Source organism: Anopheles marshallii, chromosome 3 (genome assembly GCF_943734725.1).
Source record: "Anopheles marshallii chromosome 3, idAnoMarsDA_429_01, whole genome shotgun sequence".
Taxonomy (NCBI): Eukaryota; Metazoa; Arthropoda; class Insecta; order Diptera; family Culicidae; genus Anopheles; species Anopheles marshallii.
In genome coordinates, this window is record NC_071327.1 from 598,409 (window position 1) to 723,201 (window position 124,793).

At 43.5% G+C, this 124,793-nt stretch overlaps 7 protein-coding genes across 7 annotated transcripts; 3 read left to right on the forward strand and 4 right to left on the reverse strand.

Moving 5' to 3' along the window:
• Positions 1-5,892: 5,892 nt before the first annotated feature.
• LOC128715465 (diencephalon/mesencephalon homeobox protein 1-like) lies at positions 5,893-45,204 on the forward strand. The gene is made up of 8 exons (XM_053810368.1): positions 5,893-5,989; positions 14,654-14,745; positions 14,827-14,928; positions 24,144-24,257; positions 24,396-24,598; positions 24,854-25,060; positions 41,353-41,477; positions 44,576-45,204. Exons 1-8 carry the CDS (start codon positions 5,893-5,895, stop codon positions 45,202-45,204), a joined length of 1,569 nt encoding a protein of 522 aa, XP_053666343.1.
• On the reverse strand, positions 30,169-31,611 carry LOC128715466 (regucalcin-like). The gene is given in 6 exon segments (XM_053810369.1): positions 30,169-30,373; positions 30,479-30,617; positions 30,705-31,130; positions 31,307-31,414; positions 31,484-31,554; positions 31,556-31,611. Coding segments are annotated over 6 exon segments (1,005 nt in total).
• Positions 45,205-46,797: 1,593 nt separating the features above from the next.
• LOC128711279 (chromosome transmission fidelity protein 18 homolog) lies at positions 46,798-61,339 on the reverse strand. The gene is made up of 9 exons (XM_053806147.1): positions 60,669-61,339; positions 60,442-60,610; positions 59,565-60,370; positions 59,271-59,490; positions 55,909-56,280; positions 52,894-53,069; positions 52,378-52,810; positions 47,194-47,254; positions 46,798-46,898 (listed from the first exon to the last, which is right to left on the reverse strand). Exons 1-9 carry the CDS (start codon positions 61,337-61,339, stop codon positions 46,798-46,800), a joined length of 3,009 nt encoding a protein of 1,002 aa, XP_053662122.1.
• Positions 56,986-59,182, forward strand: LOC128711280 (cilia- and flagella-associated protein 206). Its single transcript, XM_053806148.1, has 5 exons — positions 56,986-57,646; positions 57,713-58,074; positions 58,150-58,407; positions 58,473-58,627; positions 58,693-59,182. The coding sequence occupies exons 1-5, from the start codon at positions 56,986-56,988 to the stop codon at positions 59,180-59,182; spliced, it is 1,926 nt and encodes a 641-aa protein (XP_053662123.1).
• Positions 61,340-64,521: 3,182 nt separating the features above from the next.
• On the reverse strand, positions 64,522-96,546 carry LOC128714739 (frizzled-4). The gene is made up of 3 exons (XM_053809620.1): positions 95,639-96,546; positions 75,668-75,867; positions 64,522-65,252 (listed from the first exon to the last, which is right to left on the reverse strand). The coding sequence occupies exons 1-3, from the start codon at positions 96,544-96,546 to the stop codon at positions 64,522-64,524; spliced, it is 1,839 nt and encodes a 612-aa protein (XP_053665595.1).
• Positions 96,547-107,361: 10,815 nt separating this feature from the next.
• Positions 107,362-108,770, forward strand: LOC128714341 (intraflagellar transport protein 57 homolog). The gene is made up of 4 exons (XM_053809217.1): positions 107,362-107,679; positions 107,745-108,209; positions 108,269-108,548; positions 108,610-108,770. Exons 1-4 carry the CDS (start codon positions 107,362-107,364, stop codon positions 108,768-108,770), a joined length of 1,224 nt encoding a protein of 407 aa, XP_053665192.1.
• Positions 108,771-111,441: 2,671 nt separating this feature from the next.
• On the reverse strand, positions 111,442-120,145 carry LOC128711819 (RB1-inducible coiled-coil protein 1). The gene is made up of 13 exons (XM_053806706.1): positions 120,081-120,145; positions 119,811-120,013; positions 119,433-119,724; positions 118,847-119,357; positions 118,437-118,726; positions 118,173-118,359; positions 117,910-118,102; positions 117,579-117,828; positions 117,329-117,503; positions 115,076-116,272; positions 114,724-114,946; positions 114,204-114,661; positions 111,442-111,825 (listed from the first exon to the last, which is right to left on the reverse strand). Exons 1-13 carry the CDS (start codon positions 120,143-120,145, stop codon positions 111,442-111,444), a joined length of 4,428 nt encoding a protein of 1,475 aa, XP_053662681.1.
• Between the last annotated feature and the right edge of the window lie 4,648 nt (positions 120,146-124,793).

Here is a 124,793-nt window from a genome sequence, read left to right on the forward strand (position 1 = left end):
TCCGTTGCGATCGGTTGTTTTTTATAATATGGGAATGAACGACTAAGTTTATAAATTCTTGCAGGTGTTTTTTAAGCCATCCTTAATAACGGAAATGCCTAAATCACTTTATTCATTTCATAAGTCAGCATCGTCCTCGTTGTTCCATTTGCATTTAAAACATTTTGCTATTACTCTTTTTATTATCCCTTATGCATGAGTGAAAGGTATTAATTTCACAAGCAGGGTTGAAAAATATAACTATTTAAACAAATTTAGCAAACAGCATTTAAGATAAAATAAAATGAAAGATTTGTTTTACTCATAACGTTTCGATTTTCAATCACCACTTTTCATAAAATTGTTGGGATATAACCACGACACTGTCGAAGTGTTTTCTTTCGCTCCTAGGCCGCGTGATTGAAGGCAAAACATATGTACCCCTTCAAAATGCACCGCTTGCGGATTGAACAAGAATAAGGAAATACACAACAAACCTCAACGAAAATGCGGGCTATAGCTACGGGACTCTTATCGGAAGCACTCGATCATCATCCGCAGGCCTGCTGACGCACATCGAAAGAAGTGCATGACAAATGGAGCACATGTTTATGTATGTGTAATTTTTCATTTCCGTACACATAATTGAATGAGGCAAAACACTTCACAGCCTTGCCGAACGATATCCGAAAGCAAACACGATCATTAGAGATCACGGAAGAACGGAACGGTTTGAATGAGTTAAGTTTAAGGACACAAACACGGTTCGCGTGATATTTTGCAGAATTTGAGTGTAAATAGTCTTCAAATGGGGTGCGATAACATCTCGGACCGAAACCAAATTTCGTCCCGAGCCAGATTTAACGAGGCGTTTTTCAAGAGGCTGCTAAATTCATTTTCCCTGCTGTAGTATGCCATTAAGTGGTGGTTGAACGAACAGAAGCAAGCAAATTGGGACCTGATCCTGAACTGGAAGGAATTCAATTAATGCCGTGAAGGTGGGAAAAGTGACGGCAAACGGGCTTTGAATAGGCTCGAGTGTTTTGTGTTTCGGTATGAAGGTGTAGCGTGTTGCTAGCGTGTGAATTCCTGTCTCGCATCTTTACCATCCCTCAAACTCAAACTAAAACTTTGAATGATTTTCTTTTCTAAGAGTACGAGAAGAATAAAGCTTGTGAAAGTAAGTCAGCTGGTGTGTCTACACGCATAACCACCGAGACAGCCATCCGTCTTGATTAATTCAATTTCTTTGCTATGAGTTAGCTGCTGATGGTTGGATCGTGGTGACGATGCCCGGTCAATGGAGTTCCATTGCCTCCGTGAAGGCATCCTCCCGAAGCGTGGAAATGAGTTTTTATTACAATTAATTTATGTATGAAATTATTGACAAAATCGTGCCATCGTGCTTTATGGTCAAACAATTCGATCTAAATTGAGCTTAATTGAATTGAATGGTATCAGAGACATTGAATCGAGTTGACCATGCCCGGTTCTGCGTTTCAGTGATCTGTTTCCTCTTGCCGTCTCGTGGACTGCATCCTGTACCACGCGCAGTAAGTAAATCGAAACCAGCGCCGGGCAATGCAAATCGATCGTCAGTGATTGATGTTAATTTGGTGCGTGGCAATGCCTTGAGGACGCTGGGAATATTTACTAGGGCGCCAAGTACTACTGGGCATAAGTACAGTTTACTAGGAATTGATCGTCGAGGAATGTATAATAAAGTAATTCTGGACGAGTTGTGATAACAATTGTACTTATAGCGATGCGCAGCTTCTTAGCGGTATGTTCAGTTATTTCTTGATCTTCAGTAAGAAGCATGAAACCATAAATTAATAAAGAAGCATAGTATTTTGCGTACAGTAACACATCCATATTGAAATGAGAATTGCGTTTCTAACACATGCTTCAAGCCACATAGCAATAAATGTCGGTACAATTGCCAATGTTACTTCTTCTAGTACCGACAGGAAAATGGTAGGCGTTAAACGATGTTGCCTTTGAACGCGGGCTCCGTCCGTCAAAACTGTAGACACTTTAATACAGCGACCGTATAAATCATTCAACCAAAGGACAAAAATAACGCTCGCGAATTGTCCGATAACCAGCGCGGCTTGACAGCAACCCATCCTAATAAATCGTGTAAACTACTTTCTACGTGGGCGACGTCGTTCAGAAAAAGGTACATTTCCAATCTTGAAACGAAGGGCAGCATACCAATGATTGCCCTTGAGCTGAAAAGCCAAAAGGAACTGAACGGTTTGTTTCTGCTCGGCATACAACACAAACACCAGCGGTACCATTTCTCGTGGCATTTTGTGGCATTAATCTACATGCAATTATCGTATCATCCTATTCAATTTACCACTCAATTACACGCTGCCCCGTAAACGGTGACGGATGGCGTGAAACTAAGGAAGTAGTTGTGGAACAGAGTAGCGGCCCTAGAGCGGCGGAATGACCGGATCTAGGCAATAGACAATAGACGACGCTAGGGGCGCGACGATCGTGGAGGATCGCGCAAAATTGTCATAAATAGATTAAATAATTACATCGCGAAAAATGGATCTCCACTCGTTAGTGCAGCCGCTTCTTCTTGCTGGAAGGGAACTGCAGGCAGGCTAGAAAATGCACCGAATTGCATCATCCGAGCGTCCGGTACGGGTTGCTCCATCCTCTATGCATGATGCGCCTGTTCCGGATGTGCAAACGTGTTTGTGCGGAAATGGATCAGTATCTTGTCGCGAGGTTGAGGATGCTACGTTGTGGGTAGGAGGGAACTGGAAACACTATATGCAAAAATGCCCTACAGCTGCACAATGAATTCGGAGCGAAATTCGTAAAAAAAGTTTCTCGTTTTTTTTTTTTTTGACCGAACCGCACGGGGAAAATGCTTTATTTTTTATTCTATAACATCACGCGCCACTTGCGCTTTGATCGTAGACCGCCACTAAGCTGGTTGTAATTTAGTTTCTTTATTCCCTGTGTGTTGCACATTTCCACACAGCTCTAAAATCGGATGCAACCGGCCACGGTTTGCCACGAGGCGGACCGCAAATACATTCTACAAGCACAGGCACAACAACAGAAAAAATAGACAAACCGGGTTTCGGGGTTTGCGGTCGGCAAATAAAGGAAAAATAAAATTTACATCAATAAATGCATTTGAGCCAATCGGCGCTGTTACTGATGCTAGTGTGATGCCGACGGTCATAACGGGAACGTGAAAGGCAAACGGAGGCTGGTCGGTAAGGCTAGTTGAGACAATTTAGGTCTATCACTATCATTCGACACCAGCCGGGCATTACTAGGGATCCCCATCGTGGGGAGAATGTAAATGGGAATGCAATGCACAAGTTGCAATGAAACAAAGCCGTTATGAAATTAAAATGCACATCAAATAATTCCTTCCAAATATGAGCGCTAATGTAGCTAGGAACCGCACTTTGTGTATTAAATAATATTTTATCTAACATTAGTTACATTTGAAAGCTGGAACGAAAAATTATATTAGATAAGAATGACAATATTTAATTATCCTATTTAATTGGCCTATTACTCTCTGGATTTTCAGTACTTCATCTCTTTTTTTCCTCACCATAATACATACTTCATTAGTTACCACATTTGCAAGTATGTCCAAGGAAGGAACATGAGAAAAATGGCAACTGGGTCGATTACATTTACTGGCTCTGATGGTTGGAATGGCTAATTATTGTGCGCTCATAGCAGATGGTGCAAACGCAAATTTTACCACCAACCTGCGTCTAGGCGAAGCATGGCTAATAAATCTTCCATTGCCACACAAACGGCGCATCGTGTTCGCACGTGCGAAGGACCAGCTAACTCTTTCTCGTGTGCACCCCATCCTGCCCGAAGCGCCTCCTTCCAGGCCGCCCATTGGTAGAGAAAGGCAATAAATTATTCACCTAATGAAACAATATTAATAACAATTATAAATAAAATACAACTCTCATCCAATAAAATGACGCCAGCAAGTCGACGAATACGGGGCAACTCCACGCAACGCTAGAAAATTTCCAATTTCAGAACACAAAGAGGGGCTTTTGGAGGGGTGGAATGGAACGCATGCTCGTACTGGAAATAGGGAACAACTGGGAGCTTTCTACCGATTTCATCTTTATGCACTCGAATATAGCCACCATTGTGGTTTGTACTGCGTCAGCGTGTTGGATGGCACGACTGAGAGGTGTTTCTGTTCTACAGTTAGCGCCCGGTTAGTAGTCGGGGTATGAAGCCTTTTGTAGGTAATGAATTTTCCAGTTATAAATAGCTCAATGGAAAGTTTTGATACCTCCTAGGGGAATGTTATTTTTCCGGATAGACTATTGATGAACGATTGCAAGGAAATATGCTGTGGTTGGGTTTTGAAGCATTCCGTACAATGATTAGATATGTTTCATGAAAGTTGAACAAGGATATGAAAACTTAGTTGTATCGAATGAATTTCAAATAAATTTCTATTATAAAATAAAGTTCTACTAAAACATCAGTTAAACTATAATAAAACAAAAATTATATACCTCCAATAACGTAGTGTACTACTTTCCTTTTCATTGTGATACGTTTTAACTACTCTCTAGGCCATAACGACCGCTCATACGAACTTGATCCCGGATATGTGACACCCTCAAGTCACTACTTACCATCGCGATCACCATCACCATCAATTACGCCTCAATTTCACCAAAGAACAACGTCAACCTAGCCACATTCGCTTGCACGCCAGCCGCTCGCAAGCTGTTGAGCTTTTTGGTGCGAATTAAATGGTGTCTAATTTTGCCACCAAGTTTTGGGTCCCCGATGAATTCTGGTTTGGCATGCACCGGAACAGTATCACACATACACCACGCGTTTGTACGGACCATCCAGCGGTGCTCAAGCACCGGCCAGCGGATGATAAATTTATAATCACAAATCCTTCTCGCAAGCCCGTATAAATAGGAAGCCTCAAATATGAATGTGAACATCTGCTGTACGAGCCGGATATCCCTTGGCTCCCAGGCTGTTGCTCCAAGCGCGCTAGCCACTCTTCCGGACAACCACTTGGCACATTGTTGATCCGGTTTCTTCTCCCGGGCCCAACAATGCCACCCGGAGTGTGTGAGCAGGTGAAATAATATAATGACAATAATTGGAATAAAAGTTTTCATTATACACATCCCCACCATGGTAGGGAAACGCCAGGAAAACTCGTCGGAAACTCCTCCAGGACATCAGGTGCGATCTCGCACCGAGGATACCACACCCGTGCTTGCCATCCGGGGACGGATTTATCTCGTTTTTTTCTGCATCAGGCGTACTCAGACAATGTGCGCCCGCTGGTCGTAGCACTCGGCAGCTCCATTTGGAATTCTGAGTTATGATAATTTTTAATTAATTGTCAAAAGTAATTACCCACAATTGCTTTGCCGTTGAATGGTGCGGTTTTGCGTACCGCGTACCAAGCGAAAGGAAGTCCTTCGATGGTGGTCTCACAGTTGCACACTTTCCATGCTGTACGGTGCACAATGAAACATCCATTCTATGTAATTTATTCGATTGTGTGTTGGTGGGACGACGGAACCAGAGATTGCGACATCGTCGCGGCTTACCGACGATCCACAGCAGCATCGGCGGGATGGTTTTTGTGGGTTTTAATTTTTAATCAACGAATTGAAACCATAAATCAAAATTAAATTTTAACCAGTGATGCAAAAAAATCCAAGTGACGTGACGTGGAATAGTGGTTGTTCCCTACGCCTTTGACCATTCGTTATGAATTCTTTTCACAATTTTATTTCTATTGTAAGCTTATTTTGTTATCCACTTTTGCCTATCGAGGATTTTGTAGACTGATTGCACTCTTTTCACGCTTCTTTACAGCTCAGCTCCGCAACGGCGGGAAGAGGAATGTTTTGTTACCACTGTCCACCGTCGCTTCATCCTGCCGGACCACATCCACCTCGGTTACCGACCTTAGAGTATCCTTTCGCGCCAACACATCCTTGTAAGTACTAGCATTAAGGTTTTTTTTTCGTTAGATCGTCCAGGCCGTTTCGACTTATGCTACCGCTACCAATACACCTTTGAAACTATATAACGTTATTAATTTTTCATCATAAAGAACTCAAGCTTCAAGCAATCTTTTTAAGAAAAACAACTCACGGGTTATGGCAAAGATAATCTAGGACCATATTTCAGCAGTAGGTTTACTTTGCGGCGTAAAATCGTTGCTTCTGATTGACGTAAATCTCCTCCTTGAAAATGATTTTTTCTGGATCATGATTTCAACCTCAGAGACAAAAAGGATTTCCGTTCCTTATGTGCGACAAGGTTTAATAGTGCGTATTCCCTTGTCTCTTCTCTGCTAGTTACCTGCTTCGGTTGGCATAAAATAGAACAAAAATCAATTACAATCAACTTTCCAACCCAACTTCTGTTCTTTTCACTCCCTCATCTTAGAACGTGATCCTTTCAAAACCGAAAGAGTGTATTTATTTAGAAAGTAAAATAAAAATCCATACTCACGAAAACACGGCGTGCTAGTTAGGGAAAGCACAAGGATAACTGAAAAGTATTGGGTTACAGGTCGACTCCAGTGGGAATTATTCCAGTATCAGCGAAGTAGATCGAACGATGGTCGGAATGAAAAAGGGCAAACGCCGGTTTACAATAACAAAGCATTTTGCAGTTGTGATAAGCATCGGGTCGAAAATTTCTTCTAGAATACATACGATTTCCCTGCAGTGAGACTTAAACATGATAATTTCAAATTATTATCATATTACAGTTCTTTATGGCAGCGCGTAATTCAATTCGAGATTTATTCCGGCAATAATCCTCTAATGTTTGTAGGCAAAATTTCGTTGCACTATTTGCAAATTTCCGAATCTCTACCGTATTTAAACCGCATTCCTTTCGCAATGCATATTCCTTGAACTGTTGGTACGTTGATGATGGTACAAAATCAAATTCAAACAATTTTCCATTAACCTCATTACGCATCCCAATTTTCCGAGGCCAAAAGGTGCCACGCTTACCGGAGATGCTGCACAAAGGTACGGCCAGCGTCGACCAGCGACTTCATTTCCCAGTGCATCCATGATGGCATTTCGATAGCACTTTGATTCCATTACTGTCAACTTTTATCCTCTCCCGGTAGCTAGTAGGAGTCAACCTCTCGGCGAGTGGTTGCATCTCAAAAGCAGTACGTGGTGTGGCCGTTGTGTTGAAAGATTTCCCGGACTGATCGATTTCCCGTACTGGCGAGAACGAGCGTCAATCCATCGACTGCGGCCTAATTCGATTTCGCTATTTCTGCCATTAATTGAACGGGAATGACTCGTCCTCCGATGAGTGCTGTTGTGTTTGCCGATGGGAATCCTCATCATGAACATGTGGCGGAGCAATGGAAAGAAACATCTAATAACGAATAATTCGATGACGACTGACATCGAAGCCGAGCGTGTGCAGAATTTTGCACTCAGCGGTGCCAAGGGATAACGACTGGCCTACACAAAACTTTGAAGAAACATCTACCGACTAACCTTCGAGCAGCTGAAGGCGCACCGAACTTGAGATTTTCCCTCGGAATGTATCGATGATTCTATTAGTGATTGTTAATCCAAGCCCCAAGGTGGCTTACGGTCGCGTACGACGCTGGTATGCGGTGAGAATTTCGGTACTAGAAGATTTGCCTTCCCTAATCCGGTTCAAGGTTTCTTTCTGCTTCCTGGCCCCGTACGACCGATGCTTCTAATGGCTCAGCTAAATGACGATAATTCTTTCGAAAACCGACACTTCTCGGGAGTTTTCTGTGCAGCACAAGTGTGCCGTGGTCGTGGTGGTGGTTGCAAAACTTCTCGAATTACCGAAAACTTCGCGCCCGTCCTTAATCTTTGTAGGGGTAACTTCCGACATGCGGCCACGCTGCTAGAAGCTGTGGAGTTGATGCACCGTTCCGTTGCTGAGCTCATGATGATGCGGCTGATGATCCAAATGAGTAAATTGAAATAACGTATAATGTGGAGTGGACAGCGAATGTTTGTGCGTTTCCGTGACTGGTGCACTGCTCAGCACGAGGTCATTCCCGGACGGCTCGTGCGGCTACGTACGTACGATTTTGATAAGAGTCGGTCGGTTCAAATTGAATTATTCGCATTCTGCACTCAAACTCTGCATCACCGAACGACACAGCCGGCGATGGCCGGTGTCATACAGGTCCTCTACCAGCGCATGTGAAACGTGAACTGTGAGCCCAACATTGTCCATCCCTCTGAAGGAAGCAGCTGATGATGAGTTTTAATTAATTTACCCTCTAATCAAATATAGAAGCATAATTTGGCGTAAAAATAGGCTGCACTTTTGGGACTTTCTGGAAACATGTGAACACGGGCGCATGTGTTAGTGAACGAGTATTGCCTTTGGTGTTTGGTGTGCCGACGCAAGGATTCTGTTTGACTGTGAGCAGCTTTGTGACGTTGCAATAGCAGGATGAACTGAAGTCAGGCAAATGCGAACCCCTTGACCATATTCGCCGGGAATAAATTAGCGAGAGAAGTTAATTACTTTGTGTGAGTCGCGATGTAGACTTGGAAAAGACTGCAATCTGATAATTAGCACAAGGACAGTGGATACAATGCAATCGCTGCGCAAGTGTTGATGCATTCTCTTCTCATATGTTGAACACGGTTTGTTGAAAACGTTAAGGCCGTATGTAATTCTTAAAGGCGATTGACTACATTGAAGGTGTGCTTTTTTGTGTATAAACACCTTGCCTTAGTAAATTGCAAGTGATTTTTTTAATAAAATGAAATTACCTCAGGGTACCATCTGGTTCAATGTTTCAATCCATTATGCGAGACTAGACAGAAGAAAAGAGCAATGTTCGGTATCATATGCAAATCTCGATGCTATCGCTTTTACCATAATCACTGCACCGGGATAAATGTCAGCTAGCTTGATGATTATCGTTTGCTTATCGAGTTTCGATCGATGCTACACCATCAAACCGGCAAGATAAATCTGTTTAAAATCAAATAACAAGTGCCAACCCGAACAAAGAACAGAAAAAATAATATCAGTATGTTTCATACCGTGCGAGATAACGATCGATCATCATGGGCTGATGCAAATTGTATCAGACTGGTAAGGCTAACATGGTTAGGGATGCGATGAGAGGCTGCTTGCAGATCCTTTTAAGACTACAAATCTGGGGAGAAGCATCGGTATCGAGGAGGAAACAGTACGCGGGGATGAGGATATTATCGTTTGAATATTTTATTCTAGTCAATTTTGAAGGCTAAGAAATGGTGGAATGATTTTTACGTGATGGAAGATACTTTAAGGCGAAGAAAATACAGCTAGTATCAAAGTTGTAAAATATAAATAGCATTTTATCGTTAACTATCACCTACATTCGGTTGACAGTATTTCAAAAACAAGTAACGTTAGATATATGTAAATATGCAAAGATTTATATTTATGAACTCAACTGTGGCTGTATTTCCACAAGAATTTTCCTCCCCTTTACCAAACCCAAAATCCACCAACTGACGACTGTTTTCAATATCAATTACGTCATTTGCATATTTTAAAATTAGATCAACTTACGTTCGTCCTATTCATCCTTTGCCGGTCGCTTTCCGTTGGGAAAAGTACATTTGTCACTGAAGTGAGGGAAAGAGCCAAACAAACCGATGCTCCTCTCGCTTTCTAAGCGTTGAAATTCCACATGCTCCGTCGTTTGAAGTAGCACAGTTACATCCGTTTCAGGAGGGTGTTATATCGTGGTGCGAATCTTCGTTCTGTTCGCCCGTTCACCAAATTGCCCCGAAACCAAACCGCGACCGGGTCTTCAATTCGCGAACGGCCGACCGAAAATGGGAAAATGGGATCAAAAATCATGTCGTTGTAATTCAATTATGAACCATTCGTAATTTACCAGACCGGTCCGTTTTTGTGCCGCGTCCCCGGCTGGTTGGTTGGTGAAAAGAAAGCCATCAGAGAAGGTTTTCTGATGGGAGCCCGGTACAACCAGGAAAGACATGAAATAACTGGTGCTGGAACCGCTGGATCGTCCGAAAAGTTTGTGTCGGTATGAATTTTTGAGCAGGTAAGTTCCTTTTTTATGACCTCCATCCCAACGGTAGTGACAATGAGAGACCAGCCGAGGCAGCTGGGAAACGGTGATCGGTACCGGCGTTGGGATGGATTAATTTAAAATAACTAAAATTAATCAATTGATGAAGTAACTTCAAACCAACCCCATATTGTAGGCGGTAATACGGCGAGTTATGGAGTGCCATTCCTGTTGCTGCTCGACCCCCCGTTCCGTTTTACGTGCTGGGGGAATTATTTGTGGTTTGCGGATTATCGGTCAATTTCGATCAGTTGCGGATCGAGTGCGGATAAAAACTCGTTACATTTATTTTTGATTGCGCTATTTTGTTATAAAGTGGTTTTTGCACTTCCGTATCCATTCACCTGTCAGCGATCCGGAATCGATGTGCAATCAATTAACGTGGAATTTTTTTGTAGTTGCAGCATTTTTATATTCCACCAGATTGAACATTATCGGTTCACTGGGAGCACTGGTGGGGTTTTTTTTTTCGTCCCATTCATTCATTGTTGGTGAAAATGGAAATTTATACATTTTAATGGTTTTTCAATTGCGGCAAACTGCGGGCCTAGACAAAAGAGCACCCGTTGTATTATTCATGAGCAAAAGTGCAATGTGTATCGTCTGAAAAAAAAACCATCATGCAATAATTTAAGGAAAACAGGATGAAAAAAAGACCCTACGAAAGTGTAAAAATAAGCTGCAGCTCTATACAACCCTATCGCGCTCATTTTGTGGAGAGGATTTGATCGGTTAGGAAATTAAAACTGTACCACAGCTGAGGCTAAATTACTGTTTTAAAATTATTTCCGGCCATCCAACCACGGAAATGAGCCTACCCGTGTGGTGTTGATTTCATCTCGCCGGCGGATACCATTTATCCCGATGGTTTGTTTCAACTGGATTAAAAGTTTTGTTTTTGATATGACCGATTGCAAAAAAGTACTTGAGCTATATTTAGTTCAAGCTGTTATAATGTATTCTAACATATTAGATACTGAGTTTATCAACGAGTTTGAGCATCTTTTTCTAAGCATTTTCTTCCCGAACGCGACCAAGAACTTCTTATAATTCCAGCTTCGACCGTAGTCATTGGAAAAGGAGTCATTGGAAAGGAGTCTTTAGACTATAGAATGACTGCTCAATTTTAATGTCGGAAGTGCACTGCATTCTATGAAGGTATTATATAAAAAAACTTCAAAGTGCAATTATATTTCCAGCCATGGCTGGTTGTAGGACGATTGTGACAATGGGTGTCGGAAAAAACATCGCAATAACCTGACTATTTAATGTAATTTAACTATCCTGTTTTATCGATTGCAGTTCGTTTTGCGTTTATGTGTGAACAATATTCCTCCCTGCAAAGATTTGTCTTCATTAACATCAGACCTGAAAAAAACAAATAATTACAGACAGTGTTTTACCTTAAACATCAACCGATCAACCGCACCAATTGTTCACACCGAATTAGTCTTCTTTCTAACACAAAACAATCGTGTTTATTTTCCACAAGATTAACAAACATCAACTGGAAACAACACGCATTCGACACGGGTTATGTCGCACCAAAGGGCGTTCAAGCACGCTGCAAATGAAGAATCGTGTTTTTTATTCAGCACACCACCGTGCTGCGTGTTTCTGAATGAGTTCGGTTGAGTACTTCTAAACTCTCGTTTAATCCGCTGCCTCGCCACTGCACTGTGAGGTTTCACCCCACAGGACAATCTGTTCGCTTTTGGTTTTGCTGAGCAGTTTGTTTTTTTCTCCTCGGATTTGAATGCAGGACATGTGCCCTTCTGGAACTGTTGGTGATTTCAAGGGAATCTAGAAGAAAGAGAGACATGAAGTTACCCTTCAGTGTGCAACACATTCGTAACGCAAAACCTTCCGTTTGGGGTGGAATACATGAGTGTCACTCTAATTGCCCTCGCGATAGTTTGTTGATGATGATGTTAATGATGAAGAGATATCCAACGGCGAAGGGTGCGTAATGTTTGGTGTTTCATTGTAATGCTACGTCCTTCGTTTTGCTGGTAGGTAATTGTTGCAATCGATGGTTGTTAAATTAACCTTTTTTGGCAAATAAGGTTAGAGATTTGTGATAGGAAACTAATACGATTTTAAGCAGGTTATCTTTCTGATAGTCCATATGTTGTTGTAAAAAGTGTTATGATAGTCTCAGGCATTTAAATATCAGCTTTTAACTTTTTTTTGTCAAAGAAACATGCCCCGTTTTTAAAACCCAAAAAGCATACAATCTCAGTGGAGCTAGATGATGACAAAAAAAAAACAAAACAAAATATAATCAAGCAAATAGCGTCACACATTCCAACCAAATGATGTGTAATTACCGATCAAACCATACGCCAACGGTACGCGACTCGAATGCATGAATCGTTTTGCCTCGTTCGGCACGCGAACGCGACGAAATGCCTTGCGAAAGAAAGTAAATCGTTTTCATCGAACTCATAAAATCATCAGCAAAACCTCACATGGCTTGGTTTCTTTAGCACGTACGTGTATTTTCATCCCGCTCGTCGCAGGAAACCCCTCCGTGAAATGCTCGAATCGAAACGAATTTTGTGGTTCGATAGATTGTTAGTGTAATTCAATTGTTTCGAACCTTTGTGCGCCACAAGTTCGCACCTATGTGCCGCACTTTGTCGGATGCTCTCGGATGGTTTGACTGGTGTGGGAGCCGATGTGGGTCTGGTATTTGTTTTAAAACAAAAAAGAAACAGAAACTACACTCCCTGTTTTCTCGCTTCGTGCGGAATTTACTGTGCCGCAGTCGGTATGTCTGCACACTTCTCTGTCGCTATGTTTGTGACGATTGATGCGGATTGAACCAATCGGATGGTAAAAATGCAATTATTAACTATTGACAGTGCGCTTGTTTTATCAAACATCCGTAATCATCATCAAAAACCATCATCAGGCCCGTAATCATTATGCTTATTAGTGCCCTTCTGGTACTGCATCAATGTGTTGCGTCCGTAAATGGTGATCTCCACCGTGTTTGGGGTTTGGATTTCACAGAACAACTGTGCATTGTTTTGATTTCTGAGAAATCAATTTAACCACAGCAATATTGAGGCGCCAACGACACCATCAATCACAAATTTAAGAGGAATTTTTGGTATGTTTACCATGTGGGGTATGTCAATCAATGTCGCACCGAGTTTCAGACGATTTTCCACAACTTAGATTAAATAGGATAAGTTAAAATGAATTTAAAAAAATGCGAAAGGAAATCATTACAATGATTTTTTTATCCTGCAAAGGTACAAAATGTCCTGCAAGACCAATAACAAATATTGACATGGTCTGATTTGATATCCTTGACGTCATTTACATACATCAAACAGTGAGTATGTCCAGTGGAATATTTTACTCCCTTCCATCAAACCCTTCCGTAGACGTTAATCCAACCGAATGTTTTAATTCTATCAGTCCATCTTATTAACGGCAAAAATTCAATTTCTCCATTTGCCATTGATTTCGTGTCCGAAATTGGGTGCCAATGGCTCTGGACATAAATTGTGCACGCTTCATCGCTGATGACCGTTAATTTCGGCCACGTGCCCTCGCACCAACTAGTCGAATTATCTTGTTCGTGTTGTTGATGAGTATTTTTTGTCGTAATGTTCCTTTCTGTTGAAGCATGCCTAGTACGGAGCAGTGGAAATTGACTTCCATTTCTGGCCCGTACCGATGAGGTTCTCTTAATCGAAAAATTCAGATCTGGATCACCATGAACGGCCGGGTGTACCTGATTTAAACGATCCACAAGGGAAACAGCTTGCTGGCGGAACGGTTTCAGTAATTTGATGTTAATTTTTCATCACGGGAAAAATCGTCATTAATGCGCGCAGGATGTTCCAACAGTACAGCGGTCAGCAGGATCAATCTTTTCCGACAATACAACGGCAAAAAAAACAGCAGCACCACTAGCACACAAACTCGTTCATTCTACCCGTTTGCTTCCAAAAAGAATGGAAAAGAGCAAACAGCAACCGGACGCACAATCTCTGCACATGGATTGGATTCGCGTCCGGTCCGGGACGATTTAACACGAAACCAGGACTGAAAGGGTAGAACAAAAAATCACAGAGCCGCTGGCGAAGCTTCCGATGTTCGAATGAGGCTCGGGGTTTGCGGTTTCGGGCGATTCATAATACGGTAGCAAACGCGTGAGCGGCCGCGAATTTCGGCTTCTAGCTCCGAGAAGGAATATCGTAATGGAAAGATAAAAATTGTGAAAAATTAATTTCCTATTTGCATGAATAAATAATGAAATTAATTATAATTCATATAACTTGCTTTACGCTGATGCTTTGCGGGATTAAAATCCGATCCAATCGGGATCGTGATAATGCTATGGGAATGCGGAAAATTGTAAATGTCTATCGTGCTCGGGAAATTCGAACCAACATTAGGCAGTTAGTTCGACAAACGGTTGCCAGAAATCGAAAAGTCCTCCAAAATAGTTTCGAATAATAGTGGATAGTGGCTAATATAAGGTTATTTGAAACCATGTTTTTTCCACAGATACCAGCTATTCATACCATCCGGCCATTCATGATGAAAGTTTTGTACGGCGCAAGCAAAGGCGCAATCGGACCACATTCACACTTCAGCAGGTATGTGCTACAAAAAGAACGATTACTGTTTAAACAATAAATACCAGTATTCTTAAGTAATCGTTTTTGTATATTTCATAGCTAGAAGAACTGGAAACGGCGTTTGCTCAAACCCACTATCCCGATGTGTTCACGAGAGAGGATCTTGCAATGAAGATCAATCTTACCGAAGCAAGGGTACAGGTAAGCAATTGAGTTCTTTCTTAACCTTCTGCACATAATCGTAGAATCGTCAAATGGCATAACAAAAAACACACAAAAAGGCGTTTAAATTTCATCCCATCAGGTCTTAATAGAATATATAAATTGTAGTGTTCATGTTTGAAATCTAATTTAAGTAAAAGCCTACTCCAGGTCCATGAAACTTGATTGCTAATAGGACTGAAAAGTAAAACCACAAGCACCTAACAAAAAACACATCCACTTGTTAACTGACCCTCTCTAAAGAAAGAAGTCCTCGATCTAAACGCAATTGTCAAAGTTCGTTTGCTACACGGTGCACTTCACTTCACTTCAGCTAAGACGCAAGAACCAATGTTTCTGCGTCGTCATATATACACGCACCCGAAAACGAAGCAAGCTTCTCGCATCCTTTTTGAGTTTCACAAGGGTTTCTTTATCTATTCTCCCTCGTGAGATTGATTGCAAGAGCACAAAAAAACACACACACCAAAGGAATGAAATTACCTCAAATTTGTGGCAGCTTGTTTGGTTAAGTAGAGCTTGTCTCAGCGTTTCCCTCACAAAAACTATCATCATTCGCTTTTTCACCTTCCCAATGCCTAGGTCGCGACCAATTCCTGGCGAAGCTGTCGAGGCACGAACAAATGTTGTGCAATGCGGGCAGTGTTGCATACGTTAGCACCATTCGCACTAGCAAACCGGAACGGAGATCTTCGTCTCGGTAATTCACTTTGTGTGTCTCACCGTCATGTTCATAGCCGTTGACAGGTTGCTCGAAAGGAATGCGTCCACGGAGCAGAAGGAGACAAGAACCATAAACGTATGGTACCGTCGGATGTTATGGGTTTGCATCAGTATTTCCGGTAGCTAGTAGTCGACATTCATCCCACCTTGCGTTTGATAGCCATGTAAAAGTCGAGAGGTAAAAGATCTTCGCAGTCCAAAAGCTGGTTAGTGAGATGGGAAAACATACGTTAAACCCCCAAAGAGGTTTCGCCACCGTCGGTATGATTATGAAACTTGCATACGTCCACGGGAAAAGCATAGATCTACGAATGTGTGAATATGTGAACCAGTACTTGCAGGGAGTATTTTTTGTGGTTGTGTGGTTCTCCTATTTTTTTGTGCATGCCATGTCCCTGTGGTGCGGATTTTGATGACAGGTCTGTACTTGACTCTTATAGGACGGGAAGCTTGTTGAAATTTACAAGCAGTATGGAAAGCTATGGCCTCGGTGTGGGACTTACCGGTAGCACTAGAAGCAATCTGTAGCTGCGAGCTGTAGCATACGAATGGTACGAGCTGGCGAGCACTGACAGGTGGCCTCCTCGTGGGGATGTTGGGCGCTGGACGATTCTGGTAAAATTTAATATTGCCTCGTAAATCCCTTAATCCGATAATGTGATGTCGATGCTGCAAAGGTTAGGTTAGTTTGGTTCACGGTGGTTGTTCTGCTGGTCCAACTTCTCTACGGAAGCTGCGGTTCTTCTCCATTTTGTACTTACGCCACATCGACCCAAACGGTCAACACTGGGCAGGGTTGCGGTACTGCTTGCATCCCAACACGGTACGGTTCTATGCGAAACCTAAACCAAATTAGGTTCCCGCTGGAATGGTTGGATCTGTTTTCTTTTTACTCTATCCTCTCGATCTGTCTCTCTTCATTCGCCCTTGTTTTTCCACCCATGTCGGTTGTCCGTGTGGTGAGATTAAAGTTTAGCTTCTCGCACATATGTGATGAGGTCAACACGATTATAGCGCTCTCCAGGATTGTGGAACCGGATTGTGGTCAGCGTTGTAGATAGACTCCACTTTTACCGCATTAACGAATTGCAATCAGGACAAGGGGGTTCAAGGATGGGGAACGAGATGTTCTCGCGAGTAGTGGTTCTATGAAGTAAAGTGTGTGTAATAGAAGAAAAAAAATGAAAATTCAAGTATATGAAGACATGTAACAATGGAGACATTCATATGGCTATGTCGTTAACAATGGATAAAATACAATTAAAGTTGATTGAAAACTAATTTCAAACAAGTAGTATATTTCCTCTTATTTATCCTCTTGTTTAAACATTCTTAATAAACGAATTTGTGATATAAGATCCTGATAGTAGCACGGACATAGCAGAAGGTTTTATTTTTCAATTATTCAATGATCATTGTTCAATTTTGTTCACGGAAAGTTTCTACCTTCTCACAAATGCCATCTTAAGTACAAAGCATGCAAATATACCTTCTTTCCACATATATACATAATACACAAATTTATGCAACCCTTTCACTATTCAATCAAAGTATTCATGCGAGTGTCGACCCACCGGACAGAATGCAGCAAGGTTTTTGAATTTTTAATCATTCCAAAGGGTCAAACGAAGTGAGCGTGTCCTTTTTTAACTTCGGTGCGCCTCCATACATCTGTCAGGCCACATAAAACTTAACACCTTTGTCGCTGTTGAAGGACGAGAAAAATACATGCAAACCCTTTGCTTCCTGCACGCAATCGTATAGCCGTCCACTTCAGGCACCGTTTCCTTTACGGGCGAGAGCATTTTCATTTACAATTCATTTACGCTGCCATGAGTGAGTTTTCCCTTTTGCTGTTTATTCAATTTTCTTCCAAACGTCGCACAGGTATCCTTTTTTTATTTTTTCCTTTACCTCTTGGGCGCATTTGGACATTTTACCCTTTGTTTCTAGTGAAATACACATGTAAACCCCTTGTGTATTTCTTTTTCTGTTGGTTCCGTCTGTCCCTTTCGTGTCCTTTGATATCCTTCTAGTGGTATCCTTCTCGTGGAACAAGTAGAAAAGGTTTCATCTTGGTTCCGGGCTATTTTCTAGCATAAAGCACTTAAAATATCACTCCTCACAAGGAGCAGTACTCAAACGAAAGCTTCCGCACCGAACCACCTCCAAACGCTGCAGGGATTGTTTTATCCCTACCGGTGTGCGTCGCAAAGTTCACTTCATTTTCTGATTTGCGACAGTGCCTCTGACGAGTATTCGAGGCGATGCTTTCAGTGCCATAGGCAGCCTCTGATGAGAAGTAAACTTTGTGCAAATATAATTAAGCAACAATTGAAGAAACAATGATGGTGGCAGCATAGAACCAGGCGCTGATGCTCCCTAATAGACCTCCAAGGCTTAGAGCGCCGTCGTGACAGTGTGCGAACGCGCGGGCACAAAAGCGTTGAAGTAATTAAAGCTTAAGGTAAACATCAATCAGAGTTTCCGTTGTTTCTGGGCCAACCCACCGGAATGTGCCGGTAAGGTGGCAAGTCATCCTGGGACAAGGGACAACCTTCGAGACGTGTGTGTGTGTATGTACGGTGTTATTCGGTTACTAATCTTAAATTAATCAGCTATGTAGCACCAGCGCTGCAGGAGTACCACTTTCACGGTTCAACAACTTTGCAGAATGTTGCTAATGATGGAAATAATTGATGAAACCAGTTGAATGAGGGATGAAATGAATGGTTTCAGTGAGTTTATTTAGAGAAGGCTTGAGATTTTCTTGTTCGAGTACGTACATACATATTCCAGCGTTTGTCATACGATTAAAATTGAAAATTTGTTTGTTACATTTAGTTAAATTTAAAGGATTTTAGTAATTTTACTCGACAAACAACTTTTTTTAATCAGAAGGAATGGCCGCAAGACATTTCCTTCTTCAAACAGTAACAGGGCACCTTATCCCGGGTGTACTCGGACGAATCGAACACATTTGTACAATATGTAATGTAATAAATTCTACAATATTTCACTAAACAGCTGAAGCTTTCCATAAAAATGATAAAAATTAAGAGTAAAAATTGCTCCTAGAACATAAAAACACCCTTATGATCCCTTGCTTACAACGAACAGCAGACAAATGCCTCTGGAACTCCCAAGGGACTTCCACTTACGTCGGTTTCAAGTTACAAATTGTGCACCGAAAATTAGTTTCAAGGCACGGAAGGCAAACGAAAAAAAAACTGGGCCAATCTTTGACCATAGCTTCACTACCAGCTTCACCTCGTTTACGAGTGTATGTTTCCAGCATAGAATTCTCCTTGCCGTATACAGTCGACACGTGTCCAAGTATTGTCGCAATCCTAATTCGATTACGTTTTGAAACGATTGTATAGGTGGTTGGCAATAAAAATGGAGACTAAACACACGCACACAAGAACTCCTCTTGATGTGAAAACGGTTACGCAATTTATGACGGGTTATCATGAGTATCAGTGTCGCGCCAGGAAGGATCCAATTTCCAAAACCATACCATGGTCGCTTGGTGGGAAAAAGAACCCGGGTGAAATAAATTTCGTATCGGCTTTCTTAAAAAAATCGAAGGAAAAATGTTCACCAATTTGACATAAATGACATTTTGTGCCGGGAATTGGAGAAAAGAAACAGCAATGAAATTTTTATTTGACAGCTACATGTTTTATTGAATAATGCGGCTTAAGCGACAGCATGCGGCGACTATTTAGCGAGGAACCTTTTGAAGATAAGGACTACGGAAACTGACAGCACTTCTATCGTCAAGACAATTATTTTCATTGCATTTCTAACCTTTTCTTTATTTTGTTAAAATGTACTAGAATTGTAAAACTTCCTATATTAAAACAATTGCTTAGTAGGGCATCATGTCATACCTCCGAACTCGACTCGAGTACCCAAATTATGATCTCGTTAGCAACAAAGTGTGACAAAAAATTGGCAAATTGCGCTTCCTTTACGAATTTCCCCATAGCGAAATCAACTCACCCGGAACAATTGAATTATCATCTGCAACATCTTACGCTGTGTTATGAATGTAAGTTGCTTTTCTATCTCTTATTCCGAAACACTCTCGAATAATAGAGTCCACACAGTGCGCGATGCTGTAGCCTCAGCTTAAGGGATAATTATTATGTATTACTCGATTATTATTTTCATTAGCCTCCTTGGTGTGGGATTCATCTGTTCATCTGTTAGGGGACAAACGAACGAACCAGCAACGACTGGTAGGGGATGTTTGACAGTGGGCACCAGAGCTCCGGTTCTTGATTGCTGATTGTAAGTAATAATAGTTATTATTTTCGATTAAGCCCGGTAATGCCCGAAACTGTCGACACCATCGACAAATTGGCTCGAAGTACTTCAAATCTGCCACGGTAGGGTGGTTGCGAACATTCGTTTACAAAACCCCGGTACGAGCGATGTAGAGAGCAAACACAATACAGCGAGTGTGCGTAACACCATCCTTGCAGCCCGTACAATAGGATTATCGTTTTGATGATTCTGGACGACGACATTCGAGGGGCTACCATTACCGGATCTCGTGCGAAGGGTGCATCCTTCAGTGTGAGGATATTCGTGGTCACTGTGTAGATCGCCGACGGGTAGTAGACAGACGCACAAAAAAAGGGTTCACAACGGGAAAACTGCACATGTGTGATGTCATGATCTTGCATCCCTCGGGTTTGCCTTGAGCATTGATGGGTTTCGATGTCGAAGCCGCTCTCGTTCGTGGTTAGCTGATGAACTGAACAGGTTGAGAACATTACCACTAGGAGGGTTTTTGGGTGGGTCACGCCATCGGTCGCTGCTTTTCAAAAAAGGGGTTGGAATCCACATAATCTGTTTATACACCTATTACAGCTTGGTGCTACCGTAAGCCCACTTCTCAAAAGACACAAGCGGGACCCTTTCGCTGTGATGTTAGACTTCCGCGAGGAGTCACAGTACATTTTTTTCTTGTGTTCTAATATTTTTCAAGTACCTTGCGCTGTTAAAAAACACTCCCTTCTTTTACTGGTGATTTGTGCATTGACTCATGGGTTTTGGATGTTTAGGTTCTGCTAGTCAACCGTTTCGATTTGCATTGATGGGCTTTTGGGTTGGTTTTGTGGTTTCAGGCAAAAAGTATGTTTCCATAAGCTGACAAGTATTCCACTGGGGGAAAAATATCTTTGTGCTACGTTTGTGAAATAAAAATATCTGTCTTGTAAGCTAAAATACTATAGAACACTATGAAAATGAAAAAAAAATTTGTACAATGAATAAACAAATACGATAAGTAATATAAAGGACATTTCCGATGGCTAAGTATAAAATTATACCATTTTAGTAGAATGAAACATTTAAATCGTGTTTACTTTTACACATTATTAGAAATTCCTTTCGTCATTTCACCTTGTTGTTATAATTCATCATTGCTTTGAAGCCTGATCAATCAACTGATTGGGGGTTCTAAAACTTTCTCCGATTTTATGATAACAGTTGCATTCTGTTGCAGTTACAATGGTACAGAGCTTTTCAAACCCAAATTTATGCTGTAGCATTACAGGATCAACCCAACAAAAAAACAAAAAACCCCACCCACAACCAGATAGAAACCGAACGGTCCGAAACGGCGTAAGGATAGGGCGAATTCAGCGCACCAAAATGTGCAATCCAGCCTGAAGAATTAGTTGGATCAAGTGCATTATTGCGACCTTTGATCCTTTGTGTGGTGGTTTCTTTTTTTGTTGCAGGTTTTTCCTTCTATTCTTTTCCATTTGCTATCCCTTCTAACCAGCATGGAAACTACCCGCTTCGTTGCGCTGCGGATTACCGGCTCGTTAAGGGACTCGTTGATGGGTGATTGAATTAGACACTATTTATTATCGTTTGTCGATGGGATTGCTTTTTGGGTTTTCCTCCCATTCGCAGTGAGATGAAAATCCAAAAATCCACTTCAACAAAATTCCAGCAATGGAAACAGATAGAGATGCTGGGAAGAGAAAAACTAAGAGAAAACCCCCTAAAAACAAAATACTTCCCATTCAGAATACCTCTGAATGCAAAAAAAGAGACACCAAAATCCACTTGCAAATTGTTATTGATGATTCGTGCCAAAGGCTAAACGAATCCGCACACCCGAAAATCCCTTGTTTGATTATTGAGTGGCGTTATGCCGACCGAACATTTACCTCCGGAACCTCGTGAATCGTCCCGACGACCATCAGGCTAATCCTCGGATGAGGAAGATTAATTTTTCATGGGCGAAAATAATGCGAAATTAAGTTGAAAGAAATGTAATATCTTGCTGGAGCCTGGTACTATGGTTGATCAAATTTTTCGTTATGCAAATCCATATCGCCCCAACTCCTTCAATGCGCCCTTCGTACCATCCGTTAGAGTAGATGGAAATTGAAATTTCCACCCCGAGAAATGCCCCGGAAACGTTACTACAATTAATGTTGCAACACAATTAACAGGCGTGGCGGAACAAGGCATCGAGAAATTGAATTCTTAATTATAATTTCGCCAGAGTTGCGCAAACAGATTGAGTAGATCTCGCGGGCGGCACTCGAAGAATGGTACGAAGAATGGAAAAACCGTACCGTGGGTTTCGTAATGAAATCGTTTCACGTTTCTGGGGAATAATAATCTTCTTCGCAAACGAAATGGAAGCTACCCGTTCCGTTGGCGTGTATGTGTGCTTGAGTGTGGCGAAATTTAGCTCACTTGGCTTGTCTACTGAACCGTATAGCGAGGCGTGGTAACTCTAGGACGGTGATGATGGTGTGGTGTTGGTTGGATGATAAGTTTTCCACAGCAAACCGACCCAACCCGGGTTGTCTGTTGTCTAATAAAAGGCATGGTATAAGCGAAAATTCATAACTACATTAATCCTATCCCTTTTGGAAAAGGAATGCGAAATTATTATGATTGTACAAATTAAGACCTCAAGGGGATTTGTGGCAATGCGATTCATTTGAATCATTACATTCCAAATTGCGAGGAGTGTTTGAGTATTGGAAGGATTTTTATTGAGGCGTTAGTTAAATTTTTCTTACGCTACTGTTAACTACTAAGTCTTACAAATGATTCACTAAAACTTGGAAACTGAAATTCTTAATCAGCGTGATGCTACAAAAGACTATATTCGGTTATATAGATATGGAATTATATTAGCTAATGCTATACATAATTAAACAGCAATTTCAACACTATTTAAAAATAGTGGTAAAACTTAAACTAGTAATTCAATGGGTTTTTTAAAATTCGAAATGCACTAAAATTCACCCAACACTGCTTGATAAATGGCATACAAAGTGGATCTTGACACACACAATAAAGAACCATACCATCATGCGCGCCATCATGGTTCTCGGAAAAACGGAAAATTTCATTTTATTGCTCTCCATTATCTCGGCTCCGTAGAACGAAACAACCGATTGTACCATCGGCGCAAGACGAATGTGATTGCATCGAGCCAACGAAAGAAACTATCTACACGAAATGTGCATCGGTGGAAGCAGCATAACAAAATAGGAAATTTATCCCCACTAAAAAGGAAAAGTTTTGGCAGTTTCTTTTGCTGCGGTTTGAAACCTCAAACACACAAAAGAAGGAAAAAAAAATACACGCTCCCAACCACCATTCCTAAGATAAACGCCTTAAGGCGCATGTGCGCTGAAACAAAATGGAGAAGCAGCACACTAACACCGACAGCAGGCGTTGAGGGGATGGATTTTTAAGGAATCCTCCCGAGAAGGGAATACTGCTGCAGCTCAACAGAAAAAGGACTTCTTTCTTTTGCTACGGGTACCGGAAAGATCCTCTAGAAGCAAAACGTAATTTGGCTACCTTGCATCCCAAGCGTGGAGCGTTCCCCAATAAGGGAGCAACCGACGAGCAACGGCCATTGAATGTGTGTATAACATTTCGAATTCAATCAGCCAATTTCGTTCACTTATTGCACGTTTTGGACCGACTTGGCTTCGCTCGATCGACGGTGGTTTCCGTTTGGCCCATGCAAACCTGCGCGGTACGGACCCACCGGACCCCGGAGTCCTTCGTAGACTTCATTTAGGACGAAACTGAATTTGGTTCTCTGGGCAAAAAAGGCCGGCAGGCCGGGCAGGAAGCTGAGGAATTCAATTTGGTTCGTTATTTAAGCTTCTGATTTGGTAAAGAGAGCAAACGAATCAAGGGAAAGAAGCGTACACATTGGAATTTTGTTTCGACAGCAGAAGATAAAGTTGATAAGCGAAGGGAAACAGCGCCAAAGGTACCTTCATCTCAGGCTGCCAAACTCTTCACTAACAAGATATATACGCTACAAGACACAGCGGGCGTGTTGCAACTCTTCCCGGGCCAGCCTCTGCCAGACAGTGGGGAAAAAGACACACCGAGCATCCAATTTGGCAACAAATCTAATTCCAATTCCGGCGTGTGTTCTCGACTCTTGATTGCAGGTCTGGTTCCAGAACCGGCGGGCCAAATGGCGCAAAGCGGAGCGACTGAAGGAGGAACAGCGCAAGCGGGGTGGTGGGACCGATGGGACCGACTCACAGCTGATGGGCGATAAGGTAAGACGCTCGTTGCTGTTGGATTTGTCTTTACAATTTCCAGTGCCGATGGAAAGTTTAGATAGCATTCGAACACCGGTGAGCGGTCTTGGGTATGCAGAAAACATAAAAGAGTATGTTTCGGTTCCGTTTCCACAGCTCGATACGGACAGCCGGGACTCCAGTCCCGATATTACTGGTGATGCGGACGACGACGACATGCGAAGCTCCAGTGTGCCCCCGATGAGTCCCCGGGTTGACTCTGAACCGGAGCGTCCCGGATCATCGACTCAGCTCAACTCGGCCCACTCACTGTCGCAATCCGCATCGAACAGTGCAGGAACGCCGTCGCCAGGTTTGAAGTGAGTAACCGATACACAGAGAGAAAATATATTTCCCTAAATTATGTGTCTCCGAGTGATCAATTTTATTTAAAATTAAAGTTATGTAAGTAAATTTATGCGTAGATGAAAGGATTCTAAACTCAATGTGTTTGTAACGTAAAACCATATTGATTTGCATATATTTTGGCTCGTGCTACAAAGATTCAGTACATAATTCAGTTTAACGAAGTAAGTTTTTAGCAGTTGGTTGAATTAAATATGTTTCTGTTGCAGATTCGCTCAATACTCCGTGCCAAGCCCAGCACCATCCGCCTCGGCTGACTCACCGATCGAGGTTGGTGGCCCAATATCTCTCACGACAACTTCTCGCACCCCACCGAATGATTCGCCCAATCAAACCACCAACTCAATTGGTGGACTGTCCACGGTCACCACAACTCCCAGCTTCAGCAGTCATATCTTCGGTAGCTTCGCTGAAAGGTAGGACTGTTCTTGCGAATGTCTCTAGATTTACTACATTTTTCTTTATGAACCACTATCGAGAGTTCTTAGTTATGCTATGAAAGTTTTCAGGATTTTCTCACACAATGCACCTTTTAAACTCTTCACAAGCAGAAGCTCCTCAATGTTTGCTAAACAAATCCGCAGGATAGCCAACAAGCAAAATCATGAGAAAATGTTTCACCGCACGCACAAACGTTCCGGATGCGGATCACCTCTTCAATGCCTCTATTTGTTTATTCAATCGTTTTGTTTTGCCATCATGCAATCTTTTGTTCTCCACCCCGACAATGAAGGCTTATTCGTTTATCGAATATTCCGTTTAATGTGACACGTGCCGCTTAGGGACACATTGCGTAGGACGGGGCATGTCCGCTGTAAATCTTTTTCTACTGCAACACCGAATGTGTTCTATGCAAAACTGGTCGGATAATTAAGACATCGTCATCAGCATCATCATCCACATAGTGCTTCCTGTGTTCTTTTGAACACTTTGAGAGCTGAAATGCGTTACGACACGCGTAATTAAGCTACCAACTCTCTTACTCCCCGGAATGCCTTCCGGTTGGCAATGTAATGTGTGCGTATGTGCAATGTCCGTGTGATGGATACAACCCTCCTTTCTAATGCAATTAAAGATTTTCGCGCAACCATGCCACGTGTCGCTGCTGAAAAATGCTGATGCTGCTGGGCCGATACACAACGGCGTCGGAAGTCACCTCCTGCAATCAACCCGCTGGGAGCTCTCTCAGTAGGGTGAAAAAAAAAACAATCCAGAAAGTACCTCTGGAGTACCCGCACGGCATGAGACAGGCATAACATTTGCCAAATATTGTCGTTAATTGTCCTGCACACCGCACTCGTTCGCTGTAAGGGCGGAAGGATCGCAAGGCTACAAGATGCTTGACATCGCACAATTGCACCCCAAGGACACTGCTGTTCCGGTGGCATTTAGACGATCCTTTAGGTCAGACGGTGCCCGGGGGACGGCGAAAAATGAGTGCAAAAGCGAATGACAATGACACCGAAAAGGGATCAAAGGCACACGCTGTGAATCCGCGGTGACATTAGACTGTGACACATTAAAGGATAAGCTACGGGAGTGGCTACGAATCTCCTATTCTGATGCATTTTGAAGCATGTGAGCAGCTGATTTTTTTACTATGTTTAATTGTGTTTAGCATCATTTTCAATGGTAGATTAATTATGTTCATTTCTGCCGTGACATAATTTACTGATTATATTTTCATTTCAACAATGCTGTTAAGTTTATTTCTAGTAAAAAAAAACAATTCCTGTTACGTTTTTTAAACAAATATAAAACACGTAGGCAATCTCTCTTGAAGGCGGAAAAACCATACGCATATACGTCTGAGTCTTGAACGGCGCAAACCAAACCGAACGCTCGCCAAGGCTTGCCGCCAAAACAATTATTTACCTTTTCTGAAAAGCAATTTTCCGCAAATTTAATTTCCCCATACACCGAGCAATTAGGGCATAAAATATTGGGCAAATAGGTTTAAAGAACGGAAGCAGCAGGCTCGAAGCGACGAAAGGGAGCCCGAGCACCGAGCACTCGGGTGAAATAAATAAAACTCGAATGGAAAAGTCGTACCGCACCGTTGCTGTGCGAACAGACACAAGGTTCACAGGTTTTTGGCGATGTTGAGCTGCCCCCCGCCAAAAGCTCTTTTACGCTCGACATGTGTGTTCTCCTGGTGCCAGTAAAACGGGAACTAGTGTGAGAGAGCGAGAGAGCGACAGCAAAATTTGACAGCAATCCTCGGTGGAAAACTCAATTCAGCAGAAATTTTCCTGCTCCTATCTCGGCAGGCGGGAAGGCGGCCTTAGGAGTCGTCTCGATGCTAGCTGGTGGTTCTTATCCATACTGGTGTTTCGGGAAGCTTGGGAAGGAGATGAAAGTAAATAAATTGTATCAATATTAGCTTTGGAGATCGAGCGCAGCTAACCTAAACCGGCTTCCGACTATTGTGTCGGTGCAGCAATTTGTCGTCTGCAACAATAGCGTTCTATCGGTCTTGTATCAGCACGAGAAAACAACAGCGCTAAAACAGCTATACTTTTCAATCACAAATATTTTCTAAATATTTAAATAAGCAATAAGCAATTGATCTTTAAAATCAATTTATACAATCACAAAAAGAAATACAAAAAAAATACCAAAAGGTTAAAACTCTTCACGATGATGCTTGAATTCAATTTGCCAATAAGGCAAATAACCGACGCCAATAACGATGTTCTTCATTTTATTATGTTTTCCCCAGCTCGACCTAATCCTTTCCGAGTGCCCGGCAGCTTTTAAAAGTTTCCATTCTATTCTGACCACAGCTCGTTGCTATCGATTGAATCCTTTTCCGTCCATGGGAAGCATTCTCGACGGGTCACCGAAGTGGTCGGGAAACACTTGAGTCGTGCGCAATTTGATTTAAGTAGATTTTGACAAGCGTAACGTAATATTCCTTCCCCCGGCGGGTTCAATACTAGACTCAAAGACTTTTCTCTTTATCCTTAGCAAATGCAAGAGACTTTCCCTTCGGTTGATGAACGATTCCTTTCCTGCCAATGTCAAGAAACTTCTGCATTTTCATATTTTGCACACTTTTTTTGGATTTTTGCATTTTTATTCCTTTGCAATAGGAATAACTGCAAAGACATGAAAGAAGGTCTAGTGGAATGGGTTTGAAACTTTTATAAAATCCAACTGAAACTCACCACGAACGAGCGAGCTTTGCTTGCCATCGTGCTCTGTTTCTTTTCTCGGACGGTCTTTTTTGTCTAGCTATGTTCAGCTCAATTCCACCCGAATGCTAATGTCTGTGGTGATTGGGTGGGTTTATGGTCGAGAACGAGCAGAAAGATTATTTTTCCGATTTTCTTCCATTCGTGGTATGACATTCTTCATGGCATAAGGTCAAAGACTCTATTGAGTCCAAAAGGAGATGCGATCCTTTGAGCTAGCAGAACAATGGCGAAACAGTTATTCAAAAACTGTACTAGGGCATCTCCATCTTGATTTTGAAGGATTATTTCATAGAAATTAAATTAGGGAAACCTTCAAAGGTGACTAATTTTTGAAGATATAATCTTATTTATTTAACTATGAAACAAACTTATGAAAGATTTATCTAAGCTCGAACGTAGGCGAACGTTGTCACAATTGTATCAAATAGAATGAATAAGTCTCATAAAAACCACTTCTGTTCGACACAAATCTACCAAATAATCTAAACAATCGAAACACATGTTGCAAAGAATAAAGGTCTCCAACCTATAAACGTAAGCATGCAATTTCGATCCAAACGAAAAGGTAGTTTAGGTAGGAACGAAAAGCAAAGAAAAACCTCACTAACAACACGATTAAGGTTTTACGCAGCTATTTCTTTTATCCCGTCATGTGTGGGATTGAGAAGCAACCTTTCAACATTGTTCTCCTATTCCTAGATCCGGGGCTTGCTTGAGATAAATTTCACCTATCTGCAACACTGCAGCACCGGAAACACGAGTGCCGGGGTTGGGTTGTGGAAAAGAAATCCCTCGTTCGAAAGAATTGAACAAAAGCAACCGGTCTAATGACATCAGCAATTCTAGCGCAGGAGGCAAAGGAAAATCTTTCCCCCTAATTTTGCAAATGGTCGGTGTTGATTTCGCTTAATTTTCCCCTCACGACCCTGCAGACGATTGTGGACGGTTTGGAAAGGATGTTTGGGCAAAAAGTCATCGGAAGAGTGAAAACAAAAAATCATTGCTTCATACAACCGAGGAACAATCAGGGCTGACTAACAGATTTTTGCTTTCGTTTATTGTCACCATGAGGGGAGGGTAAAATGCTCACAATTGAAATTAGCATTTAGCATGCTGTTTGAGGACACTTTACTATCAAGAAACGTTTGAAGATGCGCTAAACGCATTGATTCCCCGTTTGACCAAGGCCAGAACCAGTGTCACACCCCTAACTGATGTGTTGCACTAAGATATTACTCAAATAAACTCGTCGCACTCTCGGGGTTGTCGTGCACGGTCTTGCGAAATTTTCCGGATATCCGAGTACTCAAGCGCACCATTAGAACGCTCCATTTATTGTGACCAGTATTGCATACACATTACCATATGCTGGGGTGTTCGTTGGAAGGATGTTTGATGCCTTTTTTCTTTAAGAGAAGTTCCTTTTCACGTATTCTTTACAGTTGGCATGAGCAATTTTTTTGTTCGATGAACACATTAATCATTCTGGTCTATTTTTTCCGCCCACAATGGTGCTGTTTTGCGTGTTACTTTGTGATTGTCCAACGATTGTTACAACTTTTTTATCCATTTATAGTAAGTTGATGATGCCGACGAAGCATACAACATTAGTGGCAAAATTAAAATAACAAATGAAAACTCCACCCCGAGGGCGGCGCTTCCGGAGGAAAACAAATACAACCCTCAAACTCACTCACTCGGCGAATTTGGCAAACATGAGATACGAGTGTGTTCCCAAAAACCATAAATCGCTGCTCATGAAGGGAACCTCCCGCAGTTGCGGAAGTCATTAAACGCGCTTTCGGGTATAATCGATACCGAAAACGAACTGGCAGAAGGTGACACTGTTGGCCGGAATCGGTAGAGAAATTCTTTATTCCACAATTTTCCCTCAGGCTATCGTGGTCGGTGGTAATCGGTGGTTTATAAGTCCCCTTTCAAGCGATCCGACCGTAACACTCTTGCACCAGTAGAGCCGATGTAATGAGCTATTTATTTACATGATTAACGTTTAACCGGCTCAGTTCGCATGGTTAAGATGCCGCCGGCAATCATCCAGTAAGCCACCGCAACTGCGCACACTGGGTTCCGCACGGATAACCTCAAGCGATTTGACTGTGCAACAGAGTTGTTTCTATTTGGAGCCAAGGGTTGGCAATGGCTCAATATGTTACATCTTGATGAGGCGTTGTTTGCTCATCTGGTTTAGCAGAATGGTACGGTAGAAATATTTTATTTGTATTATTGTACTTTATATCGTAAAGAACATCAATAACTGCTCGATAGATGATGTCACGAAACACTCGACACGCTTTAACGGAGTTCTAACTCAAATCAACCGGATACATTGGAGTTCCCTTCACACCAAGTCCAGTCACGGCAAACAAAGCACCGGCCGGGGCAGGTTGTGGCGTTTTGAACTCCTTGGCGGCCGTCGTCACGTACAGAATGTCCAAGTTGGGTCCTCCGAATGCAGCTGAAGTAACCTGCTCGCAAGGCAACTTGATCTCCAGCTCAACCTTGCCCGTTCTGCAGTTGGTAGAGACAGAGACACAAAAGATTGTAAACATCGCATGTATTTTGTAAACAACCGCCTTGATGATTGCGAAGGTCATGCGGAACGATCATACGTACCTCGAGTTCACCTTGTAAACGGTGGATCCGCCAAAGGTAGCAACGTACAGTGAACCGTTCGCATCGATGGTCATACCGTCCGGTACGAACGAAGGTTTTTCGCCATCAACACGGAAGTCAATAACAACACGCTCACCGGCTAAACGACGTAAACAGTGAAATAAACAGTAGACGCATGGTTAACTAAGCCACGCAATAGAGCAATTAACCTTAAAAAAACACTTACACAAATCTCCATTTTCATCCACCCGGTACTCCTTAACGTCCAGATCGCAGGAATCGATGTAGTAGAACAGATTTCCGGTCTCGTTCCAGCACAATCCGTTCGAGACACCGATCTGCTTCTTCAGTGCCACAAACTCACCCCGGTTGGCATCGTACCGGTAGAATGTACCGAGGCGCATCTCGAAGATGTCACCCTTAGCCTCGAGGCGCATGGTACCTCCATAGAAGCGACCCTTGCTGTCCACCTTCGCATCGTTGAAACGGTTATCCTCCATGGACGGTTCAACTGCGCCGACAGTGCGGACAAAGGTTGCCTTCGCCGAACGGCCATCCCAGTCCACAAGTGTCACCTTCCGATCTGTACCGATGATGAAGTGTCGATCGTTACCCTTGACCGGAATAATAAACGAAATCACCGGGAACCCATCTATATGACAAAAGAGAACAAAAGCAAAAAGAATTGCATAACCTATCCTAAATTCTAGACACTTCGTTGGAACTGATTACACAACTAGAGCATTTCTTTTACGTGACCTTTTGACAGTGAATCTTTTTATAAGAAGTGTTACATAACACTCCTTATTACTGGTAGCATTAACTTACCAACAGTGGCGTTGTACGTCTTATTCTCAGCATAATCGTAACGATGGATTGATCCTCCGTAGATATCGTTGTAGTACAGACTCTGTCGTTCCACATCCCAATGAGGTCCTGTGGTAGAAAAGGTGTATCACACTGGTTAGACTATCTTCAAATTTTCTTTAAACTACACAAACACACCTTCCCCAAGCACGGACAACGGTGACGGCAACTGCTCAACCTTGTACGAGGCCATTTTGTTCGGTAAACTATACTGCCTTCCAACGGTCACTACGATCGAATGAAACGCCAACCGGTACTGAATGCATTCTTTTATACCGGTCCAACGCGTTACCTTCTTCGAGAAGCGTTACAATACGTTATCGTTCCACATTCAGGGGTATGCGTGTTTAAACTCGAATTATCAGTAACGCGCTCAAGATTCGGTTATGGGTTCTTATCACACCGGCTGCTGGCCAACCGTCACTTTAGGAAACTCATTAAAGGATGCGTCTTATCGACGATGGCGGTTTCCATGGCAAAGCATCCAGCTGCCTGGGAACTGTTACTTTCGAGGTTTTTGCCGTCGCCTTCAAAGAGAGATAGTAGACGAGATCGGTTATGAAATTTGAACCCGGGGAAGATTTTTTTTTATACATTACGCCTGACCGTCAATAGATAACTCACTTCTGTCAAAATGATAGGATTACGTTGGATGGTGAGATTTTTTTGACTTTCCTCTTTAACTTCCATTCATTCCGATCTCTTGTGGCACAGCTAAGGGTCGTGCACCGATAAGGTGATGCACAGGCCAGGCGTAACTTATCGGTGCGTTGTGACTTGGCTCGTGGGTAATTCGTCGTCGTTGCACATCGTAATCTTGTCGCGAGTAATTATTGCCATTGAAAACGATTGGTAAACGCAAGAGATATGATGTAATTAATTTGAGTATATTGCTAGTCTATATTGATGAAAGTTTTTTCTCTTATGAGAAGACTTGTTGGTCAAGTTCAAGGCCAACTGATGGAGTTCAAATTCGGGGCCTGTTTTTTTTCTATTTTGATCATTGAATAAAAAAAAATTAAGACATTTTTTTTTGTTTAATATGCTACATGCAACGAAATTATCACAAAATTCTAGACTGCATACCATTAGGCGTTGTTAATAAAACACAGTTGAGTTAAAACACAACTAGAATAGTTGTAACACATCCTCTCCTCTTCTTCTTTATCGCCGCAACATTCTTAAGAGGTCTGAGGCTGTCATTTCTAGCTTTCTTTGACTTTATTTACCCGTGGCCGGATAGTCAGTCCTGCGTACGGGGGTTTGATCCGGTTGGTTTTTTGGACCGGTCCGGTCGCGTGAAGACGCATCATCTCACAACCTTATCAATTGTTTTTGAAGCAAAAGGTTAATGTTAAGCCTGGTACTTCGCGATGCGACAGGCATGACGATTTGTGTGATCGTTTATTACATTCCTGACACATCATGTTGTTTTTTTTATTCCATCTGTGTTAAAATGACTAAGATTCATAAAACAAATTCCACATCCCCATTTTGTTTCGAAATTCATTATTATCGATTTCATTTCCATTTCCTTACACGGAACGGTTGCATCTTTTATGAAAGCTTATTCTCCATCACCACCCCCCAGGCTAATAATCCATTAGCCGTAATCAGCGTGTATAATCGTTACAACTATCCAAACATTACCATACCGCCTTTGCCCCAAAAACTTTTGCCCACCTCTCATCCCATATTGCAATACCACAGCGCCTAGCAAATCACATCATCGTGCCGGGTCGGTCCCCGTTTGATGTTTGACTGATAATTGATTCCCTTTTTGGCCTGCAAAAAGTAATCTGCGTTATGCATAAACCATAAGCCGGGTACCTTCATTACAGGAAAATCACGTTTGCCAGGCAGGCAATCCGTTTGAGTAAAGTGGTTCGGATTCAATTATCGGGGCCGAGCTGCCGCCGACAATGCCCAGACCGAGGACATCGGATGAAAATTATGTTTTCAAACACACACACACAAACACACACACACATACGCAAAAAAAGGATCCTCTGCCACGCCACACGCCGTGATTAAAGTGTACACATACACGGTGGGTTAACTTGCTACCCCAAAATGCAATAATTGCCCTCATCGGTATGCTAATTTATGCTTCCACACTTACAAACACACACCACCCACACAGTTGTCCCGTTGTTATCGTGGCTCTTTTGCATGGTCTTTTTTTATTACAAAAGTCCTCTCATACTCGCAGATACTACATACGAATCGAGTGCTTGATCTGATAACTTCTCATTCTGCTTATTTGATTGCACCACACTCTGGTTCCCTTAGAACAGTGGATGCCTTGGGAACGTAGAAAAACTTGTGGTTTCCATTTTTAGCATTTTCCACCGCACAGCATCGTCCCTGGAGTGTGCAAAATAAGAAGGATTTGAACGGAAGAACAAGAACTCTACAGGAGTGGAGCGTTTTTCTCGTCTTCCAATTCACACCACCACACCACAACTCCAAACCGTTGCCGTCGGCATTATGGTACGAGTGGAATTGGTGTAAAAAGTGGAAATGAATAACGAAGCCATTTTCTTTATTTTATTTGCAAGGCTTCTCCTATCTCCCCAAGCACATCTTCCCCATTTGGCGCGCGTTTTGATGAAATAAAATTTTATCATCATCATATTTTATGAGGTATAATTTGCATTTTTCCTGCCCAAAGCACTTCCTTCGGCTGCTGTTGCTTTAGCTGCCATCGTAAGGAATTATCGTGTCAAGCAATGTGGGCCACCTTGCTCGGCGGAATGCGAGATGACTGACATTAAGCTGGCCCGATATCAAAAAGCAACCACGCGGTGGTTCACGCGTGTGTGTTGAACGTTGCCTGTTCACGGGCCGTCAGTGGCCTCGGTTCTACCTTACGAAAATTCTCACCGGGATATATTCTTATTCTGGGTTCCCTCTTCTACTCGTTGTCTGTAAGGATGCAAAACATGCTCTCTCCTGCATGATATTCCGTGCCACTCGGCGGAGGAAACTCGCGAGTGTCACAAACATCACTTTTGCGTCGTGAATTAGTAAATTGCGAAACATTACTCCGCCAGGCTAAGGTTCTTTTCTTCATTTTGCGCTTCACATTTGCGACCGTTCCATTCTGTTGAGACGCTTCAGGACCACATGGTATGGAAGCTGCGTGAACGCGAACGATGACGATGCGCCCGACGGTCATGCATTTTTGATTGCCGAAATGAAATAAAATTCAGTTTAGCCCATTTTAATGCACTTCACGATGGGACAGGCACGACGGGCTTCGTGGCTTTACGCCTTACGGTGGAAGGTTAATTTTTGCTTTCCACCACAGGAGTTGGTAAAAGCAGCTAGGAGAAGAGAGTGCGAGGTGAAATTATGACTGCAGAAACATTTCGAGGCTAAGTGGATTTTGGCCAATAAAAGCTGGTAATCCAAGTCACGGTACCGGGGAAGGATGGCAGCATCGCTTGTTTTATTTTATCTCATCACGTTTTAGGACACGATGCGTTTTGTGACGTGAGTTCTGGTGTAGTTTTTGGTTAATGCATATTCAGATATCCTGTACGAAACGACGCGAATGAATAGCATTATTTAAGAACTTTGCTAATCAGGCTTTTGATGTTCATAAGGGTGTTAGAATAATGTTAGCTCAAGGTGTCGCTTAAGGTGCTATTGCGATGAACAAATTTAAAACACAAATGTTTGAAATAATAATAAAAAGTGAACGTGAATGTGTGTTGTTCGTTCAAGCTTTTGCACTTGCAGGACACTATTTCTACCCAATGCAGGGCCAATTTTTCCTTAGAAATTCTAATGCAATCAAAAATCAGAATAAAACATTAAAATGTTATTCCCCGCAACGGTACAGTGCTAGTACACGTAAGTACTAGCGCAAAAGCAAAACGCCGAATCAGGTCATGAATAAGAAATTAAATCATATTTTTTGCATCAAAAGTCCACGATGTCATCCGCCCGAAACGTAAAGTACAAAAATCGAATCACAAAACGTTAGGAACAAAGGGCGTTGAATGGGATTGTAGAAGCACACAAACCAGCGAACGAAACATTGCAGCAAATGCTCCTCCGCTGTTTGTACGTTTTGTCACCGGCCTTCCGACTTCGGTTGCTTGTGTGTGAGTGGTGATTCCGTCCCGTCCACCGTAAGTGGGAAAATATAAATATTAGGCACACTGAGGGCACTGCGCGCCATCGTGGAAAGCGCGTGGAAGTAGGAACCCGGGAAAACCACCCCGAAACGAAGTGGGCGGAGTTGATTGTGCTCGATTCTCGATTCTTTCGCGTAAAGGGGAAATAAGGATACGACCGCGCTGTGTACGGTCCCTTTGATACGAGCAGGTCGCCGGCATTCAAAGAAAAAAGGATGCTGATGGAGACGAGATCTCCACAATAAAAATAAACCGGGTGTGTTTGTGTGTTTTGTATAAATGGTTAAGAATTCGCACGAGAAGCTAAAATAACAAATTGTACTTAGAGAACAAAAAAAAACACAAGCACATAAAAGCGTGTAAGCGACAAGAGGATCCTTGGCTCCTTTTCCCCCGGATTGTCTCATAAATTTTGCAGTGCAATAGCGACGAGTCGAGAAAAAAACAAACGGTACGCGAAAAAAATAATCCGAATGAATACATTTTTATCATTTCGTGATTACCTTCGTGTATTTCACCGGCACAAACATTGACACAAAGGAAAAAAGAAATCTTCCAATAGCTAAGAAGACGAAAGAATAAATACATAATTCGCTCTCAGTTTCCTCTCGCAGGACCTACCGAAGCAGTGTCAAAACCTCTTTACGATTCAGCAGAAGGTCCGGAAAAGACGGGAGCAGATTAAGAAGGTTTAAAATGAAATAAAATTCGAGCAGCGTAACGTACGCGGAACGAAAAACGGTCCCGACCGAAACAGATCATTTTTTGCTCTTAAATATTGCATCAAGCATAATTTGCTAAAACGATATTCAAACGAAGGAGAACCGTACAATATCGCAAGACGGTTCTCGGGAAAGCAACAAAGAAAGATTAGGGTAAAAACAAACAGCAAGGAAGTACGGCCGAATTATGGATTTCGTTTCACTTTGAATTCGTAAGCGTACAGATGAATGTTTGGCACAATTTTTAACTAAAATGAGGAAGTCTACCAGCCGAAAGGTGGTATAAAGAAACAAACAATCAAACCAAGAAATGAGTTGAAAAAGAAAATTGTTCTACGTTGTTTCCTAGAAACACAGCGAGGGTTTTTTTAGAAAAATGCTCTAAAAGAAAAAAAATATTTAAAGCCCAATCGAAATGGAAAGAAGCTAAATCGTATGAATTATTCAATGTGCTTTCTCCTGTTGCTTTCTCTTCTCCATCCGTGGGTTAAGTCTTTTAAATTATAAGCAACTTTGCATTCATTTTGATCTAATCCAGTGTGTCCTGGTACCTTTTAACGCAAGTAGTTGTATACTAGTGCTAGGATGTAATTAATATCATGAATCTATTAAATCAAATAGATTCAGAGTAATCCTTCAATGAAAAAATGACTAATTTTTGCTTTGTTTTTCGTTTAACACTTTTAAGATAGTATTGATTAGCATTTTTTTTCACTAGCTTTCACTAGCTTTACCAGATTTTCCCTAGCAGGATTAAATTGCAGGAACAGATCTTTAACTACATTGAGATCTAATTGTTGACTCCTTTAGCAATATACTCTCTCGTGTAGTTTGCATCATATTTCATACAAAAACTCTATCGTTGTATGTTTTATTACTTGTAGTAACTCTAACCGTATACCATTAATAATATTAAAAGTTGGGCAGTTGCAACCGCTAGGTTCATAAGTTTATTGTTTGTCCTCAAGCTGAAAGTCACTCCACATAAATGCTCAATGTGAAGTACAGAATTAAGATAAATTATACTCAAAATGCTTAAAATATAGTGCTTGTTCGATTGAAAAGCAATTCCAGTTGATTGATATCATATGATCGATGAGAAATTATTCATTTGCCTCGTTTACCAGCTGAACAAAATAAGTCAAGGATAGCGAATCTTTCACTACAACTTCTCATCAACCATCAGTCGCATGTATTCGAGATGATTTCCAATAAAATGTTCCACTTTTTGACACGAAAACACTTGCATAAACAATTCCAGACACAAGGTCTCGTTATAAGGATGCATCACGTCATGGATTTCAGTCGGGTTCTGTCTCCGAAACAGAAAAAAAACTCACCAATATAGCACGACTGATTATTCCAAGTGATTCGTAAATTAAATTGTATACACATTTATTCAAATCAATTCGATAGCAAACGATGAAGAACCGACAGATCCTCACCTCACTTTCCTTAAAACCCCATCGCATCAAAAACCAAGTGTCACGCATCAAAAGTGGTTTGCGTACGTTTGCCTCAATGCGTTCGTGTTCTTGAGGGGCTCCTACTTGTGTGCTGATTGGCTCAAGATGTGTTGTTCCATTTCGGAGCTACGACTAAAGTCGGCCACTCGGTCTCGCGCGCGCGAATGGTTTTGAATGCATTAATTAATCTTAATTATGACTAATAAAATTTGTTCATCATCCGAATTAGACGATACAGCACCGAGTCCCCAATGGTTTTCCTGCATCCAAGTGGGTGAGCTAAACGAGCCTCCCGCTTGACTAGGAGCACCTAATGGGGTAGTCCTTTCGGGTAGAACTCCACAGCAGATCGAACAATCGAAACGTTGACGGGTGTGAATGAGCGATTCGCAAGGCTGGATCAAACATGGCCGTGCGCGTAGCGGCCACCAATTGAGCGATTCGTGGGTTGACAGATCAATTAGTAAGCATGGCGAAGCTGCTGGGTCCGAGGTATTAATTGGCGTTAATTAATTTATTTTCATCTGCGTTTGTTTTGCATAAGTGCTCAATTCGATTGACTCTCGCTCGGTTAGGAGTTGTCGTCAACGGGCATGACACACTGATGTTGCACAAGTACTCCAAGGCATATTTAGCATCACATCTATGCTGCGCGGAAAAAATACATCTCCGTAGTGATACAGGGAGGATACTTGAAAGTTCATGTTATGTATGTAATACACAGAGCTTCTGACAAAACTTCGTAACTTAAGATCTTAAGATCAAGAAATTCTTGCAATACATTTGTGTTATTGTGAAAATATACTTGTATTGATTTTCGGAGGCTACCAAGTCTAAAGAAACATGTATATACCCTCGAAGCTATATCTCCACTGGGAACGTTAGACTTGTTGATAAATTCTTCTGAAAGTTTTCGTCTGTACAAACGTCAATATCGAAGGAAAGATATCCGTTAGTTAGTCAGCTTTCCACCTCGGGGCTCTGCAAATATCGGCTCAATCTAAACTGTTTTAAAAAGTAGAGGCTCTTACGATATCTTTCATAGTAAACTGATTGAGTTATAAGATAACATAAATCTCGTTGAACAAGTTAACTCCAACAACATTCAGCGAATTAAAAGTAATTTATTTCTTCTAACTTAATTACACATTTTACAAAGATCAACGCTTCACACACAGACACACCCGAAACTCAATCAACACCCGTCACCAACGAAGCAGCGCAGCGCATTTTCTTAAATTCTTGCCGGAGAAAAATCTCGAAAACGAAAGTGCGAAAGGTTTACTGCCTTATTTGATTAATTATTTAACGGATTACGTGCGTTTGAAGTGTTCAACAAACATATACGGATCAACATCGTATCCCGACCGCCCATCTTGTTACCGCTAGCCAGTAATACACTGCGTTCCTATTTCCATCTCCCAAAGCCCACATGCTTCCCTTATGGTGCGCTCTGGATCAATCGACCATTTTGCTTGTGCTCTTTCCCTAATGAAAATCTGTGCTTACCTTAGATGCACAAAGACGGCACACAAATACAGACTGTGTGCGTGTGTTTGTATCAGTGTGTTGGCTTTATTGAATTAATAATTTTCCTGCACGAAAACACAAGAAAGTTATGGTTTGATTTTCCGTTTGATTATTTACATCGGTGGGAAAGGATCTGGTGCTCTGCTTACGTTAGGGAGAACCAGGACGATTCGGAGAAATATCTAGATTTTCCTACCAACCCATCAAGACCGTGAGCTCGCCATCGGATTACGAAGCTAAAGACGGTCAAGCAGAAAAGGACGAGCTCCATTTACAAGCCGTACCGCAGCACATGAGCTTCCGGGGAGCTCTCTTATGCTAAAACATGTTTTAGCTAATTTGATTTCCCTTTCTGCTGTCCCTACCCCTTCAAGTACACCGAGTATCTGGAGCCTTTGCCGAACAAATGGAATCCGGGAATGCGGAAAATCGGATCCAACACTTTGCAATGCCAGCTTCCACTTACACCTCCTTACACGATTCTTACCATCAAACCCGGGACGATCTGCAAGGATGAACTTATCCCTCTTGATTACCCAAACCCATTAGGAGAGTGTCCATTTTCTTCGCACGTACGAAGATCCGACTCTCAAGTCATCCGACCCGGCAAAACCACACTGCAGCGGACGTGGTGAGGGGATTTAAAATGCAATTAACCAAATCACTGAGAGCTGACCAGGATTACTGAAATATTGATGAGTTCGGGGGCTTGCTATGAGGCACGCCTGTTCGATCGGCCGTTCGAACGCTCGCCAGACAGATTCCGTCAGCACGGGCTGGACATTGCGGCAATCGTACGCTCGTTCAATAAATCGTGTTTAGAAGGTGATGAAATTAGCACCTCGGGAAAGGGTGTCTCGGGCAGTGTGTTATGCCATTTAATTAAGGATTGCTTCTGCACATGCTAATTAGATTTCGACGTTGTGTTTGATAATTAAGAGCCTTTTTCTTCCACGACTGTGTTCGAAAGGCGCTGCATAATATTCCCTGTTGAAAAAAAACCTCAAGGACTATACTTCACCGTAAAAAAAATGGTAGTACCACATCGTGGTACGGTTTCACAGCTAAGCATTTCGTCTCAAGCGTAATTAAAATACGCTTTCCGTTTCTACAGAATAATCATCCACACGTCATGCTTATTCCATTTGTTTTAGTACACCCACCCTATTTGAGATAAGAATTAGCAAATTAAACAGCGTAAATTACATCAAAACGCTTGAGCAGCGCTTCAAAAGCTACACTTGCCGGCCGCAGCCAAAGGAACGTATACACAAGTGGAACCATTTTTGCCATTTGCCTCTGACTTTGCGCTGCTGCGGCGTGATTCCTTTTGAACCAGCAGCAGCAAAATCACGAAACCAAACACTAATATTTCCACAGACGATTAAACTCCTTCTCGCTGCGTCGGGCTTCCGTTCCCACCATAGGACCCTGCCCCGTTGTATGTGTATGTCGGTGTGGTTCATTTAATTTGAATTTGAATTTCAAAAGAATTTCAAACGTTCCGGTTTTCCTCCTTGCTCTGGCATAAAACGAATAGCAGTCATCGCTTGTAACGTTTGCTCACGGTTATCAGATCAGCACAGTACCGGTGTGTGGACGGGCTGTGAAGAGGGGGGATCCTAATTCAAACCTCTTGTACGTGTATGTATGTATGTGTGTAGGGCTGTATGCGTACCTTAATGCCACACCGAAGTAGATTACAAATTCCTCGAAGTAATCTTCAAACCGAGCAGGTTTACACCGAGCGCAAGATTGAAGGATGTTCTGCTCATCAGACAGATCATTTCCCTCAAGGTGCCTCGCTCGCCCCGAATGTTTTGGAAGCAAAAGTTCGATTCGACGAGTCGGGCAGGTAACGCAATAAGCGTCAGTGAAACCGGTGTGTTGCTTATGAAAGAAGTTAATTCGATAATTGGAGATAGATTAACGCTAATGAAATATGATCAAGCAGCCACCGGCAACGGAAATGGTCTTACATTAAAGATAGCCTAAAACGTGCCTGAACGCGAACCAGCCTGCAAATGCTGCTGCTGGACTACATTTATCTTCATAGTAATTGGTAGTGCTTGTTCAAAAACACGAGTTTTAATCAATTATTATTCAACTAAACCTCCGTGTTATGTACTGTTTCATTTCAGCAATGGCGGATTTCGACCGGTACTGGATAATGGGCAGCCAAGGACTACGCCTCCACTGTTCTTGCCGCCACATCTAGCGTCGCTCAGTTCTCAATTCACTCCACCGCTGTTTCCCAGCTTGAAAGGTAGGTTCACATATAACTATAAGTTAAGATTTCTCACTTGGGTCGAAGCTGTCCCGCAGATTGATCTTTGAACCGATACGAATATAAATGGTGTACCAATAATTGCGCTCAACATATTAGTTTTTGATATTAAATATGAGCTTTAATGGAAGTAAATTAACACTAATAAAGTTAAGTTTCCTATTACCCAGACATTCTTTTTATAATCCTAATGAGTCCACCGAGAAAGCTCTTAGCCATCTTTGCCAATATAACTTACGTTCTGTTGCTGCCATCAACCTGCAGCTCCCGAACGCAAAACCCAAAGACGGTCTCTTACCTCACGCTAGTAACGTTCCCTTGCACGTTACAGAGCGGTGCCGTTCCAAAGTGATGTTAATTAATTATTCACTTGTGCACAATATTGATAATTTAAACAGCATCAAATTACACTTTAACGGCATGATTATGTCTCCCTCCCTCTCAACACGCACACACATCCAGTCCCCTTCAGAGGAATCACTTTTTTACCGACACCACCGCCACCAGCTGACGTTGAAACTCAGCTTCGAGCATCCGAGGGGACGCCTCAATGCGACGGGAAATTTAATAAACGAAAAGCGAAGGCAATCAGGCTGCACCTGCGGATCACTGAAGGACCTGCTTGTATTTCGGGTGTCTTTTTCGGTCCGAACATTAAGGTGTTGCAGGAAAAGCCACAAGACGTCCCGCTAGCTCGCAGACTCTTGGTTCGTCTTGGCGCTGTTGCTGTCGTCTTTTGGACGAAGAGGTTGGGCAGCACATCCGACATGATAGTGCTAATAGTTCAAAGGAACAGTGCCAAACGCGATGCGGTTTTCTTCCCCATTTTCGGAATGTTCTTGCCTCCCCCAGGGTTGGTACGCTAGTTTGGGGTAGTAGCTTGAGCTAAGAAGATTAGTAAGCACCACACCACTCCAGCAGATGAAAACCCGCTTGATTGAAGTGCATCGGAACACACTTCCGACCGCACCAACGGGACACACAAGACGGAAGCACTACTTGCAAAGCGGCAAGAGTTAACTCTTACACCCACAGCTCACGGGATGCCTTGTAGTGGATGAATTATTCATCCAGAACGCAACGTAGCACCTTGTCTTATTGGTCGGATCGTTGCGCTTGGTACAGGAGAAGAGCTAAACTATTTGAGACTGCAGGAAACGCAAAATACCGTGACGAGGGAACAACATGTATCCTTACAAAAGGATGCTTTCCTCACCGAAGTCAAGTGAATGTTTCGTCATTCCATCAAATTTCACCCGCAACCTTTTGGCGTGCAGATGTTGTAGAAGAATTTTGTTCCGTGCATTAAAATATAATTCTGATTCATCGCGGAAAAGATTTATGCTCGCGCTACTTGAATTAGTCAGGTGTAGTGAATGCGAAGGAACGGAGAAGCACTGAAGTATATCCATCTATATTGATTTGATATTCTTTACAGTCGGGGTTATAATAATTTCGCTATAACAAGCTTTTCTCAAAATCCATATTCAAATTATCATTGAACTGTTTGGCTTTGTTCAATTTTGTTAAAAAATACTTAATTTATTAATGATATTTAAAGCTTTGTCTCTTAAAATATCATATTGGGATAATACATTATACCAAACCAATTTCTAGTTCACAAACACGAACCCTGCCACCTATTTTTAGTCATTACCAATGGCATAAAAATCTCACAAACATTTCTGTTAAAGCTACTTAAACAAGCAACACCTCACTTAAAGCAGCACCAAACATTTCCGATTCATGAAAGATTTACTTCCATAACAACTTTGTCGAATGACGCTCACATTTTAACGATGGGGTTCCTTCACCCTTAAATCGCTGTTGTCAACAACCAGACACCTAGTGTCGGCTCTCGGCTCCCGTGAACCGAAAGGGATCACCAAACTCTCACGTTCGTAGTTATTTACTTATCCTTTACCTAACCTTACCGTCCGACCGTGGCAAACAAAGCCCGCACACATCCGGACCTTACACGGAGGCACGACAACGAAACAACGATGGCGCACCCGCTTTCGCTCAGCCGGAATCGCCTTTTAATTCGTTTACCAGCGTCAATATCAAGTTAAAACACCCGTAAAAATAAATTTAAATTTCATTACATCCCATGCCGATGGATGGAAAGAAGGTGGGTGTAACGCTGCGACAGCAAATATATAAAAAACCCCACACAACACCGTAAGATGTTGCTGGCCGCCTGTTGGTATCAAGTCGAAAAGAAAACGGGATACAATTTTATGGGCCAAAAGTTTTACAAAATTCCTACCACACCCATACATGCCTAAGCATCCGTTAACTCAATATACGCTCATGTTTTTGCCAAATTGAAACGAGGTGCTGAATTTTTCCTTCCCAGCGCATGACAGACGCTGGAAAGTAAATGGTGAAAGTACGCTCAACATCTGTGCGTCTGCCACCGTCCAGCACCGTGAGAAGAAGCACAGGGATACCGTTTTGTTTAATTTCATTCCTCGTGGTACTAGGCGGCAATTTCATCCCAGCAGCTACACTATTGCAACCCGGCGCAGCATGGAGACGCATGGCGGCCGGTGGATTGAAAAAAGTAATGGAGACGCCCAGTCAGTGGTAGGCTCTCGGTGTTTTCGCCTATTGACATTGACCATTATTCTCACAACTTACAACAAAACGACGCTCAAGGATCGTGCACACGAGCCAACGGGTATCTTTCCTTCACATTTTTTTCCTCGTGGCATTCAATTAAAGTTTAATGAGATGAGCACAAAGTTTCCCTGAGGGCGATTGTTTGGGCAAATTGAGTTAAATAAAATTAAGCGGATTAAACCTCACCGAAGGTCCTAGCTCCATGATTGTGTGCTGCTAATAATGAGTAAAAACAGAAGCAAAAAACTAGCAAAAAATTGCCATCCGACATCTGTATTTTTAATTGTTATTATTATGAGATTTTACCTCTTACCACGTACTGTAATTAACATGAACGGTATTTTGATGTATTTTACATAAGTTAATCAAGTTTCGCTTCATTCAAAGTTTGACTTTTTGTCCAAGATCACCCAAACTCAACGATGTGCCGTTCTGTTTGCTTTCGCTTTCAGCTGCCTTCCCTGGACTATGTTCTTGCTGCCCGGTAAAGGCACCCACAACGACCGGCTCCTCTTCGTCACCAACATGCAGCTCTTCTTCTCCACCCTCCACCGGCTCGATAGTGGGTTCTTCCGCTTCCGGTCTCTCATCGATCACCAATTCGGTTGTAAACAGTGGTCTCCCGGACCCTCGATCATCCTCTGTCGCTGAGCTGCGCCGCAAGGCACAGGAACATTCGGCCGCTCTGCTGCACTCCTTGCAAGCAGCCGCTGCTGCTGGTCTAGCGTTTCCTGGCTTCCATTTGCCACCGCTCACGTTACACTCAGCACTCAGCAGTGCGGGACGAAAGCCGTCCGACTTTATCAACGATCTTTCCATACATCATCACCATCACCATCATCATTTGGCGGCGGCAGCAGCGGCGTCGGCTGGTGCGCACCATCTAGCCGGAGCTAGCCATCTCGCAGGGATGCATCACATTCCAAACAATAATAACAATAGTACCAACAACAATAACACGACAGGTAGCAGTAGCGGAAGTCCATCGGAAAACAGAACCATCGTGTCCCATGCAGACTCACCCCGATCGCCACGATCGCTCACCAGTTCTGGTAACGAAAAGCCAGACTCTAACGAATAAAGAAGTTTTTGCTTACAACACCAACATTAAATTCCACAAGACACGCGACGGTATGCGCATAGTGCAACCACAGCAAATAGGTAAGCTGAATCTTAATTAGTCTTCAATATCCAATCCGTTGAAGAGCTCAGTGAAAGAAAATCCTCTGATGATTTGAGACCGAATAGTCATAAGAATCTATTCTCCGCCGATCTGCAATAAAAAGCATTCTTCAAAAGACAAATAAAGTACGTTAAAGGAATAGATCTAGAAGTCAATAATAAAAAAAGGTAAATTTTAAATCCAATGGGAAAGAAGTTCAAGAGTACGTATATTGTTTTTTTTTTTTAGAAGTAGCTTCACATGTCATCAACCATAAAACATGGCTTATAGCAGCTAAGGGGAAACCCCAACGAATAGGCCAGTGAATAACAATGAACATCTACATGTAGATTATGATAACATACTAAATGCACACGTTTAATGCTAGTGATTAAATAAGAATCAAAATGCCGACACACGCACACATTTGTACAAAAAAAGATTCTGCGCAGTATTCATTAGCAATAACCGAACGTTTGATATATCCACGCAGCAGAAACGAAAAATACAGAGGGATTGCACCACATCTCTTTCGGTGCCGTCTCTCTATAGAATGAAAATATTAAGCCACATACTTATTATTATATTAACAAACTAGCAACTAGAAGCCATAATTTGCATATAAACCTGTCGATTTCATGGAACGATCACTAATAATTATTACGATAATAAGCATGAGGAAAACAAATGTATGAAATGTGCCAGCAATATTATCATGTATTATGAAGCTAGAAATAGAGGAAAAAACACACACACCCATACGAATCGTAGAGTGTTATGTCTCCCAGTGCAAGAAAAAATGTCCAGTGGATTTCGGGCAACACCAGCAAACAAAAGCGTACAGTTATGCATACTTTTAAACATGTACATTAGTGAAAATTATAGTAGATTGGGAGAGATCACTGTAAATCGATAGAATTAATTTCGTTCGTTTTTTCCAGTTCACCATGAAAATGAAGTAAACAATAAAATGCCATTAAAATGTTCTTAAACCGTCATCGTTTTTCATCATTCTTAATTAATTTAAGCACGTATTACTGATATCACAAATGATTTAATTGCTTTCGTTTAGGATGTGTACTCCGCAAGATTTTTGGAACTTTGGGTTCCCAATCAGTTCCGTAAACAGTCATCGTCATCGTTTTTCATCATTCTTAATTCATTTAAGCACGTATTACTGATATCACAAATGATTTAATTGTTTTCGTTTAGGATGTGTACTCCGCAAGATTTTTGGAACTTTGGGTTCCCAATCAGTTCCATTAACAGTTATTTATTTGCTGACTATGAATTTCAGATTTTTTTATATTTGCTCATTGAATAACCAGAAGGTATTACTGTTTATTTTGAACTTACTGCTGTATATCTTTAGAACGTACATAGCAATAGTACTGGAAATAAAATTGTTAATATAATCCATTTATTCTGGACAAATTTAACAAAAACACACTCCACGATAACCGATCTCGATTACATTTAAATTGTTTTATTCAATTATTAAAATATATCATTTCACATTAAGTCTTGTAATGTAACATCTTTACGTACTGCGTTGTTGTATCCTTCTTTGTACCTGTACCAAATTGGGCTTTTTACAATTGCGTCAGTTCCACCTACACAAAAAAAAAAACAAAGCACATTCTTTCTGTTAGTTAATCGCTTTTTGTTTGGGTCAGAGTTAACATTATCGTTGCTATAAGTGTGGAAATAGCTATGAACATAATTCAACTATACAAATAAAAATAGGGAATAGAAAAAAAATTTAGCTAACACTACGTGTTAAGAAAAAAAAATGTTAAAAACGGTATCTCGCTTCGAGCAAACATTGACCGTTCGGGAACTTTCTATCTTGCAACCGAACGATCTCCAGACACATAAACAATTTGATTTGTCACACGTTCAACTTACCCTCCTTCACCGATAGTACCGTTTCCTTCGTGCAGAGGCGACCGAAAAAGTCCTTCGAAACCTGGGCAAATACACAAAAAATGGAAAAAGGATTGAGAAAAATTTGCAGAGATTATAGCACAGGTCAACGTTACAAGAAAGCAAGCGATGGGCGAACGATCCCAGTATAAACAGTTTATATTTTCCAAGAAAAATAAAGTTAGACGACATGGGAGGATGGGAGGATGGGAGAACACCCTAGGATCATCCTACTCGATTTACCAAACAAATAAACAACGACCGTCCGTGGGTCAGCGGATTCCCGTACCAGAGCGAGTTCTATTTCGATGCGATTTTTCTCCGGGGGATTGACGTAAGTTGCCACAAATTGGCATATAATTTGAACTTAAACAATACAAATGGTGCAATCCAATCGGAAAATGTAAGTTTAGGTGCAATTGCTTCGTTTTCGAGACATTCGAATGGAAACTTTTATTACAAAACACTTCAGGATCGTAAAGTTCTGTGTGGTTTTAAGAAAAGAAACATTTTTCACGTGCGAAATTTCTGTAACAAGGCACCAACTAAGGATAAACGCATACAAGGTTAAATTTATGGCTGAAAAATGTTTCACCGAAGCAAATTTCTGTGTTCATTGGAAAAAAAATGCTCTTAGCACAGAGAAACCTTTGCACAGCATGAAATATAACTTCCACTGCATCAGATCATCCTCAGTGCACTAAATATAGCGAGAAACCGATACACCATTTACCCCCCAAAAGTCCCATTCATTCTAACTGGTTTGGATTATAAGCTTCCTTCAGAATTCCCATCAGCTACCATTTACGTCTATACAATACCGATCGTCTTGCAGTACCCGGGGCATCTACATCGTTAAGATGCAATAAAAATAAATCAACTGAATTTCCCTTCGTTTGGGTTTCCGTTACTCGGAAAATTGTTTAACACACTGAATTACGTTCGGGCGAATATTTCGGCTTCAGTTGCGGTTCGCCGTTCGGTTGGGTTATTATGTTTCTCACTACTACTGAAGCGATTGGCTAGATTCGGGGCTAACCTTCTCGTTTAGGTTGCATCGCCGCAACCTTCTACCGTTCTTGCCCGCTTATGTGCGCACATGTTGCGTGATTTGAGCGCGCTTTTTGTACGTTCGTACGGTTTGTTCCTTTCACCATACAAAGCGAACCATCCACTTCCGGTAGGCTAGTGTATCTCTCAAAGAAACGCTATCCACGGACCATCTTCCCCTGGAAGCCAGTTTCGCTAGGATACTCAAATAAAACGAGAACAAGCTTAACATAGCCCTGATAACCGGAAGTCCAGCAAGCAAGCAGGGATGATTACTTTTATTGCCCCTTTATGGTTCACCCCGCCACCGTCCAAGGGCCATCTTTCTTCGGGGCTGATGGTACTGGATGGTGCCAGTGAAGATGTGAACCACCGTGAAGGAAAGAAACATAAGAAAAATTGCCTTCCTCCACCTCCATAATCAACCGCACAACGCTTTTACTCTAATGCATCTTCGCTCTCAATGCGACGGGTAAGTCGGTTCGATTGAGTTGATGTTTATCTCTTGATTTCATAGCACTTGAACACAGTTATAAAAATTACCCTAAACTCGCTAAATCAGAAATCTAGAAGATTTTGACACAACAATCCTACATTTGTAAGGTAAATTAGCAATGTAGTCAAATGTTTTCTAAAATTAATTCTAAATTTGGTTATACAACTTAACGCCGTTAGGAAATGGTATAAAATATATGTTGAAGCTTCTTTGCGGTGATAAGTCTATATAAAAATCAGTACCATCCTCTCGTCCCTAACGCGTTCCAAATGATCCCGTACGAACGAGTTTCCGTTTATGTAATTACACGTATAAAGACATCCTTAACGATCCTGACACCATCCATAAATGGAACCTGACCACTCAACCGGCCCGTACACTTCCGGTCGAAAGCAAACACATTCGAAGCTGTAACAAGAATAAGGCAACAACAAAAAATCTCCCATCCCAACGTGGACAGTGCAAGATTTACGTTCTACGGACGTTGGTTCTTCTATTGCTTCGGTATTCTTTTCCATTCAGCATCTTGGACCCACACTCCGTCCGTCCGTTCGGAATGATGCGATGCTTGGATCACGAAAGAAGTAAGTGCTACGCAAACTCACCGGGTGGCCACTAGAATCCTTGGCTAGGTCCATTCACCACCTAGCAGAAAAAAACATTGCAGGAAGAAACGAAAACACGGACGGCGGGACATGGGGTTCGAGGGGAATAATATAATATTCTCTATCTTCACGGAAGAACGATTACGTTTGCGACCCACTGGCGCGACCCGTTCACTGCGTCCAGCCCTTTTCAGAACGGGGTGTTGCCAAAACGAGAAATTTGTTTTCCTGCCGTCCCGTCCGCTTCGATCCCCTGCCCTGCTGGCAAATGATCTTATTTTTATTAAGCATTCAGCTAACGCAAATGTGCTTTTTTCGTACCACGGGCCGAAAAACGCACACAAACACACATCAATTCTTCCGGTACGGACGGTTTGTACGTCAGCGTGTACGAAAAACTCCACCCGAGCACACAGATTGGGTCACTGGCAAATAATAAATCCTCTAATGGTATCCGGTTCGGTTGCCCCGCTTGGTGCTACTAGCATCGCATGCAAACGAACCACATTCCAATGGGCAGGTCCCAGGGGTAGGTGATTGAAGATGATGGCACCACCATGCTGGGCAGTAAATGATTTTATGCATTAGCCTATATCATTGCTGGTGGTGTTGCTACTGCTGTTATGATAGTTGATTAGGAAAGAAGGTCGAACAAGAAATGTTACACACTTTCCATCGATAAATGATAGAATTCAGACGAAAATGAATGATAATCAATCTTTTCACATGGCCTAAACGATCAATTACAATTTTGCTTGTCACGGGTTGCGACGAACAACCCATCAGCCGATTCTAGTGGCCCTTATTATTATTTCATCAGACATTTCGGAACAAAAGGTGTATTTTGTACAGTAGGTAATCTCCCACAAAAGTAAATTAGAAATAAAAAATATACTAAACCCACACTCTAAACATCACAAATTACTCAATGTCTAAAGCAAAAGATCAACACATGTAATTGCAGAATGAAAATATCTATATTCCAAACGAAAGAAGAAAAATGCTATACTCATGAAGCTCTATGCACATTAAGGAAAAAAAACAGTGAAAAAACTAACTCCATGATAAAGCGTTATCGAGGATATATGAACGAAAAAGGGGTGGCATCCGAAACGCCGGAATGTATGCAATCAATCTGAATAATAAAAAAATACATCTCAAATTGATCCTTGATGGCATAACTCTAAATTACCCTCTCCAACTTCGCCTTGCGTCTTTTTCTCGACTACCATGACCATAAGAGTAGTTCTTGGTTCTCTCCTATCGGAAGTGAAAATAAAGAAACGCTAGCAGGATCAAGTTCTGATGTTTTCTTTGTGAAACCATCCACACAAACGCACACTGGCAACCCTTCCAAAACTTATCATCCAAACGAGCAGGAACCCAAAATGGACGACCAGACAAGGAGGTGGCAAATGTATCGAAAATTGTGTACAATTTTTCATTTTACCCTTGCCGCTCTGAAGCGTGTGCCTTCGGAGGCGCCATGTTTCTACGCTGGCGCTTATGTAGGCGAACGCGGATGACGGAACGTAGTTCCTACCCTGTTTGGGCTTCTTTCCATTTCCCACTCAAGAAAACGGGCACCAACAAGAACGGTTGATCGAAACCGTTCTCACTCGTGCAGCATCTTGAACGCAATGCACGTGACGATAAGGGGATAGCAAGTAGTATATGGGCAAGGTATTATATTGAATGCTTTATTTTATTTATTTTGCTGCATCACACCCACATTCCCCTGTGTCCACAAACCTCCGCACACACATATACTTGCCATGGGTGAGTGGTTCGTTTTTACTTTTTTGTTGCCCCGACTGCAGCAGCCTCGGCGACTGCAAGGTATTGGAACATCGCATCCCACCGGTGTGTGTATCCGTACATCCGCTGATTCTGGGTGAATATATTTTACGGGCACACCTTCTTGTCTTGGCATGCGCGTCCAGGGAAATTGATGCGAAATTTCAACGATAAATTGGTCACAAAGTGTAGAAGAAAAGACTAAAGCGATGCCGAAAATGAGGACTATTCAAGCTCATTCGTTAGTTGAACTTTGTTGAAAAAAAATAATAAACATGATTTCTTATTACCTTTATTCTACGAAGCCCATTTTTCCTTTCTATGTTTAGAACAAAATGTATCAATCCAAAATTGTGACAAAAACAGACCGAATTCAAAAATACATCTCATGTATTGTTTATGCAGCGATAGAAATCTCGATGGAATCATAAAAAAACAAGCATTACAGCCCGATACATCAGTTTTCGAAATGCGATAGAATAATCAATCAATGTATGGAAATACGATACGTAATACACGTGTTTCGTACGGAGCCACAGGATAGTTGCAATTGCGGGAAATAGAGCAGTCCATTTGTTATTGTGCTTCAACATACGAAAAGAATATTAGTTATCCTTTATGGTTAAAAACATGATCGATAAAACAATTTCATCTAAGCACAAGCCTTCTACTGGCGCACTCTATTGAACGTTGTATGTAGCAAGAAGTGAGAAACAAGTATATTTATTTAACCACGATACCGAACATGCCTCGAGCCAGTACGGCGCATCTTTCAAACTCATCAATTTTATGATTCAAACATTGATAAATTATTCCATTCAACAACGAACCTCATCAAACTTCCTTAAACAATCATTATAAGGTATTGTCCTACAGCAACTAAATTGCTCAAACGGCTTGATTTCAATTTCATTGTACTTGATCCATTGTACACAAGTACCGTTCCATTCCGTTCAGTCGGATTTCTGCGGGAAACATTTGGCGATACGAACCAACGCTCCAAAAGATTGATTGCACTCAATTTCCAATCATCTTTTCCATATAAATTGAACCAGGTAATAGATTTTATGGCGTTTTCTTTTGTTTGCACCTTTCGAAAAACACCACCAAAAGTATCGTTCGTCGCACCGTCTCCGCATGGATTGGTACCGTTACCCCGATATCGTGGGTTGTACGAGACATTTGAATGGTAATGCAACGAAATGGATTTTCACTTACCACCTGCTTCGTTTTCTGCACAATTTGCTTCGGCTTCAGTGTGCGCAGATGATTTGGTAGCTCGGGCGCCGACTTTGAGGCTGCTTGGCCTTTCCTTGTCGCTGGTACAGTATTCTCTTTGTGCCCACCATTTGACGCAACTTTGCCGGTGCTGGCTTTCGTGCCGAAGGAGCTTGTGCCAGTACGTCCGTTCCTTCCGTTTTCCAACAGTTTCGGTTGTGCTCGGCGCATTTGCTCCAGCTCAACTTCACGTGCAACAATCTGCTTGCCAAAATAGGTGGAGCTTTGACCGGGAGTTCCGCCGAACCTGCACAACTGATCAAGGTCCGGATTCAGCTGATACTGGTACGTTCCTTCGGGCGTCTTGAGTTGGATGTAGTTCAACCCAAAATCTGCCATCACTTCCACCGTGTGCGTCAGATCGGCCTTTTCTCTGCAAAGAAATAAGAAGAACTAATCTATAAGACATTCGCAAACAATCGCGGGGATTTGTTTTCTCAAACCTAATTCACTTACTTTTGCGACAAAAGCTGCAGAGAAACGGAACGCAGTGACGGATTGATGACACGCTTCAGCATCGGTATCGTATCGATTAGAACTGTTGCACCTTCGCCGATTCCTTTCAAGTGAGCGGATAGTCCTTTCCGTAGTCCGGTTAGTATAAGCTTCGTGCTGGCTAGTTTTTGCGAGTGCTGAAATATATCAAATTACAATCATTTCCTAAGCGTTACAAAAGGACTGTGAAGCAATGTTACTGCGGGATCCCAAACATGCACTCAAGTTTTCAAAAAAGGTAAACATAATTCATAACCCAAGATGGAATTCATCCGGGCCCGAAAAATCTAGTATCCAACAAATCGAAAGTACAATCAAAGGGAAGGGCAGAAAGGAAAATTACATAAATTTTCCAACACAATTTCGCTCAAGCCTCCCCGATAGGAATCCAATCCGATCGTACTCTTTTGTGCTGATAAGCCTAATAAAGGAACAAAAACATGCGAATGAAAGCGGAAATCTGTGAGAAAACAGTTCATCTCTTCGGGGCTTATTGTTGATCTTGCCTTCCCGCCTCGTACCTATTTTCCTCCTCACCGTTCCACCGAACGAAGAAGGCGATTCGAGAAACAAAAAAATAAAGGGTAAATTAATATTGAATAATTAATAGAATCATTTCATGAAAAAACACTCGCAAAAACTTCATCCGCGAAAAGGTCTCTCTTTCTCCCTCTTTCTGGTCAAAGGTTCGGATACGTTTGGTTCCTCCATTTTGGGGCTCTTGCACGTACATAAGCGCGGGCAAATAGGTTTCTTTTATTCCCGCCCCTGTATTGAGGTCGGGTAGCGTTCTTTTTTGTGTGTGACCATGTACTTATGCGCGTATATTTGCCTCTTCATCTACGCTCCTAATTTATCCGCACTCTGGCCGCTAACGAGCAGCCAGCGTCCTTCTACTGAATGGCCGTGATTCGAGTGGGAATTAATTTCCTTTCATCCTAAAACAGCGAATATTTTAAACAACAAAAAAAAAAACACAACGATAACAAACCATAAACGAAATTCATCACAGTGATGGTGGCAAAGATGTGCATCCTCTTCATTTTTACCGGTCGCGATGCTATGGTTCGCGCACTTTCGTAGGTATTATAGAAAAAAATGTCGACCGTGATGAAGTATTCAGCTCAAAAGGTGTGTACAGTAACAAACTCGTCTCTTTTCAATACCCAAAGCACAATCTTGTCTTGTTGACACCATCTTGTCTTGTGGAGCACGTGAGATTTTCTGCCCCCAAAAGCAAGTCTCATTAGTGTAACAGGTTCTCCAAAAACAGTGGTAACACAGTACCGCTGTAATCTCTAACTATGCCTTACAGCAGCAGTCCCGAAGGAATAGCAATAATGCGGGCTTAAAGGCGTTTGATGGATTTTTTTCGGAAGAAATATACATTCTTGTTAGACGCTACCAACAAATTTAAAAGCTCAATTAAAACCGTGCGAGATTGTGGTAACAGGTACCTTCGCCCAGGCAAGTTCGTCTTATGGAAACACATCCTTGGCTTCCTCGATATAAAGATATAAAAGCATGGCCAGGGTACAATGAGAGTGGAAAACCGCATTACAGCCGTTATTTACTTATCCACGTACGAAGGCTTAGGTTCTGGTTTTCTAATTATCTCTTCAACGGAAAAATCCTCGTCCCTACACCAATGGCCGATGGGTTTCAATGCATATAGCGAAACCGTTGGACAAAATGTTGCCACCACACATTCACTAACACCGAAGCCTTGTCGTTGCCGCTCTTGGAGCTATTCCGCCGTGTCAACATCGTCGCTTTTGAGAAAGAGTGACCTCTTCATCACACCATCCCCTCCCCAAACGGCTTCTCCTTTCCATCTACCAATTCTCGAGGATGGAACAAGCAAAAACCGGCGATAGTAAGCAAGTACAAAAAGAATTATTTAAAATGGTGTAAATTATGTTTAAACTGTGTGTATTCTATTAGGCAGCGTGCACGGTTCTACCTACAACCGAACCTTGGTTACATTCAGCCCGAGCTGTTTTTCCCCTTTCAGGGAGCCTGCAGCCCAGGGAGTTCGTGCATGTATAAGTTCGTTCTCTTCAAGGCTCGAGGCCATGCTGCTTGCAAACGTGACGATGATGTGTGCACTCGAAATGAAAAGCTCAATCACGCCGTGGTCGTAATAACGTCGATAGTATGGCGGCGGACGGGGTTCCGCTCGTTTGCAGTTGGGTACAGACGGATGGAGCAATTCTTCAATTGACACCGTGACATTATCCTGCGGTTAAGCATGTGTAGCGAGAGCGAGTTTTCCCTCACGCCCAGGATTGTTGCTCGTTAGCGTTTAACCGTATAAGGGGTTGTTGAGTTACACACTGTTCGAAAAGTGCATTTACGAGCGGTCAAAATTGAAATAAACGTTTACTATTTAACGCTTATGAATAAGGTGAAGTACAACGGATGTATCCTAATTACGTTTTGGGGGAACATTTTTTAAAACTTGTTCTATCATTTTGACGAAAAGCGTGATCAATTTGACCAGAGTTTATCATTCCCCATTGCGTGATTCTTTCTACCGATTCTGTTGCCATACGGAATTAGAGATTCCTATTTAGATTGCATCCGTGAAGTACTATCGCGCCTTTACTATCATGCAACGTTCGGTGCAAAATCCGTAGAGTAATTAATAAAACACCAGAACGCTTTGTCCTTCATCCAGGCAAGCACCAAGGATGGGAATGCAAGCAAGAAGCTATTTTGAGAGACTCAAAACAGGTACACAACGATGACGATGAAAAATTGTATCGGCTATTATATCATCTACAAAGCAACCGATGTAATAGAAAGCATAATTTTATCTTGTACCATATTTCATCAAGTGCATGTCTTACTGCAACGCACTGACGGTATGGCTACACGATGAGAGATCCAGTCCTTCCATAGTTCCACATAATAATTCCTTCAGAAACAGCTCCCTCAACACTTAATCTTGCGACATCGTTCACTCGCACTTACCTCGTAGCCTTTGGTGGGAAAATTGATTTTTGGCCAGGACAGCGTTGCAAACAGATAGTGCCACATAACGAACGCATAGGCCAGATACGGATAGATAGCGTAGTTCTGCAGCTGATTTAGCGTACGCTGTATCCGATCGTTGAAGCTAAACCATTCTGTTGCTTCTGCCACACCGCACATGTCCCCATCGGGCTGTTTCTGGTGCAAATAGTTTTCATACACACCCTGCATTAGGCGCTCATAGTCACCGGCCATGGTTACCACCTGGAGCACGGTGGACATTCGTGTCGAGGCTGACATATCGGTTAGCGTAACCATTTCCGTAACAGTTGCATTAAGGTCCACAGTTATCGTTTTCTTCGGGCGTGTTATCTAAAAATAAACAAAAATTAAATTAATAATCATTTAGCAACACCACAACTAACGCTGTTGATCATTTTCTTCATCAAGTTTACGATACAATTCATTCGAACCCATTTTCGACCCACATCCCTATGGACGTTTCCGTGTTGGAAGGAAATTTCGATGAACAGAACTGTGGTGGTAATAAATTTTGTGAAATCAATTATAACGACATAAACAAACCGAAGTCATCGTTAAGCATTATTTGCCACATTTTTCATTTGTTTGCCGTCCTGAAGGGTAGAAACATACGCTTCGCCACCGATCGATATCCTACTAGAACGGCGAAGTACTTGTTGTACTTCTTATTAACTAGGGCATGGGTTTTATTGACATATGCATCGGTTAACGACCTGTGACCATGTCACGCAACAGTCAAACATTCCATTCCATTCGCTATTATTAGTCTGTCAGCTGTTTTGAAACACGTACCCGAACGATATAAGTTGACGGTGCTCATGCTCGTTGTAAACAATATTCCATAGCAACACCTGGCGACATAGCAACGGTGGAATATATCATCATAACCATGCATAATTCCTTCGAAACCCCTAACCTTGGCTACCGATAAAACATTTGCTTCAGTGTCTAAAGTTCTGCAGGTCCGGCAACAACACGGAGCATCTTTCGTAGTAGTGTCCAATTTCAGATTTTTCACCTTTCAACTACTGAAAAATGTCGGCACTAATCAAAGCCCCACGAGTGCGCCTTTTTGAACCGAATGCAGCCCTATCACCGCTGCTGCAAGAAATCCTACGGAACTGTGAGCGTCGTAACGTTCGATACGATCGGCCACTGGTCAACTTCATCATGAATCTGCTGAGCATGGATCCACAGTACGAACTGTTTATGGAAACGCTCAGTACTGATCGGCGCAATCACGACGATTTCGTTGAAGCTTGCTGCAATCTGCTAGCCGACGATCGATCGCCAACGCTGATCACTCTCCGGATGCAGTGCTTTTTCCTGGACAATTTCTTCGACAAGGACGAAATCGTGGAGAAACATGCACGCAATCTGCAAGCCAAAACGTTTGCCCTAACGAAGGAGATCATAGACAACGATGTCATCACGAAAGATGAACAGGACGAGGTGTTCAACAAGGTAATACTAGACATTGTCATGAACATGGGTTTGGGTAATCCGGACTGTAAGGACGTTATGGCCGAAACGATGCGTGCACTCAATTCGGTGATGTCACGCAGTGATAAAGCGAAGTTTGTAACACTTGATCGAAAGGATCGACTGATGGCGTTGAAAGACATTCGGGAGATTGTGGCCGGTATCCGTATTTTCAACAAACACTCCGGAAATACGGCCAACGGAATGGCTGATTGTGAGTAAAGCGAGCTGCTAAGCGTTTTGAACCGTGTCGTACTATACCAATGCCAATCGTTTTCAGTGCCAAAGATAATCGACCAGTCACACGAATCAACGAAATCGATTCTTCAAATTACGCTCTGCGAAATCATGGACAAGGTGAATCTGCTGACAAGCGCTTTGAATGCAGCAATAGCGTATGATTTGCGCAACCGGTCCATTATAACGCTGCTGCCTGAAAACATTACCGCAGACGATTTCGAAACGATCAAAGACTTGCTCGCCATGTACCGTCAGCACGAGGTGTATACGCGGAAACTCATAGATGAGTTGGTCACCATCAAGTTAAGCATTGATGGCTGCAAGCAGGAGTACGAAGCGAAACTGTTGCGCATTCACGAGGCCGTCCAATATCGAACGGCCATTCCGACAGATCGGGTTTTTGTAAGTTTTTGTTTGCATTTGATCTCTTCTCCGGACTGTAAGGAGTTTTTACTAATGTATCATACTTCTTTTCAGCCCAAATTTTCCGAACTAACACGCGTTTGGTTGCAGTTTCAAAATTTCATATTTCTCCTATCGGAAATGAACCAAATTAGTAATACGCTGACAAGCCTCACTGAGCGATGCGCTAGTTTTGATGATCTTGCCTATCGTTTGCTAGGGGAAAGCCAGATACAAACCGATGTGGATCGGTTAAACAAAGTCTGCTCGAAGCGATTCATTCTGCCCGATCCAATGAACTGTGAAATTGTTCCGTATGAGGAAAATATGCAGGCAAGTTAAAATGGGAGCTCTTTGTGGTGTAGCGCAGTGTGTAGAATTCAGCTGTTTGTTCACAGATCCAACTTCTCAAGTTCTGCTTGTGGCATTTAGCCGAAGGCAAGGGTTTGCTTATGCCTGGAAGCACCGAACTCGGGGTGTGTCGCGTGCAGAAAGAACATTATCTCTTTAACATTCCCGAACCGTTATCGTTTTTCGACGAGGATCCAAATAAGTATACTTTAACAAATAGAAATAACCACATCACGATTAAGACATGTAGTGATTCACCTCTTACAGATACTTCTTCAAAATAGTTGAAACAGCAAGGAAAAAAATTCAACTCATTTGTCTGTTGAACATACATGACAAACTACTGTCCTCATACAACGCGCCTCGTAGCGAAGGCTTTCAGATGAAGATAACGACTACCTGTGATCGGGAGGTACAAACCGATCTCCATCCAGTACCGTCCAACATTGACCGCGAGTATCGCTGGAACGTTTGGGATTATCGGCGTGAGGCAATCCGATTGGCGAACATTCGCACCAAACAGACGACTTCCGTTCAGACGCTCGAGTCGAGTCGTGCCATCTCAAAGTCCACGCAAATCTATCTCGGCAAGCCACAAACCACACAGACTCGCGTCAGTCGCAGCACGGAAACGGAACAACGACGTCAAACGGGCTTGAAGGTGATCGAACCATCGGCACCATCTCCTTTGAAGGTGTATGCACTTACACTAGCTCAAACAAGTCGTTCCGCTTTTAACAAGAATGGAGAGCGTTAGAAGCGTGGGCTAGTTTCCAATCTTACAAAATAGTCAACAGTAGAGAAACATTTTCGATCTTAAATCGATAACCAACACTACTGCATACCTGAAATATTGATGACCATATGCTGAACAGTCCTTTATGACGATCCTTCTGGCCAACGTTACACTTGAGCACGTCCGTGAGCCGGATCGGTTTCTTCGCACAAGCAAAGAATTGCAACATCGAAAGGCACGCCCGCACATCATTTCCCGTCTTTTCCGCCAGGGCTAGCATCGACGTAAGATCCGTTGTGATATGTTCCTTTTTCGCGATCACGAGTAACCTACGGCAAACCAGATACAAATCCAATTAAAAACATGTAACTGTACAGGATTGATTGTCAGCTTTGTTGCATACCGGTCAGCAAGTCGAGCACATTCTGTTGGTGGAAAGTTGACCACATATGCTGCCTGGCGCAGCTGTCGTAGTGCTGGTGCATACATATCGTTGCAAATGCAGATGATTGGTCGCTTCAGTACAGCCTTATCGCGGCCCGCTTTGTTTGGCTTCTTAGGACCACTGGCCTTCGTTGTCCCATTATTACCGGCGATGAATCGAAGCAGAAACTCAATTGCTGCCACTGGTGCGCCGTCGATTTCATCCAGCACAATACAGTTAGGTCTGTTTTCTTCGTTCAGTACCGATTTCATCTGCGTGCCGTTCTCTAGTACCAATCGGAACGCATCCGGGCTACGATCATCAGACGCATTTACCTCCCTGATGGTATAACCCGCATGACGAGCAATCGTGTGTGCGAGAGTTGTTTTCCCCAAACCGGGAGGTCCACAAAGTAAGGCAATTTTCTGTACCGGACAGCCATGTTCATCCAAATCCGTGTTAAGCGTTGAGCGAACTTTACGGGCCCCTTTCACCCATCCACCGTTCGATTCGAAACGGCCCGTTTTCTTGTTGAAACTGCTAAGCTGTGTTTTGGGATCTTTTGCTTTTTTTACCGGCTCCCGACCAAATACCACTTTATCCCACAGTTTAAGCCACTGGAGGAGATTTCGGTTCGTAGTTTCATCGGAAAGCAGATCAAGATAGCGCCTGGGACGATATTTTTCTACCCAAAGCACATTGCTTTCGCTTGGTATAATAATTTCTTCCATCGCAGGTGCTTGCGATGTAATGGCATTGACCGGTTCCGTTAAACGCTTGGCGACCTTAAACAAATGCAATAAAATACACGTAAATTATGCAGTTATAACGAAACATAATCATAATCTAAACATACTATCTCATTTGCCTCTTGCCATATCCGTTCTTTATCAGCTCCCAGCAAACCATTGTAACCGCCCCTAACGCAATTGATCTCATCAATTTCATTCTTTTCAAAATCTTCCGAATGAAACCGAACGTACACGCACGTTTTGTCATCCCTCTTTACCGTCATTGATGGCCATCTGGAATTGCAAATAATTACTATTAACATTCTTCTTAACCCCCCACAAACGAACGTACTTCGGTGGTTCGAGTGAAATATTGTCCATTTTAAATCGATGTAACGCTTCGGCCCGCGATAGTAGTGACGGTTTGGATGGATTTGCAACAGCATTGTACCGCTTTCGTGCTTCTAATATTCGTTCAATCAGCTCCATATCCTGCTCTTCTTCGGTTTTCGTCTTCTTTTGCGAAGAATAGATGTACTGCTCGTACGGTTCCTCTTCGATATCATGAATGTCGCCAAACAGAGCTTCCAGCCGACGTTTGCGTGGATTTGCGTCCATTTGTTGCAATGTTTGAAGTGCATTTGCATTGGTAGTTGATCCAGGAAAGGGTGTTGATGCAGCAAGGCCATATTTGCCAGCGCCGTTACCCGCTGCACGGGACGACGGACCAGGTGTATCGAACAGTCGTTTATGAGCAGTACTACTGCCACGAGTGATAATGGACAATGCTGGACTTGCTAGCGGACTTTCGTCGATAGTTGGCAACTGACCCGGGGTTTGATAGTTGGAGCAAGAACTTGTAGCGATTGGACGAACGCTGGCGTTGCTATTGGAGGGCGTACTTGGCACAGAAGGACCATTACGCATCCTCGGTGGTGGATCAGCATCCGCTTCCTCCATTGCTTCCAGGTCATCTCCGTACACAAGCTCGAACTCTTCCTCCTCCGTCGGATATTGATCCATCGTACGATAACGAAATAATCAGCTTAAACACAATACAAAAGGCACACAAATATCTGCAACAGCGTTTGGAAACCACTGCTTGACACCAGCTCTCCACACACAAAATAAATGTAATCAAAACAGTTCGCTTTGACGTTTCATTTTTGGCGCCATTGCACAGTGGGATAGCCCATTGTAAAACAGGCCTTTTTCACTTGTGGAAATCATTTCTCTATTTATAATAAAATTCTGGATTGGACATGATGAATTGTTTTAAGATCGGCAAAATTTACATAATTGCTACTTAAGCTTTCAGAAGTTTAAGCACAGAACGTAGAATTATAAAATCATAAAATAAATCGAGTTCCATTGTGCATCCAAGCGATGTTTTCCAAATCGCGCGATGTGTAGTGCTGCCATCTGACGGGAAAACAATGAACTACTAGTTCAAAAGTTGTGCGCTGACCAACCAGCGAACAGGTCGTTAAAAATATTGTAAACAAAATTGATAGCATTTTTATAATTTTGTTTTTAATGGATCAGCAGTATGATAGAATAAACGACACGTAGAATTAAATAAATCAAGGAATACCCGAACACACGATAGATAAGCTTTCATACAGTTTTATTATGCTAGTAAGTTTCTTAAGCTTGACTTTTTACATACACAAATACGTATCGTACAGCTAGCACAACTAGTTTGAACTTATACACGAATTAGTATGATTGCGAACTCTACAAGCTAACGTTGTACAGGCACAGAATACGGTTGCGTTTCTAACACTGTCAGCATTTTATTAACTTTATTCAGTACTGTTTTCGACACACTCCAAGGTTTCTTTTACGTTTTGTAGCGTTCTTACCGGGCTTACCTCTGTTAACCAGGATCGAATGATAAGCTACTTTGGAGTTTGGGACAACTAGATAAAGACCGTAGACGCAGTACCCGCGTGATCCTTTCATTTCTACGAACCAAATCGCAATGGCACAGGGCACCGTGCATTATCCCAGCGTAGGGACAGTGCAAGGCGCGGGAAAGCCTTACAACTACACGAAACAATGAAGAACTAAGGAATTCTGCAGATTCAACTACCGCTAATAAATAATATTTCAATCTCGTTACGAGACGACACCACTTAGGCGTTGGTTTTCTATGCCAAACATGCTCATATTCGTCACACAATCCTTAATTATTATTATTTGTTTTTGCGAAATGAATAACGCTTTCGTTTGTGGCAATTCTTCAAAGGTTGAGTCAAAAGCATGCACATGTACACCCAGAGTAAAATCGCACTTCCTGGTTGTTAAACGATAGCTCATAAGATAACCCCCCAGAATAATCCCTCCTTTGCAAGCTTGGCATAAATACCTTCGGCTCTATTTAAGTAAATTTGGGAGCAACAAAAAAACAACGCAACAACACTTCCAATTCTCTGGTTATGCTCATAGCCACACATTATCATCGGCTGTTCGTTATCGAAAATGGCCACCGAAAATTGATTTTCTTCTCTCTGCCTTTATCTTCCGCAAAACCAAAAAAACTAGCACACTTTCACACGTAAGCATTTCCTGTGGTCCAAATTGCATTCTCGTTTTGGAGCTTTTTGCCTGATCTTGTTTTCTTTAATCTCTTTCTCATATTCTGAATTGAGAGGACGTTTTTACGAACGCTAAATGTTTGCTGGTACATTTTTTTGAAAAGCAAAGAAAAAACACAGGCTAACGGCTGCACCACACTTCAGCACCTCGTAAAGAACAGTTTTCACGATCATGTTACCGTCACCGTGGTGATCGAATTGCTTCCAAACAAATGGCTTCTCGTTTTATGTTGTTATTTCTATACGGTAAAACAAAACCCCCCAATAAAAAACCAACACACCTCAAACATGCAGGCACACATACACACACAAGAATGCAAGTATTCCGAGCCAGAAAACAGGATTCTCATTGAAGGTTGCATAAATCGGCGAACGGGTGTTTGTCTGCGTCTGTCGGAGGATTTTTCCAAACGACGCGACGCAGCATAAGTGGGGAAAAAATCCAATCAAAAATCGATTGCATTTTTGCGAACCCAACCATCATCAACGCACCAAACTGGCAACGGACCGCGCACATGGTGCTAAAAGCAAAGTGCCCACACCCCCCAAACACACCCGAAACCATCATCGTATGATCGACGATGTTGACGCCACGATCGCGACGAAGAGAAAATTGCCACAAAACACTAAATTATTATCGCCCCACACTTGTTTTGGTTCCCGCATGCGCCGCGGGACACGGCACGGGCACGGCGCAAAGAAAAGCAAAGAAAAACGACACACACAGACACACGTGCCCGCGTACACAAAACTTGTTTTGCATTCGTTGGCATCGTTCAGGCGGCATGCTATTTTCCGCGGGCATCATATTTTGGCGAAACATTAACCAAAACGACACCGGTGCGAGATGATGGTGCGGGGTTTCGACCGCTGCAACTGCATTTATTATTTGCTGGAGCCGGAAAGATGTGTGCAACTTGATCGGCTGGCGCCTTAGGTGCAACAAACGACCACGGCCTTCGAGTGATTCCTATTGTGCATCTTTTGCTGAATGAAACGTTAAAGCGAAATGTATTTCATGAACAGTCAAATGAACTACGAGGAGGCGGTGAGGATACGTTCGTTAAGGGTTAAGTTTCGACCGATTCGATTCGATTACAGGAGAATTCTACAGATGCTCGTTACATGATCGTAAAATGTGCTCGATATGCAACACGCTTGTAAGGATCATGTAATTGATCAAGACTGCATGCGCGCATCCCTCTTGAAAGAATTAAACATCGAAACATCAAACGCTTCTCATTTCGCAAAAACGACACTAACATGACCGTGTGTTCTCTTTGTGTACTACTGTAAACACTAGCAAGCTTGTTTTCCTTTAAGTTCATTTTCAAGCAGGTGATTACTTCTTTTACTCTTTCTTAAAGTTTTCCCTTGCGTCTTCGTCTCTCTACACGAACACTTACACCCTTCTAGTGTTTGCTTTATTCGTGCGGAACTAAATCCTCTCCCGAAGGTGAAGGTTCAGCCATTTTTAATAATTTAATAGTTTAACATTAATATCACAACTTTACACACCCCTCTTCTTCACTTCTCTGTCACCAGGGCGTGTTTATAAAGGTTTGTTTTTCCTTCTGCCGTCATCTTTTCCATTTCTACGCCATCTCACAGGACTGTCTCGTTGCCGGTGAGACTGATCGTTTGCGTTGACATTTTGTAGCTGCGTGGTTTCCGGTTGATGTGCGAATGGGAAGGATACTTTCGTGCGTGCCGCACCGATGGTAGCTTCCCGATCGACACCGATACGAGCGAGTTCTGGGGACACACGGTCTGGTACGAAGCCGTCGAGTAGGTGGAAGGTGCTCCCGCAAACCCACCCAGCTTCGGACCGACCGGCTGCTTGTAGACGGACCCGGCCGACAATTTACCCGGCCCACCCCGTCCACCGACACCCATACCACCGCCGACGCCTCCACTGCCACCACCATCACCACCCCGGCAAAGACCCACGATTCGGGGCCCAACGGCCCAGGCTGAGGCGAGCACTCCCACCAGCAGTTCAATGAAGGCACGCAACAGGAACGGCCACAATGGGGCCCGTGCCGGTAGTACCGAGTCCTGGGACGGATGTGGCAGGTGCAGCCAGTTCTCCCGGCACGCGTACTCGTAGAACATCAGCATCAGCAGGGCTGCACTCGGGACGGCGTAGATAAACAGGAACTTGCCCATACCGTGTATGTGGACGGGCAGGTTGTGTACGAGGGGCGGTGCAGCCGAACGCTTCCGGAGGTAGGCGGTGAAGAGGTACCCCGAACCAATGACCCAGCTCGACAGCAGTGGCACAATCACGAACGTTAGCAGCGCTTTGTCGGATTGGTTTCCGATGAAACAGGATCCTGAAATGGGATGAAATGGGAAACGGAAAAATTAAAACTTCTGCTGCTGTAAAAGCTGCCTTGAGTGTGATCTTAGGCTTTCCCATTTCGCAATCAATACACCCCCGACCAGCAGCACAATAAATAAATAAAAACGTGGTCTATCTCCTGTCATCGCCTACCCTAATAGGATGGGAGGTTTTCGCATCCGCTTTCACATTCTGTGATTTAAACGACTTACCGCACCACGGTTTTCCACAATGCATCCAGCGGAACTACGGTTGGCAATCGTAGATTTATACTTGTTAATTCGTGCAACATTTAGAGATAAATACCACGCCCCGCTGGGAGCGAAAACTCCCCGCCGTGAAGCATATTAAGTATCGCTTTTCCCTCCAGTGGAACCATCGCGCCGAATGAGGAAAAATTTAACCCATCGATTAGCGAAGTGAGAGAAAAGTGGCACAGATCTTACAAGCAAGCCTTACAAGAGGCCGCCAGAGAGCGAAGGAAAAGGAAATGCTGGAAATGCTTAGCTCCTGTCTGCTGCCGTGAATTAATTATCCAAACAAAATCAAACAATAAATTACGGAATAATAAATAAACATCAGGTCACGGCTTTGCCGACGCGTACGGCGAAAGGCTATGCGAGGTGAATTTTCCGTACGAGATCTCGCAAGAATATGCGAGATGAAGGAAGATAAGTCGTGCGATGTAGAAATTAAGTGATCGCTAGATGAATTGGTGATCTAGATACTTTTTTTCGGACTGTAAAATATATTTTTCGTATACCGTATTGTTATAATTATGGCTTTGGCTTATCAGCTAAAATCACTCACGCCGTTCGTACACAAACTGCCTCTGCCCAATGAGTAAAATCATCTGTCAGCTCTGACTCGATGCCATCGTGGCGGCTGATCAAGACCCGTCCAATGCTCGTTAATTACCGCCACTATCTTCTCCATCTACGTCGGGGATGCTTCCAAGTTCTTTCCTCTTCCAGCCTAACCCGATCTCGAAATGTCGAGGTTGGAAATCGTTCCTTCACACATCGGGGTAATCGATGGATTACGCGTGTGCTTGTGCACGGAACGGGAGGCAAACAGATCATCAAACACACGTGGCTCACGCGGCGGACGGCTATCGATCTCGATCACCGTACGGGAATGGAAAAAAACCCTGCCGCGAAGCCCTTAATTTCTTCGAACTGTTTATTGTAATTTATTTAAAAGAACAAACACATCGAACCCGTTTTGAGCTTGGATTTGGCATCCGGCGGCGGCAAACAAGAAGCCATCCGTCGTGTGTTATCAGCTGTTGGGGGTGCGCTCTAGACGTTATGCATCTTCGTACACCAGGCAGGTGCATTCTATCGCGACTGGGAATGGTGATCGATGTAGGGCATGCTGGAGCAATGTTATGGCGTTGTCTGTTGGTAGACTAATGGATTTCGTTTTCGGATGCCTTCTGATTCGAAATCAATGGTACGATTTAACTGGGAATACTGTTAAGATCGGTGACGGAGTAATACAATTTTACTCTCAAATTACCATAAGAGTTCGTGGTCAGTCACATACACATCACATTGACATAAGCGCATTTATGGTTCTTACTCACTTCACTTCAGCTCACAGACTTTGAAAGTGGCCCTCAGCAACCTTCACGGTGCTGAAGTGCAAACAATTTCTGGCTGAAGTGCAGACCCTGTTAAAGGTGAAAAGGGTCAGTATTGAATGGCCAGTTAACCTCCCCATTCCCGAGGGTCGATCCGCGCGTCAGGCAATACGAACGAAAAGTGCGTGCCAAAGCTAGCACTAACCAGAAGCCTCGCTGAATCTCACCTTCAATCGATGGTCAAATAAAATTTAAAGAAATCATACAGCTCCAACCGGAAGAGCAGATTGCAGCAAACGGGCAACCAAAAGCGAATGGAAGCAACGCAAATCTTAACACGCATCTTAACAAAGCGAACCAGCAAACAGGCAAGAAAAAAAACATTTGAATGCACTTTACTTGAGTGACGCACATGCATATGGACGGGCACTGGGTAGGCACAGCGAACGCTCGCACTGGAGCACACAAGCATCACCTGGAGGAATGCACTTTCAAGATGCGGTCGGAGCCGCGTCACGGCAGAAACCATTTCGCACTGTTGAGTGGCACATATGGAAGGAAATGAAACTGTATTGCTGCCGGGGAACCGTAAGGAGCTGTGGGGCATGTGGTGGTGGTGCAAGAGTAGGAAGGGTTTCTGCGCACCGGATTCTCCGGATATGGCGGTGAAGGCGATATTGTGTGCAATATTGCAGTGTTGACGTATTTCGAAACGGTTTACCTCTTCCTTTTTTATGCACAACACTCTACCAGGCACCATCTGGTCCCGGGTCATTGTTTGAGGCAGGTGTGGCAGTTCATACATTTCATACAGGTAAACTTTCCGTTAGAGTGCAGCAAAGTTTTCATAAGATATTTTAAACTATAGCTTACTATAGTCTAGTCTTAATCGGTTAATTTTTAATTTAATTACTTCGGAAGAAATCCGTCCGAACTTAACCCACAAAGGTAAGCCGTATTGAACATACCCTACAATTCTTGTTTTATTTGCCATTACAATATGGTTTTTCTTAGGATCTTCAAAGTCAACTCTTTGGTAGTTTCCTAATAAAAATAATCTACTTCTGTTTATCAAAACACATTTGGTCTAAGCCCATATTTCTAAGAATCATACCTCTTTGCTCGAGTGCAGCTTGCATATGCACGTTGACCGCATCTAAATAATCTAGATTGACCAACTATTGCTGCCTTTGCAGCATTTCATTTTCCAGTCCCTTTTGAATATTCAGCAACTAAAAGAAAACCTGAATTCTTCACAGCCACCGCAGTCACGGTTAAACGACGGTAGCGCGCCACCATGCATCCCTGTTGCATTGCTGAACTGCCATTGTTCCCAATTCCAGTGCAGAATCCCATGACCTCTCGACCATTGGAACCCACATCTCATGTTTACAATTTAAATAAATTACTAGCATAAATACGCCCGCAAGGAAACATCCTTTTACAGTGACAGTAGCCGTGGCCGAACGGACCATTTATTTCATCTTTAATTGAATGCATTCCCAAACTTCCTGGTTGTGCCAGGATGCGTTAAGGGGACAGCGCACAAACAATTCACCTTTCCAACAAGATTGCGTTTATTCTGCTCCCTCTCTCTCTCTCTCACTCTCTCTTACTCTCTCTCTAGATCGATTTGGAACGCGTTCCCGTGCCTTATTCCTTCATTTTTGTTTCGATAAAAACGGAACCTCTCGAAAGGCGACCAGAAAGACAAAGCCAAGCTTTCGTCGTGCGTTCGGTCAGCCTCGCAAACCCGGAGCCTCCGAGCTTCCCTTTTTGCAGATTCTGATCAACCTTTCGTTGCACAAAAGGGGAAGAAAATGGGAGCATAAATGAGCATAAACCGGTGTCGTGAAGTACAGAATGTCCCGGCAAGATTCGGTTTGAATGGTTTCATTGTTTTCCGCTTGCGGACAGACCCCCGAGCATTTAGGATTGGGGATGCTGGTAAAGATTGGGAATGATTTATGCGCTTCGTTCGCATAATTTGTGGCTTTGTTTTATGCTCGCTGTACTCGATCGATGCTAAAGATCGTTCGATACTGCGGCACATAACCCTTCAGGGTACAGCGCATATAGTGTAACCGTGTCTCGTTAAGAATGGTTGCTAAATTTTAGTACTTCCAAATCCTTATTCTATCAATATTTTAATTTAAAATCATTATCATACTATAATATAAACATTGCTATCGACCTCGCATTTCTAGGGTCAACATCACAATTCAATCCAAAATTGCAAGCAGAGTAGTCTCTTCGATTCCATTCGTATGCTATTGTTCATTTCGCCAGGTTTAAATACAACGAGCACAATGTTCAAGTTCCTAGCGTGGGAAGACAATTGCATTGGCGTTCCATTGCAACAAGCAGTCGCTAACAAGCACCGGTCGCTTGTCTCGCAATGCAGTTTGCATAAGACGAGCCGAACAATCCTTTCGCCAGGGTTTGCTAACAGGAGATCCTTTTTGCATTGTTCACCGACGCTTAAAATATCATCTATCTCTTCTTCTTCACACCACTAAGGGCCACCGGTACGATCTTTCGCCAGTAGGCGCACTTCAAACATTGCCGACGTGTTCGAAAATGGTGTGATTTCTCTTTGCGATTCGGGCAAATAAAGCATACAATAAAACCACGATCACATCCAAGGTTCATACGATGTTTAATTATATTACAGAAAATAAACCGACGCTTACACGTGTTTCTTTTGTAAGATGAGCTATGCCTGCTGCTGCCCAATTTCTGTGCAATAATTTTCATAAACCCAACCATGACTTGAACAACACTCTAACGTAACGTAACGTAGAAGAGATAAGAAGATTTGTGCATAGAAAACAGTACGTACTGGCACCAAAATACCCCGGATATGCAGCTCGAGTGCACTAACAAGCCATTCCACCATACAGAAGCGTGTGAAATTTGGCAGTTTGAGGTGTAATAGGATACACGACTTAAAGTGAAAGAAAACGCAGCCTTATTGCAGCCGTATAGAAGCTATGTGGGATAGGGAAATGCATTGTACTCCATTGTGTGCTCTAATAATAACATGAAATGGTTTTACAGTCTGTGTCCTCATGAAATGTTCAATCAAGATTCCCAGCATATTCGATAAATCGCAACTTGACAACATCGCTGCGATGTGACCAATCTGGTACAATTTAGACTGGATCAATTCTATAATTTCTTTACCTGGAACCGCTTGGCTAAAAATATCAATTTTATTGGACAACTTCTGCAGTAACTATCGTTTACGCGTATTTGTACTGTGAAAACGATCTCACACAGTCTATTCAAAGCCATAAAATGACAAGCCGTTATCGCTCGTTCGTAACCTTCCAAACACCTACCAAACAAGCACCGATCGGGCTCATAAACCACTCGATCAACCGTTTGGAGCACCAGTTGAAAAAAAGGGGACCACTTCCTCAATGGCCTACCCAATGCATCCAGCCAATCGCTTGTAGCGGTAGCCCTAATCATTTTCTATCGCCGATAAATCAATCAATTCACTGCTGCCTATTTTCCGTCCGATTCCTCGCCTCCGTTTTCACGCTGCCCCACACGTACCAATTCATATACTTTAAAACATATCTTATCACTCCTTTGCCCCACAGCAAACTGGGTTGCCTGGTGGTGCCCAAAACTTGTCATTGATTTACAACCACGAATTAGGTTTTTTTGCGCTTTGAACCCTTTCCCGTAGTAGAAAAACTGCTCTACAACAAAAATGAAACAACATCAATCGACTCAACTTGCGCCTATCAAACAATGAACCTACTTCCAAACGTGATCATGGTCGGCGTCGTTAGCTGCGTGGCGGTGTGATAAAAAAGTTACCTCCCCTGTACAAAACAACGATTGGGTGATTAAATGTGATTTTTAATAAGCTTATTAATTTGGTTTCAATGTTTGCCTTTTTGGGGTAACTTGTTTCGACAGCGGAAAATGTGTTTCTTACTTCCAGGCAATAACCATTTTAGATTCTCAAACGCAGTGTGGATAACTTTTATTAATAAGCAGGTAATGACATAGGTTTATATCTAAGGGACTGTAATTTGAAATAGATAAATTATCTCAACGTTCCATCGATCAGTACCGAAGATGAATAGCGTAGGTTTATTACATAAATAAAATTTGCTTTCTTCCAATCGACGATGTTTCCGTTGCCACCAACTGTCAGAACATATGAACGATTGCTTCATCACTTTGGCGTTTTACTGCACGTATCGTTCCGTTTGATTGGTCCTAATTAACCAACCACTTGAGACGACAAGCCGCCTTTTCGCTGTGGCATGCGTACCTCTCCACCGCCAACAGAAATTGGCGGCAAACAATAAAAAAAAAACAACAGGCGAAAAATAACAACACCACATGGGACTGAACAGAAAGAAAAACCCACACCGACAAGCTTCCGTTTGCAAGAGCCGGCGTAGGCAATCAATCAACGCGAGTACGCAACTGACCACAATGCGCGCGTCTAGATTGCACGGAACATCAACGGTACACGGAACATCGATCGCATGATCAATCTAGGCTGATGCGGCTGCTGCTGCTGTTGCTGTTAGAGCTGCTAACGTCTCATCATGTGTGTTTGCCGCGCTCCTTTGGCCGTAAGGCGAGGGCGGGAAATGAAAGTAGTGAGGACAGCTCTCGATAGTGCGACCCGAACAGTCCTCTAGTTGGGGTATGGTTGAAAAAATTGGAAGGTCCTCATAATGTGCGTAACGACGGAAAGATGACTCAAAATAACCGGTTGCGTACTAAACGGGCGGTGCCCTTATCAGTGGAATATGAGAGCCTATCGTGGCACACTGTCACTATCACAGCATACAACTAAAACCAGTCGATCAGACACTATTACTTTTATGATCGATTGCCATTCAAACCTGCAGCTGTCAGTGATGATAGAATCGGAACGAAACGCGGTAAATTACACAAGCAACACTAAGGTACGTTATACGATTTCTTCTCAAAAATCTAATCATATCATCGTATTGCACAGACAGTGCTTCATATTACGTCAAAACCAACCTAATACTTCTTCAACAACCAACTACATCATCATCGCCTTCACCACTCCAACACCACGAGCTCGTTGGTTCGCAAGTAAATGAGTACTCCGTAAATCATCTTCGTCTTCAAACTTCTATAAGTAGAACCTCTCGTGCAACAATAATGAGCATCGCTAACGAGAAGCGTATCACGAAGCGTCAAGCAACATAGATTATATGCACATGAAGGCATAAACTGGAATGATTAGTGTCTTTGATGAATGTTGCCCTGGCAGTTGGCTTACCGACATTTCTAATGCATGTCAGGCGGCTTTCGAGACTGATTTTCCGCCTGCAACAATTTTAATGGCATGTGTTGACAACCGTTCTCCTTAATTATGCATCTCAGTGAGATTTACTTACTAACATATTCAGTAAGTCATGGTGGGGTTTTTTTTCAAATTAACGTACGAGTTTTATTGATCATGAAACCTTCACAAGTTACTTTTACAACAAATACCACAATAACACAGACCGGTTCACAAGCGAGTGAGGCATGCATCTCACAGACCGGTTTCGACAGCATTGTAAAAAGTTCTTCCTTTTTGCATTAAGTTATGGCTTGCTGAGATGTGCAAAAGTTGATGTATGTTCAGCAGCATTCCGGAATGTTTTTCCTTCGTTGTCTTGATGCTTTTTATGACCATCGAAACTTGGTGCATTATTTTTTACTTCTGCTGGTTACTTCCTTCAAGAAGCTTCCCCATAGTTGGTACTGATTTACTTATGCGCAATCTAATCACAACAATACTTAACAATATAAAAGGTAAGTTTTATTTAAAATTTACCAATACTTAAAAGCATACGGTCAAAACAATTCCAATCTTACAACGTTTTCAGCGCCATCAGCAAAGAGCTACATAAACGATCTTACACGTACGTCGTGGCTTGAAAAGGGACCAAAATCCATAAGCCGCCTGGGTTGCGCGGCCATGGCCCGCTTGTAGCTGGTGATAGCAAATCCCCCCACAGCAAGCTGGACTCCATTTATGGATGTAGCTGCATAGCCCGGCCTGTCGACACCGTGTGTCACTACCAGGTCGTGATTTTATGTCGCACTACCGTTCTTGCTTGCAGCACTGTTAACAAGCTTGCAGGGAACTACAGTTGCCGTTTTTTTTATTCTAACCATAATCGCCCTGTCTCTGTGTTCCTTTTCTTATTACATGTTTTTTTTTCTTCGATCACCATGCTTCGTTCAACCAGAAAATGGAAACCTTCATTCTTTCCCCACACAGCGAACGATATTCGCATAGCTTAAGCTTACTCGTAGAAACAGCACGAAAGGATAATGATTGGCCGAATGATCGATCGTTAGCGATTCTGTACCCAGTTCGTACACTAGCAAGGTTGGAATGATCGAAGACAGAACCTACAGCTGCACCATTGTTTTCCATGTGGCGTGCTGGTACGGAAAGCATGCACGACAAGGGCAGCCGTTAGCAAAACTAAGGAAAGCATCCTGAATAAGGGTGAAATATGCTTCACCGACGAAGGCCGGTTCAAGCACCATCATTCATAAGCAAGAGCACCTCGAACCGTGGACCGTCTTCTGCACACGATGTCATGGCTCCTCACGGAGGGAGCGTACCAAGAGGAGCAAGGTGTTGATCGTGTGCAGCCCGTTTTTTCCACGCCACGATCGTAATGCACATGAGCGCGAAGGTGTTGAACTGCAATGCATTTCCTGCGCCTCGGTGTGCCCTGCACTGCACTGCCGTTGCACACATTCATAATAACGTTAATTCGCTCCTCGTTCCCGGGTTGATTTATTTCCTATTATTACGGCTCGGGCAGCAGTTTTCCTCACGTACACCGGTACGTGTACACACACACCCTTTCGCATTGGGAGAATGTTTTCTCCTGCCCTTTACCATCTTCGACCACCGGTACGGCAAGCAAGTCGTGCAAAAATCGAACAGAAACACATAAATAATACACCCCGGCGTGTACGAGACTGCAAAGCTTGTACACCTCTGCACACAGAGAGAATGCGGGCAAATGGTGTATTCGAGCTTGGATGCATCCGAACAGAAGCATGGTAATACGATTCGCTTTACCACCTACCACCAACACACCATCGTGTGATGTGCTGTGGCATGGTTCTGGCCCTGGTTGCCGTCTGTCATTCGGAACAAACTCGATGAACCGGTTTCAATCGACACTTTGCTGCTCGCGTATCCCATCTCCTCAGACATCCCTTTGCAATGTGGGAGAAATAAGTAATTTTTTTGTCACACAAAGCTGTAGTATGAGTTTTTTATGTTTTATTTCAATGCATACAGGAAGAGGATCGGCGATCAGCTCCATCATCGATAAGGGATAGATTTTACAACGGAGTTTGCTTTGTTTCTTGTATCCAACCCAACTTTGTAAGGTTGAAAATTTAAAAAAACTCAATTGTACAAATTGATTCTAAGCTACAGAGACATGATCTTAAAGGAGGACATTGTTAGAATTACACAGCTTGATTCAATCACAACTCCAAAACGTCGTTGAGAAACATTATTATTCAAATACCTTTCCTTTTCAAAATATTTCAGTTTCATTCGTTCAGTTAAATACTAAACTGTTGGGGTTTGTGTGGTGTAGTTAAACAGAACCCGTATAAAAGGTAAATATGTGTTCATCACATCTCCCTACATTCCAACAATCAACCATCTTAAACACTATAAATACAATATTGAATCAAGTTTATTTTAATCTGCCGACCGCTGCGGTGAGATTTGGTTTGATGTCCCTTCTACCAACTACTTATATATACGAGATAAACTCAGACTAGGTGTCTGTTGTCTAGGTGACAAGCAAACATGCTAATTAGACTTTAAGCATGAACGCCTATACAATAAAGGAACGATTCTGCCTATCTGTTACCGAAGCAGAGGTGAGCTTGTTTAATCACATCGAATAACACCGAACAAACAGTTCAGCCGAGAACGGGGAAAATCGTGTGATTATCCAGTTGAGAGGTCTTGTCTAACACAACCGGCCAGAAGGTCTTCGCATTACATGCACGCATATGGCGCACTTTCAGAGGTTGTGCCGCCAAAAAATGGTTGGACACCGTACACATTTCGCCCATAACCGAAACTAGGGAAAACTTACGCACAAGTACGGGACGGCGCATCGGAGCTGTCAAAAACCAAACCAACACGCGATCGGTGGCAGATAAGCAATGGTGACATCTTGCTGTAGAGGCGTGGACTGCAGGACGGGGCTTTTTTATCTAAATAACAACAGTGCACATTGTTGCCTGTCAGGAAGGAAGGTAGCGTAGTGATAAAGGAAACCTAACACGCATCCCGTGGGTACCAGCCGGCCGGTGCACGGTGGTTCCAAGCTGAAGTGAGTCGCCGGCTGAAGATAAGCAGCCTCTTGTTAATAAGTTTGTTTGCTCGGGTTTTTCGGTGCACCGTTCGGTAAATATTTGCTCGCTGATAACCGCACAAAACCACCCATACAATTTATATTTCGTGGTTCGATGTCTATTTTGGAACCGAACTTTACTTTTACTTGAATGTATATTGCCGTGGAAACGTAGGAATCATTCGTGAGCCGAAATGCCGCCCAAGGAGCCGCCCAACAACGCCCAACGAGGTGTCATAAACAGAGGCAAATGTGACTACCAGAAGAAACAACAGTCACTATGCCGGGACCGTGCCGCTTCGTCTGTCGCTCGCAACTCAGAACTCATCCCAAACACCCGACAGGAAGTGGTATCTCGTTAAACATAATCATAAAAAACACCGAAAAGCAAACACCATTCAAACTTACCGAAAAGTTCATCTGCGTCGACGAGTCGTGCCACCAGCACGATCACGGTGAGGATCGCCGGTATGCCCCAGGCTGCCAGCTGGAACAGTGTGTCGTGGGACGCGTTCGGTTTCTCCGCGTGAATATCGGAGGGTGACCCAAGATCGGCACCCAACAGTCGGCGGACGGATTTACTCCAACGCAAACACAGGATCGCCCACCTGCAAGAATAGAGAAGAAGAGGCACATGATGTGAGTTAGATTGGTCGTTTCAAAGGAATGCAAGTTCACGATCAAGACGACATTTGTAGCCAATTTGAGACGTCTTTGTCTATACCTAGCATACTGTCACAATTATGGCATGTAACATGAATTTATTACGTCTTCTATGATATGAGTGAAATATACCATATGAGCAAGAATCATCCTCACGTTAAGGACATAGGACTCGCATACATAATATTCGTTAAGTATCTTCTACATTGTTTGAGAGATTAATTCATATGTACTGCGCACTATCAGACATGCTCAACAATTTGCCATTCTAGACGTAGAATTGAGAAACTCTCAAGATCTAGGGACTCAGAAACATACAATCAGACGAAGAGAAAGATATAAAACAGTAGTTACCATTCAAGTAAACGGCCCTTCAAACTCCATCAATGCATTCAAGTCACTGAAAGTGTTACTCTTATGTCCTATCTTATGCGTAAAGAGCTTCACAAAACAACAGTCAGTAATCACGACTTATATTCAATGCACAACTCCTAAAAGCGAAGAAATTAATAAATAACATTTCAGAAAGATGCGCCCAACGCAGTTCTGACCACCTACGTATATACGTGCGATGCTAACCGTGACTTCCCAGAGCCCGAACCACGACACAGAAACAATAAAAGCACAGTGTTATTCAATAAAATAAAACCAGTAGCTGGATGAATCCTTTCCATGTGGCCGATTTTCTTCGGATAGCCATAACAACCGCCCCCAGTGCCAAGCGCGGCGGCACGGAAGAGAGCATAAAAATCCTCCACGCCAGTTGCGGAAGCGGTCGCAGTGAAGCAAAACGCGAGGAAAAATCTAATTAGTTAAGTCTATTTTTACATGAAACATTTACCGTGCCCGATTAGATAAACGGTTTGTGCGCGCGCGATCGGCCAACGTTCGCTCGGTTCGCCCTGCATGGAAAAAGGGGCGAAGAAACGTTGGTCGATTTAATTCGGCTGTCTTGGGTCGGTTTTTTTTTCGTTGTTGTTGCTTCTTGCGTTCTCCCAACTTGTACACATCACGGTCGCCACCTTTCCTCCATTTCCAAACGAGAAGTTCGATGCTTGGAGCCGTTTGTCATTTGGTTTCCACTCCACCGGCCGGCCAGGTCGGGGAGAAAGACACGGAGACGAAATAAAAAAGCGATACACATAAACTACGTCAACCAGCGTTTCTGCCGGGTAGTTCTGAGCGGGTGGTGGTCGTACGGCAGAGAGATTTAATTAAAATATGCCAGATAAAATGGTGCGATTAACGACACGCCGCAACGGATTATGACAGGCCGGTGGTGTGTTGACGGTTTTCGGCGGTCGACGTCTTTTGCTTATTTTGCCTGTGGTTTGACCTTTCGTTGGTTGCGCTGGTATGCGTCGATGGTTGGACATGATAATTTTGCTCCAAAGCGATAATGTTTTGTCTATTTCTTTAGCAATTTAAATCGGAAAGGTCACCACTATCGATCATCGAGAACTGTTGGGGTTTTATTCATTTTTTATTGGCGATCTCAGATTTTATGTTTATATTCTGACATGTGTCTAAACTTAATATCATCATAAAATGAAACTAACTGGATCGGATGCATGCCGCATGCGACAATGATGCACATTAGTATAGGTAAAAAGATATCAACATTAAACAATGAGTTTCTTTACAATAGTTCACCAACTTTTCCATCACATACAACAAAAGCGAATAATCGATATCAAAAGTAATTTACACAGCAATTAAGCTTCAGTTTTTTGTGCCTCCAATGTGATTCCTTCTTCCCGGACGATCTCATCCGCCAAACTTGAAAACTGCATTCCACAATCTGTTTCATTACTTATCCGAACGTTTTGAAACTAATGATTAGCCGATTTTTTTGGCCTCCGAACATCTCTTTTTCATTTCAACACCGCTGGCGGCTTGATTGGTTTGCTTATAAATTATTGCCCACCGGTTCCATCGGTTCACCGTGCCTTGCTCCAAAGGTCATTATTTATTAGCTGATTAATTTTTTAACATCACACGCACGAACATGCGGCAAGTTCAACGAGTTTCCCCTCGTACGCCGGTAACGCATTTGTTTTAACGATGTGTCAATCGCCCTTTCCGCGGCCGTTTTTTATCGGGGGCCGCAAGATAGATCGCTGGAGTTTAATTAAAATGGTCGGCACAAAATGAATGGTTTAGTTTAAATGTGGTTGCTATCAAATAATTACATCAGTTTGATACACAGTGCTGTGGCGAAACCAATGGCAGCGGTTAAACGATCGTTTCTATGTAACGTTTTGAACGTAACAAAAAGTAGATGCGAACACTGTTCGGAAGTCTTTAAAATTATGATCGTAATACTGCAAGCAAAAGTGACGAGAAAAGTGGGTGCTAATGAAATATAATGGCATGTACAATAATGAAACATTTCAAATACATGTAGTATGTTTGAAAAATATTAACTATTTGAAGATTGCGGACCACAGATAAGACCATACAAAAACGGGAAACGCTTTGTGCTGCGATTAATACAGAAAGATCGAAAGAAAGATGAAGAAATATTGCTTCCCTGGTTGGACCGGCGATGGTAAACCGGTCACCAACAAACCGATGGAGACTCAATTTTGACAGTTTCCGTGAGGAGTTGGCGAGATTCGGAAAACGATTAAGGGGCTCGTTCAACCGCTCGCAAAAGCGAACTGCACAAGCAGAAACGAGATCGTCAGCAGCAGCAACAGAACGTATCAGATTGAGATGATAAATGATGTCTAGGTCGTGTTGATTGCATCTAGCCGATATGCTATCGAACGCGAGATGGAGCGAAGGATAGAAGAGACTGAAAATACACCCGCCTCGCGATGAGAAAGAGTTAGATATTTTGGACTTCGTTTGTCAGAAAGTTGAAAGCAGTGATTAATACTCTTGTTTTCCTCGTTCATTTTCCTACACCCCTGCGTCGACAATGATCTTTGATATTCTTTTACCGTTCTAGCGATCTGATGAAGAACTCCAACGAAACCTCAACAACGAGAACGATTAAGTGAATGGCGTGTGCGCACACCTTCAAGCAGAAGGAACAGTTGCTGTACACGATCGAGCGCAAACGATACTGCTTCTAGTGCGAGGGTCAATTAACCTTCTTCGCGCATCGATTGACCGTGGTACAGTGGCTTTTTGTAGTTCCTTTTACAGCCATCCCGCCGGCCAGAGTCTAACGTCCGGTTGTCGGCTGAAAAAACCACGGCTATTTTTCTTCCCATCTTTAAGATGGCTCGATGACGGTACATCATTTATCAACGTGGTTGATTGGTTTGGAGTGTGTTTATATATGTGCGCAAGCATGAGCACGTATGTGTGACGGTGGGTGATTGACAAAGCTGAAGGGGGGCTTGTGTCCATCTCGGACACTTTGGAAACTCCAGCCAACTACACCAGATAGCCCCGATAGGCCTTGCTGGTCGGTGTGTTGCTTATTTACACTGATCGATTGTGCCATGGATTGAGAGACACACGTCCTGTCGGTGGCTAGATTGTTCAAGCTGGACAGCTGTACTGCCAACACCTCGCCTATCTATCGATCGTTTTTGATTTCTACACAGTGAACGGGGTCATCCAACGACATGGAGCTAGTTCAAAAACTTGATCTTTTTTTTAAGGCAACTACCAGCCCGTCAAACCGTCTTGCCCTTGTTTCTTCCTTCCTACCCAAACCCCAATATGTTTCGAGGGTTGTTTCCTTCGTTCAGCCAAACATTCAAGCCGCCGTATCGGTTCGGACGCCTGTCAAAGATGACAAATTGTTGCCTGATAAAGTGGAAATTAAATTCTCTACCCACTTCTGTAGTACCGTGCCTGTGCGTTTTTTCACCCCTTCGTATACGAAGATGTTGTTGAGAATGGAGCGAGCTTGTTATTACTTCCCTCTACGATGCTTCTACAAAGTTTACAACATCTATGCGTTCATTTTTCGCTTTTAACTGTTGCACGGTTTTGCTGCCGCCAAATTTATGAGATACGCGGCAAAGTCGAAATGTGTCCAGTTTATTTCGTTCCACTACTTCTACTTTATCGTGCTGGAAGTTTTAGTGAGTTTTGGACGGAACGGTTCGTTTGCGTGCAGTATTATTAAGCTATTTCATAACCAAGATTAACTTGTCGCCTCGCAACGCGCTTCCTGAACTACAATCGCTGCTCAGATTTGATAACGTCCGGTCCCTGCTCGATACCGAGCAGCTCTGTCGGAACAGATTTGTCATTTTTTTTATTCAGGTTAGTAAGATTAGCATGTTGATCTGTGCGTGAGCTATGTTGGGAATGCTTTTAGAGCGCTAAATCAAACACTATGTAAGAGATAAGTGTGGAGAGAAAGCCGCTATCAGCGCCAGACAGGCCCAAAAATATCCACGCTTAGTATTGTTAAACTTTAAATTTATGTTTCACTATGCCTTGCTGATTTTACAACAGTTTTATCTACACAAATATTTGAAATTAAAGCAAGGCGCTTGCAAAGTATATCCAAGAATTTCTACAGTGATTTTCATATATTTTTTTTGGAAATTGAAAACAAATGTAGAATGAATGTTCGTTTACTTATACTTTGTTCGTTGCTCGTTCTTATTAGTGGCTTCTGATTGTAGGTTGAAACCCAAGTACTAATAACATTTTTTTTATCGCTCGCCTAATTCCAATCCTGAGGTGACCCAAAACGTAGAGTTGCGCCAGAAGTATGAGAGTAGGCCAGAGGACTACCAAATCATTGGGTTACACAGAGTTAAACGAGTTGATCTTTAAATCCCTACTGTAATAGGACTTCCAGCTCGTACCATTCATGGCTCATTGTTGCATTTCGTGCAAAAGCACTGCTTTCCGCTCCAAACGTTACACCCCAGCGCCACAATAGGCAGCTTGTTATGGTTTTTTGGTTACCCAAATTGGATCTTGTCTGGAACCGTTTTGGCTTTATTATACCCCTCGAAGTAAAATTGGGGAGATCTTTCGTCCGTTTGCCGTTTATTGATTTTGAGTCGAACATCGAAAGACGATATGAAGAAGGAAGAACAACAACTAAACAATACGATCAACGCCATTCCCTATCGATCGGAACGATTGCTATCCCTCTCGCTGCATTATTCAATCAAAACACCTCCACAAAGACCATCCGGGCTCCATCCTTGCTGCAGGCGAAATTTCAGCTGCCGTAAACCATCAGCCAATCGATCTGCCCATCCCCGAGTTCGACCCGAGGGAAAGCATCAAATCAATAATAGTGACCAAAATCGAAGCAAAAAAAACCGAACTCATTCCTCAGTATCATCCACTAGCCGCTGATCACTGGGCCTCCACACCTCTGGCCAGGGGAAATCGTTCAAAATCTTAATCGCTTTATTTTGTAGATTTTATTCCGCATTTATTTTTATTAATTAAAATTTATGACCCCATCGTGGATCAATTTATGGTGCGCCGAGGGGTACGCGAAGGCAGCAAACAGGAAAACTCTGGAGGAATGGACGAATTCGAATTGCTTTTTGAGTATTCCATCTCCCGTTTCCGCACCCGGACTCAAAACGGTCCACGACATTTTGCTGCTATCTGCTGCAGATCGAGCGAGGTGGACGACGCTGAGCACATTTTGTCTCAATAAGAAAACAAAGACTGAAACCTCGCGACATACTACACTGAGAAGAGCTTCCCGGCCAACTAATCCACCATCAGCCTCACCATTTTATGGCGATGGCGGTTTGCGATGATACGAAGGCTGGGTAAAGGCGAAACAACGGGGGCAAATCAGCCAAAGAAACTCGTCCTTTGCGCGCGGAATTCGTTTGCGTGTAGGACGGCAAACTGCCCTGTTCTTTCCATCGATCTGCGACGACCTCCCCGGAATACGGTCAAATTGACGAACCGGTTGGAAACAAAAAGCTGTCAAAATATTTCGCTTTCGACCGGATCGCTTATCTGATGGCGGATTGCCGGTTGTAGAATAGTTTGTGTGTTCGCTAGGCAGGCTCGTCCTCGTGGGATGTGGAGTTGAGCCGAAAGCTCGATAGTTTATAATGTCAAATTTGGCTATTTCCACGAGTTGATGGCGCTCTTAGTTAAAAATTCTGCTCTGACTTTATTGCTCTCCGAGGCATCTATTTATCATATTATTTATTTGCAAATGTGATACGTCACAAAGAGTTCTATAAAAGCTTAAAGCTAAAAGTAATCAACTAGATGTAGCTGATCATTACTTTTAACTAAATCGATAATTGAGAGTTTAAGGCTCAGCCTTTAAGCAGCCGAAAATATTCTACCATTTTTTTCCTGTATGATTACATTCAACAAAGAACAACAAATGATAATCAAACCCACCTGGACACCCTTTCGAATGAACTCTTCCCAAGAATAACGATCAACTCCACTCCAATCGCACCAAATCCAGTCCTCTTCGCGTCCCGTTTATGTACCGAATAAAAATGGTTCAAAATCGATAAACTCTCGATCGCGCCCGATCGTGAAATGTAAATCTTCCCACAATCAGCATCCCTCACCCACCCGACCCGACATCCTGCACCATGAGCGTGCTTTCCGCAAACTATCGTACCAGGTCCGTCCGTGGAGCAGTGCGCCCGCTGTGTAAACGAATAAAACCTAAACGAAGCACCGGCGGACAAACGACGGGATCGGAAATTATCATACACGGGGACGAGAGGAATAATTTTCCTATAAAAGCAATCTCCAGCGGCCGAATAAAGGCACTCGTGACTACAGCCCAACGGACAGCTCGTTACGAAGCAATAGGGACGTGCTCCAACCGAAAGGGGCGTTACCTGTTGATGTCTGTTGTTCGTTCCAGAATAATAATGGATGCTGTGCGCCGGCCATCTTGCGCCGCATCGTCATTCTCCGGCCGGGATGGAGCAGCGGACTTGGAATGTAATTATTCTCAACAAGCCTTTCGACATTTCTACCTACGTCTTGTTCGTTCGTCTTCGTCTGCCAGACGTCCTTCGTTCGCTCTCCCTCGCCCTTAGCCCGAGCCTTCTGTGGACGAATTCTACCGCCCAGGTTGAAGGTGGAAAGCGCTCAAAGGTTCGGGCTGCTTAGCGTGCCTGAAATCCAATCTGACACCCCAAGCAAATCATCCCTTCAGCCAACCCCATCAACCCTTCGGCATGCGTCAACATCAACGCGTACAGCCTTTAGCAAAACAACCTATATTTTTATCTCCCGCACAGCGCCCACCGTTTCCCTACCCAACCCTGCATGCGATATTCTTGTCTCGTTTCGCTTGTTTTCGCTTTACCACCGCCATGCCCCAAAGGTGTCGACCGAAAGCGCTACGAAAGTCGCCCATAAAGATTACGCCAAACGGGATGATGGAGACTTCGGACTCTGAAGCTGATGGCAAAATGCAGTTGAAAAAGAGCCACAGCAAACAACAAGCCATACCCCAACCCGTCAAAAAAAGAAAATAACAAGATACAACCGTAAGAGTTACGTGCAAAAAAAAATCAACAACAACACCATCAACATAAATCGAAGTGCGTTTTCCAATCTGTACCGAGGACCGTATGCTCACCACACAGGAACCGTGTGCAGGAGGAGGAGGTGTGCTTTTTTGACACATTTTCGAAAGTGTTAAAACCAACAACGGCCGGATTATTTCCACCTGGATGCATTCCCGGACAAAAGGAGAAACAAGACGCGTTTGCTGCACACATTTTTCACCATACCATTACCACCTTCGACATTCTTTGCGAACGGTTCTTGCTGACATTATTCCATCTTTATGCAGCTTTGCTTAAATAAAAAAAGAAAACAAACGAATCGATCGAATTGGCAAGGCCCAACCAAGCGAACGGATTACGATCTGCTCGTCTTGCTGGTGCATCTTGTCGACGAATGCAACCCCAAACCGATGCAAAGTGAGAGTGCGTGCAGTTACACAGCATGATGGCATTGCGAAAATGGCAAGCCGTTCATTTTAAAGCTGCCAGTCAGTTAGTAGTCGGATTTGGCTGACACTGACACAGCGGATCGTTCCGTGTAGGTTATGGATTAATATTTCATTCGCTTCGCTTCACATGTTTTGCGGGGTTATTTCTTGGACATTAAACGTACGGCTTTTCATAAGTAACGGATTTGAATACCTTAAAGACTTCACTGAAAGTGACATTATTTCATTATTAATTATAAATTAAATAACAATCAAATGATGCTCCGACAAAGGTTACCGCTTAAATGTAAACAGATCGTCAAACGATCACCGGAGTGAAGCTGTTAGCAGTGCGAAAAATTTGCTCCGGCATCCACTCTAACGAAAGCAGCACCGTTAGACAGGCTAGTCTGATTGATTTATAACACTGCCTGATTTTTGTACACATACCATAAATCGTGCGATGCATTAAAGATGCATTAGGTTCAACCAAACTGCAAAGCTGCATTTCACGTTTCACGGCGCACGGAGCGAAGATCAATCCAACATGCAAATTGCTACACCCCAGACGCATCGCAATGCGTACGATGTCCAACCGGCATGTCACTGCCATTGACGATCGAACGCAAAATCGGAAGGCGTTGTCAATTTTCAACGAGTTTCCCTTCGATCGCACACGCTCTCCCTTCGACGGAATTTGACAAGTTGATGCGTTGTTTATAACCGATCCTGTAACTGCAAGACTGCGATCTATAGGCGTTGTTGTTTACCGTGGACAGCGGCTCGTAAGCCATAAGCTTTGCCGCCGTGGCTATGTAAATTATACGCAGGGAATATCTTTGTCCACCCTAATTGTTTGCTCGGTAGAAGTTGGATGTTTCTGCCACTGTACGTATAAACAGTAGCTGTGTGAGCTCAAAATAAACGCGTTTGAATATTGGAAGACCTTCGAAGAATTTTGCCAAAAGCAAGATCTACTGCTGTTCCACAGATTTTAAGCCAGTACAAAGACTTGTACAAAAATCTCACCCTTTTCTCTAATTTTTTTTCCTTTATTTAGTCCAGTTTCTTTACAATTGTTACCAGTTCCAACTCCTTTCGGACCGCAAAGAGTGCGTGAATGGAACGATCGTGGTACGTGATACAACGATGATTCAAAGGCAACGATTGCGGAAGAAAGATGGAAAGAAAGACTCAGACACCGACACAGCGTATTTCAACGCCGGCCATGTTTGACTGTCCCGGGTTGATATTTATGTTTTCCTTCTTCCCTTTCGGCTCGTTAGTCAACTTCCAACTTGGCCGCCTTTTCCTTGTTCCCGCTGCTAACAGGGCAAGGGCGAAGAACTACGAGCCACGAGCATGCATGGCTTGCTTTTTGTTCCTTTTCCCGATATACCGGGACTCGGGATCGGTATTTGCCTCGCCTCAATGTGAAGGAATTTGTTTTTTTACCCCTCCGTTTTGCTGACAGTTCCTGGTGCGTTTTTCGCTCATTCAAGGATTCAAGTTCTACAAGCAAAAAAAAGATACTACAAAAATGGTTCGAACCAACGAACATTACCGAAATTGTATCTTATCTTTTTTTGCCAGAAGGCGTTCGCGCGCGTACTCGCGTGTTTGCGTTTCGGTGAGGATCCTTTTTTGGTGCCGTGCCTCCGTTCGCTCGTTTCCATTTGCAAAACAATATCTTCCTGATTGGGGTTAGTCCCTTTTACCGTCTTGGAGGAAAGTTTCAATATTTGGGCATAGAATTTCTAGCGGTCTCTCGGTTCTTTGAAGGTCTATCTCAAATGAAAGACGAAAAAAAAACAACAAAAAACACTGGAAAGTCAAACCGTTCGGACAGTGGGAACGCGATAGGAACGAATTGTTTCCCTTCCACGAACCGCTCATCCCATCTTATGACACTTTGCGTGCATTGTTGGCTCGGGTCACTAAAACAAACAAACGGGCATGTCCTGCATGATGCAGGAAAAGTTCAAAGGGCCGTGCTTTTGTGTTTTGTCTTACTTCATTTTTGTCAGCTACCTGCACAACTCTATGTTAGAACGATTCCTGCTGAAACGAAACCTGCTGTGTCCATCCTTCATCTGCTTGTCCTGCGGATGCACATTTAGACACTCTGGATGGATTAGGTTCTCTGGACCGAAAAAAAAGAAACCGTGCAGTCCGACCTGCCTGCCACGGGGCGGATATTTGTCGTGCTTTACCCTCTTACCCTTAATCCGAACAAATCGTTCGACGCAATAGCGCAAACACACCGACCTGCTAACTCCCGCCCGAAGCCGGAGATATGATAGACTGCCCTTTGAAGCGTACCCTGCATACCGGAACCTAACACCGGAGCTTAAGACTGCCGCCAGCACGTCGCCAAACGGGAACACAACCAGGCTTCCCACCGTATTGCGTCACAAGGAAGAAGCCACCCGAAGTACCGAAGGTGTCAACGGCAGCTTGCGAACCAGACAGTGGATTGTCCGGTGTCCAATGTCGGTCGCTTTGCCTCGCCTTGGAAAGGGTAAGCAAGCGTGCACAAGGTTTATAACACCCGCGCGATAAGGTTTCTTTCAAGGCCCGAGTGCATGTATGCAAACGAAATAAATAGCAACCAAATACAGTGTGTCTTTACACGCCAATATCTGCAGTCGCGTTACAGCACCTTCAGGTAGTTCAAAAACAAACCAGAAATTGACCAACCCGTTTCGAACCGTACTCGGCGTTGGAGCTGTCTCCGGCGAGAGGTGGTAAGGAAGTTGGCAAATTTTTACACGTTAACAAGTCCGGTGCTTATACGTATCTTGGCCTCGGGATGGTAAGAGGCACACTTAAAAACCACAAGATCCCGCCAACTCTACACCGCCCCGTACGAACTCGGCGTGTACGAAGAAAGGTGCCCGCAGGGGGTAATATGATACTAACCTTACCAGGGTATTCGCTCGGGTACCAGGGTTGGTTGAATAGTACGACATGCAAAGAAGCAAAAAGGGAGCAGTAAATCTTGTCCATCCAATCGGCAGCAGTAACACCTAGGTCTTGCTATCTTATGCCCGAGCTCTTCTGGGCGAACGACACGTACTGCAGGAACTGCAAACAACCCACCGAGAAGAAGCAACTCCCCACAATTCCCGGGACGCTTACAACCTTGGCACATTATTTCCAGCCAGTTTGCCGATCGGCTACGATTACTCTCGTTCATGCATAACGAGAGTCATCCGTCAAACCACTCCATGACACTCGGAGGCGAATGGGCTGGATGCCCCTCCGGTTTCGGTCGGTCGAAAGGTGCAAGTTTTTGCGCTACACCGCACCGCATGGCACTGCTCGATCACTGCTGATAGTTGTCGATCAAGGCAATCATCATCACCATCATCATTTCTCTTCGCCTTTCAGCATATTTATGCTGCCGCGAGAGAGAACAAGTTATAAGATATTCTTTAGCGATGTGCCGGTTTTCTCTGTGGTTGTTGTCTTTATTGTTGAGTTACTGTGTCGACGACCCTCTTCAAACATGCCTCCGGACGGCGACACGAGTTCCTTGCTAGGTGCAATTAGCGAAAGAACGCTAGTATGTGTGTGTCTTTGCGATCGTGCTGCTCACTTGTACAAGACTTGAAATAGCGAAACTCCCCCTTTGCACTTCCCAGCCCGAGAGAAGGTTGTAAAACCCCATTCATCCTCATGGTCTATTCCGATTAAAAATAGAGAAGCGCACGGAAACGAGCCCGTAACGGCTCCCTGCCGATGGCTATGGTCCGGAACCGGCCGCCGTTTATAACCCCCATTCGCCGGCTCACCAAGTAAGACCTTTTTCGAAGGTTTTATAATCTGCATCGTACAATGATTGAATTTGGTGCAGTAAACGGGTGTTGCGAATAGCCCGGCTGTACCCGTAGCCCTGCGCGGAGAGTCGCACAAGTTTTGCTTGAACGGACTCTACCTTTTGATCGCTACTGGGAGTATGCTACGACTCGCGAGATTTTGTTTCATTTTTTGTGCTATTCCGCTTTAGCTAACAAGCAATTAACGAGCCACTTTTGGATGGAAGATGATTTATCATCTTCTCAGTATGATGGTATTAGTTAACCGGTAAATTATTGCTCGCAAAGGTCCTTACATATACGGATGTTTTCTTTCCACTTCAAACAGTGAGAAGCAAGGAACGATTTTGGGCTGGAAACTCAAATACAAAAGACACTCACATTAAACATTGACACGTTTTTCACAGGAGCGAAATGGTTTACAAAACTCTGTTCTAGCGTTGCTGTTAGATATTATTTACCCGAAGAAAACCGTGTCAGACAGGCTTAATGCAAAGAAGAATTCAAGATTCGTTGCCTTACATTTCCCACCACGCAACGGTGTGTGTGTGTGTGTGGACACCTCAGCACAATACAAACGATTTAAACGACAAGCGACAAACCGCTTCACGCGATCCGTACCCGGATCCGCAAACAGAGGAGTACACCATTACACCACGGAGTGAATGAGGCTGGTGTGGATGGTGAGCTCGAACAAGAAAACCATCACAAGTACCCCATTATCGGTAGAGTCGCGGGATCCAACCATTCCATAACCAGGTAAGGTACATATTTGACCAATTACTCAAATATTGATCAGTAGCGTCGGCAGCAGCAGTAACGAAAGCATCCGGTTGGACCGAACACCATTCCAGTAGCGCTTTCGCTACATACACGGGATAAAAGTAACCCAGCGTTTCACTGCCCATACATTCCCGTACGCCAAGCTAAATACAGTTCACCTTTCAACACCCATTACAAGATGGGATGGGCACAGGAAAAAGGGAGCCTCGGTGGCCAACGGCTTGTTTGCACAGAAATCGAATTCTGCATCTATGTCAATAGGCAGCCACACAACACTCTTGTACCGTGTCCGTTCGGGTAGCAATACCACCGGAAGATCGGAGCCAACAACAACAGCACCAGCGTCAAACAAACAGCTTCCCAGCAGCCCGAGCATCGTTCGGCTCGGTAAACAAGCGCGATGGGAGCGGTGCGAGTGCAGGGAAATTGTAAATAAGATGGCTTTTCACGACTACACTTTTCAACGGCCCACTAGCCACATAAACGAGCTGGGAAGATCTTCGATCTTCGAGACCGGTCAGCAGATTCAAACAACACGATCCGCCTTGTCCGACATCTTCGAAATCTCCCAATCCGCTCCGTTGGAGACTTATCCGACATGAAACTTCGACAGCCGCCAGCTAATTGTGATCGCAATGATTATGCTCTGCGCTCTGTCCAAATCGCGCAAGGCGGCATGAGCGTTACGCGGAAAGTTGATAATGATCGAGTGCGAGTGAGTACCATGAGTGGTACTGTAAACTAGTTTACGTCATGATACTTGCTTGGGTTGCGATCAAATACAGTACACAGTCATGAAATAAACTCTTGAAAAGAAGCTGTTTTATGAAGTGAAACTGAAATGACTATAAAATTGAGATGAAAATTGCTTCTTAAGGAACTAGAGATCTTTTTAAAACTACCGGTAATAATCGAGGACTTTGTGATGTTAATTTTGTTAGTAAAACATTACACTGTTTCATTGCGAAGCTCACTGTAACGCCTCACAACACTAACTGTCGTGAGCCCAATCTACTACCCGTTCACTACATGCAACCAAATATCATCGAAGCATACTGAATGAGAGCGATTGATTGGCTAGCTTTCGCCAGTTTCGTTCAATAGCTGCCCTATCCATTCCTTCAAACCCCCAATCGTAACAATACAGACATCTAAGTCTTGAAACTCCGCTCGGTGCCTTCCGATCTTTCGATCACCTTCACGATCCAAAACTCCAACTGGGCTGCAATCGAACACTCAAGATGTGGCGCTTTTCTCTCGTCTTGCGGCACGCCATCCATCATGGCCGCAACTCGATGAGGTCGACCATCGAAAATGCTGCTCCGATGCTCGCCGCTTCTCGTCAGTCTCGTAACGAGTTGGCAATTATGGTGTGGTTGTTTTCGTAATGATTCAAATTTCACCCACCCCGGGGATGAGCAGGACGAACAGAACACACTCCGTCTCTACGTTGGGCTGCGCTCGTTAGCGAATGTTAGAGCTTCTACCGTTTGCTATACCATTCCAGGCGAGTGCTCGAGCCATTTACTCTTTACGAAACGCATCTTTTTGGCAAATCGGTGCTTACTTTCCACTCTACGTACGTACATTGAACTATAATTGGTGGGCAAGCGAGTACGTAGGTAGATGAAAGCAGGTGAAGGAATAGACCAAGCAACTCCTATTAGAGGGTTGAACACTGCACGCATTATGGTGCACTACAAGATTAGCAACTGTGACTGGTAACCTTAAGTTGGTACAAGAAAGCAACTGTCTTCTCGTACTAATAAGCCCTACAGAGCTGAGTGTGGTTCATCAACCGACGCTTGTCTGTGATGAAGTGAGCAGCAGAGCAACGAAATCTATGGGAACAAACTGCACTTAATTCTACTGCATTTTTCTGCAACTCGCACAGTCCTTTCGACGCATCGACGCGAACCATTTCCAACACCGCGTCGCTTTGGTTGATACCAACCAGATAAAAGCAGTTTGAATTCCACTTCTTGCAGCGCCCATACGCTTTTACGGGACTCGACTCCACCTCCCAGTGACGAATAGAAATCGTGTTGAAGGATGATAGAAAGATAGAAGACCGCGCATATTTTTCCCATTCCAACACTTGATCCTTATCGCGCTCCATTGCGGCGACAGTGAAGCGTGAAGCGCACCCGGCCGGGAAAACCCTGCTGTTCTGCTATCGACAATCAAAATTCTCACTTCATTTAAGCTAATTTAAAACCCCCAGCAAAGCGAAAGGTTGGAAGTTGGAGTAGAAGTCTCAGCACATGTGAAGTGATTATTTATGCCAACTTCCAAGGAGCCGAATGGCATCCGGTTTCCGGGGAAACGGGCGACTACTTCGCCGTAACAGAGCGCTACGTTTACCCGAAACTGACGAGACAACCGAGCTTGATCACACTTGTGGCACACCATGGCCCGGAGGGCTGTTAAGCGAAGGACTCGTCAGAGCAAAAACGTAAAAGTATCAAATTTCCTTCCTGAAGCACGGAGAGGATGGGGGAAACACGGCAAACAAAAAAAGAATCCCATATGAACAAATTATACTTTATTTATTCTAATTTAAAAACCTCATCATATGGCTACGCTGCGGGACGCTCGGTTCTGCATCTGAAGACCGCGAGAGTCGGCCTCAATATTTGTCCAACGCTAAAAAGGAACATTTAAATGTACGGAACAGCAAGGAAAAACAAAACAAACCCCGACAAGCGAGAAATGAGTTAGAAACGATGGTATGCAAGAACGGGAAACAAGAAAACGCAGAACGTAACAGAGCGGTATCTCTTCCCTGCACATGTCGGTTGATTTGGGCGTCTAGAAGAAAAAGGGACTGACGACTGCGTATATTTAATTGGAAAAAGCCACTAAACAAGCAGGCAAGCCATCCAGCGAAGAAAAGCAACTTAAAAATGCTTTGGCAGATGCTCTTGGATAATGACAACCTGAGGATCGTTTTCTACGCCATGCGCCATGTTCTTCTTTAGTTCCCGCAATACTCAGGAAAGCTAATAAACGATTATAAAGTTATCGCAACGTATAATCATTGAAATAACATTTTAACTATTAAAATTTAAGCCAATTTTGTGTTTGAAATACAACACCAAAAAATTAAATATCATTTTCTATTAACGCATACGCGAAATTGATAAATTTATACCGCAGTAAAATCAACAAAGGGGCAACATTTAAATATTCAATCACATGGTTTTCGCTAAGCAGTGTCTCGATCTTTAGCGAGTAAAGAAATTAACGACTGCAAACGACATTGTGACTCCTCCAAAGCTTACACACTAGCACGAAAACGATCACGTGCGATCGATTGTGCTATCTTGTTTATTCTGTCAGATCATTCGAGCGGATCCACCACTCGTGCACCATTCCAAATGTCATTCTTAATCGAAGTCGCCACAACCTGCCCATGTCGCAGGAGAATGTCACGATACATAAAAAACCACACCAACAGCACCGAACACCACAAATGGTGCCGCTAAATGTTCATAAATCTATCAAATAAATTATTTCCTTCACGATTACCATCCCATCAACCCACCGCCATCAGGTGAAAGAAGCACGAGCGACAACCATTTCGAAAGAAAAGCATGTATCGAACGGAAGACTCCACTGGGCGGTGATGACACTTTATTTACGCGTTTTATGGGACTTTGATTTTCGGGAATTGATGAAACCTGACACCGCTTACCACTCAACACACCATCCGGCGATGGACCGAATATCCGTGAGTCGATTTCGTCACCGGAACTCCAAGCCGTTCCATCAACGGGAGGTAGCATTTGCGGAAAAGTAAAATATAAAGAAAAAACTCTCGAACGAATAACTAATGATCGTTAAAAGTGGTGACATACAATTTTCCTCGCATCGTGATTTACTGTCCACCCTGTCAAGGAGAGATGTTCCGTAAAACGCGAATGTCAACCAGAGGAACCGAATACTTCATCTCTGCGCGAGCTGCGCTAACCGGTCAAGCGGTCAAACGACTGGAATGTTCGAAAGTAAATAGTCACCGGTCGCAAGGAAAACACCCGAGTCAGTTCCACCCTGCGGCGTCGGACAGGAACGATGGACGTAAATTAACATAATTTATCGACCGTTCTAGGCGCATAATTTCGTGTCGCCAGGCGTTTGTTTTTTTTCTTCGTGGCCCATTCTTAGGTCGCTTAATTACGAGTACGCGTAACCGGGAAGGGAAACCGCGGTGTGGAAATACACCAGAGAAAAGCAGTCGTAAAAAGCGAACATAAAGGTTTAAAAAAATAACCCCCCAACCCTGGAACGATGATGCTGATCGTTAGGAAGTAAATGATCATCCTGTCGTTTTCGAGTGTGTGCCGTCTATGTTGGGTGGTGGAAATTAATCACATTCACTCAGTCCGGATGAACTGATTTTCAACCGCCATTCTGTTGCTCATTCGAACGATCTTTGGTAGATAAAGTAACTAGTATCATCTATTATAGCATTTGTTTTCAGCCGTACACAAAGCGGTTGTGTTGCAAAAGGGCCTTAAACTCCAACATGGGTATGGGCGTCTTTTATTTCATTACGCTTTCATAACATCATCGCAAAACTACTTGTCAAACAGAAAGCGAATCTTGTTCGAATGGCGATCGATGGAGCATTCCTAATGTTACCGCGATGGAGCGTTACACAGCTGAACAGCATAACTCTGTGTTCGATTATTCGCATCGATCGGTTACATGAAAGGCCCCATTGCCCAAAAGGACAACTATTTACCCAGGCACTTCACATCACCCGGCAAGGCGGAAAAGAAATCACATCACGTACCACCGTTCGCCGTCCGGTGTTTTGGGGCTCCTCGATCGATTCGCCTTTGTGGTTGTGTTCTTCATCCTGCCCACCATTCAATCTGATTGAACCATCCGTACGGTGCAGAGCGTCGATTATTAGTATTCCCGACAGGTTCCCGTACCCACCAAGGTGTGGACGTTTCACAAGAAAGAGCTGGAAATAAAAGCGGTTCCAAATCGAAACAGATCTGTAGCTTTTACGATCTCCGAACCAAAAAAAAAACCCACGGCAAACATGCAACAGCAAACGAACGCAGAACGAGCCTCTTGATGAGAAGATGATTATCGCACAAGAATTGGGAATGTGCGCGCGTTGCATGTGTTGGTGGGCCTCGATCATACCCTAGTGCTTTGTGCTGCACGATCGAAAAAAAGAACCGATAAAAAGGAAACACAGACTGGGAGGAAACAACACCCCTGGCTTTTCCCCGGGCTCATCGGACCAACCTCACGAGGGCCACCGTCAGCGTACGGCTAGTACCCAAATGCCGAACCTGATCGATCTACAAGCTTGTTAGAAAGCTCGATTAATGGAGCCTCCTTCATCGGGCACCACAGAGAAGCTCGTCCGTTCGTGGCTCGCGCTTGAACCTCCTAATGAGAACCTCGCAGGGTCTATCAATTACGGTCCGCCATCATCGATCCCACATCCAATCCAGTTCGGACCGGCACTAAAACTCTGGCGGGTAACGTTTTTTTTCAATAATTTTAGAATTCAGCATCGATCAGCTTGTTTATGAGGAAGTGTACAATTATCCCTTCTGGACCTCGCGGCAGCCCGCACGTCTGTGTGAAGCCATCCGTACACTAGCCTATCCGATTCTAACTCTTACCGTCATCGGCTCAATTTTGTGTTTGTTTGAACAACAAATTGCCCCCGGGATCCCACTACCCAAACTGCTGCTCACTTTTCATGAGGCAAATTGCATACAACAACGGTAGCAGCTCCCGGAACCCTGTCCAATATCTACCCTGCTTCTCATTCTTAGTTGGAGATCCCGTATGATCGATTTCCTTTCTCCAGCTTCCCGCAATTCATCACAATCGATCGATAGAATGATCGCCACGGAGCCATGGATCACACGATCACCGCACGTAATCAGACGTCCAAATTTACCTCCTAATGAGACTGGTTCCAACCACCATCGATCCGACGTAAAAGCACTGAAATCGATCGAAATTAGCCCAATCGTTTCTCCCATCATCCACGTTGTAATAACAATGTAATTGAGCGCCTTTTCCGCAGGCAAAGCTGCGCCCACACCAAACACAAATCGGATGTGATTAGCACAACGGCTGAGACGACAGAAGGTTGGGTGTGCAAGGGTGGGTGGATGCATATCCCGCGCACAAAATGTAAGGTCCCGTCGGATCGACACGGTTTGCGATTGATTGCTGGTGCTTGATTGCGTAGTTAATTGGGTTTGTTGATCACTTATGGCCGGTAAGATCCCGGTAGGGTTTGAGAAAACTCATCCGGATAGATTATGCTGATTATATCCGTTGATCTGGCGCTGGTAATTTGCCAGAAGGTTACGCAAATTTCTAGACCAATAATCATCTAAAGGAAGCAAAACAAATAATGCTCTCTATTTAGAACAAATGCTGCACAGTAACGCTGTGTGGTATACCAAGCATGGCATTGATCACAGAGCCCAGATACTTGATTCCCTTTCCCGCAATACTTTTCCAAGGAACATAATTAAAGTTTCTTAAAAGATCATAAAACTCTTCACATCATCTCTAATATAACGAGTAAATACAGAAAACCCTGGGATACCGAGAATTCAGGAGCTAAATCTATTAAACCCCAGGAGTCGTAAAATTGACCCACAGATTCCAGTAGCTGGCCTTCCAGTGACCATGAAGATCTGCGCAGGTAGACCGTTTAGAAAGAAACCCTCCGCATCAAAACGGCCAAAAGAAGTCAAGTTCCAGGAAACGTCTAAATCGATGATACCTTCCTTGCACACTTACACTATGCCCAACTTCGGAAGTCTTCAAGAGATGCACATCGTTGTACAATTGGTGTTTGTCATGTATAGGGTTTGGTAATGATTTTCCCCGAGCGTTGTAACCTACCAACGGACAGTTGTCCAATTTGGAAAATAATGTTTCCCGTCCCCCGGGGGCATCTTCAAAATTGCAGAGGTTATGAACCCATGCAAACTCATAATTGACTGCAAGCTTACGTACTCCGTTAGCACTAGAATGTGTGGCGAACGGGGTACACCTTGCAAAAAGGGTTGTACCATCACCACCACAGAACGGACGCTTCGGGGCGTAATCTTGTCTGGTTAGTCCACTTTTGCCCTCAGCGAACCAACCAAACCAAACAGATAATTGCCTCCAATTCCCTTTCCGGTTTTTTTGTGGTACAATTGTAAACAGTTTCTCGCAACTTACCAAACAGCTGCCGACAGGCCGAAGTAGTACCGCAACAGGAACGTGGCCGCACACGGAGCCGTCGACAGGCCGTCCGTGAGCAGCAGTGCAACGCCCGGAAGTTGCGGATCGTACCCGCAGGCCGTAGCATTGCGCCCAGCCAGCCACCGTACAGCCCAACCAACCGTCACCAAACAGTGGCTGATGACTAGCGGCATCAGGCTCTTGTCCCAGCGCTTGGTGGATAGAATTAGACACAGGGTGGCCACGATCGCGGTCCCTAGCGCCGCCACACTCCACGAGGTCAGCCACACCTCGGCAAAGTGTTTCTCATTCTGCTCGAACATGATGTCCGCTTCGCACAGAGGCGCACATCGCCCGGATCGGTTCAGCTGAACGTACAGGTTGGAACGCTGCAGGCCCTGACAGGATGGACGATCCGATACGAGCACTTCGCCTTCTGCTGGCTCACCCGGTCCTTGCATGCACATGTGCTCGTGGTTGTTCTCCTCCGGGAACCGATTGCAGTCCAGCGCCGATGGCCAAGGAAATCCGAACCCCTGCAGAATTGGGTGACACCGACTCTTCACCGTATTGCAGAGGCTCCGGCACGGCCCGATAGGCATCGATACCTTGGGCGTACACATGGGCACGTAGGTGGCGCACAGAAAGAACTTTAGCTGCTTGCTGCAACCGAACTGGATCAGCGGAAAGAATGTCTGCAGCGTAAAGTTCGCATCCGACTGCAGCTCATGGCCGACGATGTTTGGCAGGGAAGTTTCATTGTAACCGATGCCCCGACATAACTCAATCCGGATCGGTTCGCAGGTCCGTTGACTCGAGAAATCGGTGTTGGTGCTGAATGCTGGCAACACTGCCAGCAATAGATAACTCACGATCACTAAACACACTCTTGGCAACCGTGCCATTTTGAACCTGTTGTTATCTTCCCCTTTTCGTAACAACTCCGTAAAACTTCTTTAAGTTTGCACTCCTCTTACTTTGTGTTTTGCTCACTACGACGTCAGATATTTCACGAGATTTCCTACCATCCACTACTCCACTGCTAATTGCATTTCCGAAACGGTGTACTTCACCCAAACAGCTCCATCATGACGAAGGGTTCCGCTAGATGGTTTCCTAGCATGGTAACGATTTACGGAGCTGGGTCAGTCTGGAGATCCCGCTAGCCGTCCGAGGGACTCGTTAGTGTCGTTGGCGCGCCGCTTTACGTGCAGGGTTCTTCACGTCTCGGACACAGTTATTCCCAAAAACTCCCGGAGACGCAGACGGCCTACGAGAGGGTTTTTCTTGCTTTCTTTTCTTGCCTCCTTTCGTTTGTGTTCGTCTGAGGTTTTATGATGTTCTTCTCTTTCTTCTCGTTACCAAAGCATCATCCCGCGGGACCACTTTTAACAACAGCAAGAGAAAAAAACAGAACGGAGTCTGAACGTGTTTCTTTACCTCTCGTGAACCCGTTTTCTTTCGGGTCCTGGTATTTGTTCCACGCCGCGTTCTTGCACTGGGTTTTACGATTTTCTGTGTACACTTTGTTTCGCGCTTCTCGTACCTCACTTACTAATTCTCAGCGATCTCACTTCTCACTGTGGCTCACTTGATCTCTCGAAGTGTTGTTTTTATTTTAACGTTTTATCAGAGAAAAATTGTGAACACTTTTAGACTCTTTAAATATTTTGCGTGATGAGCCACCCGTTATGTTGCAACAATAATCGTAACACTAGTGCTCTATCGTGAACATCACACGGAACTCCTGCAACCGATGGAATCTGTAAATACAAACCGATAAAACGTAAGGTACAGGCCTGAAGGCAGAAGGTCACCAACCCAGATGGAAGGGAACAATCATGTGTAATAATTTAGGAAACAAACGATCCATAAAAATACACACACCATCTTTTCTCAACATACACACGCATAAACGAGCAGCAGCAGCACATCTTGTGCCATATTCGCGCGTCTAATTAAAAATAAATCATCACTCAACACTGGCCTGATTTTTCCGATCTTCCTTTTGTGATGGTGCAGAATATATCGCTCCATCTCCTCCGCCGTGCGCCAGCACAACATCGTTTTTGTGGCGTGGGTGGACGCGTAGGGTGGAAAAAAACACACACATGTGCTAGGCCCCATCGAACCGGTCTCATGTTTATTTTTGCACCGCACACGTACATCGGTACCCGCGCACTCGTACTGCGGCGCAATCACGCCAAGAAGATGGGGCCGCGCGTGAAAACCCGCGTCTCGGGGTGTGTTTTTCTTCTCATATTTTCGTGTTGAATGAGTAAACTCACACACGAACCAAACATAACGGACACAAAAACTACACCGAAATGGGAGAGAAAAAAAACAATAATTCCAAACCGCGCACGGCCACACATTGGCGCAAAGTCAATGTGGCGCAAAAATCAACCATCTGATTTTAATTTCCAGCATCCAGCGAGACGATGAGCAGATTCATTGCCATCTCACGCCTCACCTCATGTTTCTTACTCACATGTGGCGTATGGTCGCGTTAGAAAGAGAAGCATGAAAGAGCGGGTGAGTTGTGAACAAAATCTCGATCCCATTTCGATTGCGTTCTGAGATGGAAAAAAAAACCAAAAATACAAAACATGTGGATGCGTTCCGGGTGGGAGCGAAACATAACCCAACATAAACATCGTACCGTGCGACTGTTTGTGCCGTTACCCGAATGGCGGTAGTAGTAACAAATAAGTAAATACTGCTGAAACCATCTGCCGATAGCGTTCCTGCGGGAGTAGCTACACACTTGAGGAGTGAAGGGAAAACATTCCGTCACCGCCACAAACTGAAACAATATTTAAACATCCACGCGCAAGTCCACGATCTGGCAATGATTCTGAGCTAAATGCGGTAAAGTACGCTACGCACTGCTGAAGCCACGGGTACAGTGCTGGTTTGTGTTGGTTCAATTCGCTGACGTTTCACTATACTCCCTCAGCGCGCACATAACAAAAAACATGAGACCGTGGGGTGTTCTGAATCCAAACCATCATTGACACCTGATAACAACGATAACAACCCCCAAGGTGTTGGAACCGTTGCTGATGGCGCTTCTCTTCCGTATCACCAGGCACCGTTCTGCCCGAGTCCCATTCCCTCCCTGTGTTGTACTACGATACGGCAATATTTGTTTCTGTGACGTCGTTTTCTGTCCAACTCGCGTCCGAAGATGTTCTGCATGCCTCTGTTTTAATGACACTGCACAAATTCACACCTTTTCCTTCGCACAGATCTGTGAACTGTTTTGTTTTGAAGCGTCTGACGAACGCGAACTACTCGCGGAGCGTAAGCGCGAGTTCGATTTGAATCGACTGCTACACTATTTTATCTATTGTACCATGTTGATAGGATTACATAGAGGCTTCACGTTCGCTTTCAGTACACATTACCAGTATCAGCTAACGATGATAACTGCACACGATACGGATTGCCATTCGAGAATCCATCACTTTATTAATCCACCACAACCATCAACTAGCGTGTACCTGATCAGTAGTGAGACTATTCCCTTTGTACACACATTTCCCGTTCTTTACGCACTCTGTCAGGTGCCTGTAGGTTGTAAAAATACTTACAAATCGCAACACTGATCACCAAAACCACTAATATGTAAGACGTCAGAAAACTACCGCGCACCGAACTCGAAGACAGCACGGGCGCCACAGAACTCCCATCCGACACGCAAGTCTTTCGTAAAAAAACTGAGAAAATTTATCTCGAGGTGAAGACGTTGAACCTTTTCGGCTCTCGCGCACTTCAGGATTGAGAAACATTCCAACGCCGTTCGCTCCGGATGCGTACCTTGGAGAGAGGAAAACTGGAGAGCGCACTGTGGGAAAAATATCAGCAACCATTTTACGTGGTTTTTTCTCGTTAAGAATTTATTAGAAGTTTAATACATTATTCCCGGATATAACTTAAAATTTGTATTATCCATATAATTGACCACAAATGCCTTTTTGGAAAGGAATCATTGGCGAAGCGTAGCTTTATAATAAATGTTTCCGTTCAAACACCCTAGTCTACTACAAACACCTTAGTCAAGAGATCAGATCTAAACAAGCCAAAGCGATCACATAATTCCTCACGCGAACAAATGAAAGATCATCCTAAATGAAACTATAAATTGAAGACACTCATAGGAGATTTTTTTATCAATTGATTCATTTTTTAATAGATCGTTTTTTATATTATTCATTTACACTGATTTAGATAAACTTTCGATTCATGGTTTCATCTATACTACTTGCAAAATAATCAAATTACTACTCTTTTTTATCGCTGAAGTTAGAGATGAAACAGTATTTAGATTCGTAAAACATTATCTGACCTAACACCATGAGTGCTCTCTCCTACTGTTTAAAAAATGCGTAAATTTCGTTCTCTTTCTCTCTTTCCAAAGTTCCCTCTCTCATGTTTACGCATTTATATGTGCTCTCTTAAACATTTCTTCATATTTTACAAACAAGGCACCTACTTAACATAAGAAAAATGTTTTAATTGCGATACTAAGGCATGCCCTCATGCAAAATCATCCCATTATTGTATCTTTAGCCTCTCTCTACTTTCGTGTGTGAAACCACGGAGAGAAGGAAGATGATCATCTCCGAATTACTCCCAGCCACCAGCGCGATCTAATCGATCCTCACTGTGTTTGTCTGAACGAAACGTGATGAGAAATGAGCTGCTTAAGATTCTTTCCAGAACACAATCAAACCCAACCGTGTTTCTCCGCAGCGTTCGAAATTCGATTCTCGAATCATATCAAACAACAAATCGCACTCTCTCACGTGCGCAACTTGGAAGCGAAATTGACGAACAAAATGGGAAGGGGGGTGGGGGCTCGATCGCGATCGCAGGAAGATATTCAACGTATAGGATTGGTTCAACTCATCCACCAACAAACTCGTCCCTTCTCGTTGCACGTGGGATACTTGCCATGGCGGGGCGCCCGCAAGAGCGGTATCCACCGCATCATGCTCGATCGATTATTATCGATGATGGGGCTTCTTCGCCGTTCGTTCGTCCGCGGGAAAGGGGTGCAAAACGAAGCGATTTCAAAGCATAGACGAAAGAACGCGTAAAGCAAAGAATGGAATGAAACTAGTGTCAATTGGAATGGGGTCGTAAAACTTCATCCACCCGTTCTATGAACAGCTAGGAAGGCTATAGAACAGATGCCCCGGGGCAATAAATCATAACGCAAAGCAAATAGCAAACAACAATGCTTCGAACCACCTCTAAGCCGAATATTTACCGCTTAATAATCGCGTGGAAGCTGCACGTCATAATTTTGGTATGCAAATACTAATGCTACAACTTCAAGAATAAAATGTAAATAATTCACTGGATACATAATCAACTTAAAGAAGTTTATTTTTACACATATATTACAGACCAAACACTGACGGTAAAATGTTTCTCCAACCCAAAAAAAAAAACAAACAACAAACATTCTCCGCTTCTATCTTATGCTACAATCCTCACCTCAACGAAGCGATTTGGGCACGAGGCGGTGAGTTACCAACAGGTGGGGGTTGGTTATAATTATACCAAACAACCAGTGCCACGCAGCAGCATTTTCTGGCTGCGGCATGCATGGAAATGTTGGCTCCTTATTATGCTGCCGTCCATTTCCGCTGGACCCACTGAAACCAACCCAGCCCCACAAGCACAGCTGCCTCGTACGATTATGCGTTTCGATGGGTCTCATTATTCACTCCTCCCGATCATGATCATGCTGAAAGGTGTTGGGACAAAACCCGCGCAAGGGAAGTTTTTGGTAAGATGATGAGAGAATGGTGTTGCGCTCAGTTCGGAAATCGGATCGCCATTAAACTATCAGCCCAACCATCACCATTCCACGCTCGGAGTGTGCAGCTCAGTGCCTGGAGTTGTCAAATCAAACGATCGATCGATTGATCGCCGTATCGCGGGCTCTGGTGGGCTCTGGATGGGCTCTGGCACAAAATGCAAAACGCAAATTTCTTTTCACACACAAAACGAAAACAACCCGCTCTTTATGCAACAGGGCACAACAGGGTGATTATTTCCCATTTTTCCCCAAAGTTATTGTTGTTATTTTTTGCTACTTCTTCCGTTCATCTTACTCCTATTCCGTACCATCTCAAATTGTTCGCTCTCTGGCGTTTCTTTGCCTTCGTTCGCCACCGTCCCGAGCACGATGACTCGATCATTTTTCGGGATCTTCCTTTATTAACGAGGTTCGCTGCTAAGAAACAAGTCATAAAACTTCACAGACATCAGACAAATGGCCGCGCAAGGGAGCAGAGAAGGGAAGCGAAAAGCCCCGTACGGGTTTTTAATGTCTGCGTGTTGGATCGGAAGATCTCGGGACTCATTCGCGAGAAGGTTTTTTTTCAGCGTGGGTTTTCAGCTGTAGGTTGAAACATCCACCACGCATCGAGAAGACGGGGAAAAAAGAATCAATGTGCTTCGATGCTGTTTATGCTGCGACTGCTACCACGCATGTTGCGCCTCGTTATCAGTTTTCTCAACTTCCAGTCGAATTTTGGTTTCCCTGTTTCAGGGTGACTGAGAGAGAGCGAAAGAGAAATAGAGATAGAGAGAGTGAGCACTAGTGGGCCTTAAAGGGTCTTAATTTTCTTATGTTTTATCCCGGTTTAACCAACGCTTCATTCTGGCCGTACAAACCAGCCATGCAACTCTTATCTTGTTGAAGCTGTTCAAACTGTCCTACTGTCGGGATGTGTTAAATGTGGTGCAGCATCACATCGAATAGCAGTACTTAAGTAACTCGAAACGGAGGAAGAAAGCAAAGGGGCCGATTCATTGCTGGTCGTTTAGATAGGGCGTGTTGTAGGAAGCAGGCAATTAAATGGTTTTTATTTTAATCATTCCCTATTGATACTATTGGCAATCGGAAGTGTGATTGATTTTAAGATAAGAGAATGATATTAACGCATACTAAAAATATCACACATCAAAATAATGTAAACGATACATTCCACTATTCTGTTGCGTAAATTTCATCTCATTTAAAAACATCCCTTCTGGCGCTCGAAACTGGATTGCATTTAGTTTTTTGCGATATTGTTTTACAAGAAAACAAGAACCTTGTAATCCATGCCTGACTTGAACAAGCAACGTTCACAGGCAGTGTCTGGTTAGCGCAGAGCGAATGAAAAATAAGGGATGGAAAGGGCACGAAACGGAAAACAAAGCGCACCCCGCTCGTGGACAGGTACCACTTAGCAAGATATATTGGAGCATGGACAATCCAGATTATAGTCCTGTCCCGTGATGCAATTGATGCAACCTTGAGCTGGATTACAGGCGCTAAATACACTGGAGTGTGCATGATTAACCTTGATGCAGCTTAAAAGAAAAAAAAGCATCTTTTGTTTTTGATAATTTTATTTTGTTAATTCTACCCTCTGCCTGTGTACTGGGGTTAATTTTTTGAAAAGAATAAAATTAGCATCGAATAAAGCTAACTAGTTTTTAGTGCAATGCTATTACAGATACATCTCTCCCTGTTACTTCCCTAAATTATGTTTGTGCATTCATTTCAACTCCACGCAATCCCTGGTTTTCGCAATTGCAAATGATCATGTGCAATTTTGTGATCGAAAAACAAGGATCGCATCCCCATGTTGGAATGCTTTGCAGTACCATCTGCATACGACATGGTTGCGCATCCCACTTCCTTAAGACATCGCAAGACAGACGCAAACGTGATAAAACAGGATCGAGTTCCAGCAAACTTTTCACGCCCAAAGCAAATGAGCCTACATTTAAAAAAAAGTTAACTTCGAACCTTAAGGGTGCCCTCGACACCTCCACCTCTTACGGACCCTCGTTTCAAGGTATTTTCGACCTGCCCAACTGTTGGGAATTGGGGAGCTAAAGTTGGAACTGTGCACGGACCGCATACAGGTATCAGTTCTCGTTAATCAGGGACGAGCTCGTTTTATGTTGTTACTTATTTTTTCCGCCAGCATGTGTGCCTATTTTCGCGCTTTTCCCTCGTTCTTTATTCTTTTCCTGTGTTCCCCGGTTGGCCAGTTACGTTGTGCAACTTGCAAGAAAGAGAAATGTACACTTTTATGCACCATGCTTATCGGGACGTTATGGGGGAACCGTAGAGAGAAGAATCCGTTCCAACTTTACCGTGCGTTTGCCGCCACAGGCGTGGAGATCACGTACGAGCCGTTTACAGATGTTTTCTAATGCGGCAACGTTCCTTAGCAACGCTCATTAGCAACATTGATGTTTTTTTAACCGAAGCAGGCGGGCAATCGCAAGTCGGTAATGGCAATTGCCCGCGTGTTAACGATGCAAAATAGAACAACATTCTTCTGGCGCTTGAGGTGTACGCACGTACGGATGGTTATGTTGTATACTTTTCTTGCTGATTAAACCTTTCGAGTGGAGAATGTTTGCCTTTGATCGATACACGTTCCGTCAATTTATGTGTTTGTTTAACGTGCGATAAAACATGGGGTCTAGTGCAACTATACATCATGTAACAAAGCTGTTCATCACGTTCGATAACATCATGTTCGATAACAAAGCTATATAATATTGAATCCCGCAGGTGTTTGAAGCACAGATTATACTTACGGCAAACTTTCATAATCGAATACCATCTGCTAAATGGTGGAAAACGCAAGGGAAAGTTTTTTCGACTGTAGATAATAAAATGTGCTAATTTAGCTCCATTGCCACAAAGATGCTTCTTTGTCCGCTTCCTAACACACACATGTTCATCCTTCGTGAGATTGCAGAATAATCTATCTTGTTAAAATAACGATAGCTTGTTGAACGAACGGATTGGCACGGAACGGAAACGCCACCATATCCGCGTGAAGAAGCTTGACGCACTTTTCTCCCAGCGCAAGCGCCCGTTCGCTTGCTTCCCTCGCGTTTCAAACTACTTCGGCCGATCTTTTCTTGAGCACTCTCGCACCTCAACATGCCGTGTAGATACAGCAAAAGCGATACTGAATAACGAGCGTAGAAGCAAAAACAAGTACATGTATTTAATTTTTCAAACCATACCCCGCAACCGCATCGTATCTGTTGTCTGTTCTCATTAGGCATCCGGCAGTAACCACCATTCCCGTCGATCGGGAGAAGAATAAATGCAAAAAGCAACATGGCAAACTCGTCTGCTGGAGTTTAAATCACGATAAAAAATGACTGTTCGGTTCTGCTCTTTACACCGAACGCAGCAGTGTGTTGTATGTTGACGCGAAACTTTACGCAAATGGTTGCCGGTTACCGTAAAGAATGGAGGCCAGCAGGGAAGGAAACGAAGGAAAGAACAGTTCATCTCAAGAACGTAGTGAAATCATTCTTGTCGACCAAAGCTGTTCCTCCCATTTCGGGTTCCTCGCTTGATGTTGCATCGAAGTCTCTTGTTTTGTTTTCATTCGCTCGCACCACACCAACCGTCGACGCTCTTTTGCATGTCCATTTTTCTCGCATACGTACCGTTCTTCACCTCAGTGGCTCTCGCTTGGTCTCTCCTTTAGTTTCATTCCAGCAACGCCATCGGGAACAGCAACAAAAAATGGTGAAACAAAAGTGAATAAACCAAAATATCGTTAATCACCGCAAACGCAGCAGATATTTCAACAATGTTGCCCCAACCGCGCCACTCAAACCACCTCGTTGGCCGGCTGCCCAACAGGTAGGTGGTGCAGCATTCTTAACAATGCAATAAAGGCTAAAGCAAGAAATAAAGCACACACCGTTGCGATGCGCTACGCGAGTCCTGTTCCGTGCGGCATGTTGCCGGATTTTGGCGGTCATAAATAAGCATAAAGCAGTTGTTGCGTTCCCGCAATTTTTGGCATTTTCGAACATTTCTCGAATTTCGGTTGATCGCATGTGGCCCTTTCGGGTTCTTTTGGGGTTGCATTTTGTGAAGAAGTAAATTCTCTTCCCGTTTCATCGGCGTTGTACTTTCAAATAGAGTCACTGTTTTAATTTGCATGCTGATGGGAAACATACTCAGCACTTCACAGAGCAAGGAAATTTATGGCAACATCTTTTTTCAAACAATGTTGCAAAATTTGCAATTTGATATACAACATTGATTCAACAATCTAACCTATTTTTACATTTGAATCATTTAAATTATGTGGCTGTGCTACATAATCCACGTGATACACGGCCACTTTTACGAAGATTTTAATAATATTTTGACTATTTAATATTTCAGTAAAACAGTAGCAACATTGATGAATAAATTATCATAATAAACACCGCGTAACGTAGTAGAGTCTAACACTAAATAAAGGAACTACTCTTATCACTGTCCTTGTCTCATTCTTAAAACCTCGTTTGGTATATGAACATAATTTCTTATAAAGCATATTTCATAATTGGTTCCACAAATGAAACATCTGCGACCGAAACGAATTTGCAAACCTGGCCTACAAAACAATAATAAACAATCAACCATCCGCACCTCATGTTAATTTATAGCACACACTCTATAATTTGCAGCCTATTTATGAATTTAATTTTCAGAAAGAGAAAAAATGAATAAAACACCCATTAAAACAGCTCATTTATACGGTCCACATGCGTCCCTGCCGCTTGGTGTGTGTACTGTTTTCTACCAACTATAAATTATTACCACTTTGCCTTTGCTCAGGCCACTCTCACGCGGTCACGCTTTACGCATAGAATGCGTACATAATAATCACTATTTCTACACAAACAGCTTATTGGTGCTTCTGTTTTCTTAAGCAGATGCGCAGCACACACCCGGGGAAAGTAATTGAGTAATAAAAATCGTTAAATATGAGGTGAAAACTTGTACTTTCGGCGCACGATCCAGAGATTGCATGCCAGTTCAACGCGCAATTGGTACGCCAGAGGACATCACATAGATGCCAATTAGTTGAAACAATAGTTTCCTCTTGTCCTTCCTTTTGCGACGATACGATAAAATCTTTTAAACGAAGCACAATCCTGGTTGATCAGCTGGTAGCGTGCCGCGATCGAGTGCATCATTGCATACAATCTACAACGCTACATTCTTGATAACATGCTGCTTGTTTATCCGTTTTTTCCCTCGCCATGCATGATGAATTTCAGTGAAGGAAGACAACGGAAATACACTCGAAGCTCGTGTAGCTGATGCGCATGACTGCTTTCGCGCGTGAACGTTTTCTACAGGGTGTGTAGAGCTCCATTCGTCAAACTGCAATACATTCAAAATTATTTGCCAAAAAACATCAATAGATAAGAATAGTCATATTAGTGAATTTAAGGATAAAGAATCAAACTTTTCTGAACTTATACATGAAAACCAAATAAACAATATTCTAAAATCAATTTGTACAACGAGACGTTTACTACATAACTAAATTTTCACTACATTTACTGCATACTACTCACCGGACAACATTGATAAAACACTTTTTTATATTTTTTCAAGCTTCTACACGGGAGTAAAACACTCCACGGCACTTTGGATCACCCTGTGCAACTGTTGAATTACTCCTAACATACGGAAGTCCTTAGCGACCAGTTTGAGTGTTTATTTTCTCATAGCAACCGAGACAAAACACCAAACATGTAGTGTCTAATAGAGCCATGTGTTAGTTTTCCAATGTAAGAAAATTATTTCTCACTTGTTCAATTGAGGATTTAATCATTGCTAGCGTTGGAATATTTTAAAAAAAGTCTCAGTCAAAATGTTTCGTAACGAGTATAACCTTGCAATGGAACGAGACTCGGGTAGCGTGTCGTCTGTGTCCTCCTTCCAAGTGGACGATCTGATGGAGAAACTGAAGCTGCTGAACTACGAACGACTGTTGCTCAAGGAGATGAAAATGAAGCAGATCAATCGCTACTACTTTCTGCGCTCGTTCAATCCTGGGGAACAATTTTTCATGTTCACCTCGATCTGTGCCTGGTTGATACGCAAGATCGGTAAAACGTTCGACCAACCGCAAGAGTTCGATGATCCAAACATTGTAATATCGCGCATCATAAAAGTGTTGCAGGAAATGGTACGTTTCGTGCCAGAATTCGCAATATCGAATCAAACATTTCTAATCAGGCGCGCTCATTGCAGGATGTTCCTACCGACTTCCAAACGAATCGGCTCATTCAAGGTGCTGGTCCTATTTGTGTTTACATCATGGACTGTCTAGCTACGCAGGCACTCAAGCTAACAAAATTCCAGATGAAACGTCCGGAATGTCGCAAAGAGGACGACCCAATGGTCGACCTGATAGAGAACGATTCGGAGATCATACTCGAGAAGGTAGAAGAGGAACAGATGGCAGGTGGCAGTGATGACAGTGATGACGAACGCAATGGGCTGTTTGATCTGAGCTTTTCCGATCCGGCCCGATCAGCTGTCAGCACGCGGAAGGAAATGCGTGAATACAAGGTGGACTCACTTTCGGACAGCGAAGCATGGCGGTTGGAACTGGAACGCGTCCTGCCGCAGTTGAAGGTCGTAGTGAAGACAGACCCGCGTGACTGGCGGGCTCATCTTGAGCAAATGAGAAGTTTGCGAAGTAACATCGATTCGGTAAATTTAATGGTTCATAAGCACTCCACAAGCAACAGCTAATTTCACTCATTTCCAAGGCCACCGAGGAAACGGATAGTCAACTCGCCAAGCTGCAGTCGGACATTAGCTACGTGATGGAGAAAATCGAAAGCCGCGAGAAGCATCTAAACAACGACCTGAAGGACTTGATAGCGCAGTACAAACAGATCCTGATCGAGCATAATCAAGCGACGGGACAGATACGACAGGCCGAGCAGGAGAAAACGGAACACGAGCACGAACTATCGAAGATCACCAACGAGCTGGAGAATGTTAAGATCCAGATGGAGCAGCGTGGAAACTCGATGACGGATGGCAGTAAGTGGTGGAGTTGGATTCCGCGAAGAACTGCGATTCATCACATTTCAATACGTTTCAGGTCCACTGATCAACATCAAGAAGGCAATCTTTCGTATCAAGGAAGAACTATGCGAAATGGACATCAAGATTGGTGTGATGGAACATTCGCTCAATTCGGAAATTGTCAGGCAGGGTTCACAGTACGCGGAACTGGATTCGCTCGTAATGGCTGCTCATTAGAACAGGGTATTTGCGGAGGAATACCTTTGCGTCACTTCTTTTTAAGTTTGTGTACCAGCAAGAACGTTAATAAAATGTATGAAGGGTCTTAAAAAATGAAAGAGTTTGCTAAAACTGACTCCTCTTGTTGGACAATGTAATTTTCACGATATTGTGTACCTCAATCGAATGCTCATTCGATACACTTATATTCGATACTCTTATACACAGACGATGTAAAAAGATTACACCCGGCACCAAGCCGACCAGTATTCGGTGTGTTCTCCAAGAACACAGTGCTTCTCACCGAATCGAACAATAAATTATCTTCGATGAAAATATTTGTTTAACTTTTCATCACAATGTTCCCTTCGCTTATTTACAAAGCAGGGCGATTTGTAGCGACCGATAATAAGACCGAACGTACCAAAGCACGTCAACGATCACGATCACGGATATGCGGCTCAGCATAACCTTTACTTAATTGCACACTCAGATCGCTGTAAAAAAACAACACCAGCATAAGAAAACAGCGAAATACAACACACTATCGATCTACGTCTCGTCCGAGGGCGATTGGCTACGTGCAGATGCGAACTCGAAACCCCTAATCAGGTTGTTTGTATTAAATTGGGACAGTCACAAGGAGTGTTTTCCGTAACGTCGAGAGAGAGATAGAGAGAGAGAGAAAAAAAACGTGGCACCACATTAACTATAACAAACATGGTCGTGATCTCGTTAGCAGATTAAAAGCGGAGTTGTTGTAATTTCGGACCAAAAAAAACCACAAGCCTATCCATCCCTGCAGCAACGATTATCACTGTCCCAAACGTGGAAGATGCATCTCTGCTGTTTACACAAAGGAGTATTTTATGGCGCATAATTATAACCGTCGTCTTAAGCTTGATAAAGGTACGGATCGAAAATAAAAACCAGATCGTTTTACATGCAAAATCCCGATAACACCACACATGATCTCATCGTTAAATTTTCTGCTTTATTTCATCTATTAGTTCCATACTCAGTTTCCTTACATTCTCCCACGGTTTTCTTCTGCCTCTTCCATATCACGTCCGATAAACGGGTAGCCGCTGATTTTTTTTCTTCAGATCACTATGAACAGTTGCAATGGTGCTTACGGTAGTTATTTATCGATAGTAGCAAACATTAGCGGTGTGACAAAACCTTAACCTAACCAAATAATAACCATTCTATCGACACAGCTTGGTTTACGAAGTGTTCCATTCCTGCGTGCTATCCGCTTCAATACGAATACATACTTTACAACTTTGTAGTGTGTTTACCGATTCCCGTCTTCCGTGTTCTTTCGCCAGAAACTCGCGAGAAATGGTTTGGAACCAAAAACCAGCCTGTTTTGTATCGGATAGAAAATTGGCCTTCAAATATGTGCCTGTCTTACTATTGATACCGTATTTTTTTAATGCGCCCGTTGGTCTGCTATCGCCAAGCCCACTAAAATACATTTACAAACGTCAACTTGTCCCTTCACAGCATGGCTGGTGGTGTCACACCTTCGCCTGCTTAGCTCGAATGTAGAGCGTCCTTCTTAGTTTCCCATTGGCAGGCTCGAGATTGCAACACGCTCATTTCATCTCCTCTTGCTCACATTACTGACGCCACAATAACGCACTTCAGGTCCCCTGCAGCCATTGAACATAAGCGTAACAGTTGAGTTGTCCTAAATGTCTATCTCCTTTCTTTGTGTTCTTACGTACTACTGCCTTCAACTTGTTTGCCTTCGCTTACGTAGTCACTACACACACGCACGATCGCCACACACGTTCCTTCTTATATCAAACCATTCTATCATACGTGTCACCGAGATATATGTTTATTCGGAATTTTGTCCATCGGCTACTTACACTAGTTATAACAAACCTTTACATTCCCTGCTCTCATTTGCCTGCCCCCCATGGATGGGGTCGAAGCAATCTCCAACTACCACATCGTAAGCATTCAAATCACCCCTACATCCTCCATTAGCGTTCGTGATTGTTTGGTAGAGAAGGAATTCGTATTCGTAATAGAAAAGCAGGGTTTATGTTAGCAAAAGACTAAAAGGAGTTAATTTACAGTTCCTTTAGAGAGCTGGACAACGCTGCCCGGGTTGGTTCACGCTCTTCTTGTATCACGCATTACGCCGACTGTCGCTGAGCGTATAGTTGTTTTCTTCCCTCAAAAATGTTGCCCTTCCTTAATCTCGCAATGATGTGCACAGATGTGTGAATGAAGCAATTGTAGACGGTTCTGCTGTGTTTTGCTATTGATTTCGTGTAGTTGATGTCAAGATTCATTTAACACCAATACAGGTTATACTGTGCTGTGCTGAAGGAGAAACACCTTCCCAAGCTAACAATTACGTATGAATGAAGCACAGAGTTAGTAATGAACTTATCAAAACACAACCAGCACACTAACATAAAATATCTTAAACTTTTTGTAACATTACTCAAAATTGGTTACTGTTTTGCTAATATAAAACATAATGAAATCACACCCATGTTGATATTACCTATGGTATAACACTCACATGCGAACACAAAACCCTAAAAACCACACAAGCAATTGCTCTAACATTCAGTTTCCAGATACTAAAACCTCACACGGCCACTCTCGCATTATTCAGCATTATAGCGAAGCTTTTCAATTGTTTAACTTAAAATCAGTGCACTTAATGGTCGCTATGGTCGTCTTGTGTTTTAGGCAGTGGGGCCGCTGCACTGTCACTGTCCTCCGGATCGTTACCTTCAAGCGATCGGTACTCGGAATCGGCCGAATCGCTAACATCATCAGCGATTGATCCGTACCCGACACCGCCACTTTCGATCGTCAGCAGCGACTGTACCGGCTGTGAGTCGTTGTTGGCGGAAAGCGGTTGAGTGTTGCTGGCAGTGGACGCCTCACTGTTGTTACCACTGTCGGTGGTGATGGTCGGTGCTGAAGTGGCTGTGACGAGCGACGATGGACCTCGCATCTGAGAGCCCGTCATGGTGCGTAACGCAGCTGTGCGAATGGCAATTATGGAAGTGGCGCTTGTGTAGCAAGACGGATAATCCTGTGCCGCGTTTGTGAGACACGATGTGTGGAGTTAGCCAGAAAGGGATGGAAAGAAGAAAAAAGACCGTTGCATAGATTGTGTTATTCCTTGATCGAGCAGTTAATTCAAGCTACATGATCGAGTTTGCTTACTAGTTAGCTTGCAACTGGTGAGGATGATGGTGAATGATGCTGCTGATCTAGCTGTTAATAGTCGCATGCGCGTTATGTGAGTATGAGGATGTCCACGTCCGTGAGGCCGAAAGAGTCGATGTGCGAAAGGAATCGGTATGATTTTTCTTTTGCCGGTTGTTTAAACGGGTTAGAAAAAGGCTTCGAGGAAGCGCTAGAAAGCAGCATAGTTCATCTATACCAAGCAGATGGGAAATATTAATTGCGTAGCAGCGTCAGCAGCAGAAAATAAGCAAACGATCGCAAAGTGCAAGTTGATTGTGCTCAAATAGACTAAATTGCGTTAAGCATCCGAGGTGAGTATAAATAATTCCAGCGATATAAGGAAAAGACGGAAACGGAAACGGCTAGCGAACATTTCGAGGAATAGCCAAAAAGAGAGGCAATTCAATATTTCTAAATTATCTTTCTAACTCCGAAAGCAGTTTATACAGTTTTTTTCTTTTTTATTTTAAATTTTCATTAGAATAATTTCATTGTTTTATTTAATCTATGTTTTTCGTCCGTTCCGTTTTTCAAGAAGCATCCTTCCGAAGCTAAGCACTGATCGTACGGCACGGTTCGTTTCGCTTCTACCACCACACACACGCAACTTATTTTTTCCGGTACTGGGGCTGTGCTGCTACACTTGTAGTCTCACTTTTCTTTATCATGTGTTTCACCGCATGTCTCCCTACCTCTGCTTTTTGCAAAACTTTGTACACATAATGTCGGCCCGTGCAAAATTATCCCTCGTCAAACTGTCCTGCTGCATCTGGGTGCTTTCTATTCTAACATTAAAACGCCATCACGGTATGTTGCTTTTTTGATTTTGTTTTTTGTCCCCTCCTTGTACACCACGGGTTCTGTCCTTTTCTCACCGATCCTGAGAAGTCAATGAGAGCAATTTGTATGAATGTTTAATATTCGATGTAGATACAGCTTTCCTCACTTAAAACAAACCCCTCCCGTTTAAATACCCTATATTCACTGCCGTTCTGGTGGTTTTATCATGCACACAACACTATGTTATAGTATGAATTAGCTTCATTTTTGTTTCTTCATTTCTTTTCTCTTCTTTTTGCCCCAAACTACCACATCCACTAACGACAGATGCGCATGGGCTATTTTCCGATTTTACAACCCCTGGATTCTATCACTGAAATTACATCACCGACTGAATTCATCATTTACATCACAATCGTTCTGATCTTCATCATTTTTCCATCTTCATCATTCATGATCATCATTCCTCGTCGCCGTTGAGAAGTAGAAAAGCTTTAAGCAGCATCAACTGGAGAAAACCGAAGGAGGATCAACAATCAATACAACAAAACTAAAACAAAACGTATTTGGCTTGTGGAAATGCGGATGCAACATATTAGCAAGCGCATAAAATCATACTCGGTTAGAAAAAGTAGGTACAGCCTCGCGTGTGAGGCGTGGATGCGATGCAATTATTTCAAGCTAACTACGCTTAAATAGATAGAAACAGCAAGCAGAAGTAATGAATGACACCAACAAAGGTTATTCTTTCGCTCAACACGAGCTGTTTTTCTTAATAGCTGCTCCAAAACCTCGCTTAAATGAATTACGAGCATTCGTTTATTCGTTAACTACAAATGATATGAAAGCTGCATAAAATGAACTTGTTATTCATATGTGATGAGACGTTGTTCCAAAATGATATACAATTCAAAAGTAAATGTAAAACATATTGTGCTCGTATAACGTTCATGAATAATGAATAAGCTGTGTATAACATTAGCGATGTAAGAATAAAATTAAAATAATAGTTAATACTCGAACACATTGCACTTCTTTAACACACAAAACACATGAATAATAATTGAACAAATGAACAAAATGATACAATACAAAGACAAAGAAACCTTCGTAGACTGAATTGGTTTTTCAAATCTGTGCAATTTTCTAAATGAGCCCAGCTTAATGTAGCGTACGTCATGATACATGTATAGTGGTGTGACTGTGAAGATTGCACCAAGTAAAGATAGTGAAATATCTTACAATAAAACCTAATACGACACAGAAAACCTATGATATCCTGCGTAAGTGCACGTCGGTATGAGCATGTATGAATGCGTGCGTAATATGTAAAACCCCGTAACGGCAGGATGTAGCAGCGAAACCAACCAACAGCGAAAGGAAGTACGTACAACAGAAAAAACGAAACTAAAGGGAAAACTATCACAAATAGAAATTTACCGTCGCACTGCTGCTACCGCCGGTGCTTTCCGGAAGGCCACCTTCTGTATCATCCTCACCGGCTGGATCGTCCTCCTCACAGACGCTCTGATAGCGGATACGATCGATGCTACCGGTCGATCCAATTCCAGCTACCAAATCGTCCTCATCCGTGATGCTAATGTTGCGCTCACGATAGCTGCTACGCTGCTGCTCGACCACACCAGAATCGATCATGTCGCGACTAGTACCGGTCGGCGATTTACTTCCGTCTCCGATCGATGTTCTGATCAGCATGGCCTCCGTCAATGCCGTGGTCGAAGATGACGTCGGTTGTTCCGTTTGTGCGAAAGAATCGATCAACCTACCGGTAACACTGCTGCTGATCGGTGCCGTATTGCCACTAGATTGCATTTCAATCGTCACCACAGCCGTGGGAGGTTGTTGAACTGACTCAGTTCTACTCGACCATGGGCGACCTTTCAAAGTAGAAAGAAATTTATCTAACTCACGCTCCATTATATCGTCGCCTATACAATACCTTTGCTCTTCTTCGTAACACTTGCAGCCTTTAGCTTCACGCGATAGAATTGGGTACCCCGTGAAACACCGTACCGGTTATCATCCTTGCGTGCATGACAAAAGTCCTTGCGCATGACCGTCCCAAAACCAAACAAAACTGACGGTAGCTCATTCTTTACTGGCGTCATTATTCCCAGTTCCTTATAGCTGCTTTCATGCATGAAGAAGATGAAATCTGACACCTGAAATGAGTATGAATCGAGAAGTTTATATTATATTATTAATTTATATTAATCACGCACCCACACACACACACACTCGAGCAGATAATACTGTTCTTAAAGGTTCATCTTGCACTACTGATCACATACCTGCACAATGGTATACTGCGCATAAAGGGGATTCCACACATACGTTACGGTATCTCCTTCGGAGCATGTCAACAACTGTGATGTGTCTTTCCGATGCTTTTCCAGGTCACGAGACAAAGCGCCCTTTTCCTGCTCTAGCATTTTCATGCCCTCGTGCAGTTTAACAAGCTCTTCCGCCATCTGTTGCCGTTCAGTTTCCAGCACTTCCAACTGTTCGCGACAGCTATGATCATTTAGCGGACTCAACTCAGGATCGGTAAGAGATTGAATCGTTTCCCGCATACGCATTACCTCGCGAAGTAGTTGTGACTCCTTCTCGCGCAACTCGTCCAATTGGCGATCCTTTTCATCCAGGATGCGCTTGTACACGTCCTGGCTACCACCGCTAGGTGAACCAGCCGCTCCATACGAGCGGTGCAACCGTCCCGCACTGCCCGCACTACCAACGGCAACACCACCACTGCCAATGGCATTTGCTTCCCATCGTTGTCGTTCTTCCTCGACTGCCGATCGTACTGCTCGTTCTTTGTCTCTCTGGAATTCATCACGCACCTGCGCCAGCAGTTGCTCATGCGTCCCAATGTCGATCATGTCCGGCTTCTCGATCTTCTCAAGACTCGTGTCGGACGGTGAACGATCCATGCTGGTTGCCATTAGCTTGAACCGGCAACGTAACGTTTCCATCTCAGTTCGGTGCTTGTGCTCCAACTGCTCAATTGCCTCCTGGATTGCCTGCTTACGGTCTGTCTCGGAATTCGCTAGTTGACTCTCCTGCCGTTCGATAACCATGCGCAATTGGGCAATCTGTTCATTCAATACCTTTTTTTCCTGCTCGTAGCTCGATACCGTTTCGATGTGGCTCGCCTTCATCGTACTGTTGTCTGATCGTAGCGATTGAATTTCATCATCCATCTGATGGACGCTCTTGCGTAAGTCGTTCATTTCCAGTTCGTGATCGACCGTCAGCTGCTGAATAGTTTCTCGTTCGCGATTGCGCGCCATCTGCTGAATGTCATTCCACGCTCGATCCACTGCACTCAACTCTGATTGGAACTGCGTGCGATTGGTTTCGGACTCGACACGCACCCGTGCCAACTGATCCCGCAACATCATAATCGAATCCTGCGAAAGCTGGTGAACACTGCTGAGTAACCCTTTGAGTCTTTCCACTTCTAGACGCGTCGTGCCGAGATTATCCTAGATGAAATGGATTTCAACACATTAGTGAGTACGCTAATAAGACTATTTTCGTTGTAAAGTGCATTGTTAATTTGTCGTTAATGTTGAGTCATTGCCTCCAGTCAACAGTGCATCATTAATCAAAGAATTGAAAACAAACTCAAATAAATATAGATGAGAATGCATAAGAAATTTAAACAACGATGGATTGATATTGATATATTCCCAAACAAATACAAGTGCAATCGATCGAGATTAAATTGAACAAAAAAAAATCATAGAAAACACGAAACGCAGCATGTGCAAAAAAATGATCGTATACGAAAAGATAAAAATTGATTTCGTGCAAATTTTTCCTTTCCAGTTCGTTACATCCGTGTATGTTTCTAGGTCTCTCTGTACCTGCAGAAGCATAATGACGGTTCCCTCGTCATAGCTGCTTCGGCCGCGTGCTAACAGACAATCGGCGAACGAGTGCCGAATCTCTTGCGTATAATACGGCTGTTGCTGATGCTGCTGCTGGTGATGCTCCAGCTGTAGACGGCGCTCGACACTGGCCGCACTTGACGGCAGCGATTCGTCGATGTAAAATTCACTATTAATAAACTCTCCTTCCTCGCAAGGCGATCTCAACACTACATTGCCCGGGCTCGGTTCCATTAGCGCCAGTAACAGCAGTTCCTGCGAGCTGCTGGACCGCTCCGATGAGGAGGTGCGTGTGAAAATTCCTTTACGAAGCCTGCGTCCACCCTCGAGTGAACTCGGAACGTACAAAGGGCAGCGACCATCAAGGTTCGCCGTACCAACACCGACCCCAGAGGAAGCATTTTCTTCTGGTATGGCCGGATGATAACCCGACAACGGGGGTTGCTGTTCCACGAGTTCGGTCGTTACAGCTCTTGCACCGTTCTCACCGTGCGCACTCACTATGCCAACATTGTTAGTAGAAGCGGTGTTAGTAGGAGTGGTCAAAATGTTAGTAACCATGCAACTAACTATGTTAGTAGTAGTGTTCGTCCCTGTGATCGCTGTGCGTATAGTAGCGTTCGGAGGAATTATGTCGTTAAATCGCACCTCTGTTAGTGTCTCCGCACAAACCGTCTCTATCGGTTCGGTACATGTGGCTACGGTGCACGTCACCGCAACAGGTATCTTCGGTGTATCCTCTTGCCTGGAACATCCACCGAGTGGACTTTGATTCTGAACCTTTTCGTAATCGTCGGTGTCGGTTTCCGATTCCGCTCCAATCCTGCTGAAAAGATAAAAAACAAGCTATTTAAGTAAGTCTTGCTAAAGACAGATACAGCATGTAATGCGTTCGTACTTATCACTTTCTTTAACGCCTGTTTGCTGGTCGGCCATATTCGTAGATTCGACGTTTTCGTTACTGGATGCAGTTGCGTTGTCTTTGCTTCGAACCGAGACATCGTCTTGCTCGGCGTTACTACTTTCAATTTGCTGCAGTTGCTGATGCTCTACCGATCGAGTTTGAAAAAAACCTATCACAGAAGCTATGTTCGGTAGCGGATACTTTTCCGTCAGTTCAGGCAGGTAGCGGGACAGTTCTACAAGGTCTATATAATCCAGATCGTAGCGAAATGTGCAATAATCAGTAAACGTTCATAGCGAAATGTACATTACTCAAACTCTCATACCCTGCTTGTCCAACGCTGGTAGACTAGAATCGAACACCGATGGTGCCTGGATGGCGTAGGACGGTGGCATATCGTTCATGCCTGGAAACAGTGTGCTCAAGAAGTGACCCTCGAACATTTTACCAAAATCTTCGCGTCTTGCTACCTCCTCGTTGTATATCACCATCAGACGGCATGCCAAGTCGGAAGCCCACTGTAAATGGGAGACCCAGATCCAATTAACTATTGATGCTTCCCGAGGTTACATTATGCCAAATGCTTACCTTTAAAAATGCGCTAGAAAACATGCGCCGTCGGACCACTTCCGTTACAGCGCTCACGTATGTGCTTGGCACCAGATGAATTTGATCGATGATGTTCAGATGCTTCCGCAAGCGCTGCAGCGACGTATGATAAAGCTGCAGGGTACTGTCCAGCTCATGAACCCTTGTTTCCACGTTCATAATGTACCTGCATATGAAAGGGCGTTACAATTTCCGATTATTGCACAGAGCCATCGTACAGAAGCATCAAATGACCACACTCACTTTACTCTTTTGGTTAGGTTAAAACCAAGCTCATCCTTCGCAACCGTACAACGACGCCGGTATTCCAGAAGATTTTCATGGTTGCCTTTCATCACTTGCAACGTGTTCTGATGCATCGAACACAGATCGGGAAGGACTGACATATCACCGATTTTGGTCGCACGTTCCTGATTCTTCAAAATACCTTGCGCTCTTGCATTTTGATCTTCGAGAAGCTTTTTTGCGCTCGCTAGCAATTCATCCAGCCCTCGTAATCGTTCCTCCAAGCCCTTGACGACCTTTATTTCATGCTGTTAACAGTCAAACGGAACGGAAAGTAAAATAAATATTTTACAATATGTATCCAAATATTTTACTACCCAAAATACAAAATATTGTACAAGCTTGCCAGTCCTTTGCATCATACTTACACTTTGCGATTGTTTCACCGCTTTGTCAATGCGTTCATTGAAGTTGATCAGTTGTGCTCGGTTGAATTTGTCGATATTGATACGACATTCCTCGGCCATACGCCTTAGCGTTAGATGACCCTGCTTTTCGGATATCCAGTCGAGCAGCGATATACCTCTCGCTCGTTCCACCTCCGTCAATACGATATCATTCGTTGCACCTTCAGCAGTTGTCGTTTCTGCACCACTTTCCACCGCGTCTGGGTTTTGAGGCTCTGACAAATGGGGCAATTGTATACCCGTATCGTCACTTGTTCTCCCTTCCGTCGGTGCCTGGTTCGAAGATTCAATCACACCGGCTGCTACATGCTCGGATTGCTTGTTATTACCAGCCGTTCTGCTAGTACCACTGTTTGTCGTTATGCTTGGGTTAAACACCTCATTAAACACGCCGTACGGGCGCGATTCGGCATTTTCCATCAGTGGCGATAGGATTGGAATGTCTGCCAGCTGTTGTAGGCTTTTGTCAAAACTGGAAAATAAAACATTAATAAAACATTTTCCCGATTAATGTTGCACCAGTAAGGACAACAACAAAAACACTCACTTTTGCAAAATTTGCATCTGCTCCCCGTGAATCTCTAACTGCTCCTCGTAAAATGTATTAAAACACTCGCGCCTTGCCTGAAACTCTTTGATTGTGTCCTCCATGTTTGCAACAACTGCCGCCCAGCCCTGCTGTTGCAGATGTTGCTCATGTACGAGCGCCTCACAACGTCGCAGCTCCTCCCGACCCATCTCGTAGATCTTTTGAGCTAGCTGTGCACGTGCGGCGAGCGTTGGAAAGGAAATGGGAAGCTCCAGACTTTTCCTCACTAGGCCTTCCAGATCGACCTCAGCTATAATAGTATACGGATAGGAACAAAAATTAGTACACAAAATATCGTTTACAATAACGTCACAAATGCATTCCATCCGTACGCACTCTCTTTGATAGGTCCGGGTGACAGTAGCGGCGACTCTCCGACCGTTTTACAAAACATATAGATCGGATTTGTATCGGTGCCAGTTGCATATTCACAGGCGCGGCTGTCGTCGTGCAGCAGCACGCCCCCGCTGACAAGCAGTACGATGTTTCGGGCCGGTATTGCATGGTTCCGTTCTATTATCTCCTTCAGCTTCCGAATGCTACAATACAAACGAAATGTTAGTTTCATTGCATATAAATCCATATACCAAGAACTAGCGCACTCACTCATCCATCATGCACTCCGTCTTAAAGGTCAACATGCGACCTTGATCCACGTGGAATATGAACATCGTGATGCGGTGTTGCAGATACTTTCTATCGTATTCTACGACAATCGTCCACCAGGCTTACTTCTTCTTTCGGTTTGCTTCGTTCGCTTTATTTTTTGCCTCCTCACGCGTTTCCCCACGCCTACCAGCGGTACACTCGACGTACCGCACCACCGCATTCGTTTGATCAGTCTCGCCAACGCTTTCGATATCCTCTTCGATCCTTTAGCTTAGCAGCATTCCTTATAAGGCGACCGAAATTATTACACCTCCGGAGGTTTATGTACACACGGACGAGATGATCGTTTCGTGTAATGAATGTAACGCAGATCGTTCGACCCGTACTGCTAGTTCGACTATCCCAGCAACATTCCTTTGTACGCTCGGTTCTTCGGTTCCAAATGATGTTGTGATGTTTTTTGCAGTTCAGCACATTACACGCTTGTGCAAAACACACTCTCCAAAAACACTTTCATTCCGAGCCGCTACAGTAGTGACAAACCGATTGCGACGCCACCGGTATGGCGCATCGTTAATACAACACTATTTCACGTGTGCTCCGTGTCGTCGGCGTTAAATTATTGCTCCAAACACGATGTCTTACTGTTTTACACCTTATTATTACTCCCGTATACTAGCTGCGCACTGTAATGAAGCTGATCGATTCCGTACACTCGATCGTGTTTTGCCAGTAGGCCGTATCTCTGGCGGCAGTATTGCTGCAGTTTCTATACGCTACAGTGTTGCCGCCTGCCGGTCTACACTGCTCCACTGCGCATATTATCGGCCAGCATATGGGAATGTGGCGCCGCCTGCACCAACAACCACAAGTCACTATGACGCTGCGGCGCGGCTCTCGATGATCGCGATTGCGATCTACTGTTTTGTTGCCGTCTCGTTGCAAACGCGTGCCTTCGCGTTTCTTTCACCACACCACCTGTGTTTGATCTCCTCGTTCGTTCTATCCGTGAAGCGAATTGTTGCACCAACTTGCACTCTGTTGGGGTGATCCGTTGTCCGTGTGTCAGTAATTTTATATAGCTGGCTGTGCCTTTACTTTCTGACACACGGTGTTGTGTGTGTTTTATTCTCTTATGCCGTATATGTAGACGTTGTGTACTGTAAAAGTAAACAAAACGAAAACAGACTCGATTAGACAAAATGTTGCAGAATCAACAGCCGAAGCAACAAAATGTTAACGCTAAACAGTAAGCAGAACCGTGCTTAAACCGTGGATTTTACAATGAAAGCTATGCTTGTTGGGGAGTGTTGATTTTTGCACACACTCATACCCTTTCAAGGGTGGGGTGGCACATTTTGTACGCGGATATTGTTAGGAGGAATGCAGCACACGATCAGTTCATTGCACCGGCCGACTCGTGCCGCAATAGTGTCCATTACCGAAACCGCCAAGCTCGACCGCTATCGTCTTCTGCCGAACAACCCTGAACAAACACGTGTGTGATGCGATGTATATATGCATTCAATTAGTGCAGCTCGCACTTAACCACGAGTTTGTTAATCAAACACCTATAAAGACAGACACGGCACACACGTTTACTCGCATGAAATCTCTCGTTCATGTTGCGTTCCTTGCCCCACAACCAATGGAGTGTGCCGATAATGGTGGGCAAAATTCTTTGCGTCTCATAACATTCGTTAGAAGCGCGTGCACGTTCTAATACATACACCCTCTGATAATGGCGATCACTTCGGGTACTGTGGGTGATACTTTGTTGATTGATAACAAAACACCCACCGGACGGAATCACGGTTTGAGAAGCATGGGTTCAGGGTGCAGTTCAGCCGGTAAGGTGAAATTACGTCTTAAGTAGAAGGTGACGATGATGATGCCCGTGTTTTCTTCATTCCCTTTGCCTATCTCGCCTGCCACCACCAAAAAACGACAAAACAACTGATCAACCGTCGAAGGGGGGATGAAGGACGACGAACGACGGGCCATTCGGCAAAAACGGACCGCGGATGGGAAATCCTACCTCAACGAAAACACAATCTCCCACTGACCTAATTACGGCCGTATCTGTCAAACGGCGCTTATGGCGTGGTGCATTCGTAGGAACCTACATTGCGCGACATTGCGGCGATGAGGAGGAGGACGAGCACTAATAATAATGGGAGATCAGTAAACGGAAGAAGACATACATACATCGAGGGTCTTACATCTTACGCATACATTGGCAATAGGGGGCCCCGTGCACCATCATCATATCGCCAACAAAATGAATGGGTAAACAAACTCTACAACCGCCGCGGGTCTTCCTGTGAGCCGCCGTTAAGCGCACCGACTATTTGCGCCGTCAAATATGCCCATTCGTGCGAGAAAGTGGCCTACCGAGAGTCAATGATAGCGTTCGCACCCTCGTTAATCACGACGGAGCGGTGTACAAGGCGGACCAAGATTTGAAGAGGATAGTAGAGCCAACCACGCCAGGTTGGCAGATTTTATTTTACTTTATTTTACGTTTGCTAAGTTTAACACAAAACGAAACAGTAACATCGTTAACGATTCACGGGAAAATTACCACGCGAATAGACACCGATGCTCTTTTTTCTCAGATACATAAATGTTGACGTTTCAGCTTAGAAGGAAATGATCGCAAATGATCGCAAAATAGGTGATTATTTAAAAAAATCGCAATTATCCAAGCGAATTGTAAGCGTCCTTCTGACGCTTTTTTTTGCTTCTGATATAATCCAACTCCATTGCCATATATAAACAAATCGTTCACTACCCCTTCCATACAAAGCCAACCATTGGGCGAATGGTTCCTTACATTGGCACGTGCAAGAACACAGCGTACAGTGAATCCAACGATGTTGCTGTTGTGCCAAATTCCATTCCACACCGTCTTCAGCATGAAGGTTTTACCGTGCGGAGGGTATTTTTCTTTTTCCGTATGTTAAACAATCGTCTACATTAGACGGAAGTATCTTTACGACCTTAAACAATTTCATACATACAATTTGATATTGTTTTCGATGTACACCAGCAAATTCGTTGCATATGGCGGAAGTTGGAACGCTAATGAGAAAAGGATTGTTTCCATTCTAGTGGTCGATTGGTTTAGTACAAAAAGTAACTCCATTTTCTTTGCGAAAAATTCTGGAACTTTTAATATTGTAGTCAATAACAGAACTAACAGGTAGAGTCAATGCACTCAATCACTAAACAACGACACAAATCATCATAAAGACAACAAAAACCGATGATCCGTAGGAAAGTACCTTCCAGGCGCCCGTATCATGGTCCAGTCGCACGATCGCCAGACGTACTAATTGCGCATGTTTATTAATATTAGTTTGTTGTCATACCTGTTTGCCTTTGGCTCGCACAGTGACATTGCACTAAACCACTGCGTGTGTTCCCCCATCCGCTTAAAGCAAAACCCCCTTTAAGATCGTACCACTACTACTTCCTATTCAACACGAATTATATGTTGTCACGATGCCGTGCACGTTCATTTCACTATTTTATGTAGCACCACGGTACTGCAGTAAAAACATATGATCCGCGAGCAAGACAGTGTGCGTGAGCGCACCTTGAAAACGATCGCCTTGTTCGTGGGTTGGTTTCAAAGACCCGCGAAACAGATACACCCTGTATTAAGCTACGCACACCAAACCTGATACGACATCAGACAACGCGCGGCACATTCGGGTCGAACTTGAAATCGTACGCACGAGCACGCCATGCGTGTGGAAGCTTAGGGCCCTGCGACTGTTGCTATCGGCTCACTAGCCTTGAATGTCAGAACCGAGATTTGGAACAACGGTTACCGAAAGCGCTGATGAAATTTTGAGTAGTATAAACTCCGTCCTGGTTTACGTGATTTTGTCTCAATTTTAGAACTCCGACCGAGTTACCGAGCGAACGTTAGACATATTTCACATTCCATTACTCATGAAGATCATGAAGAAAATCCGAAAAATGGAGAAAAAAAATCCGTAAATGATTGATTAGAATACTGGTTATTTAACCCAAATCAAATCGCCCATGAAAATTAGTTCATCTTGCCTTCCTCGCCATTGTCACCGAAACAATTCTCCACGAGTTCTTCGTACACTACCTTGAACTCTTTGTTGTTGAGGCTCGAGTGGTTTAAGCTATTCGCGCTGCGTAAGCTACCGGTCACCCTCGGACAAGCTTCCGCTAAACGTGAGTCACATACAAGGAGACATACAAATTGTACAGTGGTGTTGTTATCAAAACACACTCACAAACCAACCGGTACCGCTACAGAGCTAGCTAGAAACTTCCCCTGTATAACTTTTAACTAACGATAAGAGTTTGTTTCTTTCGCTGTCGCCATTAGCATCGTAATTAAACACAGCTGACAGAACGGAATGGCGAAATGGGTGACATTGGAAACGATTTCTAATGCGTCTACTAACGTGTCTCTTTCCGGGTTAATCGGTCAATCGGATCCCGGGTTGATGGGTGGTGTGGTGTACGTTTTCAGTTTTGTTTTACTTTTCTTCTTGGGCGAGAGAGTGTTTCGCTCCGCGTTTTTGTTCCTTCACCGAAAGGGAACCATTACACAACATAATGCAATGTGCGCTACCTTCTACAGAAAGGAATGCATATTTCATGACCCGCCCGATTGCGTCAAATGGAAAGGTTATGATGAAAGTAAAGTGACACACACCC

Excerpts from the sequence above, each read along its gene's own strand:
- LOC128715465 (XM_053810368.1), top strand. The coding sequence starts at position 5,893 with ATGTTTTGTTACCACTGTCCACCGTCGCTTCATCCTGCCGGACCACAT. Across the intron at positions 14,929-24,143 it reads TTACCGAAGCAAGGGTACAG|GTCTGGTTCCAGAACCGGCG; the intron begins GTAAGCAATTGA and ends TCTTGATTGCAG. Across the intron at positions 25,061-41,352 it reads TTCGGTAGCTTCGCTGAAAG|CAATGGCGGATTTCGACCGG; the intron begins GTAGGACTGTTC and ends GTTTCATTTCAG.
- LOC128711280 (XM_053806148.1), top strand. The coding sequence starts at position 56,986 with ATGTCGGCACTAATCAAAGCCCCACGAGTGCGCCTTTTTGAACCGAAT. Across the intron at positions 58,408-58,472 it reads CGTATGAGGAAAATATGCAG|ATCCAACTTCTCAAGTTCTG; the intron begins GCAAGTTAAAAT and ends GTTTGTTCACAG. Across the intron at positions 58,628-58,692 it reads TTCGACGAGGATCCAAATAA|ATACTTCTTCAAAATAGTTG; the intron begins GTATACTTTAAC and ends CACCTCTTACAG.
- LOC128711279 (XM_053806147.1), bottom strand. The coding sequence starts at position 61,339 with ATGGATCAATATCCGACGGAGGAGGAAGAGTTCGAGCTTGTGTACGGA. Across the intron at positions 59,491-59,564 it reads TGTGCTCGACTTGCTGACCG|GTTACTCGTGATCGCGAAAA; the intron begins GTATGCAACAAA and ends GGTTTGCCGTAG. Across the intron at positions 56,281-59,270 it reads TATGGTCATCAATATTTCAG|ATAACACGCCCGAAGAAAAC; the intron begins GTATGCAGTAGT and ends GTTTATTTTTAG.
- LOC128714739 (XM_053809620.1), bottom strand. The coding sequence starts at position 96,546 with ATGGCACGGTTGCCAAGAGTGTGTTTAGTGATCGTGAGTTATCTATTG. Across the intron at positions 75,868-95,638 it reads GGCCTGTCGGCAGCTGTTTG|GTGGGCGATCCTGTGTTTGC; the intron begins GTAAGTTGCGAG and ends CTATTCTTGCAG. Across the intron at positions 65,253-75,667 it reads CGACGCAGATGAACTTTTCG|GATCCTGTTTCATCGGAAAC; the intron begins GTAAGTTTGAAT and ends ATCCCATTTCAG.
- LOC128714341 (XM_053809217.1), top strand. The coding sequence starts at position 107,362 with ATGTTTCGTAACGAGTATAACCTTGCAATGGAACGAGACTCGGGTAGC. Across the intron at positions 107,680-107,744 it reads TAAAAGTGTTGCAGGAAATG|GATGTTCCTACCGACTTCCA; the intron begins GTACGTTTCGTG and ends CGCTCATTGCAG. Across the intron at positions 108,210-108,268 it reads TGCGAAGTAACATCGATTCG|GCCACCGAGGAAACGGATAG; the intron begins GTAAATTTAATG and ends CTCATTTCCAAG.
- LOC128711819 (XM_053806706.1), bottom strand. The coding sequence starts at position 120,145 with ATGTTCATATTCCACGTGGATCAAGGTCGCATGTTGACCTTTAAGACG. Across the intron at positions 119,358-119,432 it reads CAGATGCAAATTTTGCAAAA|TTTTGACAAAAGCCTACAAC; the intron begins GTGAGTGTTTTT and ends TTTATTTTCCAG. Across the intron at positions 117,829-117,909 it reads ACCAGCGTTGGACAAGCAGG|ACCTTGTAGAACTGTCCCGC; the intron begins GTATGAGAGTTT and ends TGGATTATATAG.